This window comes from Argiope bruennichi, chromosome 7 (assembly GCF_947563725.1).
Source record: "Argiope bruennichi chromosome 7, qqArgBrue1.1, whole genome shotgun sequence".
Classification (NCBI taxonomy): Eukaryota; Metazoa; Arthropoda; class Arachnida; order Araneae; family Araneidae; genus Argiope; species Argiope bruennichi.
This window is the reverse complement of record NC_079157.1, coordinates 71,001,799-71,145,977: the sequence shown is the minus strand read 5'-3', so window position 1 is coordinate 71,145,977 and position 144,179 is coordinate 71,001,799. Positions and strand designations below refer to the sequence as shown.

At 26.8% G+C, this 144,179-nt stretch overlaps 5 protein-coding genes across 12 annotated transcripts; 2 read left to right on the top strand and 3 right to left on the bottom strand.

Moving 5' to 3' along the window:
• Nucleotides 1-22,816: 22,816 nt before the first annotated feature.
• On the bottom strand, nucleotides 22,817-23,257 carry LOC129975426 (KRAB-A domain-containing protein 2-like). Its single transcript, XM_056088489.1, has one exon. The coding sequence runs from the start codon at nucleotides 23,255-23,257 to the stop codon at nucleotides 22,817-22,819; it is 441 nt and encodes a 146-aa protein (XP_055944464.1).
• A 22,817-nt stretch (nucleotides 23,258-46,074) lies between these two features.
• LOC129976000 (protein OS-9-like) lies at nucleotides 46,075-69,852 on the bottom strand. 2 transcript variants are annotated; one of them, XM_056089325.1, is made up of 14 exons: nucleotides 69,602-69,850; nucleotides 69,230-69,400; nucleotides 68,657-68,720; nucleotides 68,184-68,260; nucleotides 68,008-68,106; nucleotides 66,795-66,996; nucleotides 61,927-62,112; nucleotides 61,054-61,146; nucleotides 59,243-59,334; nucleotides 56,394-56,571; nucleotides 54,620-54,688; nucleotides 50,311-50,508; nucleotides 47,576-47,697; nucleotides 46,075-46,383 (listed from the first exon to the last, which is right to left on the bottom strand). In XM_056089325.1, exons 1-14 carry the CDS (start codon nucleotides 69,737-69,739, stop codon nucleotides 46,279-46,281), a joined length of 1,794 nt encoding a protein of 597 aa, XP_055945300.1. In that variant the 5' UTR covers nucleotides 69,740-69,850; the 3' UTR covers nucleotides 46,075-46,278. The 2 variants fall into 2 exon arrangements, with proteins under 2 accessions (XP_055945300.1, XP_055945301.1); XM_056089326.1 differs by lacking the exon at nucleotides 50,311-50,508 and having other exon boundaries at nucleotides 69,602-69,852.
• Nucleotides 69,853-70,303: 451 nt separating this feature from the next.
• LOC129975809 (oxidized purine nucleoside triphosphate hydrolase-like) lies at nucleotides 70,304-74,687 on the top strand. 2 transcript variants are annotated; one of them, XM_056089032.1, is made up of 3 exons: nucleotides 70,304-70,737; nucleotides 73,741-73,886; nucleotides 74,324-74,687. In XM_056089032.1, exons 1-3 carry the CDS (start codon nucleotides 70,706-70,708, stop codon nucleotides 74,506-74,508), a joined length of 363 nt encoding a protein of 120 aa, XP_055945007.1. In that variant the 5' UTR covers nucleotides 70,304-70,705; the 3' UTR covers nucleotides 74,509-74,687. The 2 variants fall into 2 exon arrangements, with proteins under 2 accessions (XP_055945007.1, XP_055945006.1); XM_056089031.1 differs by having other exon boundaries at nucleotides 70,305-70,765.
• Nucleotides 74,688-78,539: 3,852 nt separating this feature from the next.
• On the bottom strand, nucleotides 78,540-94,539 carry LOC129976049 (UV excision repair protein RAD23 homolog A-like). Of its 2 annotated transcripts, XM_056089398.1 has the most exons (8): nucleotides 94,339-94,539; nucleotides 88,999-89,077; nucleotides 88,265-88,344; nucleotides 87,873-88,066; nucleotides 86,384-86,567; nucleotides 85,890-85,986; nucleotides 81,161-81,501; nucleotides 78,542-79,241 (listed from the first exon to the last, which is right to left on the bottom strand). In XM_056089398.1, the coding sequence occupies exons 1-8, from the start codon at nucleotides 94,402-94,404 to the stop codon at nucleotides 79,131-79,133; spliced, it is 1,152 nt and encodes a 383-aa protein (XP_055945373.1). In that variant the 5' UTR covers nucleotides 94,405-94,539; the 3' UTR covers nucleotides 78,542-79,130. The 2 variants fall into 2 exon arrangements, with proteins under 2 accessions (XP_055945375.1, XP_055945373.1); XM_056089400.1 differs by lacking the exon at nucleotides 88,999-89,077 and having other exon boundaries at nucleotides 78,540-79,241; nucleotides 94,339-94,476.
• A 290-nt stretch (nucleotides 94,540-94,829) lies between these two features.
• On the top strand, nucleotides 94,830-143,073 carry LOC129976473 (sodium/hydrogen exchanger 10-like). 5 transcript variants are annotated; one of them, XM_056090077.1, is made up of 24 exons: nucleotides 94,830-94,932; nucleotides 98,458-98,651; nucleotides 104,634-104,888; nucleotides 107,177-107,317; nucleotides 109,276-109,392; nucleotides 110,155-110,425; nucleotides 111,328-111,471; nucleotides 115,128-115,299; nucleotides 119,315-119,396; nucleotides 120,882-121,060; nucleotides 123,314-123,460; nucleotides 123,536-123,633; nucleotides 123,940-124,003; nucleotides 124,170-124,463; nucleotides 124,614-124,808; nucleotides 125,059-125,244; nucleotides 126,322-126,486; nucleotides 128,775-128,900; nucleotides 129,541-129,639; nucleotides 130,004-130,201; nucleotides 133,026-133,151; nucleotides 136,099-136,296; nucleotides 137,502-137,660; nucleotides 142,958-143,073. In XM_056090077.1, the coding sequence occupies exons 2-24, from the start codon at nucleotides 98,510-98,512 to the stop codon at nucleotides 142,973-142,975; spliced, it is 3,576 nt and encodes a 1,191-aa protein (XP_055946052.1). In that variant the 5' UTR covers nucleotides 94,830-94,932; nucleotides 98,458-98,509; the 3' UTR covers nucleotides 142,976-143,073. The 5 variants fall into 5 exon arrangements, with proteins under 5 accessions (XP_055946052.1, XP_055946053.1, XP_055946051.1 ...); XM_056090078.1 differs by having other exon boundaries at nucleotides 94,834-94,929; XM_056090076.1 differs by lacking the exon at nucleotides 94,830-94,932 and adding an exon at nucleotides 95,103-95,519.
• Nucleotides 143,074-144,179: the final 1,106 nt, after the last annotated feature.

The following is a 144,179-nucleotide window of genomic DNA, read 5'->3' as shown; positions in this document are numbered from 1 at the left end:
TCCTCGTATCGATGATACATTAGACTGTCTGAAGGGCGCCAAGTTCTTTTCTTCCATGGACCTTCGCTCTGGATACTGGCAGATAGAAGTAGACGAGGCTGATCGTGAAAAGACGGCATTTATAACACCCGAAGGATTATACGAGTTTATAGTCATGCCGTTCGGACTTTGTAATGCCCCCGCGACATTCGAGAGAATGATGGACAATTTGTTGAGCCATTTCAAATGTGTCTCTGTTATCTAGACGATATAATAGTGTTCTCGGAAACTTTTGATGACCATCTCACTCGATTAAGACTTGTTTTAAAAAGCCTTCAAGATGCTAGTCTTAAACTCAACCCGAAGAAGTGTCTTTTCGCGGCCAGAGAAGTAAAAATACTGGGCCATCTTGTATCTAGTAGTGGCGTTCGTCCTGATCCTGACAAAGTGAAAGCCGTTAGCAATTTTCCTACCCCCAAAAACGAACATGATATACGGAGTTTCCTTGGCCTTTGCTCATACTTCCGGCGATTTATCAAGAACTTTTGTTATCTCGCTGAACCCTTGCAGATGCTGCTAAAAGGTGGTGCGGAGTTTCATTGGGGTCATGAAGAAATGAAAGCTTTTAACAGTCTGAAGAAAGCGCTTACGTCTGATCCTGTATTAGGAATGTACGACGAAAATGCCCCTACAGAAATTCATACGGATGCCAGTGGTTATGGTATTGGAGCTGTCTTGGTGCAAATCCAGAATAAAGCTGAAAAAGTAATCGCATACGCCTCCAGAACTTTGACAAAAGCCGAAAGAAATTATTCCACTACCGAACGGGAATGCCTCGCCATTGTGTGGGCAATCAACAAATTTAGGCCATATATATTCGGAAAACATTTTACAGTTAAAACCGACCATCATTCGTTGTGCCGCCTTATGAGTTTAAAGGATCCTTCAGGAAGGCTTGCAAGATGGGCCCTTCGACTTCAAGAACATGATTTTTCCATTCAATATAAAACCGGTAAGAAGCATAGGGATGCCGACACTCTCTCGAGAAATCCAGTGGAAGATGAGACTCATACAAAAGACAAATCCCTAGCCGTTACCACGAGTATGAACCTTGCAATAGAACAGAAAAAAGATCCAGACCTTGTAAAAATTAACATTGACAACAACAGCCGATCCATAGAAAAGAAAGGATTTGAATTAATTGACGGGGTTCTATACAGAAAGAATTTTGATCCAGCTAGACAAAAGTGGCTACCAGTCATTCCGAAACATCTACGAGTCGACATACTTCGACACTTCCATGACGCTCCTACGGCAGGCCACCTTGGTTTCGCAAAAACTTACGACCGAATCCGCAAAAGATTTTGGTGGCCAGGGATGTACCGAAATGCTGTCCGATATGTCATGCATTGTCGGGATTGCCAAAGACGAAAACCTATTCCTCAACGACCACCTGGACGATTAGTTTCCATCCCTCCAGCTATAGCACCTTTCCATCGCATTGGGGTTGATCTCCTCGGAAGATTTCCAAAATCTGGTCGGGGAAACAAATGGATCATAGTCTGCACAGATTATTTGACACGATATGCCATAACGAAAGCCTTGCCGACCGCCGAAGTCGAAGAAGTAGCAAAGTTCTTGCTCGAAGAAATTATTCTAAGGCATGGAGCTCCACGAGTAATTATTTCGGATCGGGGAGCCGTTTTCCGAGCAAGACTTGTTTCCACCCTTGTTGACCTGTGCAATATCGATCATCGTTTCACGACGGCGTATCACCCTCAAACAAATGGACTGACAGAACGCTTTAATAAAACTTTGACCGACATGCTGTCCATGTATGTGGATACAGAGGAGAAAAATTGGGACGAAATTTTACAGTTTGTGTCCTTTGCTTATAATACCGCTAAACAGGAGACGACAGGTTTTACGCCTTTCTTTTTACTTCATGGACGCGACGCCGAAACGACGTTAGATACAATGTTGCCATTCTCTCCCAATGATGTAGATGATGATTACGTCGCTAAGATGGTTGCCAGGGCTGAAGAATCAAGACAGTTAGCCCGAGTCCGAAGCCTGAGTGCCCAAGATAAAGACCGTCGACGTTACAACGCCAAACACCGAATGGTATCTTATGCTCCTGGAGATCTCGTATGGATTTATACTCCAGTCCGAAAAGTTGGACTATCCGAGAAGCTCTTATGGAGGTACTTTGGGCCTTACCAGGTTTTACGCCGTTTATCAGACGTAACATACGAGGTGCAAGATTTTGACCCTGAATCCCGAAGAAGACGACCAAGAGACGTTGTCCATGTACTGCGAATGAAACCATACCATGATCCCGACAAGCAAATTGAAATTGAGGACAGTCAAAATGAAAATGTCGTACCTGCCGAAAATCAAGAAATTTACAAGGGTCCCATGACACGTTCCAGAGTAAAAGCCCTTAACCTGATTGACAGCGGGGCGCTGTCTTTCTTTGGAGGGGAGTAATGCCGCATAATGAACTACTGATATCAATTCCTGTGGCTTGGTTGGCAAGACACGAGACTGTAGACCTTCACGACCCAGGTTCGAATACCAGCCAAGTCAGTTTTATCCAAAGACTGGAATTTTAATTTAAAATGTTATTTATTATTTCTGTAGTTTCTAGTTGATTCTAGATCTTTCTTTAAATGTTCTATCTGGATGTTTCTCGAACATTCTGAGAGTGTATATAAAGTCAAGTGTCACCAGTTGTGGTCGAGTTATCGGTCCTGTACGCTTGAGAGTTACTTTGCTTGAATAAATCTGATTACTTGTTCAACCTAACAGCCTTGTTATTTCCAATCTTCGTGACAATAAATGTATTTTAGAGTTTGATTTCCACGTGACTCTGAATTACCCTTAATTTATGGACATGAGTGTATTTATAATGGTTATTTATTTATATTCCCTTTTACCTATAGTACATATAGATACATGTAAAAGAACTCTGTGGCGTAAGAATTCTTAGGAAACGCCAAGCCAATAAATTCTAATAAAAAAATTAATTATTGTAGTATGAACAAGCCAGATGCACTGCAGGATGAAAAAAAATATTCAGGACTTTTTTTCTGCAAAATATAGCTTGTAATAAATTTTAGTTATACAGTTTTATTTTTAATAAACAAGGAATATAATTTGTTTAAGATATGTTTTTATTTTCAAATAAATCTCTTATTAATTTAATATAATAATGACTTTTTGATTTGTATTTTCTAACTGAGGTAAAATATTATTATGGAATTTTTGTTATTTAATTTACTTTTAATTTTTCGTCTGCACGGTACAATTAATTGTATTTAAAAGATCTGGTAGCATTTTAACTTATCTTTTGATTTAGATTTGCATTATGATTTGTGAATTAAACACTGGATAAAACATGTTTAACTCGCACCATTAACCATTGCAACATGTCCTTCTACAGATAAAGAATGATGTTTTCAACGTGCGTCTTATGAAATATCTTTTTCAAAGAAGTATAACTTTGTTTTCTCCTTTATTTTAGAATATATACCGTTGGCAATTAACTTATTCGTCGTGACAGTTGTGTGCTTAAAATTCCTGTAAAGATCTATGTAAAACTTCGTTTTAATAATTTCTAGAAGCAAAGCATTTTTAAATTTCAAATTTTGATAAACAATTAACTCATAATATTTTAGAAGCTTTATGCCTGCGTTCTTTGTGCAGCACATCTTTCTAATTTTTACTGCCATCTAACCTAAATTTTGAGCTTTAAGTTGATATAGCAAATGGTTAAACTTAGGGTTTGACGGTTTTCAAAGCCGGATTTTAAAAAACCGGTTTTTTAAAGTAAATTTGTCACATTTGAAAACTGGTTTTTAAATTAGGAAAGACCGGTTTTAAAAATCCATATTCTTACGTAAAAATTAATTTTGAACTTATTTGATTTGCTATTCATTCTATGCAACGTTCAGCAAACACATTTTTTCAACGTTGTAAGTTGCTTTGACCAGTGCTTGAGCACTGCACAGTTGCGCCTCGAATTCGTCAATTTATGTTTTTCATGAACATCTCTTTTCACTTTTTTTTTCTAGGTGAAACAAAAGTTTGATAAAGTTCATCTCTTGCTTCTCGTCGGATGTTTTGTCTATCGATATGAAGTCGGTGCTAATAGAAACGTCAGCAATTTGACTGGCTCGTTTCGAAGAATGTGGGAAAGGAATAAATAATTCCCCGTTTTCTGCTTTTTGATCACAGTATTTAATGATATATAAAATTTTCTTCGTACCACCCCTGAAACTTTTTTACACCACTTGAACTAGCCATATCAATACGAAATATTCAGTTAAAATAAAATGCTATTAGAAATGACATAACACTCACATACACGTGGAAAAAAAAATAGAACTAATAAAGTATCTAATGCGAGAAATCCAAGGTCAAATGTGCCCATCGTTCTGCGTCTCACCCCTTAATGAAATGGAATTGTCGAAATGTGGTCTCAGAATCCGATCCGTCTCGAATCGCGACAGGTTTGCATTGTGAAGGTGAAAACTGGAAACAAAAATATAAAGTTGTTATATTTGGTAAAAATAACGTAAGTATTTTTTATGTTTATATTTTCTATATTACATTTTAAAATTTAAATTTTATTATATAAATTTCTTCTATCAAAAATTAGTGTAAAATAAGAAGTTCTGGCTTCTGTTTAATGGAATTTTAAATAAAACACAGGGTGTTAAAATATTCTATATTTTCTTTCTCAACGTTTTAACATAAATTATGTCTTTAACAAGCATCGGAATTAGATTAAGAAGTGATTTTTTTTTCAAAATTCTTAGAAAATGTGTAGATTAGATCATTTTAAATTACATTAATATTAATAGTTAAAATAATAAAATTGTTAAATAAACGTCAAAAATATTTATTCAATCCCTTTAATTTCATTTTTAGATAAAAATGAGTTTAGGATAGTTTCAAAATGTTCGGGATAGACAAGACAATCTGAAATCATTATAATAAAATGTTGAGCTGCAAAGGATCATCTACGAGCAATCTACATAATCATTTGAAAGCAGTTCATAAAATAACTGTCGGAAATAATATAATTGTTTAGTTTCTTGAAGACCCTGAAGAAAAACTTACAAATCCAAAGGAACTGAAAGCAGAATTTTCATTATTTGAACAAACGAATAAAAGAACAAAAAACTTAGATTTGTAATTTGATGCCAAACTCAGTAACTAGTGATCGAGTATTTTCAATTTCAGGCAATATTGTATCCAAAATAAGAACGAAACTTAGCCACCGTTCAGTGGATATTTTATGTTTTTTAAAGTCCTTTTATCTTAGGAGAAATATAAAATTAGTGAAAATAATTTAAATATTATTTGAAATTTTTGTGCGAGTTTTCGTTATTTTGTGTAAGTAATATGTATATGTAATCTTTAATTTTGTTTTTTATATTTTGAATTAGATATTGATTTCGTTTTTTGTTATTTTATATAAATTAAAATAAAATAAAAAAATAGAATAGGGAAAAATACTTTATTTTTCCCTATTCAATTTTTTTAAATCAAAAATTCAAAAACCGGCTAAAACCGGGTTTTTTGGAAACATCCAATTCGAAAACCGGTTTTTCAAAAAGTCGGTTTTTGTATAAACTCTAGTTAAACTCAATTGACCTAATAACTTGCTTACTGAATCGAAATATGGTCATAAAATGTCTAAGGATAATAAATGAAATTGTTCAAAATCTGAGGGTTTTTTTTTTTTTTTTTCTGCGCAACACAAAAAGTATTTCATAATTTTTGTAATATCTTAGAGATTATTTTCTTTTATCGATTCTATAAAAGATTTAGTATAATAATAAAAGAAAATTTCATATTTAGAGAGATAGAAATAACTTTTTATGTACCTGATTATATTATAGAAACGAACAATAATGTTTAGAAATATAAAAAATATAAAAAGATTGCATATTTTTGAAATTAAAACTTATTTGTTAATATCAAAAATTTAGAAAAATTCAAAATTTTATTAAAATATTTTTTAAAGAAACCTTCTATTCTTTAAAGAAGAAAAAGCGGAATAATACTTAATATATATATATATATATATATATATATATATATATATATATATATATATATATATATATATATATATAAATTACGTGTCACATTGTTTGTCCGCGATGGACTCCTAAACTACTTAACCAATTTTAATCAAATTTGCACACCGTGTGCAATTTGATCTAACTTAAAAGATAGGATAGCCCTTTATTTGAATTTTTAATTAGAATTTTAATTATTAATTAAAAACTAACTTTCCCGCCAAAAAAATCTTTTCATTTTCCCCACCGCCAAATGAGTACGGCTGCAGTTTTTTTTCCCAACAGTCATGAGGCTAGGCTTAAGATTGTTCAGCTGATTATTTGAAACGATTCTATTTATTTTCTTAATGTTTGATGCATTTAAAATTAAACATTGTTAATTAATCGATCTTTCAGATTCATTCTTAAGTACTTTTGAATTAAAATAAAACAGAATAAAGGAAATTAAAAATTTCTAATCCGCATAGCGTTACCCCAACTGGCGTAGAAAAAAGTCACGTATTTCCGTTACATAACTGGGGAAGAAAATTCACGCATGCGCATTCTGTTCTGATTGTTGCCATGACAGCCGTTATCAACGGATGATTTAAATTATTTCTAGGTTAGTTGCATGTTTTTGTAATTAAATTTTATTTATGTTATATATTTTTTGTATACGCTTATAGTTTTAAGTACATCGTTGTTTTAGTTTTTTTTAACCTGTTTTCAACCGATTATTTTAAACGATTCGTTTTATTTTCTTAGTGTTTGATGCATTTAGAATTAAACATTGTTAATTAATCTTTCTGGTCATTATGAATCTGAGAATATTTTGTTGACAAATTCTTGAAATATTACATAAATTAGGAAAGATATTCTTTAGTGCCCATAAAGTTTAAACGCTCAGTGACTGTTTTCAGTAATCATAATACAAAAAAATACTTTGTTTCAGTAAAAAATATTAGTATATTAATTGCAGATTTATTCTTTCCACTTTAATTTAAAGCATAAATTCTACGAGAGGTAACAGAAAATTAGAGAGATACATATTACGTTATGACTGAAGGAGTTTATAATATTATGAGAGAATTATATGACTATCACAATTTGAAGTTTTAAAATATTTTGATGAAGAAGCTATTAAAGTAGGAATTGAATAAAATATTTGATTATTAAAATTTTAATGAACATTAAGATTGGCGAACCGGCTGGTCGTCAAAGGCGGCTAGTATATATATATATATACTAGTCGCTGGGTTTAATACTGGCTAAAATGTTCAATTAAATATTTTATATAACTTGGTCACTTAATAGCTTCTCCAGTAAAGTATTTTTAGTCTTAGAATTTTGTATAGTCATATAATCCATTCTATTATAGAAGCTTTACGAAGTTCTGTCTATTGTACTATGTATCTCTCTAATTTTCCGTCTGCTCCCGCAAAATTTGAACTTTAAATTTAAGTGGAAGTGATTAAATTTCAATTAATACATAAACATTTTTTGCTGAATCGAAACAAGTATTTTGATAAATATGAGTACAGAAAACATAAACGTTCGATTGAAGTCTTATGGGCACTAGAGAATAATTTTCATAATTTTCATAATTTATGTAATATATCAATTCAATAAAAATGTCTCTGAGTCTTTAAAAATATTTAGTTTTTATTTTTGCTTTCTAAGGATTTAAATGACGTAAATAATATTTTACTTCCTTTCAATCAATAAATATACTTCAAAAAATTATAAAGTCTAAATTTTACTCAGTCCTTTGGTCTTAAGGAATCCTACTCTGTGACACCCAAACTTTTATGTGCATTTAAATAAAAATAAATAAATAAGTAAATAAAAAATTTAAAAAATCTACCTTTTTCTATCAAATCTGACCATATTACGAGGTTTTAAATACTACATTTTTAGAAAAATCAACATATTCATAATCTTAGCCCAACCAGCTCTTTGAAAACTTTGAGTGCTAATTGGTATGTTTTCTTTGAGATGTTCAATGAAGTGGTCTAAAATCGCACGTTTTTTAATGCATGGTAATATTTACATTTTCATATCTCACTTAATTTTAGTAGCAACAGTGTGGACATTTCTTTTATTTAAAACTATTCCCCTTTGACGACCAGCTGGCTTACTGGTAATATTGATTATATTCAATTTTCTTTAAATCTTGTGGATTTAATTTGTCCCTGATTTTGGGAATCTGTTTGACATTAAAGCCGTATTATTTTAATTGTCTTCTTTCAATATTATTTTAATTGTCTTCCTTTAATATTATTTTAATTGTCTTCATTTAATATTATTTATTATGGAATGAACCTTTCTAATGGAGACCTGTTCTATAACATCATAGAGCTATTAAAAACAAAAAATATCCGATTCACCTAACTGCTAAATTTCAAGATATTGAAATTTCATTTTTATACGCCTCGTAAATATCACATAAATATCAAACAGAGACTCTGTTCTATATCTTTCAACAATAGAAAAAAAATCACGCAATCAGATAGTTTAGGCAACAATGAAAATTTTGAATTTTAGGACAAAAATATAATTTATTTAGGAAAGCAGGAATTTAATCTCACGATGATTAAATTGATATTAAAAAAGGTGATTTTCTAGATTATAAAAGGTTGTCAAATTTACTTTTTTGCTCTAAAACTTTTGGAAGTTATCGCAAGGAAACACCAAATTTCAGCTTCATTCAGCTTTAATTAATTAAACCAGCTAAACCAAAACTTAGCTGTAATTAATTAAAGTTTTAATAAAAATTTCAAAAACTCGATTAGATATGAACATTTTCGATCTCCAAAGTATACATGTGCACTAAATTTTGTTGATGTAGATCAAATTGTCTAGTTTGTAGGGTACGCACTCACTCACGCGCGCTGACGCTCACACAGACACACAAATGCACACACACACACAAACGCATATATGAACACACACACACACACACACACACACACATATATATATATATATATATATATATATATATATATATATATATATATATATATATATATATATATATATATATATATATATATATATATATATATATATATATATATATATATATATATATACTAGTTGTGTTTAATGCTCGCTAAAATGTTCAATTAAATATTTTATATTACTTGGTCACTTAATAGCTTCTCCAGTAAAATATTTTTAGGCTTCGAATTTTGCATAGTCATATAACCCATGCTATTATAGAAGCCTTAAGAAGTTCTGTTTATTGTACTATGTATCTTTATCACACACACATCTTTATAATTAGTATAGATAGAAATATGCAATCAATTCTGCATGAATTGTTGTCAATAAGTTCTGTTGACTACTTTCAACTTTCCATTTTTTTTTCATTTCTAAATATAAATACTTGTAAATTGAACAAATATTTTTGAAACATAAAGAACTTGTAGTGATTGGATTTTGAAGCGTTAGGAAATAAACGTTCATAGATGGCGCTAGACAACTAGCGCGAGTGTAATTAAAAGAGTGATGTGATTCGAGTGTTTGCTCTTGGAGGAGAAGGAGTTACTAAGCAGAGTAACTCGAACGAATCTGCAATAAATTTGTTAAGTTTTCTATTTGCCTATTTTTTTAAAAGCACTCACGAACCAGCCACGACAGATCTTGTGCATGACCCTGGATTTCATCTCTCCGAATTTTCAAGATAAAATTATACTTTGAGACAATAATTCATAGTAAATACAATTCTTTATAAATTAATCCCACAATATTTTTAATATCAGCAATAGTTCACTTGTAAACTTCTCTAAGTAGCAATTAGTTACAACTGAATCAATACTTATTGACGTATGTTTTTCTGATTGAACGTCAGTGGAATAAGGTACACCAATTCAAGGCTAAAAAAGCTCTTGTTTAATCAGTTTTGGCTTAGAAAAAATAAAATAAAATAAAAATAAAGGGGAAAAACATCGAAACTGCAAAAATATAGTAAATTGGTAAGCAAAATTGGCTTGCGAAAAATGATCTAACAATTAATAGTAAAATAAAGTTAAACATATTTATTTGAAGACAGATTTCAAATTTAATACGTTTTCTGCATCACATATACTTTCTAGTACTTAGAAACAAATAATGTGCTTTCACTTATCACTATGAATGTGTCAGTGACCCGAAATCCATGTTTGTGATTCTATTTAAAGTCGGAAATAAATTTTAAAGAAAGCTGTCATAAAAACTGAAATCTAATAATCGAAAATATTATACAATACTAGCTGACCCGTCAAACGTTGTTCTGCCATATAAATTATTTTAAGTGAATATTTTGTTTGTTTAATTAAAAAATAACGAATGTATTGTAAGTGTGTGGGGATGGGATCTATGACAGAAAGAGGAATGGAGCGCTGTAGACGATGATCGCCGATAAAAACAAAAATACACCAACCATTCATTTCTCAATACAATGTATTTCATTAACGTAACGAATATATACATTGTTTGATCTCTTAAAAATTAAACATAAAGTGAAAAAAGTAATATCTTTTATACTAAAGTATAAAAATGAAATAAAGAAAATCAATATTCATTTCGAAGAGCAATTGAGTGTACGATATTTTTTGTCAGTACGTCTTTAACCAACACAAATAAGCTCGATGGTGTGCCCACGCGAGAACATGCCACATATAATTAATTGTCCGTGTGAAAAACATGGTGTGCCCAAATCTAAGTCGCAAAAAGACATCGTTTGGCCTTGCGACTTATTGATAGTCATTGCGAATGCCAATCTAATAGGAAATTGAACGCGTTTGAATTCAATTGGCACGTCTGTGAGAATCATTGGTATTCCTGGCAGCAAAACATTTTTCATCAATTTTTTTAATGACCAATCGCGTGCCATTGCACAGCCGTAGTGGGTTCAAATTAAGAAGTAAAATAACAGGGGATCCAACTTTCAGTCGTAGAAGGTGTGGTGACATGCCTGGTAAATCCAGTGAGTTCAAAAACTCTGTTGGATAATTTACAGCATCGTTAGCATCGCAAATTGTATGATACCAAGCCACCTGGCAAGGTCTGCTGTATCTTGAAGTTTAAATCGTCGACGCCCACATTTTTTTGCTGCCAAAATGGCTCCTTCTGCTAGCCACGCATTATTTATGTATTGTGTGCGTACATCGGGAAATATGCGGTCAATGAGAGCATTTTGCGAATCAACGATAGTGCAGAAATTAGTGAGCAATTTTATGCATCCAGTATTTTTATAGACAGCATTTTTTCCATCGCCGATATCTAACAATGGTCCGAGAATAAGTCAGTACATGAATCTTGTAGCATTTGGACGCGTGTGTTTATTTTTAGCTGGACTTTTTCAACATTACGCCACAGTGGCGATGATTTCAAGCAAGTGTTGATCTCTTCAGCGTACGTTGAACGTGGAATGACGGGATAGGGACACCCTAATTACCTAGCGTTATGAAATATACTTTACGACCTATTATCATATCTACGAAATACACATAAAAAATTTCATAAAATTCGGTCGAGCCGTTTAGGAGGAGTACGAACACAAACACCGTGACACGAGATTCTTATATATTAGATATATAAGAATCTCGTATTATATATTCTTATGTATTAGATATTAGTAAATTGATTCCTACACTAATAGGTTTCAAAATTATCACAAGGAAAATAATTATTTGCGGTTTATGATTTTTTTTTCTACGCCGTAAAGTTTTGAACTCAGAAACTGCCTTTAAATTTCATTATAATTCTTTGAAATTATATCTCTTATTAGCAGCAACTGCATAGCATTGACTGTAGCATGATGAATTTAGTGAAATCGAAATAAGAAAACCACTAAGCAAAGCTTTCACAACTAAATAAAAAGTACGATTTTCATGGGGTTTTTTCCCTAGTGATAATGGTATAGCATTTAGTGAATTATAGACGATAAAAATCGAGTAATTTACTGAAAATAAAAATGCTGTGAAAAATGAGAATTAGGCAATAAAATTACAAAGCTTTTTTTGTATATGATGTTATTTGTATACATAAAATAATAATAATAAAAACAATCAATGAGCTTGTCTCCCAGTCCTATCCATATATCAAATTTTGCACATTTTTCTTCCATACGGAAACGCTTGACCTCTAGCTTTGTTATCAATGGTCAATCGTCCACCATGAGCCACCCTTTTCAATAGAAACAAAAAATTACTATTTCACTGTACCTTATCTATCGGAAAAACTCATGATATAGTTCACCAATCTCAACCACTAAACTGATTTCGGAAATTTTAATTTTATATGAAATCCCGTGACATATAGATTTCTTATCAATGGTCATCTGCTCTTCACTTTCCTCCACTTTTCTGAGAAATCGGAAAAAAAAAAGGTTCACTATATCTTCAGAAGAAGGTATTTCACTATACCTTCTTTATGGAGTGAAAATTTAAGACCTTGTTCACTAGAACGCTTTTGTACCGCTTTACGAAATTTTTGCTTCATATCAATATTCGTAACTTTTAAATACTACATCAATGCCACCTTTCTCCAGTAATTCGAATGATATCGCAAAATAAAACATATTTTGCGATTTTTAATTATTTTCTTCCGTTATTAGAAATCATATTAGTCGCAAAAAAAATCGTCTAGGGCAACGTAAAACAGTAAATAAAGAATTTTTACATTAAATTTAAATACTTGTGCTGCGAAGTGCATTGAATCCCCATTACAACGACCTATGTGCTAAATTTCATAATTGTCAGTGTGATCTGGGGGCACGGCAGTGCCCCCTCCAAGTCGAGCAAAAACATGCAGCACGGCCGTACTATCCTTTTCTCGAAGCAGTTCAGGCCATTTTTAACCCCCTATAACTTCGTTGAGGATAAAACTAGAAGCCTGAATTTTCAGTAACCAAGCAGGCATTATATAAACACGGTATATTTCAAATTTCATTAAATTTGAACCAGTAGTTTAAAAATTATAACTAGTCAAAGTTTGTGAATTTTGTCACTGACTGACTGATTGACTGACTGACCGACCGATCATCAAAACTCTAAGGCACTTCTAGCAGACATAGAAGCTTCAAATTTAGAATACAATTAGTGTTTAGTGTATAAATCAAGGAAAAACTAAAATATCCATGTAATAAGGGACGGATCGATACATTTTTCGAAGTTTCGAGCATTATCCATTTTGTAGGCAAATTCGTCGCCAAGTCGCCAAATGGTCGCCAAGTTTGTCACCAAGCTCTCGTATCACTGGCTCGGCATCCGGCAGCATCCAATACAGATTACTGTAAAACGGTCTTTCATATGATGACACTATTCTCGCTGGGAAAAATTAATTAAATCTCAAAATTACAGGTTTCTAACAATATCTAATTTAAAATAATTCAATTTGAAGCTGTGGAAGCTGCAAACGCAATGGGTGACTTTCAGAAAATCAATCTGGTAGAAGAAAGCAAACTGATCTTCAAAGTATGATCGCAAAACTTAATGTCGATCAAAAAAGAGTCTTCGATATGATCACAAATAAAATGGACACAACCGATAATAACGCTGACGTTTTACGCTGTTTTGTGAGTGGAACTGGTGGCACTGGAAAGAGCTTTTTAATAAAAACTCTGAAAATTTGGGTTAAGACTTATTTAAACAAAAAAAGTGGCAGTTAGTACTCCAACAGGAATAGCTGACTATACATAGAATAGATTGACTATACATAGACTATTGCAACTGCCTGTAGAACACAAGCAAATACCGAAGTACAAACAACTTTCTGATGAAGTGCTCCTTCTGAGATCAGATTTGAAAGAAGTAGTGTTGTTTATAATAGACGAAGTGTCGATGATATCCAATGTTTAACATATATTTACTTACGCTTATCTGAAATATTCGACACAAGAGACGATCAGAATGGGTAGTTTGGAAAAAAACATCTTGTAGTTTTCGAAGATCTCTTACAGCCTCCGCCGGTAAGAGAAAAGTCACCTTTTGAAAAACTATCAACTGCTGAAACTAACAAGTTATTAGGTTCCCTCAGTGTACCGAATCTGTGGACTGAACTGTTCATATACGATGAACTTACAATTAACATGCGACAGCTCAATGATTTTGACTCTGTTGAAATACTAAATAGAATAAGATTAAGTGTGACTGCACAAAAAGACCGCGACTTACTCTCGACTAGATTAATAACTCTCAAATCCAATTGAAATGAAAACAGATTAATTGAAATAATTGAACACCTCTCGAAACTTCCTGATGATATCGTTTGCTTATTATCTACAAAAAACATGTGTCAACAATTAAATACTGCAATGCTTAAATCTCTTCTACATCCCAAAATAAAACTTACAGCTGTAGATAGCATAAATTTCCCCAGATACCTAACAAAAAGAGCTCGTGAATGCATAAAAAAATATGAAGAGGCTTCTATGACTACAGGCCTGGAAGAGAACATAATTATAAAAATAGTAGCAAAAGTCATGTCAAGGCAAAATATTGACGTGAGTCTTGGTTTAGTTAATGATTCTATCGGTATAGTGCAAAGAGTAAAGGTTGATGAGGAAAATACAAAAAATAATTAAGAAAATATACATTGCATTTAATAAAGAACATGTTTACGAGCTTAGTCCGGTCAAAACTGAATTTGAAATTATTAATAGAGCTTATGTTCATCGCGAACCGTTTCCCATATGTATAGCCTATGCTATAACTATACACAAAAGTCACGGTATAAGTCTAAATAATGCACTGATGGATATTGGTTCTGCAGCGTTCACATCCGGTCAAGCTTACGTGGCACTTCCGAGAGTTACAAGTCTGGACGGCTTACATCTAATAAATGTCGACTTTGCAAGTATTAAAGCGCAGGAATCCTCAATTTGTGAATACAACAGACTAAGAAGCATTTACCGTCCAGACTTGTCAAAAATTGTAACATCAAAGCTTACGAGAAAAACCCATAGAGACAGAGACTGGGCTTTGAGAAAAACTGTGGCTGAATCTCAAGAAGTAGTACCGAAAAAGAAAAAGGGGAAGACTACATACAAAAATAAGAAAAGGACTATCTACAAAAAGAAATGAGATGCCATCAAAAACATAACTTGTAAAAAATACCAAGTCTCTCAACTCAGTTCTTCTATTGTAAAAAGTTGTGAGATCCATGTAATACCATGTCGTCCATTTATTCAGTCCCTACTTAAGGGTCCTTCTGTCTTAAGTTATTACGTAATTAGCTAACCTAACAACATCTTATGGTGACCATATCAATATTAAAAATCTTTTATTTTTTAAATAAATAGATTGACTTGGCAATCGCACTAAACAATCTAATTTAATATAATATGTTAATGTAATCTAATTTAATGTAAAGATACATTGTGTTTTCATGCGATGGCCAAGTCAATCTATTTATTTAAACCATAAAAGATTTTTAATATTGATATGGTCACCATATGATGTTGTTAGGTTAGCTAATTACGTAATAACTTAAGACAGAAGGACCCTTAAGTAGGGACTGAATAAATGGACCGACTTGGTATTACATGGATATATTTTACCGTGTATTACATACGGTAATTTATATATCTACTGTACCGTATATATATATATATTTAAAATATATTTTGCCTTAATATTTTTCTATGTTTAATTCACTGAGTATATACTTATGCCCGTTGTGACAAGAGTAAATTTATTTTTTGTGCACGCTTTCAATGATATATAATTAAGAATAACTTTTAAAAATAAAATAAATACAGACGATTAAGTCTTAAATATCTACTATGTTTCAATTTGTTGGATTAGAAGTAAGAATCTCCACAATTTTTTTTTTCAATTTTTTTAAACCTTAAAGTATGAATATTTAATTGACTGTAGGCTTTTACTGAGTTTTAACAACACGACTTGCTTCATATTCGTAAAAATGGGATTTTGCAATTGATTTTTCACTTCCTTTTCGATGAAGTAGAAATTCGAAATTTTGTACGCTTGCGGATTTTTATATTATCAAATTTATCGATTAATTCAATAATCTTTTTCTGTATCAATGGCTGTATTTAGTAATGAATTCGGGAATTAATTGTTTTTTCAATGCCATAATATTTATACTAATTAACTATAAATAAAAAATTAGAAAGAAGAAAATGATTGAATTCTGATAAAAAAATTAGTTTAATAATAAAAGTGCAATTTTAAAAACTACTTTCGAAACTGTTCATTTTAAAGCATTGCTATTCTTTATGTAAAATTACATAACAGAACAATACTGCTGTTCCATTATGTAGTTTTCTAGTGTGTTTTTTTTTATTTGATGTGTGAAATACATTATTGATTTCTTAGCCTGAAGTCTTCCTTTTATATTGTTGGGCGTCGAATTTTTTAAAGAATTCTTTAGCAAAATTCTTTTTAATAAGCAAATTATGAAACATATTTGGTAATAAATAAATAAAATTCGTTGTTGAATGATTTTACTTAATACTAGCCGCCTTTGGCGAACAGCCGGTTCGCCAATCTTAATGTTCGTTTAAATTTTAATAATTAAATATTTTACGCAATTCCAACTTTAATAGATTCTTCATCAAAATATTTTATAACTTCAAATTTTGAGAGTCATATAATTCCCTCATAATATTATAAAGGCCTTCAGTCATAACGTAATATGTATCTCTCTAATTTTCTGTTACCTCTCGTAGAATTTATGCTTTAAATTAAAGTGGAAAGAATAAATCTGCAATTAATCTAATAATATTTTTTACTGAAACAAAGCATTTTTTTATAATATGATTAGTGATAACAGAGTCACTGAGCGTTTAAACTTTATGGGCACTAAAGAATATCTTTCTTAATTTATGTAATATCTCAAGAATTTGTCAACAAAATTTTCTCAGATTCATCATGAACAGATCGATTAATTAACAATGTTTAATTTTAAATGCATCAAACACTAAGAAAATAAAACGAATCGTTTAAAATAATCGGTCGGAAACAGGTTTAAAAAAATTACTTAAAAAACGATGTACTTAAAACTATAAGCATATACAAAAAAATATATAACTAACATAAGTACATTTTAATTAAAAAAGCATGCAACTAACCTAAAAAAAATTTAAATCATCCGTTGATAATGGTTGTCATGTCAACAATCAGAACACAATGCGCAAGCGTGAATTTTCAACGCCAGTTACGGTAACGCAAATGCGTGAATTTTCAACGCCAGTTACGGTATCGCAAAGGCGTGAATTTTTCTACACCAGTTGGGGTAACGCTATGCAGATTAGACATTTTTAATTTCATTTATTCTGTGTTATTTTAATTCAAAAGTAATTCAGAATGAATCTGAAAGATGGATTAATTAACAATGTTTAATTTTAAATGCATCAAACATTAAGAAAATAAACAGAATCGTTTGAAATAATCGGCCGAAAAATGTTAACCCTAGCCTCATTACTATTGGGAAAAAAACTGAAGCCTTACTCATTTAGCGGTGGGGAAAATGAAAGAAGCGAGAAATTTAGTTTTTGATTAATAATTAAAATTACCAAAATTACCATTAATTATTAATTGTACCAAATTTGGTAGCTGTAGGTGAAATGACCTGGCCTGTAGAGCGCCAACACACACACACACACACACACACACACACACACACACACACACACACACACACACATTGAGCTTCATTTATAAGTATAGATATAGATTTATTTTATGAATACGGTAGGAACACATAGAGACATCTGTTCTAAGAATTTGTTTTAATAGTACATTAAATGTCGCAAGAACTTTACAGTACTGTTCTATGTACAATAGATTGGCTAAATGTACGATTTATTGATTGATTAGACGCTTTTAGCGATAAGCTGATGCACCGAGATAATTGATCACTAAAATTTTCAATTAAATATCTTATGTTGTTTGGATTTATTCCAATCAACATTTTTATTATGTTAGGTCAATCAAATTGAAAATAATGATATTCAGATTTTCAGAATTCAAATCAGTTTTTGTTACAAAATAATGAAATTTTTTAAAATCAAAGTTTGAAGAATATTTTATTGAACATGACTCATAGGACCGAGGGTCTGTACATTTTTCTTATTTTTATGTATGTACTACTAAAAATGAATAAAGCTGTTGAGGCCTGATTTACGTGGATATCCTGTATATATTAAACAATGTATACATTGAATAATACTAAATTATTGAATTATGATGCAGATATTTTAAAAGTCACAGACACCATTTTCTTGTATCTTTTTTTCTAGAAAACATCGTTTCATATTTATTTTATTTTATACATTTTAGAAATTAAGCTTTTCTAGGTCTCAAACACAGTGAGAATTTACATCCTCAGTGTGATGGCGTGATTTCCTGAAATATACTTTGATAATTAGAATTTGCGTTAAGAAGAGGATTGTAATTTGAATATTAAAAAAAAACATAAATATATTCGTAAATGTAACAATGACTGTTATCAACTTTGATCTCCTTCTAGAATTTTTTTTTCTTTGTATTATCGTTTGTGATACGTTTAATATTCGCTCATAATTCTTACAATTCTTGTTAGTAAATATGCTTAAAATAGTTTGAAAATTGATTAACTATAGAAAAATATTTATACATCAAAATCACTCTAATGATTGAAAAAATAATTATTTGAATTTTAAAATGATTTAAAAATAATTTTTTGTAAGTTATATTTTTGGAAGTTTTTTTTTGGGGGGGGGACGCCAAAATGTTATCTAGTTTTTAATTTTAAATAAAATGTTCAAAAAATAATTCCAAGATGCATTTTTAAATGATCTAGTCTCTAGAGCGCCAACACATGCACATATTCATCTTTATCATAATTACAGAAGACTGAATCTTTGCTTCTGCGAGCGCCAGACTGGAAGTTAAACTACCAATTGTCCAAAATAAATAAAAGAAACGAGGCTAATTTGTTTAGAAACAGTAAAAATGTAACAGATTATGGCCATTTCATGGTCATAATTGTCAATATATAAAATGAAAATATTTATTTACTCTTTTGTTGGTTAGAGACGAGAATTGTCTTTCATTATTCGACTCATTTGACTGAAGAAAATAATTCGCGTTTTTTGACAATTTGTGTTGTAATTTAATAAATTTTTGCAAATATTTTGTATTCTGAAATAACACGTGTTAACAATGAAATGATAATCTTCGCTGAAAATTTATTGTTTTGTAATGAAAAAAATTGCTTAAAATGGAAGGCCAGCTTGCTGAATCCAAAACTGAAATAATTTAATTAATGACAGGAATCTTTATTGATGCGAAATTCATTACAGAATATATCATGAGAGAAAGTAAAGTATTTTTTACTAAGACAAAAACTTATCTCATGTTGAATTGGTGATAAATCTGGAGACTGAGGAGGGCATGATATGATGTGGGCATGTCTGAAGTCAGATTTGGTTACAATCGCAATATGAGACTTAGTATTTTCATGCTCAAAAGATCCATTAAATATTCGATCATGGGGCTTCTGCATTCTGATTAATCTTTCTACATTCAAGATCTCATTATAACATTAATAATATTATTTTATATTTTATTATAGAAATTAAAAATATACAGGAAAATAATACCCTGAACTTTTTACAGTATCGCGTCATCAGTGTCTTAAATATAAAAGTAAAATTTACTGATTTTATAAATAGAAGAAAGCTATACATTTGAAAATGTAGAGAACATTATTCAAACTATTTAAAGAATGTCAGGGAACTTATTTGAAAATAGTATAAATTTTGCAAATGAAATATAATACCCATTCTGATAGAGCATGAGAAGCAGAAGTTGCACAGAAGCAGAGTGAGCAAATATAAACTTTTTGCTCTTATGCAAGTATTGAAGTGTTAGGTTCATAAAAAAAATGTAATAAAATAAATTTACTTTGGATAATAATGTGAAATTACGAGTTTTAAAAAAAACCCAAAACTGTAGCAATTGTTTAAGCATCTGAGATAGTAGGATTATAGAGGAATAAAGTTGTATTAACGATAATTTTAATATGAATAATTATATTCAGCATGTATACCAATCGACATATGTTATGAATCATGATACAAATTGACATATGGTAGGAGTCACGTTGCAGATAAAATAAATATAATCGTGCCATTTTTGATTTTGTGTTAGTGCGCCATTGGCGTAAAATCTCCAATGAATCATCTCTTAAAATTTAAGAGATCTCAACCTCTCTCTTAAAATTTAACGATACTATAATTTTTACTATAGACTTATAATCCATAGGATTTTATTATCTCCCACCTAAGGATAAAGGAAAAAAAGGCAAAAAATAGTGCACCTGCTTTAAGAGCAAAATGCATATGCTGACGTACAACGCAAAATTATTTATACCTACTTAAAAGTTATGGACATTTGTAAATTTCTATAAATACATGTGACTCATTTCTTACAGTAATGTTATAAATTTGAGAATAATGGCTGTAAGTTTAAAGCATCTCATTATTCAAGTACTATTTTATTCTAAGATCAAGTACTATTTAAGCCTTGTAATTTGTTGCAATTCTTATTCACCATTGTGGCTCAGAAAACGTGGTAGCAAAGTTTTTTATATAATTACTTCTAATTCCATAACATATGTAACAAATTCTAATTAATCTATGTTCAAAAATAATTTCCTAATCATTCTAAATCCAGCTTCACTATAATTTTAGCTTCTGAGTTACGTCTATTATTTTTTTCTGCGGAACGAATCGCTGTGTTGACAAATTTCTTTCAAGAGCTATATAAGTTCAGAATACTTTCGTTCTTTCTGCGGCGCTCTATATTTGACATGATTTAGACAATGAAATTTTGGCCAAAGATAAAAATTTATACATATATATATATATATATATATATACTGTTGGATGGTACTTCACTGTTGGATGGTATGTTCTGGCCTTTTCGTTTTTAATTTTAATTTTAATGCTGTTTTTGTTTTTATTGTTATTGTTTTTATTGTATTTTTACTTTGTGGTTTTTTTCTAATTTGTTATTTTGTATTTCCTTTCTGTTAAAATGGTATATCTCTTGAGCATAATTTCAGGGGATTTTCGGGTCACGAGGAATCATTATTAGACTTATGTCTGTATGTCCTCACAGAAAAAATCCCTTTATTTTAATCCCTGCCTGAGGGTGACCCTTGAAAAAGTCTTCAGGCCGGATTCTTTTTTAATATTTTTTTAATAATTTTTTTGGTTTAATTTTTATTTGATTTTTGTTTTTCCTATTAACTTGATTCTAATACTTTTGTATATATATATATATATATATATATATATATATATATATATATATATATATATATATATATATATATATATATATTGCTATTTTTTTATTATGTGCAGGCGTTCCGGTAATCTTTAAAAGAATCTTATTGTTGATTTGAAACAATCTTCAGTTTTTCGGCATTTTTTTAAATATCAGATATGAATTTACTGATTCCAATTCAAGATTATTTCAAAATATTCGGCTTGAAATTGCACTTTACATACCATAAAAACCAAGCCGTAAAAGAATGCTTTAAAACATGTAATTCTATTTTTATCACTTCAACTAGGCATTGTGTTCTGTCTCAAGATTTCTTCCAAAGAAGTGAATATGTTACAGTGAAAACCCGAAATCAGTCAAAATGCGAATTAACTAGGGAAAACACGTTCTAACTGACATTGCCAGGGAGAACCCGAATTATCTAGGAAAAACGCGTTCTGACTGGCAGCGCCAGGGAAAACCCGAATTAACAGGGGAAAATGTGTTTTCTCACTTACAACGCTAGGGATAACCATTTTATTCATGCTTTGCCTGATTTGTTAGACAAAATTATTTGCATATATCCAAAACTATTATATTAAACTATACTTAGTAAAACAGTATTTGAGGAAAAATCCTATCATTGAAGAAAAAAATACTTTCTTTGGATATTGTTTAAAACAGTACCGTTATTACAGATTATTTATTTCGACAATGCAAACTACTGTGACACTTAGAATTGCAAAGAGAATCAGTTTTCATACATAAATATCTCTTTGAAGAATAGTGGATAAACCCTTGCCCAGTTCCTATAGCTCTATTTTTTTTTTTTTTTTTTTTTTTTTTTGCTGCTGTTCTCAGAGAAATATCCTGATTCTGTTCTTGTTTTTTAGTCAAGAAAATTTGTTGCGATACATCGAATTCAGATCTAAATATCAGGGAATATGTTAAACTTTTGTATCAAACTTGCACCCTGAATAGATATGATCTACTGTATAAATACTTAGAAAATAATTTAAAGTTAATATAAATTGAATAAATTATATTTATTGAATAAATGCTAAACTAATTAACTACTAAATCCATCTTTCGTAAATTTTGTACAGGCCATCTTTATTTTTTCAAGCACTACACAGATGAGATTTCGAAAATTAGCTTTTGCTTTATCAACATCTGGAATTGGAACAACAGTATTACCTCCAGTATCAACCTCATGATGTGTTGTATCGGAGATCTTTTTTATTCGTTTGGCTTGTTTTATTAAATTTTCTTTGGCTTCCTCTCTAATTAGAAAAATATTGGTCGACTTCTTAGCAAGCATGTGCTCCCCTGATTATGTTTGCTCAGTTTCTTGTTCTTCTGCATTCATATCCTCGAAAATTTTCTGAAGCTCATCCTCGTCTTCGATAGTTTTTATAGTATCTGATGGCAAAGTTGAAGTTGTTCATTCCAACCCTTGTTTCAATCCCAAACATAGCTTTGTATGGTGATTGTTTAATTCCTGAATGTAGAGCTCAGTTTTTCATGAATTGGACAAAACGAAGACCACTTTGAAGTTTTATTATTCTTCAACCATAAAGCCAACATATTTTCTATTTCTTGGTTGGCCCTCTCAAGCGAACGCTGCGACTGGCTGTGACGAGGTGTTCCATGAACAATCTTCAATTCTGGCCAATACGTATGTGCCTGCTCTATAACTGAATTTACGAACTCTCTTCCATTATCAAGGAGTCCGAAATATCCAAAATATGCAAGGAGCCCGAAATATCCAAAATATATCAAGTACTTCACCACAACCTCTTCCACTCTTTCGCTCTGAAGTGGTTGTAGTAACACAAAATTTATTAAATGGTCCTGGTAAACTATAATAAACTTAAATTCATTATCTGCCTGAGATTGCATGTCAATCAAATCCACTTGGCAGCGACTATCCATTTCTGAGTGAATGATAAGTTAGGAAACCAAATCTTTCCTTTTCATATTTTTTTTTTTCTGTTGACATGTCTCACATATTGGTAAAAAAATTTGTGCCATCTCAGTGGTTATGTTAGCATATTTTCTTGAATTTTCAATTTTAAACCTGTTTCTACCACCATGTCCTTGAGCACTTTCGATGACATCAAAAATTTCTTCAACTGGTAAATAATATTTAATGGGCTCAGTTGAAGAAATCAACTTTTTTATTCAACTGATTTCAAGAATACCAAACCTTTTTAATTTGTAGTACTGAACAGAAGTCTTGCTAACGGCAGATTTTGCTTCTTCAACCTCAGATAAAAGAGTTTTGTATTCATCACGTGTAATCACTTTCAAATTATTCAGTTTTGTCTGTAAAAATTGTAACTGTTCAAGAGCGCAAAAAGCATTAACAATTTCTTCACTCATCGTAAATAAATCAACTAGCACAAACATATTCGAACAAGAATAAAATCGAACAACTTCACTTTGTTTTGAAAATTTCACGAACAAGAAATATAGATTCGTACGGTTTTAACTCGACAAAATCGTAAATAACTAGAGAAAATCCGTTCTCCTTAGCGCTGTAATTCGGGTTTTCCCTGACGCTCCCAGTTAGAACGCGTTTTCCCTAGTGAATTCGCGTTCTCCCTAGCGCTGTCAGTTAAAACGCGTTTTCCCTAGTTAATTCGCGTTTTGACTGATTTCGGGTTTTTACTGTAACAAATACATAAGTAACTTTTCTTTATGTCTTCACTTATTTTATACATTTACGTACTTTTCTTTCTCTTTGAATAACACCAGGAAACATCGTATGCGAATCAGCCTTTCAGGGTAGAAATAAATTTGAATGCAGTCATTTTGAAGGTTTGATGTTGAAAGGGAGTAAATTACAATGAGAGATCACTCAACAACTTTATGTAAGTTGATTGTTTATTAAGTTGAGATTTTATTTGTCCTTCAAGAGAATCGAAATAGCTCAATTTATAAATCTATGTTAATTGTAAACCAAGGAATTCTGTTTATTCATTTCATAAATTACTTCGAACATGATCTAATTGTTTCATTTGAGCTAGAGAGAGATTGGTTTACGAGCCTTAGTAAAATGATATTTCTTTTAAATAACCATTTCAATGAAATGCATTTTTCTCAATACACTATCCTTATTTCTAATATTATTTTAGTTTTATACGAGAGGAATTTGACAACTTTATCAACAAATTCGTAATATTTTTCATGATAATAGGGGAATAATTAGATAAAATGCCAAATATGTATACAAGAAGATAAATACTAGATTAGTGGAGAATTTAGTTAGTTCATTAATTCCTTGTTCCCCTAAATTTGTTTATTGCTTAGTTGATTCTGGAAGGTATTTCATAAATTGATTTTGTTGATTAATCGATCGAATCTAGTACCTATAAATTTATTGAGCTTTATTTATTCAGCTTAGATGGTGCACAGAAAATAAACGTTTAACATTTTAATTTCAGAACTGTTTTTAAATCTAGAAAAGGTAAATGCAACATTTCTATTAATTAATATTTTTTTTAGATATTTCAACTTAAAAGATTTTTTTATAGATATCTAACTTTATTTAAGAATTTCCATCTTTTGAAAGGATATCTGGAAAATGTAAGAACTTTTTTTCTAGTTGTTAAAAGTAAAATCCTTCGACAGTTTTGACGGTTAGAAATTACTGCAAAGTAAATATCTCTAATAGTGGATTTATCTGTAAAGAGATATACTTGCTTTACAGTAACCAAATAATTTTTATTTGTTTTTGTGATTTATTTAATCAATTTCAAGGAATATTAGAGGCGATATTATCCCTAAAGTATTAAGCTAATGAAATCAATAATGTTTTGAATAACAAAATGAAGTTAAACCCAATTGAAGATAGCCCCCCCCCTGAAGAAATACACCCTCTCATCCCCATGTGCACAATGCACGAGTCACATTTAGATAGCTGAAACATTAAAAGGTGTGCATAGTTCGATTAGCAACAATAATTCAAGGAGATAAAAGTTTATTGTCATTAGAACAAAGTTGATAATTTAGATTTGTGATACGATAGCTATCGAAAATGAAAGTACAGTTAAACATAATTTCACAAAATGAATTTTCAGTTTTTTTTCCTATGCAAAAGCTTTCCTTTCCTTTCTGTCTTTCTTTCTTTTTTTTATGATATGGAATTTACCAACATGTAATAATCATGCTATGTATTATAAAGATGTTCAAACTCATATTTTTTGAAAAGATGTAAAAGTTTTGCTTAATATTAAATGTCTTTTTCATCTACTTTAATTCTAGTAGAATTTCAAGAGATAAAAATCTGCGTGGAAAGTGCACTTAAATGCAGCATTAACTTTTTTTTAAATTTTAAGCCTGCTTTTTATTAAATAGTTTTAATTAAATGGAAAATTTATCGAAAGTTTATTACTAGATTAGGAAATATTTTTCTAATATAATAAATTTAATTTGTTTGCAATTTTCTTATTCTTATATTATTTTCTTATATTACTTAGTTTTTCACATTTTAGTATGTTACGGAAAATAGAAAAACAAGAAAAGGTACACATAAAACTCTTAACTGAAATAGAACATTAAATTTTATCTTTACGAGAAAAAGCGAGTTTCTGGCATCCTAAATATAAAACTGAAATTCCGAAAATGTGCAGAAAAAAATGAAACGATCATCGTTATTTATTTTGACGCAAGCTGAAAAAATGATTATCGATATATATTTGTAATATTATACTTATTTTTAGATATTTAGATGTGAAAAAAATTACTTGTGAGTAATCTTAAAAACGAATTCGAAGTAAAACAGCATGCACATTTAAAAAAAAATCAAATTCGAAATATTGAATTTTAGTATGCAATATATGTTCAGTAATTTTGATGGTATTTTTTGATATTTTGTTTGTAAAAGCAGGTAGTTTTAGTAGGTATAATAAAAGTAAAAGCTTAAAAAAATGTGCTTTTCTGATTCTTTTACTCTTTCTATTTTTATGAAACATATCTTAGATAATAAATGATACCATTGCGAGACATCAAGCAGTTTCATAATATCTAAGAAGATTTTTTATAAAACATAAAACTGAAATGAATTTATTCATATAATTTTCAATATTGCAGCTTTTTGGGGCATTTACACCGTTTTAGTAATGTGTTTATGAGTTTTGCTTTTCATTCGAGTTTCGACTATTTTCCTAATCCATAACACATTATTCAAAAATTGCATTAGAGATTTTGAAAAGAGAATTCAAGTCAAAAACACTTCAATCATCTGAAATTTTTATTTCCTAGTGGGAGAACAAATGTCTGTTTTTCATACATAATAATTTCAAGTTGATGAAAATTATTACTTTTTAAACCTTTCCGTAAAAAGAAACCAATGAGAATATTATTTCTCATAAGACATCTCCTTCTTTTTGGGTTCTTATAAGAAACAGCATCTCCTTAACACATTGTGCGCCTGGTGAGGGTGGAAGTAGGTAAAGTCCGCAAGTGGGAATGGCGGTATTTATCTTCGAATATCCTGTCCCTGACTTTGCTTCATAGGTGGTGACACTGGAGTGGGATAGAAGAAAAAGCCCCTTATCGGCAAAAATAATTCCGTCGGTAAAATTTTTAACCTGTCGGAAGAGAGAAGCGGATAATTGACTACCAAAGAATTTGATAATTTAAATCCCCACTTAAAGTTATTATATAGAAAATAGACGAAATAGATGTGTTTTATCTAAATTGAATGGCCGAGCAAAGCTTAAGAACTGTCTGATTCAATTGTCTTCTATTTAACTTGTTCTTTGCACTACAAAATAATTGCCCTAATGACTAGTTAATCAGACGACGCATTTCGCAGATTGTTTTAGGTCGGTCACCATTGGTTAAGAAATCAACGCCATGGAAGAAAATTTGAATGAATCGCTAATTTTATCAGCTGTTTTGACGACCTGTGGTGAAAAAGTGATAGAAAAAAGTGAGAAATTAATACATGGACATCTTTTGACTTGTTTTCTATTAATCAAATGTTTCTAAATTTTTAAGAAGAAGAAGAAGAAAAAAACACTTTTTATTTATCTAATTGTTTTTTTCTTGGGGCAATAAATTCGCAAGATTTTTTTAAATCTATTATATGTTATTTCATAATCTCTTGATTGAAATCTAATTCATGACTAAAGTCAGTCGAATAAAACCATAGACAGTTGTAGTCACCTTTCTTTAAAAAACAGGTGTGTTGAAAAGAGTTATTTTGTTGCAGTTGTATCATATGAATATTTACTAACAATAAAGATAAACGTGCGAGCGTGTGTGTGTTGGTGCTCTACAGGCCATAACGTTTGATCTACAGCTACTAAACTCTACATACAGTGGTAACCAAAATTGTGGACACCCTTGAAAATCGTTATGTTTTCTAACTTTGTATGCTTATAAAAAATGTTACATTTCAAAAAATGTAAACTCTTACATACCCTTTTAAATAGAATTAAGTGCTGATTTCAATTCCAAAAGTAAAACTCAAATATTCTCAAAACAAAAAAAGTTATTCTTATTTTAATCTGAATAACAAACACAGTGATGAAGTGGATTGTGATTTCTAACTTTCCTGGCAAATCACTGTTCTTGTTCTGCGAACCAATCAAATGTTATTAATTACTAGCAGAAGCTGATATCGTGTTTAAAATTGGAACAAGTCATTATTGTGCTTTTTCTGTAGAAGTATGCCTGTTTTTTATGTAATTAAATTGCAAGTTAGAAGTTTTGTTATACTTTTTAATACACTGTTGGAATTTTTGTAAATATTTCTAATACTTAGTCAAGAATCAGTGACATCAAATAAATGAATATATTGGTTTCCTAGAAAGAGATTATTGTGATACATGAATGTGGTCTTTTCTGTACTGAAATTGCAGGACAGGTGGGTGGTTCAGTGACTGCATCTGGAATCCGAAAATTTGGTTTACGATATCAGGAGACAAATTCAGTAAAAAACAAAGGAAGAAATTGCTGAAAAAGATGAATCACATCTGTTGATGACTGGAAAATAAAACAACTGTCTCCAAGATAGAAGAATATCATCAGTGGTCATCAGAAGTCAATTGAATGATGTTGGCATTTATGTCAGTTCAAGAACAATCAGGAGAAAATTATTAGGTATTGGATTAAGAGGTAGAATTGAAAGAAAAAAATTCTTATCTCAATTTAAGCCGCGTATAAAAAGATTACACAGTGGTCAAATGAACGCATTAATTGGGCAAATGATCAGTAATTACAAGTTATTCGGAATGATGAAACAAACATATCGTTATTCGGTAGTGATGGTGAAAATAGATAAGGCATAGAATAGGCGAAGAACTACATCCTGACTGCATTCAGGCAACTATGAAGAATTCAGTTAGTGTCATGCATGTCAGTAGACGATATTGGTATCCTTCATGTTATCGATGAGACATTAAATGCAAGAAAATACATTGATACTATTCTAAAGTCAAAATTTACACTTCCCATCAGTAATCTATTTCCCAACAACGCATAATTTATTTTTCATCAGAATTCAGCTCCTTGTTACATAGCCAAATATCGAAAAAGTAGTTTAGTACAAAGAGAATTGAATTGTTATCAAGGCCAGAAAACAGTCCTGACTTCAAAATTATTGAGAACTTGTGCCCCCATTTCATAACTCTTGTACATATGAAGCGTTCATCAAATAAAAGAGAATTCATTGAGGCTATAATTGTTTTCTGGCATCCTGTAATAACGAAGGAAGAGCTTAAAACTCTAGTCAGCTCAATGAAATATCAAATTGAAGCTGTAATAAAAAATATAGGCTACCCTACTAAGTACTGATAACTCACTTCAGTCATCAGCATTTAATGTATGTAGATAATAATTGCCACTCAACTTTTTTTGTATTGCAAATATTTGAATTTTACTTTTTGTATTGTAATCAGCATTAAATTCTCTTTAAAATGATATGTAAGAGTTTGCATTTTGTGAAACGTTACATTTTCTATAAGCATACAAAGTTAGAAATTATAAAAATTTCGGAAAGTGTCCACAATTTTGGCCACCACTTTATATAAATCTTTGCGGGTGGAAATATGCATCTTCGAGAGATGTTTCCGAAATTTTAATTAGAATTCTAATTAATTAAAAATTAGCTAAAGTTTGGCATTTCTCTGTGATAACTTTCGAAATTATTGCTGTTGATTAAAACAAAATGAGTTTTACAGCATTTTAAAATTTAAAATGATGCAAATTTAATTCCTTTATAATGATAACCTTGCACAATTTTCCTGAATTCTGACAATTTTTAAAAATATTTCTTTGTTTAATTTCCCACAATACATGTTTCCATAAATTTCAAATTGTTTTGATTGTTCATCAAATATCTAATCGCATGATGTTTTTTTTACCTTTGTTGAAAATGAAAGAAGTAAGAGTTTGTTGAATATTTGCATTGTTTATGAGACGAAATAAAAAAACAATTACAATACACCGAATCTTTTACATTACCCCGAAAATTAGAAGACTGATGTATCAGAAGGAATAGAAAAATGAGAACTTTTGTAGTAAATGGAGATGTCCTTTAACTATTTACTATGTTTAATAGCTAGTTTCATTATTAAAGAAATAAAAAAATTGTGTAAAATCCTCGAGGTGCGCCTTTTCACTCTCCAAATGACATATTTGCCAAAATTGATAACAGTAACAGTTTAGCTTGTAGAGTTCCAACATCTACACCCACTCACGCGCAAAGCACACACAGATAATCACCTTTATTGGTAGTAGAAATTCTAAAATTAATATATCACACTATTTTCAGCAACTTTTTCAGAATACAGTTTGTTACATATGTAAGCCGAACTCTCTTAAAAAAAAGTTGAAATTATAAACAATCTCTTAAAGAGGACTTTCCAAGTTGAATCAAATAGGAAAACATTTAAAACAACTTAATATTACAGATTGATAATATTTACTTAAGCTTAACGCTTAAACACATCAATGCGTTATAACAAGAACATAATGCTTAATGTTTGACGATTCAAGAATACGGCACAAAACTAACTAAACCTGAACAAATTAAATACGAACATTATTTGGAAAGCCTGATTTTCTGGTCATAAGATATAAGTAAAAAGCTTTTTTAATAAAAATAAATCAGGAATCTTATAAACACACATTCATAAAACTTTTTAGGAGTTTAGTGAATTATTTCAAAATGATATAAAAGATATTTTATATTGCATGGAGTATTATTTCTTAGTGAAGAAGAAAGGTTAAGATGTAATTGAATGAATCTTTCTTACAATCAGGCAAACTGTTTATTAAATTTACACGAAAGAAACAAAAATTCTTTAAAAGATAAACGCTTTAAAATTATTTTTAATACTGGCAAAAGATGTATTAGATTGTCCATTCCTTTCGAAACTGCCGCTCAAAAGTAGTGATTAAATTTTATATACTGTATCTCTAACCCGATTTTCCAGAAAAGGTTTTCTTTTATTCGAAAACCCTTTATCTATTGTAGCACTATTTAAGAGTCACTAAACAATAAATTATTCCACAATTGTGAAGAGTACTTCCCTTTTTTTAGCTATCCTTGCGGTAATAATAGGTGATATTAATTCCAAGAGAGGGACAGTTAGCTTTTTTAGAGAGGCTATTCTGCTTTTGAATGACGTATACTATATCTCCAAAGTACTGAGATTTTGGAAGTATGCCCTAGTGGTATGTCCTCTGATACTAGCACCAGTAAACGCAATTAGGAAGATGTTTTCTGTATTAATTACTGGAATATACAAGAAATATCTTCTAGAAATAATAATACTGCCAAATTCCTAAATTTCAGAATACCAAATTAAGATATTTTTTTAAATCATTAGAACTTCACTTTCCAATCATATCTCGATTTCAATATTTCTTTATTAAAAACTTATTTCTAATTAAATTACACATACAGAAACTAATCTAATTGGGTCAAAAGTTTTAGTTACTTGAAATCAAAATTTTATATTTACACGATATTATAATTTTAGTTTTAGTAAAATGAGTTTCTTTGTTATTTGGTGTTCATTAAGTGAATCTCAGAAGCGTGTAATATTTAAATTTGAATTGTTCCAATTTGCATCCCATTCAAATCTAAAACATTTGAGAGAGTTTTAATTTAAATTATTATCTTCAACATCTATTCCGTTCTTAACCATAGTTTACTTAAAACTCTAGAATTGTTTTTAATTTTACGAAGATGCCTGTTTGCAATTTTCAGAATCTCTACATAAGCAGTTGACAAATATCAGCCTCTATCTGATAAATTGCTATGCATCATTTCCAGCCCCATAGAGAAGATTATTTAAGAACAAAAAAAATATTTGACATTTCTACTATATTTCCCTTTATATTTTTTTTGTCATATTTAATTGTTATAACAAGCATGAAATGCATTTGACAAGCTTTAAAATGCAAGCGTCACATTTTGAATGAAATGGTGAATTTCCCTCATTACTGAACCAAAAAAATAATTTTTTAAATCTTCCTAAAGCATAATAGAATGGAATGTACCTTTTATATCTTTCCTGACAGCTTTTCAACCCACTCTAAATCTTAAAATGGTATCTAATAAATTGCTATGCAAGTTTAGTCACGGAATTAAATATTCGGTAAGAATTTAGCTCTTCTGTCCTTAAATGAATATTCAATACGTTATACACCTTTAATGTCAAAGAGAATTACTAGTCCATGAGGTTCAAAATAGCTCTCCTTTTCATATTCGCAACTATCACTATAAAAAGCATTTTTCAGTTATTCCTGTTTTTAATTCATCATTTATCATTCTTTTATAATCATTAAATAACCAATTTCCATTTTCAACTTATTTTCTAACTTAAAAATTTTTATTTACCATTCAAGAGATTATTTTTAATCTGTGGTTTTCTTTCGTTACATTATAACTTAATGAAGTATTTTCTGTTTCCAAATGCAGCTTTTTATTAAATAATTCATTGACTTCTAAATCCGTCTGTGGACACGAATTACTGTCCCTCATAAAAGATTCCTCAGAAAACCACAAAGATTGAATGTTAAAAAAAATAATAATAATAACTGACTCATTTATTTTACTAAGATAAATTTAAGATGAATATATAATCGAAAAGTTTTATTTAAAGATGCTCATTCCTAGATTGTTTCCCAAAAATCGTCTGAACTAAAAATAATTTCTCCTATATTTTTATTGCATGGTCTGATTAAATATTCCAAAAGTAATCCGTCCCAATTAATAGTGCCGGCCAGATCAAAAAGAGCTTAAAGTAAACTTGATTTGAAGCGCATTGAAAGAAATTTCCTACAAAAAAAATAATGATTTATTACATTTTGCTGCTTTATTATATAGTATAAATCAGGGTAATTGAGACTAAAGAAATACATAAAAATCATAAATAATTATATTATTTTTATATAGTTATCTTTTCTATCATAAAAATAATCATTAATAAATCAAAAATTATTGATTCATAAAGTTATAAAATATTATTTCCTATGCAAATTGCAAATATAGTTGATTTTTTGCTTTATTTTTTGCGCTCTTTTAAAGCAAATTCATTTCTTTTTCATTTAGTCAGTGTTTTATCTTTTTCTAATCTGATAAATAAAATGTCTAAGGTGGTAAATCGTTCTAGGTCAATGATGAATCTCAAATAATTTGGATATTCCATCAAGAGAAAGATTTTTTTTTGGTACGAATGTAAATATTGTTTTATGATATAGTTTTCAGAACATGAACAAAATTTTAATATAATGCAAATAAATTATATTGAAATGAACAAATAATGCATTTTTGTTAACAATTGCCTTCAAAACTGCTAATTATCTGATTTTTATAAATTAATTAATTTTTTTAATAATTTGGATGCATTAATCAGCTTTTTTTTTTATATAAAAAGGCTTTCAATATAATTATTATTTAGTCTTAATTTTACTTTCCATCTTGGCATAACATGTATTTTATTTGGTGGGAGGGGGGGGGACAGAAATATGAGAAATGTAACTTAAAAATTAGGATGGGGCTTGGGATGCTATTTTGATATTTGTCTTAGGCGTCATTCTATGTAGCCACGCCTCCACTTATGTACATAATGTAAAAACAGAAAAATGCAAGGTGATTCATATTGAATGTGCCAAAGAATAGTATAATACGTATTCTGTAATTGATTTATTTAGCTGAAACGAATTTATTTTAAAATTTCAACTATACGAGTTTTATATGGCATCAGCGAACATTTTCCCTGTAATGATATTGTCGCTTAGGCCAGCTAAGATAAAACGTTCACCGCCGTCATTATCTATTTTATCGCCGCATCGACACAACATAGAAGGTGTGTGAAGCAATCTCATGACACGGATAGCTTCAGTAAGAAAACGAGCCCAATAACTACCAAAACCGAAAATTTCAAAATGCCGAAAATACGGCAATGACAACATCCTGGTGTTTAGGAGTTCCGCGGTGTGACAAAGTGGTCACGAGCACCTGCACATCATAATTTGGAATAGCAGTTATATTTTGTAAGTTTAGGTAAAGATTAAAATCAATTGAAACTAGTTTTTACAAGCGCATAAAGCTCTAACGCCATGGTATAATTATTAAGTCGATATTTTTATGATATAATTATTAATAATAAAATAATATATTGCTTATTTATGGGGGAATGGAGAATTTTACTGGAATTACGTTGCAAGTACCTTTAACTATAGGGACTGAATTAAATAATAGTAGAATTAAGTGAACTCATCGTAGCTATCTAAAGACAAAACAGGAATAATTTTCAGAGACTTTAATCCACCAGATTGATACCAGGGTGAGAAAATTCACAGTCTTTTTAGGGACGGAAAATTAACATAAATGAAGTGAAATTTCTACCGAAATGCACTTACCATATTTCATCCATCTAGCTTCTTGCGCTTATGCTCATATATAATGATCACAGTTATACGGAGAAAAATCACACTGATTTCGTTTTCATGTTTTTCATTGAAAATATTGAAACTAAACCTTGTTCAAATATGCTCTTACCATATTTCATCAATCTAGCTTCTCGCGTTTATGATCATGCATTTTGTTTACAATAGTACGGAGAGAAATCACACTGATTTCGTTTTCATGTTGTTCATTAAAAATGTTGAAGTGAAATTTTTATCAAAATCCACTTACCATGTTTCATCCATCCAGCTTCTTGCGTTTACGCTCCTGCATTATGTTTACAATAGTACGAAGAGAAAGCACATTTTTTTTCGTTTTCATGTTGTTCATTAAAAATGTTGAAGTGAAATTTCTATCGAAATGCACTTACCATATTTCATCCATCTAGCTTCTTGCGCTTATGCTCATGCATTATGTTCACAATAATAAAGAGAATAATGACACTGATTTCCTTTTCATGTTTTTCATTGAAAATATTGAAATTAATCTTGTTCGGATATGCTCTTACCATATTACATCCATCTAGCTTCCTGAGTTAACGCTCATGCATTATGTTTACAATAGTACGAAGTGAAAGCACATTTTTTTTTTTTTTTTTTTCGTTTTCATGTTGCTCATTGAAAATGTCGAAATGAAATTTCTATCGAAATGCACTTACCATATTTCATCCATCTAGCTTCTTGCGCTTATGCCATGTATTATGTTCACAATAATAAAGAGAAAAACGCACTGGTTTCGTTTTCATGTTTTTCATTGAAAATATTGAAACTAAATCTTGTTCAGATACGCTCCTACCATATTTCATCCATCTAGCTTCTTGAGCTTATGCTCATGCATTATGTTCACAGTAATAAAGAGAATAATCACACTGATTTCGTTTTGATGTTGTTTATTAAAAATGTTAAAGTGAAATTTCTATCGAAATGCACTTACCATATTTCATCCATCTAGTTTCTTGCACTTATATCATGTATTATGTTCACAATAAAAAAAGAGAAAAATCACACTGGTTTCGTTTTCATGTTTTTTATTGAAAATATGGAAACTAAGTTTTCTTCAGATATACTCTTGCCATATTACATCTATCTAGTTTCTTGCGTTTACGCTCATGCATTATGTTTACAATAGTATGAAGAGAAAGCACATTCTTTTCGTTTTCATGTTGTTCATTAAAAATGTTGAAGTGAAATTTCTACAGAAATGCACTTACCATATTTCATCCATCTAGCTTCTTGCGCTTATGCTCATGCATTATATTCACAATTATACGGAGGAAAATCATACTGGATTCGTTTTCATGTTTTTCATTGAAAATATTGAAACTAAATCTTGTTCAGATATGCTCTTACCATATTTCATCCATCTAGCTTCTCGCATTTATGCTCATGCATTTTGTTTACAATAGTACGGAGAGAAATCACACTGATTTCGTTTTCATGTTGTTCATTAAAAATGTTGAACTGAAATTTCTACCGAAATGCACTTACCATATTTCATCCATCTAGCTTCTTGCGCTTATGCTCATACATTATGTTCACTATAATACGGAGAAAAATCACACTGATTTCCTTTTCATGTTTTTCATTGAAAATATTGAAATTAATCTTTTTCGGATTAATTTCAATACCATATTACATCCTCTAAAATGCTCATGCATTTTCTTTACAATAGTACGGAGTGAAATCACACTGATTTCGTTTTCATGTTTTTCATTGAAAATATTGAAACTAAATCTTGTTCAGATATGCTCTTACCATATTTCATCCGTCTAGCTTCTTGCATTTACGCTCATGCATTATGCTTACAAAAGTACGAAGAGAAAGCACATTTTTTTTTCATTTTCATGTTGTTCATTAAAAATGTTGAAGTGAAATTTCTATCAAAATGCACTTACCATATTTCATCCATCTAGCTTCTTGCGCTTATGCTCATACATTATGTTCACAATTATACGGAGAAAAATCACAATGGTTTCGTTTTCATGTTTTTCATTGAAAATATTGAAACTAAATCTTGTTCAGATATGCTCTTACCATATTTCATCCATCTAGCTTCTTGCATTTATGCTCATGCATTTTGTTTACAATAGTACGAAGAGAAAGCACCTTTTTTTTTTTTTTTTTTTTTCCTTTTCATGTTGTTTATTAAAAATGTTGAAGTGAAATTTCTACCGAAATGCACTTACCATATTTCATCCATCTAGCTTCTTGCGTTTCTGCTTATTCGTCTTGACATTTCTGCAGACAGAAAACCGAGGATTCCCTTCAGTACTTTATTTCGTTTTTAAAAGAAGCCATGGAAAAATCAATTCATAAGTTTCTTGAAGACCCTTAAGAAAATCTTACAAAGACACTGAAAGCTGAATTTTCATTATTTGGGGCAACGAATAAAAGAACAAAAAAACTTAGATTTGCTATTTGATGCCATGAAAACTATAATAACCAATCTCAGTAGCTGTGAGCGAGTATTTTCAATTACAGGCAATATTGCATCCAAAATAAGAACAAGATTAAGCTACCGTTCAGTGGATATTTTATGTTTTTTGAAATTCTATTTTCTGAGGGAAAATTAAAATTAGGGAAAATAATATAAATGTTACTTGAAATTTTTGTTTGAGTTTTCGTTATTTTGTGTAAGTAATATGTATATGTAATCCTTAATTTTTTTTAATATTTTGATTTTGATAATGATTTCTCTTTGTTTTGTAATATTATATAAACTGGTTTTTCAAAAATTCGAATTTTGTATAAACCCTATCTGTGATAGTCATCTAAATCAAAATAATAATTAAAAAAAGGACTGTTAGTTAAGTGAATACAAACAAATAAAGCAATATTAGTGATGCGAAAAATACATGCTGAATGTCTTTAATTTGTAGCGGAAATTTGAAATTTATTTGATGCCATCATAAATATTTAAACAAAAACAAACAAAAAAAAAAATGTTTCACCAAAGATGGCACTCGCAGACATTGCCAAACCAGAAAAATCAATTATAAACATTCAAGTAAATATTTTGACAAGCGATCATTGGTTTGTGATCTTTGGCTAAATGTCCCCTTTTCCATTTTTGTTTGTGATTCCTTCAACCTAGCAAAATATTCTTTTCACAGCAGTTATTCGATTATGAAAAAGTATTCATTTTTAAGAAGGCAATAAATGGAATTTTTTTTTATTATTAACTTCTAAACGAATTCATGCATTTTCCAACGAAACAAAAAAAAAAATGACATTTGTTTTTAATGAATTTTGTTATTAAACGACAATTTTAATACGAAATAAATAATAATAATGAAAAATTGAAAACTGCAACATTTCAGTTTGAGTTAATTAAAGCAGTTCGGACATGTTACACACAAATATATGCAGAAATTTCTTTCCCGAGGGAATTTTATTTTGGGTAGGGCAAAATAAATTATTCTGTTTGTGTATTTCAAAACTAGATAAAAGTGTCGGAACTGATTGGCTTTAGGTCATTGGAATTTCAGAGTGAGATGTAATTACTGCTTGCAAAAGAACATAGGAACATTGCATGAAATAATGATGATGAACTGTGTCATTTTTTTTAATGCATTTGTGTTGTTTGGAAGTTTTTTAGAGGCAAATTTTATTTCTCTACACGTTATAATTTTTTTCGTCAATCGAAAATTTATTACTTTTTATCCATGACTCGGCTCCGTAGAAAGAAATAAAACACTTTTTAGTTTGTATTCCAAAACGCATGATTTCGTCAAGATGTTTAGACATAAACAATGGTCCTTGAACGAAAATTTTACTTCCCTCATTTATAAAATAAAAACTTGAATTTTTTACATGCCGAACATATAGCGCATTACAGATGATAATTAATTACGTCATTAACCCTTTCTGGGGCGGTGCTCGCAAAAGAGTACAATAATTTTAAAATTTTCTATTTAAAAAAAAAAAAACTATTGGCTTTAAATATCTGAAAATGGCTGGAAAATGGTATTTAGTCTCCCTTTAGAGAACTAGATGGCAGCACGAGCAATTTTAGTTTCTTTTATAGTATTAATTTTAGTGCTTAAATTCCCGATTTTTTTGCCTCAAATTTTCGATGATTTGTATAGCAAATGCTTGTAAGCTTCTACACACCTTGACCAACCACAATTCTTCCTTATTTTTAATTTGCTGAATTTAATTTGAAATTTTTTATATCAGTGATTAAGTTGACACATTTTTAAATCTATATTCTATCTGTACAATGACAGTATCAATTACTGTGATATTTTTAATACTCAAATTCTTTAACTTCATCTTCTTTTATTTCGGAATATAATCATTTTCTTTTTCGAATTCGTGTTTTAAGAAAATTTTCTGAAATATTCAAATTGCATTCCATCACTTTTGTTTCGTCTAAAAATGTGTTGAATTTTGTACTTAAATTTTAAACTTCAGTATTAATTTTACTGATCAATTTAAAAGCCGAATAAAAAACAACTGTTTTTACTTGAAATAGTTCATGGGTAGTGTTAATTTTGGGCAATATTGAAAACTATACTATTAAGTATGAAATAAATGGCATTTCTTTTATTGAATCCAATATTTTAACTTCGGATACGCTGTACTATCTCTATTTGCTTCAATAAATTCTTCTAGGACATTACAAATTTTTTCAAACTGTTTATATATTGCGTTAACTGAATCCATTCTGACTTCCCAAAGGGTATAAAAAAGCATATAGAAGTTGCAATATCCATTTTTTTTTTTTTTTTTACAATATATACTCTGGAAATGGTATCACAAATTAATAACTTAAAAAAGTATGATGTGCAAAACATATAAATTGCATGTGGATTTAGAGCAACTATTCTAAATTGCAAAACTTTGTACTTCCCTTTCATGTTGCTATCTTTTCCTGACGCCTATCCTCTACAATTCATAATATTTAAATCTAGCTCCCTCAATCTTTTCAACAGAGGTTTTGCTAGTCCTTCTCTAGTCACACTGATTACTTTAATAAACCCTATAAACGACTCATTTATATTTCATCTTTTCTCTTCAATATTTTCATACCTAATAATGGCTGAAGTGCGTTTGTTCTTAATGGGAAAAATCAAGATTATAATCCATCTGGATACTGCTGTACGTGGATGATTTTGAATAGACTTTAATTTTTCTAAGGATTTTTGTTATACTTTGTTCATTTCATTGCAACGCTAAATGAAGGCCAATTCTAATTGTCAAATTAGAATATATGATTTATTAGCACGAAGTCGTATTTACTAAATTATTCGATTAAACATACAAAAATTTCCCTTATTAGGAGTTCCTATTATTTTCATGGTTTCCACGAAGTGAAAGGTTATTACATGATAAATATAGAATCATAAAAACAATTCTTTAAAACAGTCATTGAAATCGTTCCATTTACTTGTTTGGTTTTCATCCACAGTAAAACATCATTTTAATCTATTTAGTAATTCTTTCCAACCAATAAAGGAATGAAAATGACGTTGCGATATCGTTCGAAAGTGAAGGTCGCTCAGGGATAGAAGTCCATTGATGGCATATACGTATAGATGTCATGAGCTTTCAAATAAATAAAAAACTAGTAAAATAGATAGATTAATTGTAGATTCTATTGAATTTTTTTCCCATACACTACATAGAGTAAAGTAATGCTTTTGAAATTTCTCTCGAAAATAGGAATGAAATGCAAGCGACCATTAACGATATATACAGACATCATGAACTTTCAAATCAAATAATAAAATCGGAACAGAGGTTGAGATTGGGGAATAAATTCTTTGGTTTTGTCAATTATTTTAAATACAGTACACTCCCGATTATCCGCGGAATTGGGTGGCGCGGTCGCCGCGGATAACAAAAATCGCGGATAATCCGAAAAAAGCTAAAAACGGGTATGCGCAAAAAAGAAAACAGTCATTCCAACTTTGAAAAATCGTTTTATGTACAATAAAACGTAAAATAAATAGCAGGAAATGTTTAACTAACGCTTAATATTTTAGTATATCACTCAAAACTAACCTAAAATGCATTTTGTTAATGAAAACAGAAAAGTGCTTTGTACTTACGAGAGGCGTCAAGGATACACAGAAAAATGAATACATGTGTACTGTTTTAATACTGTAATGTATTATATAATTACAAAAGTATAACTGTAAAACTACACCTTTTTGAAGAAATCAGTCATTTGTGTTCTTGCTTTGAAAGAAGCATTTTCTCTTTGCTTGAAAGCAAAAAAAAAAAAAAACTTTGTGCGGCAGGCGCGGATAATCGGAAGTCTACTGTATGTAGATATCTAAAAAGTTAAGCATTTACAGATCGTATTCATAATGATGTATTAATTACAGGATTGCTGTCAGAATTCTTTTGATCGGAGGATAAGGTCTGCAAGACCAACTACACGAAGAGAGAGGAGAGGGATGTGATGATGATCTTGTCAAATATTAACCATACTTATCTTCCAGTTGAATAACCGTTATATGAACAAGATATAAAATTATTGTCGAAATCTGTAGAGGATTTTTATGCAGTTTGCTATTCTAGATTTATGCATTTCAAAAGAAATAATTGCCATCACCACTGATACAGTTAGTCTCAAATCACGTAATCCAGTTTCCTCAATTAGTACTATTTGAAATTTAACTCGGGCCGAAACAAAACACAAAAATAGGGTCTGATTGTCAAATAATAAATCTTTGAATACAATTACGATAATACTTTGCATATCATAAAAACTTTTTTCAAACAAAATTGTAACATTTTTCTTACAACTCCATCACAAAGATTTACTTAAGAATATTAGAACATATGTATATATTTAAACATGAGAAAAACATTTGTTTAAATATTTATAAATGGATAATCAGTTTTGTGTCCATTCCCAGATATCCAACACAACACACTACATATAACCAAATAAAGACTTTAAAATTATATACCTACATCAATAATAAAGGTGTGTGTGCATGTGTTGGCAAACTACAGGCCAGACCATTTGATCTACAGCTACCACACACACAGCGGATAACTTGGAAGTCAGAAATTCACAACTGAAAGCAATTTCGTTTTTTGAAATTTTAATTAATTTAAATAAACTTAATTTTGGCGTTACTTAACGATAACTACTAAAAATATTATCACGAAAAACGTACTTTTTTATAATACCAATTTAATAGAAACAATTTTTATTGAATTTTGGCAATTTTTAAAAATATTCTTTTGCTTCATATTCAATTGCGAATATTCTTTTGTTTTCTTCAACTGTTGGATCGCATGACTTATTTTCCTTTGTCAAAAGCTAAGGAAGAAAGCTTCTATTTAAATTTACGAAGTATATAAAAAAAAATCAAATTTCAGTATCGCGAAATTTAGGTGAACAGGATATTGGTTTTTAATAGCCCTATGATACCGAGAGCCTTGCCTTTAAAAGAAAGATTCATTTTTCAATAAATAGAGCTAAAGTAAGACAGTTTAAAAATAAAAAAAATACACGACTTTAATGTCAAACAATTTGGCTAACTCATGGACATGAAGTTACGATGTAAAGAAAATTAAATATAATCAATATTCCCAGAACTAAGTTAGTCGCAAAAGCGAGTAGTTTTAAATATAATGGTCCACTCTGTTGAGACTAAATTGAATGAATTATGAAATTTTAAATATTACTATCTTATAAAAAAAGCACTATTTCAGATCACTCCATCGATCATCTCAAATAATATAACCAAACAGCGCTCAGAATTTTCCCATGGCTGATTGGCTCAAGATCATGAAAATATTGATTGTGCTACGATTATAATATTCAAAACGTCATAAACAGTCAATTTTGATTGCAGAAGACAGAAATGCTTTTATTTATTTAAAGCTTGGAGTTTCAAGAATAATTCGAGAATATGATTCCTCAGGACCAAAGGAATGTATAAAATCGACTTCATAATTCTTTTAAAGTTTATTTATTGGCCTAATATTATTATTTACCTTATTCAAATCCTTTGAAAGAAAAACTAAAAACTGGATTTTATGATGAATCATAAACTTTTATAATTCTTTAAGATATTGTATAAATTATGAAAATTATTCTATAATGCATATAAGACGAAGAATATAAATTTCGCGATTTATTACCGGTGCATTTCGCTAAAGTATTCAATCTAGTTTGCATAGATGACCTTATCTACAAAATGATACACATGAAAATCCTTAATGGTTTATTAAAGCTACTCTCGTCACATATAATTAACATACAGTTCAGAGTACGGATCAAGAACTCATTTTTTAAGCCAAGAAACATCCATGAAATCCAAGAGAAATATAATTCAGAGATCTAAACTTGGTCCTCTGAATAATTGATATTCCAAGAATACAAGATATGATTATTAGTCTATTTGTTGATGATATAACTCTGCTCTGCACTTCCAAGTTCATCACAGAGAAGCTCTCCGAATATCATACATTTATTGAAAAATGGCTTATACAATGGAAGATCCAAATCAACATTAGTAAATATCAAGTAAGGTATTTTTTCTACACAAAGAGCCTTTCCTACACCCACCCCACCTGAATTTTCCTGAAAAAATATTTTTTGGAATAATAAAACTCTAGACCCAATCTAATGCTTCCTAAATGTTAGGTAGCATCTAATATTTAGGAAGCACATTAAAAAAGTTAAGAGTAATTATAAAAATACAAAAGCACAACTTTATTCAATTTTCAACTATAAATTCATATTTCGTTTCCCTTGAAAAAACTAACTCCTGATTTAACAAATTACGTTGCGTTAAGTTTTCAACCATCCGCAATCTGGAAGATTGCTGTGAAAACCTAAATCTCTGCACTTAGAAGATTGCTAAATGTGGCGATTCAGCAAATCAATAACATCTTATGGTTGGTTGGAAGTAATAACATATGCAACGACCTTTATTTAAACACGATTAATGAAATTCATAACAAATATCAACAAGATGCTTCGAAAAACTGAATAAAAATGACAACATCACCACCAAAAAAATTGGACCTTATTAATGCAAGCTCCCAGTATACTCCAAGTGACGCCATCGTCATTTTTGTGATTAAAACTTCAAAAACAACTTTACCAACTTAACATTGAATCTAATTTTGCCAATAATTATGTAAATTTACTCTCTGCATCTTTATTCTTTTTTTTCTCTGATCACTTATGTAAATTTAATTATCTGCACAATTAAAATGACAAAATCCTCTTAAAACAAATCCACTTATTAAGTAGTTTAAATGCCATGTTGTTATCCTATCCAAGTGTTATGTCTAGAACTGAAAAACTTTGTGTTCAAGTATACCTCAAATTGTGATTTGCTACTATTTATTCCAAGATAGTTTTTATTTCGGAATATAATGCGTTTAAATAAACAAGCACAAAGTTAGAATGGTTTACTAATTGTATAGAATTCCTTTCTACTATCGTCATTCTAATTACAGGGATAATTTAATTACTAATCATATAAAATTTACAGGGTTGACTAATCGTATAGAACTCCTTTTTACTATCGTCATTCTCATTAAAGGGATAATTCAATCCCCAAGATCATTTTAAAAAATGGACACAATTTAATAAGCTTTGAAAATCAGTCGAATCAATTAGAAATAATGTAAATTTGGGAATTTCAATGACATAAGCTGCTGGTTTTATGGTGCTTCTTCTGCTAAGAGGAATATGTCTATTATATATGTTTAAGAATAATAAGTTTAGTTCCATAATCTTTACATTAATGTCCGCAATTTTGATTTTTCAGAAAACCAGCATTAACATAAAATTCACTTTGACAACCATTTTCGGAAGGAGGTTTAAAAATTCTTGATATGGTCATTCTGTTGCACTTAAAGTGTTTTGCAACAAACATAATAAATAAATGTTTGCAACTTTTCGATCATCTTTTGATGCATTAAAAACTGGACAATCAGAATTCGATCTTTGCTTAAAAATTCTCTTTTCTTACTAACAAACTTATCAAATAAAATGAAACACAAACATAAAAATACATGATAAGTCAAAATATGCTAAAATATGAGACAAATTATGCCAAAATTATTTTGTGTTTAAATTAAATGTGAAATATTCAATATATTTACTAATTAGATTATACTAATTCTTATATGTTTCCATTATAGGATATGGAATGATATAAGGTTCAAACAAACAGACATTCAATTTCATATACAAAGATTTTGGAGTAATTTTTCTTAACTTTAATAAAATGTTAAAACTTTTTTCTAATATGATTTTGCTACAGTGTTTTTTATTGTTGTAATGAAAACTATTTCATTGTTCAATCAAACGTTTAAACTGTGTATTCAATAAAATCTAATCTAAGATAATTTTAATCTGTAATATTTGGTTATACTTACTAAACTATCAAAAGGTAATAAGTGATTTTACAGCATATGGATATAAAATGTTATTTCTGTATGAAATGTATATCATTCTGGAAATAGTTTCATGATGTGATGTATATTATGTGAACTTAATTTATTAAAGTGCAGAAGACCATAATTAAGAGTTAAAGACAATGGTGGATTTATGTATTTTACAAACCCAGGTTATCATTCATTTAGTGTGACTTTTGACTCAGCGGCATCCGTGTTTAAATACAATTATATTTAAGCAAAAACTTGATATTTATAAATACCACATTATCTAATTGAATGTTGTAAAATTGATGCATTTATAACATAATATTGATACTGAAATTATAAACATGAAAATAATTATATAAATTATATGTCTGATGGGTTGAGTTAATAATTATCCTAATATTGCCACATCGAAAAGTGGCAGTCCATGGCCGAATGGTCATAGCGCTGATCTCAAAATCAAGAGATCGTAAGTTCGAATTCTGCTAAGGACAATGCGATTCACAGTTTGTGTAAATATTTACTTCCTTGATTTTATGTTTTCCTTTATTTTATGTTCCAGCAGATTCTGGACCTTTCTTTAGTTTACCAGATACATGTTCTGGATTTTTCTTACTGTCTCCAGAAAAGTATTCTGGAACTTTCCCTGTTAGTATAAAAGCAGAAGATCTGTCAGTCACTGTGTTCTGAGTTCAGAGTTGAGTTAATAAATTGGTTTAGCTCTACTTCTTGTGTGTGTCATTGCATTCCAAGCTAAAATATCTACGTGACAATATTATACAATTCACAGAATTTGCTTTTATTACATATTTTTCATTTATTGTAATAGCACTTTTTTTTAATCAACCTACTGCAGGCCTTTTCAGTTCAATGGCCCTATGTAGCCAAGTAGGAAATGTCATATGCTATTGATGTTTTTAACCGCATATTTCAAAAGGAAATGGTAATTTTACTTATTTTAAGAATAAAATAATTCCATAATCTAAAGTTATATCTAATATGAAATACAATTAAATAAAATTATTTCCCAAAACTACTGTCAAACTCTACAAATGAAAAAACAGTACCTATTTACACATAAACTTAATACTTGAAATTAAACAAAAACATTTCAATACGTTTCGTTGATGATTGTTTGTGTTCAAAAATTGGAAAAGTCACTTTCTATAAAGAGAAAAAACATTTCCAAATCAACAAAAAATATTGTGATAGATACACAGCACAATGTTATAATTCACCAACATCGGTAGCTGAACTTATTTTAAATGTGAATACTAGTAAGAGACAATTTCCTTCCATAGCATTATATATCATTTGCCTTACAAAAGTCAAAATACCAAATGTTCTACAAACTACTGATAATTTAAACTTGATCGTTATTACATTTTCATTTCTAATGAAACTCCATGCAAGATATTATCAAGAAGAAATAATTCCCTTACCACAGTAAAAACAATGTGTTTATTTTTTGACTATCACAATAAATTATGTACAAGACCTCACAAAAACTATATTGTTCACAATAAATTACTAATTTAAGTAACAAAAAATTGTTTTCGTTTGCAGGTGATCACATATAATAGGACTGAGCATTATGTGCATTAAACAGGTTTCACTTCTTCTACTATATAATTGCAATCAGACATTCAACCATCTTTTTCTTCTTCTTTATCATCATTCCATGTAAATCTATAATTTGTTTCTAATTTTTTCTGTCTTTCCATCTCTTGAACAGCTTCCTGTTGTCCAGTCTGTAATTAAGGACAAAGAAAAAATTAGTTTTAAACACAAACAGGTACATTTTCTACAATTCAACATAAATCAAACTTTTTACTTAATTCACTAAATACAGCAATTATGGCTTATTATACGCGAGTTTTCGCCAGTTATCACTCATAAGGCGGCTGTAACTGATGCATTTGTACAAACATTGACATTTATTTACCCAAATAGAAAAAGGATACTTCATACCAGTATTCATGGTTAGTGAAGATTTTTATCAATCTAAAGAAAAATAACTAAATATTGTGGCAAACAACTGTTTATACAAAAGAGAGCTTTAAAATGGGACTAGTTTTACAAATGTCTTCAAGAAACGTGGGGATAAATTTAATATTTCATTTAGCAGATAAAACAGTATTATAGTGCAAAGATTATTGGATATATTTGCTTAATGTTTGCTAATACAAAAGAAATTGATACTACAGATTTCATTCAATTCTTTGATTCATGAATAATCCCAGTTACTGTAAATTGGTGCCATTTCTGAGATTGTGTGCGAGTTCATGTGTGGAAGTGGCCAAGAAGCATTTCTAATCCAATTACATAACATAGCTATTTAATGAGCTCACATACACACACACACACAAAATGTAATATATCAGTTTGAATGGAATTTTTTTTCTTTTTTATCAATACTTTCTAAAGATTTCATATTTAATAAATGGATACTGGTGATTTCAAGAACAAAATAATCGATTAATATCCTCCAGGTGTCTTATAACCGCACTAAATATATTAATTAGTTTCTATTTAAAAATATATTTAAACTCAATTGCTCATTATCTGTATTTGTTGTTTTAAACCTAAATCAAAGAAAAAATGCTAATATAGAAAGAGTTATGCCTTTATTTTTGACTCAATGTTAAGTAAAATGTAATTACTTAACATGTGAATATTCTTCAGTAAGTCTTCATATTAAGTAGTGATGTGTGTAGATTGTTCTACATTATTAATTTAATATTTTGAATTACATTAACTTTACAATTTAATATTACTGCATTTTATCTTATAATACCACATTTATCTAGTTTCCTACAAATAAATATCATTCCTTTTTTTATAATAATCTTTCTAAAAGCATAAGTAATAACTTTTTATTATGTATAAAAGTAAAAAAGTTTAGAATATAGCTTAAACTAGCTGTATAAAATGCACATTTACCAGTAATGCCATAATCATGTTTTGGAATTGATTGGTTTCTTCATCAGAAAGTGTATGAAAGTCCTTTCCTTCCTCATTATCATAATACCCAGCAGTTATTATCTTCACTTCAATTCTTCGGCCTGCATAATAAAATAGACAACACATAGGATAACTAAATATATATATATATATATATATTCCAGTTTTATAATTAACAACTTAAATATGACTCAAGAATTGTATATACAAGAAAACGACAAAATGAACCACATATGCATACTGACTGAAAGATACATTAAAAAGTATTCTAAAAAAATTCCTAAAATTTAGAAAATTATTAGATTATCATAATCCAAATGAAAACTGCATTAGATTCAAAATTTTCTACATCACTTACTTGTTCATAATAATTTTGAATGTTTTTAATATTATTTTTGAAGCCAGAAAAATTATATCACTGTCTTCTTTTATTTCCATATGATATTCTTCAAATATATAAGCTATATAAGTTGCAACTTTTTTTTTAACAAAGCTTGAATAAAATATTAACTTCAATAAATTAAAACACCAATGAAGTAATTTTTAAAAAATTCTAAAGCAGTAGCATTTAGTTTAGTAAACAAAAATATCATTCTGGCTCAGATGGTTGTTCCAATATTTTAAACTTCAGAGAATAACAATTTTTATAAAATTCTATTTGAAAGAAAATTATAACCAAAATAATAGCTAATATTATTTTCTCTATTTTCATTATATTATTTTTAATAATTATAATGAAAAGTATTTATATATACTCTTAGAAAAGTAATGTTACAAAAGTTAATTGATTGTTAATTCTGCTTAGGAATATGTCAGTGGGTCAGTGGTGCCTAGGTGAATTATTTGATTCAATTGGAGAAAAAATATTTAAATATAAATATTCAATAACATCAACTTATTCAAATTTAAATATACAGAAAATACAAATATTACAGCAATCAATGTATAACATTATACACCTTGACAAAATGTATGCTATGTCAATTTTAAGTTCCAGACCTATATCATGTAGTTTTTTTTCAATTAACCAATTTTTATATTTAGACTAGATTTTCAAAGGAATTAACTCATATAGCTAAAATTGTATGCTTATGAATTAAAACTTTCTTAACAGGGAAAAGGATCAATACCTAAAAATAACAAGAAAATATTTTTTTTTATATGCATACATAGTGGTAAGAATGAATAATCTCAAATTGCTTACTTTTTAAAATCTGTTAGCATAATTTTTTTTAACACTTTCATCTAAATAACCATATCCGAATTTAAAATGAAAGAGAAACAGATTAAAAGATATTTTTTAAAAATGGAGAAGTTTAATAGGAATAATATTTTTAATTTTAAATCATGTAATAAATAATACCCTAACAAAATTATTTGTTTATGAAAAACAGGAGTAATTTTCTGTGAAAGTATAAGTCTGCAATGAACAAGCAATATTTTATTAATGAGTGAAACTTAAATTTTTAAATAAGTTTTCTTTGTAATTGCATTTTTTGATATTTTTTCCTAAGAAAAAGTGCTGTTTTATCCAAAAAACCCACAGAAATATATAAAAAATATATTTTTTAATTATTAATTAGAACCTTCTGTAAGTCATATGGTCATTTTCATGGTCTAGTTTCGAACAATTATAAGCTGAAAAATTCTATGTCTAATTTGAGGTTTGTTAAAAGAAAATTATGAGTAAAAAAAAATTTAACCCACACAAACATTTAGTATTGCTTCAAACTCTTTTCAAATTTCAAATAATAATTTTTGAAGTAACTCTATACTCTTCAATTTAATTTATTTAGTATTTTAAATTATTTACATTAACAATATGCATTCTCTTTGGCTATAAATAAATGTTCCATGCTATAAAGGATTCTTCTATAAATATTTTTTTTTTCAAAACTGTAGCAGTGATTAAGAGTAGTTAATTTAAATAATGTTTTATCAACTTTACAGCGTAAAACCTATAAAAAAACAATTCACAGAAAATTTAAGAATTCTAGACACAAAGTGACCTTAATAAATACCATAAATGAATGGAAAAAATGTGATGAAATATCAATTAATTCTTAAACATAGGAAAATTTAAAAATGAATAAGAAGGCCAGAGAAAGTTCAGGAATTTAAAGATAGATAAGAATTAATTAGCGAAAAGAAAACTCATTTTAAAAGAATATTTTCATTTCAGTGTTTTCTTGGTCCACAAATTTAAGCAATACATCAGTCTTGCTAAAAGTCTTTGAATAAGCACAATTATATAAATACAAATAAATTCCAGTGCTCATATTTTGTGATACAACTATACTTGTAAAATATGAAAAACAAAATTCAAATACTGCATTATTGCAAAATAAATTATTCCATTGAAAATTTATGATGTGCGACTTATAAAGTCAATTCAGTCTTACACATTTAACCAAGCATTGACAACTTTAGATATAATTTCAAACAGTTAACTCCAAAACTTACAAAATTTTAGTTGGTTTTTATGTGCATATTTATATTTCAAAATGAAAATTCTCAATTCGTAAAAGCTTGGTGGAGGACATGAGAATATATAGTATAGAGATTTGTATTAGTTTGTAGAAGATAGAAATGAAAATTAAAACTTTGCCAATAAGTGAATTTCAAAATAAAAATAATAAAATTTTAAAAATTAAAATTTAAAAATAAATTTTAAAATGATTAAATATCATTGTGGAGCAGAAAACACTAATTACCTCCAGTATCTAATCCAGCTTTCTCTAACCTTTCTTTTACTGCCTGCTCAAGTTTTTTCCTTTGTGCAGTATCCATTTCATACATTTTCCCATCTGGATCTTTGGATCTGCGATCAAGTCTTTGAATTCGTACATGCAGTTCATCGTCATCAACAATTGATGTTTGCTTGTCAATCGTTTCAATTGTTTTTAAAGGCCCTATAATTTTAAACTAATAATTTTTAAAGGTATCTAAAATTTTCCATCATATCTTAGGTAAATTTTATGTAGTTTCAGAAAAGATATATCAATATAAAGGTATATAAATAAGGCATCTTAATAAATGTGCAACTGCTAGCTGATAAGACAGATGTTCATTCATCTAAAATTTTATACAACTACTGTTGAATGATTTAAAACTAGTGGCTATATTTAAAATGTTATCTGGTATTTAAGATCACCCAAAAGATAGAAGCATGCCTCAACTTTTTACATGTTGGTGATAAGCAGACACTGGAAATTGCAAAAGTATCCAACATAATGTAGGAAATAAGATGTCAATAAATCAATCATTCTACATAAATTTTTAAAAAATTAATACTTCTTATAGAATCTTCTCTACCCCTTCCCCTCCCTAACTATTCTATTTAAGATAAAAAATAAGCTATAATATTTATATCTGTAATTAAAAATATTTAAATATTATTAATGGAACTTAAAATAAAAAGCAGAAAATTCCATGCAGTAAAGATAACCAAAGCTATCGATATAAAAACTTTAGAGACCCAGAATAATTGTAGGTCATTTCGAAAAATTTTAACCCTCCCAAACCATATTTATTGAATTGACTTCATTTTCCACGAAAAAAAGAGAACAAGAATGAAAACACAGATGTTCTTTTTTCTGTAATAGCGTTCATTATTCATTAGGTTGAATTTGTGTTAATTTTAGATAAATTTTGAAACTGTTAAATGTATTATATGATAAAAGTCAAAATGTTTTATACAATATGAGTTAATAAAAATGGCATGTTTCATTATGAATACTATATAAAATTCATAAATACATAATGAATTTGTGCCAGTAGTGAAAAACTATGATCCACAAGTTAAGACACTGAACCATGAGGATTTTTTAAATAAACCACACATTAATTTTTATAACTTAATTTTTTATATCTTAAAAAAAAGAATGGCTAATTACAAATATTTAAAAAAATTAAAATATTAATATCTATCAAATTCAGAAAAAAAAATATTTTAAAGTGAATGTTTTCAAATTGATGTTATGTTATATCATATGCATGACTCATCAGCATACAGATGAATAGAGAAAAAGGCATTTATAACTTCTTCAAATCCTAAGAAATCCTTCAATCTTAGAGGATGCCATACATCAAAATTGCATTTATATCACTTTTTAAAGAAAAATATCATGAGGAAGGGGGGGAGAGACAATAATCTGCTCAAGTGTCACATACCGTTGTTACACCACTCATAAAACCCATGACCACTCATAAGACCAGGGATATACTAGCCTGCAAAATTGAACTCATTTTTCAATTATGTGCACATTTAGAAATTTTTCTTCATAATTAGTTTCAAAATTAGCTTATGCAGTTTCATAATTAGCTTATTAATAAATTTTTTACTTGCATACGCACATTCAGCCCACAACATTCAAATTTTTTTAATAATATTTCATTACAAACTTAGATTTTTTTTAAATATCTTTCACTGTATTTTATATGGCTTTTTCGAATTTATGTGGCTAGATATCTATAATTTAGAAATGAATTTGTTGAACTTCACAGAGTGAAAAAATAAATTTGAAAACCTACCTAATTTGCAAAACAGGAAGAAATATTTTAGAAAATACTGCAGATAATAATTAAAATTCACATTAAAAATTGAAAATGTTATATTAAATAAATGGAATTCTATCAATTTTTTTTATCAAGAAAGAAACTTGTTATTGCTTGTTTAACAATATTTGAGACACATATCCATGTGAAAAATAGTTTGGGCCTATGAATTTTGTAAAATATACTAAGACAAAATAAATAAACTTAGAATAGAAAACAAAATGTATTAAACTGATAAATGTATAATATGAACTTAATATTAGAAAGCCATTTGAAAATAAGCAACAAAAAATATTGATATTTTTGATATTATATAAATTTTATCAATATTGGAAAAATTGAGAAAATTGATAAATATACTTTTATCAATTTTATCATACATACACATATCTATAACTATGTTTGTTATTAAAGAATATTTCATAATATAAATGTGTTCAACTTTAGTCTTTGGTCATTCAAATACTTAAGCAGAGATGTAATTGACATAATGTCATCCAATCTGGCAATTGACCTCATTGACACCATTTTCTTGATGCTGGTCATTACCTCTTGTTCTTCATTTACAAAACTGTAAATGAAGAATAAGAGATAATGTTGCAAAACAAAAAGGAAACATACATTTTTTGGAGGATTTTAAAAGTAAAAATCCCCCAAAAATGGCCAATAGACTTTTTTTTTTTTTTTTTTGCTAGCAAGGTTTTGATATTTTCAGATTATTTATACTTTTTTTATCCTACACTATTCAAATAGATTCGTCATCATTGGCTGGTACGAAGAATTCACAGAAATTTTCCTTGTACATTCATAAACGTTTTCTTTTCCTGACTCCCCCTTGTTTTAACTATATCGCAATTTACATTTTTATTTTGGTTTGTAATCTAATTTCACTTCTCAAATATAATTCAGTCGATTTTAAGAATACAGGTGAACATTTTTTTTGCAAAGATTTAATTGCAACAAAAGCTATTAAAAGACTAAATGGCAACTATATTCTAAGAGGAAGAGGCATGCAAAAATTTAACTTACAAAAAGTTGCAACATGACCATTTCATTAACATAATCTTGGTTATTTTGAATACTTTTCCAATCTACAGTTCAACAGTTATAAAGTTCAAGTTATTTCAGGGTAGTTTTTTTCTTTTTTGCAGGGGGGGGAGGGTGACTTTTCATTTAGAAATAGAATGCAGTTTTACAAAATCTGATTAAAATGTTAACGGAATTTCCAAACACAGTGCAATACTTTTTTTACAAAGTTCTAGCATTCATAATAGAACAAAAATCACATTAATACGATCACTTATAAATGAATAATTGGATGTTGCATGAAGTCATCCTCTAAGTATGGAATATTGTATAGCATTATATATTAATAAAACATTAGTAGGATTCATAAAGAACACATACATAACTGAATGCAAGGTCATTAATTTACAATAGTTCAAATGATTGTGGCTAAGAGTAGGTCTGACAATTCCCAATAAAATACTATATATATGTAATGATATTTTAAACTTTAATTTCAATTTAATTAATTTCCGAGGTTTTATCTTAATTTAGCCCATAGTAACTTCATTCTAAATTTTTTTTTTATCCAATTCCACTGTCTCTACTTAATTAATTCAAGAGAAGCTATGTAAAATTGCTGAATCAGCTAAAAGCCTAACTTCCCACACTCCGCGTGAAAGGATAAAATACTGCTGACGAGACAAATTCTTTTTTAAAACCTCCCTGTGTTTAACCTGCCTTGCCAGCGCGTGTAACAAAACTCCCTATCGAAATCTCATTATATATTAACACTATGAAGAAATATTTTCCCTATCAATTTCTCTGGTTATACAAGACCAAGGATAAAATGTTCAAATGCTTTTTCCTCATTCCTTTCTGTGTCGTTCTGTGTGCTTATTGCTTGTATATATGCCTGCTTCTTCAAAATGAAATAAAACGACGTCATGAAATTAAAAGCCTTTTCACATTCTTCAAAATTGCATCCTGCTTCACATAAAATAATGCTTATATATATATATATATATATAACATAAGCTGAATTCTTCACATTTTTACACACTACATAAGTCGTTCAAAATGATATGAATTTTCTGTACATAAAACTTTTATCACTATCCGAGTTGTGTGTCAGATAAACATATTTATTCTAAAAATATTAGATAACGCCCAGATAATGACTGACATTATGATAACATTAAAAACAGATTAGAATGAGTGAAAATGACCAGCTGCTTTAAGAAAAATAATTATCCCTACATATTATCTAATGTTTCATAATTTCAATATGTGCGAAGAATAAATGCACTTTATACCTTTAAAATACAATGTGCATAATATCTTTCAAAGTTTTTTTAAAAATGAAAAATTATCTGTCAAATTTTTACATTATAAGAGAGAACAAAAATAAAAATTTTAATAAGAATGACAAAGAACATCCAATAAACTGAATAATACTACCTTCATCAACCGAAGAATCCTTTTTCTCATTTTTTTCACCCTTGGAATCTTTACTTTTTTCATCAGTATCTAATAACAAATAGTGAGATTAATTTACACTTATTAAACAAAATCTAAAAAAATTAACTCAGTATTAATTTATTTCATTTGATACATTTATGTTTCTTTTAATTTTATATAAGATCTACTGTGAAAAATACAATAATAGACTTTCCATACAAAATCATGGTCGTATAAAAGGGCAGCTTCTAAATCAGAATGATAAAATTTTAGTTCACTCCTCCTCCTTCTGAGAATATAAATTTAATCAATAACTTATCTAAATCCATCTGCATCTAATGGCATTCCTTTTAAAGCTTTCAGTATTTAGGTGACTCATAACAAAATCTAATACTTTGCTTTGTTGAAAAACTCCTTAAAAGTATTGATTCCAATTGCTACACACATGTAGTATCAAAGTAAACTAGTCCCACTTTACAGTTTATGAAAGGAAAATGCTGTCAAAATGTAGTCTACTTCATTGTTTGTTCAAGTAAGAAATTTTTGTTGGAAATAAGCACCTCTTTTAGCATTTAGAGATGTTAAATGCAAGTTCTATGCATAACTTTTTGGCCAAACATCTTTCATGGCCCTAAAATTTAAATTTAAATAAAAAAGTAAAAGATAATTAATAAATAAAAATTAATTAAAAAAAAATTTTTATTATATTTTTGTAAATAATTGCAAATGGCACATTTTTACGTACAAATTTATTTTGATGTTTCATGATTTTTTTTAATACTTTAGTCACAGTTGAATAAATTTTTAGGAACAGAGTAAGTATTACAAGAAAAATAATTGAAAACAATTTTCTTAAATTCTTTTTTCTATTATTAAAATTAATTAATAATTAGTCATTTCTTTGTTAAAACTTATTTACATTGACTAAAAATTGTCATTATTTTTATTGATTATTATTATAATTATTTAAAATTAATAAGAAAAGACAAAATGTAAGTTATGCTGAGAAATGTTACTCCTGAATATAGGAATATTCCTACAGCTACAGATCCATTGGCTATATAGCAAAAGAAATAACCGAATTATTTTTGAAACTACAAATTGCAGAAAAATATTATTTTATAAACACTAGTCTCAGACATAATGTGGATAATTTATGGAATTCATCTCCAATTAGTTGCACATAGTGGCGTTTTTCACAGTAAATAAAATAAGTTAAAATGCATAAAGTCATATAATAATCAACAACTAAAAAAAAAAGGGGGGCTTTTTCAATTGATTTCCATTTTAATAATAATCCAACAACATCTTACAAAATTTGTCTCTAAATATTATGCTTTTAAATTATTATCAATCATACAAGAAAAAAAAAATACTCCAAAGAATATTATTTTACAATGAAATTCTGAGTCTCTTCCAAGAAATTTATATTACAGATAGTATATGAAACTGTAGATATTTCTAGTTGCTTTGGAGTTAACTAAAATCAACAAAATACTATGATAAAACTGATTTGGCAAGTTCTGTGGTTACACATTTCTGGGAGCAGGCCCTATATTTATATCTTTCTTAAGTTTATATTAAGTTTATATAACTTTTATGAAAGGCTATAATCAAATCCAACTCAGAATTTATGGAATATACCTTAAAAATTTTCATTTCCAATTATGAAATATATTGATTTATATCTTGTTTCTTTACCCTAAATGGATATTCATTACATATAATCCTAGTAATCACATTCAGTCAATTTTCTAAATATATAAACACTTACCTTCTTCAGAAGTTTCAGTAATAACTGATTTCACTTTATTTAATTCTTTTGTAGCTTCTACAACATCTTTCTCAGCTTTGTCCAACTTTTTTAAAAGCATGTTTAGAGTATTTGTAAGCTTTTGATAGGACAAATCTTTAGCTTCTTCTGAAAGTTCTGAGCTTTCATCTTCCTCAGCCTTAAAATTAATTCAAATTAAATACTAATTAGTTTTTGAATAAAAAAATAATAATTTTAAATACACAAAGAATACATAGTCCAAACATCAAACAAAACTTATTTTAAAACTAATTTAACCCTACCAATAAAGAAAAGGATATTTGTCATAATAATAATAATTAAAAAAAAAAACTATGAAAAAAAGTTTTGTAATTTCAAAGTATTTGACATAAATACTATAATTCTAAAAAATCCCATTATTTTTCTCAATACCCACACAACTACATAAAAAAAAATGATAATTTCTTTATATGACTGCATATTGTATTTAAAAAAAAAATTGAAATCTTTCAAGAAAAAAAATTTCAAGCATTAGCTGAAATATAACAATTTCAAAAGAAAATTTCAATCATAATTATGCATAAAAATATACAAAAGAAAAAAAATAACTATCAACAATAATTATTATTATTTTGAAGCAATAATAAAATAAAGAAAAATGTCATGAATCATTTTTAGGAACCATAATTCATAGCAAGCCTCATTAAAAATTGTACTACTACTAATTTGATTTGTAAATCCATGGATTAAATTTTGTAGAAAAAAAATTATTCACAATATTTTGATATTTATTACATTTTACAAATTGATGTTGACTTAAAAATACATAAAAACGATAAAAAAAAATCAATGTTTTTAAATTTAAGATTCTATTTACAAATATAATAATTAATAAATTTCAAAATATTATTTCATCCTATACTTCAAAAATAAAATTCAATATGGGCATTATTAGAACTTCTGAATTTTGTTTCATTTTTTTCACATGTTTTTAACAGATTCAATGATAATAACATGATTTAGTTTTTCTTCACTAATTCAGATTCAATAAATAAATCATCTTGAGAGAGGGAGTACATGTGTATATATGTTGATGCACTTCAGGTCACATCAAATAACCCAAAACTACTAAATTAGGTTCATAAACACTTTGCATGGAAGGAATATGCCCTTCAAAAAGAATTTTTAATTGGAATTTTTATTAAAAATTAGTCAAAATTTTAAAGCTTTTTCACTATTCTAAAAATATTATTGCACAAAAATGATTTCTACATCATTATAGAATTCAAAAAAATCATTTCAATGATACCAATTTTTTTTACATATTTTCTATTCCTATTTTTAATTAATTTTTCAAAAATTTACTTAGTATATTTTATAGGCAATATATTCCATTGTTGAAGCTAAACTATAATCGTTTTCATTGTTGCTACAAATATTTCATCCTTGATCCCCCCCCCTGCATTATTGGTGATTAAGATTCAGGTTCTTTATCCATGTTGAGTAGATTTCAATACAAAGTGTAATTTTATTAAATTTTATGAAATTGTTTTCCATTTATAATAAAAAGTTTAACTTTGAAACTAAACAATACAGGAAGTTTTTTTAAAGCACATCCTTTTTAAACATTGCTGCTCTTTCCAATATTTTTCTATTATAAAATTGAGGTTCATAAACAGAAAACTATGGAAATGTATAGCACAATGAACAGAACAGTGTAAGGTTTCAATAATAGCAGGAGTTATATATCTATCAATATTTGAATTTAAAAATATCTTGCTAAAAAAGCCATTAAGACAAAACTATACAAATATTTAAATAAAATTTTTAGAAATAATCAATCATAATGAGCCAACTGATCCCTAAAAGTAATTAATATTCAGCTATTACATATATATTAGAATTTGAAAAATCAAACAATGGTATAGGGTTATCAGAAATATGCTTGTGTGCTCGCACCATGTGCAAACTCTTGAGATCAACCTTGCCATATTTTAATGTATATAATGAATGTGATTTTTTTAGACTAAAAATTTGGTAAAATGTTTTCTAATTTTTTTTTAAATTTTAATATAGAAGATATTTTCTACTTATCACAAAAACCATCAGATTTGTCATTTGAAGCGCCATTCTCTTCAACAGGGTCACTCTAATCATAAATTATCATATTCTCAATCCCACTGGATGTTGTTTCTTATGCCATACTTTTTAAAGGCAATCACTTCTTTCTCCTCAACTTTAAGTTATGAATATTTAAGTTTCAACAAACAGTTATTTGTGAATATCTATAATATTCTCCTTGTATACGATTTATCCTACCATTATTGGAATTCTATGGGTTACTTATACAAATTACAGTAATTAAGACTATTTTATTTCTGCATCTAATGTTTGCAGGAATACATTAATTAAAGTAAGTTATCGCAAAATTAGAAACAAATCTTACTAAACTTTAACTGAATATACATTTGATTCTTATTGGTAATTTAATTTTATTTAATAAAATAGCAATATCAAATATTTTGTCCAAACCTGATGTAGATTCATAAAGGTAGATTTTACCATAAACAGACAAATTAAATTTCAAATTTATATATTTACAAAAATGGAACATGCAATTTAGACAGGTTTTGAAATTAAAATGAAGGAAATTAGAGATTAGAATATGAAATAAAGAATACAAACTTAAATAATCTGTTATTGTAAATGGTGAAATGTAGAGACTTGGCAATATGATTCAAATTAACATAATTTTTTTTAAATGTAGAACAAAATTTCATAGAAATATATTTAAAATGAATTATTTAATTAGAGAATATTTATGAGAATGAAAGAAAAACATAACTCACTTCGTCTAATATAGCATCAAAATGCTTTTGGATGCTTTTTTTGAGTATAGAGAACTTCTCCGGAGGAAGGATTGATTTCAGTTTTTCTAATTCTACAATAATAATAATAATAATAGATAATTTCCATATAACATTATAGTAATTCACAATTATTTTAAATTAAGCACCAAATAACCATAATAAAGCAATAGATAATGAATAAAATTCTACTGAATGGCAACACTTTTCTGCAGCATTGATAAAATTTTAATATCTTGTAATACAACATTAAAAATAATTTAAACTCGAACTAATAGAAATACATATATGCATGAATATATCAGTAAATAGACAAAGAAAATGTCAAAAATGGTTGATTAATATCAGATTGTTTCAAAATTTGAAAATGTGCACACAAAATAATTTTAGAAGTAAACAAAACAAATCAACATGAAGAAATTTATAACATACAGTTAAAATTCTTGAACCTTTTGCCATATAAAAAAAATATCAATCAATCTCCTGCTACACAAATACTTTAACACTACATGTTTTTCCTACCTCCCTATCATATAGTTTGAGAAAAAAAAGGAACAGATTAAAACCATGCTTTAAAAATTTTTCTCACTGTATAAATTTTTTCTTATGGCCAAAATTTAAAAATGAATAAGAAAAATGTAATATACTTAATTATATATACAAAATTTCAAAAATGTTGTACTGTAAAATTATTTTATATAAAAAATATAACTTCCCCACAAGTCTAATGCAATCATTTGCGCCTTTATTACAAGGTCCAGCATTTACAATTATGATATATATACCACAATGTCATTTCCCATTAATTCATCACTAAGTCTATTTAATGACTTATCAAATTCATCACAGTATTGAAAAGATTTAGTGACAGATTTCAATAGCCTTTGAAGGTTGACTCTGATGGTCAAAAGATTAGAAGTAGATGATAACACAAAGGGAGAGGTTATATGAGCAATTTTTAAAAAGCGCCAGTGTTTTTTTGTGCACAAGTGTGTGTCAAAGTTTGTGCACTTTTTAGATATATAATCAAGGTATGGCCAGAAAGTGTCTGTCTTTAAGATAATTGTTTTTTACAATGATAAAATAAACTGATTATATTGGAAATACCTAAGACAATTTTAAAATGATTAGCTAATTCAATGAATTAGGATAATATATTAATAAAAATTATATTAATAATCTATTCTTCTATGTTAATATTGTAATATATAACTTTTATTAGAATAATTATTACAAATTCAAAAAAAATCACAGAAGAGTTTATATCTTGACATGTAAAAATCTCTAAATAGAATTTCTGATTAATTATCTAATGATTAAAACCAATAATTTAATCAACAGTAAAACTACCATAAAAGAAACAAGCACATAAAATAATTTTTACAATTTTTTAAATAAATAATCAAAAGTTTAAATCGGCCATTCCTCAAAACAACAGTTTTGGATCTGGTGATTTTTTTGTTCACCTGCAGATTTGCAAATTTTCATACATATGACTACAGAATATAGAAAAAATAAATAAGAATTTATTCTGAAGATAAATTTTAAATAAAAAATACTTATCATTTGTTAAAATTAGTCACTTTATTAGGTAAAATTTAGTTAGTGATCTAATTCATAATAAAGAAATTTTAATTAAACAAGTCAGAAATTAATTTTTGTTAACTAGTTAGAAATCACAATTTTGTTCAGTATAGAATTAAAAATAGCAATGCACACAATATCCAACAATTAGGAAAAAAAAAAAAAAAAACCACCTTTAGCAATATTATTCAACACTAAATCCAGCTTACCTCTATCATACTCTTGAAATAAATACGATTCAACAATTGCTTCATTTGATTTACCAGATGAACTTTTTTTCTCCTCACTTGAAGAACTCTCATCTAATAAATAATAAGTTATAACATCTATCACAGAAAAGTAAAGTCCTATAATCATTTGTAGTCTTAATTATTAAGAGTCAAAGTATTATAGAACAACTAAAATATATAAAAATGCTTTTTTAATAATAAAAATTAGTTTCATAATTTTTTGATATTTTTAAAATGAATCTTAATGATAACATTAGAAAAATATTTTCATTAATGATTTATAATTCCTATTACAACTGAATATACTGAAATGAATTTATGAGGGGAAAAAACACTTTCTTTGCACATAAGTGGGTTGATTGTTTCTTTTATTTTTTTCCCACATATGAAAACTAAACCATTGACTTTACAGTAAAAGTTTTAATCTGCAAAACAAACAATTATTCAGTAGAATTAAATATTTTTAATAGTTTACATACTATTAATATGTAAACTATTTCATTGCCTTAATTTTATATAATATATTTTCATATAGTTCTTCCCAATGCCTCATAAATACAATTCAAATAATGAATAAAACTTCAAAATTTATGAAATTTCTCTCAGCCTCAGAAGTAAATTTAACTATCGCCATTTAATTTAACTATCACATTTTAATAGTGAATTTTTCATTGTGAATGCTCATTTATTTAACAGGGTTTAATTACAATACAGAGAATCAAATTCTTTATTAATAAAATATATGAATATATTAATATTTTTTAAATTTAAATAATATAAATATAAGAACTATAAAAGGTGAAAAATTGACAAGAACAATATTCAGAATCAGTAATAATCTTTAATACTAACCAGATTTATCAGTTTCTGATTTGTCATGAATGGGATTTTTCTCTTTTTCAGCCTCACTTTTTAATGACATTTTCTGTTTCTCAATACTTTCAATGTTATGCATATTTTCATTTTTCATCTCTTGTAAACGTTCTTGCTGACTATTTAACCACTGGCTCCGTTTCCGATCCGCTAATTCTTTTTCTTCTATATATAAAAAAAAAAACACATTTAATATAGTTAAAAAAATATTTAATTAAGTTGAATTCAAACTATACTCAAACATAATAGCTATTAAATAATGCATTTTCAATATAATGTCCAAAATAATAAACTCATACTTCCAAACATTTAAAAAAAAAATTTTAATGTATCTTTTTTTTTCTCTCTCTCTCGTTTTAGAATATATATATAAACAGTTAAGATATGACTGATAAGAAATCCATTATAATATTTTCAGCAAAACTACAATAAAAAATAAAAATCAAAGTACATGTTTCATACCATTGTTTTAGAATCATATTGGTATTGAATTAGTATATTAATCACCCTAAAACTGGCATTGTGTTTCAATAATAAAAATAGTGAATTAAAATTTTTATAAGAATGAAAAATATGTGAGAATTTTTATGCTTTCAAAGGATTTTCAAAATATTTCAGGTTGTGGATTTCATTATTCCATGCATATTTTGTTAATTTCAAGAAACATAGTTTTAAAGCTTAAAATAATAATATACTTATAATGATTATCAATGAATTACATGAATCTGAATACCATAATCAATTAAATGACTTTGTATTACTAAGCTCTTTTTCTTTTTATAAAAGAAATTTTTCAGTGGATTTTAAAATCAATTTAAGAATCACAATTTATTTGAAGCCTTTCAAATACATATTAACAAAAGAAGAAATATTAATTTCTATATATTAAGTTTTTCAAACAAATTTTGGTATGGATATAATATTGCTACAACACTGAATGAATAATTAGATAGAAGCAAGTAACTTAGGTTAGATTACAAGAAATAAAATAAATTAATTTAGTACAAAAAAAATATTGCTATATTGTTTATGAATATCTGGATAAGAAAAATGACTTAAAAGCAATTAAAACTACGAACACATCCAAGAAGTAAAAATTACAATAACAAATCCTTTTAAATCAAACTGTTTATAGGCATTACTTTTTCCAAAATTGTTATACAAAGTTACCTTCACCTACAAACTTATTTTTCAAAAAGTTTAACAATTTAAAATTACTTTTTCATTAAAGCTAGAAAGAAAATTATTGAAAAGAGTACATTAATTTTATTATTTCAAAACATACAGAAAATTTTAAACAAATTATAGAAAACTCTACAATTCATATTACATACATATTTTCAATATTCAAAGTATTATGCAGAGTTTTATGTTAAATTCCAATAAAAATTATCATTTGTAAAAACAACTTTTAAACATTTTTTTTAATTTTCTGGTAATTAAATATAAAAAGAATCAATGGCATAGTTTTTCTCCAGTTAATCCGAATTAGAATATTATTTTTTTACTATTTTCAATAACATCCATTAATAATATTGATTGTTCTGTTTTGTCACTAAATTCTGACCTAAATTCACAATTTTATTCCGATTTTCAGTTAATTATAATTTAAAAGCATGATCATTAATCATTTATTATGGTTATTTTGTTCTATAAAAATTTTATGCATGATTAATTAGTAATTTTGGCATGCAAAATTTATCTTAATTAGGATATTTAATTAGAATCTAATATTAAAAATTTTAAATATAATCATTCTTAAATAAAAATAATGAACTTTTCGAAGCCTTATAAAGAAAAAAAAATATTCCACCCCAATACATCATAACTAGAATTCTAAAAACTTAATATTTCAGATATTACGAAACTTTTTCAATATATGCTTCAATTATATCAGTTAATTGATACAATTTTCTTTTCTAAAAAAAGCACTTTAAAAATGTTTTAGTATCATAAAAATTTAAAATTAACTCCAGCAGAATAAAAATATCAAAATTTGATACTTGTAGAAATTTAAAGAAAATGATAAAATATAGAAATATTTTGAGTTATTTGTTGAAATTTGCACTTTAAATCTTTTAAAGAAAATTTTGATTTTAATGAATATATATACAAATATCATTTGGCAAATCTAGATGAAAATGTAACATAACAATATAGATTCAAATAAGTCACTGAAATGATTTTTAATGTGAAAATTTTCAATATTACGTTTGATAAAAAAAATGTCAGGTGATATGTGTAATTTGTGTTACACAAAGAAAGAATCCAAATATATCTTGAGCTTTCAAAAAAATTTATTATTTCAACAAAAAATCAAATTCCTTTTTTATTACAAAATTCCCAGATGCTGAAATTAAGCAATTCATTATAAATACAGCTTTGGAAATTGTTATTAAAAACAATGTCACCTTCATAAGAAATTGCTGTTTCCACCAAATCAACAAAATATCCAATTCAATTCAAGAAAGTAAGTTACAAGCCAAATAAATATTGCAAATTAATGTAAATTCATTACAAACTTTTTTTAATACTATAAGTATATTCAACATTAAGTACAGAATTTTAAACATCACACAAAAAGTTACTAGCAAAGCAATATATATATATATTAAAAATAGCCCACATGACTTCAATTTCATAAATATCACATCAGTTGTGTGTAAATAAAGTAAAAAAAAAAAAAAAATGCACAGATTAAACAATGAATAAATTTTATGTAAAAACTTATATATTAAGTTGTTAGACATAAAAAGGAGGATACAGATAAATATTGCATGTTTATTTTTACAGAGACATTTGATAAAATGTAGAGAATTTAATGCATCGAAACAATATCTATCAATTCATAAAAATAATACTTTCCTAAAAAAAAAATATTTTGACTAAAGATAGAAGATTTGAATCCTAATTCCAGTTATTTACCAAAAAAAGTTAAAGCATATATACAGAACAGATTTTAATTTCAAAACAAAAACTAAATACTCCTTTTTAATTGAAACTCAAGATTCAAATAGAGCTCAATAATGAAAAAATTATTTTCAGCAGTCATAAAAAAATAATTAATGAATCCAAGATAGTTTTAATCCTATGCACTCTGGCTGCCCGATATCACCCCGTTTGACAGGGGCCTGACTCAGGCATTTTGGGGTGATTAAATGAATTCAAATGAGTTTAAATAAGCACTCATCGAGAAATACCTTTCACCCCTTAAACCACCCAAAGCACCCGAGTCAGGTCCCTGACAAAACAGGGAGATTACGGGCGGTCAGGGCTCACAGGGTTAATAATCAAGCATGAATTTTATAAATGATTAAGATATGAGTTACAGGTCTAAAATCAAATCCTGAAAATTATTTTGGGTGCCTAGAGGACACTGAACTGACAAAATTGGTCATTCATCATAAGCCATGACAAAGACCCCAATAATGTCGCAAAAATAACAACAATTCTCCAAGATTGAAAACATTATACTGAAAACTTTACCTTTAATACATGTTTCCTTTCAACTCTTCTCCGATTTCATTTTCAACTCTGTCATCAACAACTTTTATGGGGAAATGATGATTTAATACGCTTTATCTTAAAAGTTAAATTTCAGCTTACAGACAAGCATGCCAATTCACTGAATAAAATTAGAATAATTGCAGAATCATTAAGGAAACTGCATGTCATTAAATTCCTTCACAGAGTACAGCATATATGAATGGAAGAGGTATCACGATTAGTAACCATACATGCTCGCATGCTCCATAAATTTATGATTAAAGGTAAGAACTATCATGATGAAATACTGCACTCTTCCCCTTTAAGAACTGAGGACTTAATTTCCTGTTTGTAAACAATGAAGCCCATGAAGGCTCATAAGGATGCAGGTTAATTGAAACCAAAGACATTCAACAAAGCAGTGATTTAAACAATCTCAGTAATAAGAGAAAATTTGGTCTCAATAAAAAGTTGTAATATACTGTCAACTGTTTGGAACTCTGCAGAAGTTATGTATAACACTTGTTGAAGAATGGAATTCACTATACTCCTGAAATATCATGCAACATTGTTGTCACGATGATATAATATTAAGTAATCAAATTTCATATTCATAATAATTTTTTTCAATATTGCTGTTATATTAATAATTTCTCTATTTAATAATATTTAGCAAACTATACATACACGCATTATGCATTTTTATGAAATTACAAAAATTTATAAATGGCATTAACTATGCATTATTGCTTGTATAAATTATTCTTCCACCAATCAAAACTTTTTTTCCTAGCCTAAACAGCAATTTGACTAATTTTGAACATGTGCACAAATATTTTTCAGAATAATTATACAGTTCTTTATTCAAAAGTACTCCAAAATACATTAAAATATCAAATAAAATATTCAGTGAACAAAATTTTAAATAAATTGAAATTATCAGACTTAAATAAACTGTGCATATAATTAATGAATACTTTAAATACACCACATAATGATACATTTATCTTTAACCAAAGTAATATCTGTGTAAAATTTATTTAGAAAACAAGATATTAAATATATATTTTAAATATTTAAGTTTTTATTAAATAAGTAATATAAAAGAATATCAGAAGGCTATGCAATATGTGCATTTAACAGCAATTTTAGTAATTGTGTTATATTTGCTTGTTAGATAATGTAGTATAACAAATTTAATTGCATGATAGATGCTATAAAAGAATACTAGGAGAAATTAGGAAACAATAAGGAAAATCTAGAAATGTCAACTATAACAGCTTGATTTACATATGATTTAACCAGATACACAACTTATAAAAAAAAGCCATGTTGAAATTATTAATATATACTTCACCTACCATTTAATTTTTTCATATAACTAGAATACTGTTCTTCATTTAGTAGAGGATGACAAGGTATAGAGTATGCTTTCTTTGCAGGCAAAGGTTTTAATTGAGGATGTGAGCACAAACGGGAAGTATGGACTGTAATAACATAATTGCATGTGCCTGGTTCATCAACACGATAAATGTAATCCCCAGCATCTTCTTCACAGTAGAGCTTCAAAAAAATATTTAAAATGTTAAAGCTTAATCATATTATAAATTAATTGCAGCATTTCAAAATACAAAAAAGAAAAAACATAAAATTATTTAATTTACATACTACCAACCAACTATAAATTTATCAATATGAATGAGTTAAAAATCTCAATTCCAATTTTGTGATGTACTTTGCAAAAATAATATTATCTACAAAGGAAGGTTAGGATGAAATGTTATACCGCAATTCATATTACTATTTTATCTTTACAAGCTATGAATTTAACATAAAAAAATTGCAAAAAGTCAAATATTTCAACAAACTTTGTTGCTTTTTCTAACAATATATTTTATAACAATCATTATACACTAAAATAACAGAAAAGTATGAAAATAACTCATTTTTACAACCCACTATTAAGTCACATTCATTATTTGATAAAATTCACACAAACTGCATTCACTCTATGCTATTTGGAAGCAGGTAGATTTCAATTATAAATATCACGAGTTCGAAAAGTTTCTAAAATTCAACTATTATAATTTTTAAAAAAATCTTCTTAAATAAAACACAAATACTGTCAATTAAGATATTTTATTCTGAAAATTTTTTCACTGCATAAATATAACACAAAACACTTTATGCATAGTCCTAAATGCTCTTCATAAATGTGATCAATTGTAACATGAATAAAATCAAAAATTCCAACTGTTTTGTACAAGAAAGATGTTTTCCTTATGCTTCCCTTACATATGATTAATGGACCAACAGTACAGTGAATAAAATCTAATATCCCATCAATTTTGCAAAATAAAACAGTAAAATATGAAGTTGTTCATAATGAAAACTAATTTAAACTACTGTAAGATAATACAAAATTATTTAACAAAAATAATGGCAGCAACTGAATTTCGGAAAAAAAAACCAATTAAAGAAATTTATTCATTCTATATGAAATGACATGAGCTAAGCATAATTTCTTTCCTTCTAATATTTTAATAAATAAAAAGAAAGGAACATAAATCTTACTCGCACTTCAGCACTACGTGGATGTCCAGTCAAATCACATTTTGTTCCATTTACATAATACTGTGAATGATATCGTTGTTTCACATGTTTAAATTTATCCTAAAATTTAATAAAAGAATTAATTATAAGGCAGATAATATATTATATGTAGAAATTAATCAAAGTAAGGGTTATACCTCATCAGTGTCATTGCTCCAATCATAATCAGAATCATATAAACCTAATGTAATAACTTGTCCAATGATTTGGCCATCTAAAATTAAATTATGTTGAAATTTTTTTAAATGATATTCTTATTTTCAAAAAACACATTCTTTGGAACTTCTACATTTATGCACAGTAATTATGGAATTATACCATTATCCAATCTTAGTTAATGATTTAATTATTTTAGTTATAAATATTACAAGAGAAAGTTAAAATAAGGAATATATTGAAAAATAATGATCCATTCAAAAAATAATGATTCCTAAAAAACATATCAAACTACTTTAATTTTGACTTTATAAAATAAAGTATTTCTTTGAATGTATGACCAATCGTATGTTATTAAAAGAATATATGTAATGAAAGAAAAAAGACACTCTTAGATTTTCAATATAAGAAAAAGATTATGCATAAAATACGGAGAAAAAAACATTTTAGAAACCTTCAATGTGAAACTGCTTAATATAATGTCCAAAACAAAATTCATATGTCCACCAATCTTTCCCCTAGAAAAAAATTTTTTTTTAAATATATAATAATATTATTTTATGTTTTCTTATGACAATTTGAAATCTAATATCAAATTAAAACATATGAACAAATAAAAAGTAGCAAATTAATAAAATTTGTTTTTATCAAGAAAATGTCTTGAAATAAATTAAAAGAATATAAACCAAATCCTAAAAGTGTTTATACCTTTTAAGTATTGTAAAATTTATATGAATGATAATATTTCTTCAAAAATAAATATTATTTTCATGATCATGAAAAGAAGTCACTTTAATTATTTTTTTTTAAATTTTATACTTCAGATGTTAATTTAAGAATACCTTCAAATTAAATTATCACTTCTACAAACATATTTCACTATCAATAGAGTATCAATGTAATGAAATACTTCAGGGTTTCATTTAAAAATTTAAGACATAAAAGAAAATTTTCTAAAAGAAGCAAAAATTGTAAACCATTTAGAAATAAAGCAATATATTTATTTATTTTTAAAAAAAGTCTATACTTTTAAGAGACATGATCCTGTCTTCATTGGTTTTAACAGCTCTTTAATATCTGTACTTTTTTCATCAACCGGAATCTTTTCTGATGAATCTTCTTCTTCAACTTGAGGAAGTGTACAAGAATATTCTTGGCCATACATTGAAGTCATATGAACAACAGGAACTGAAGGCTCCTTAATAAAATAAACATGAATTCTTGTAAGATGCAAATAATTAAATTAACAAAGATATATTTGTTAATAAGAAAGAATTGCTTCAAAATTAGTTTATGTATATTCATAATTTAAAACAGCAAATTCTATAAAATGGCCAAAGCGTTTTGCTGCTTAATAAAAAAAATGTAATTATATAAATATATTCTAAATTTAACTTACTTCTCCTCGTTTAATTGGAGTTTGTAGAATATCAACTTCATAATTTAACGGTTTTAGTTCTTCTACATTTAAAGAATAATTGCATTCAAAAATATAAATTAAAATCAGAATAACACTAAGATAATTATAATACTTCATATTTACTAATATAATTATGCGACAAACATATTAAAGCTACCTAAACACAATTCACTGCTACCAAATTAACTGACGTAGTCTTATTTACTTCTGCTAACAATACCTTGCCAAAAAAAAAAAAATCCGCTGGCTTTACCTCAAATGATTCAGAAATCGAAACTGTAGACCGGAAACCGTTATTGAAATAGTTAAGAAAAAATGATGAGCGAGAGACGATGAATGAATAATGAATATCACTTCTTTGAAGTGTGACATCCAGGTTATTGGGGCTCTTAAAAGAAATTCTAATAATATTTAAAATATAGTTATAATAGCTTAAAGGCAAAAAAATTGCGTTTGAATTTTGAGTCACTTCGATATATTGCTACGCTACAGAAGAACTTACACAATATGATTATAAAACTACAAATTTATAATAAATGAGCAAATTAAGTCAAAAATCTAAATAAATTGAATAATATCAATTGATTATTGGATTGCATTCTATCTTTTCAAAAATAACAAAGACAATAAAAAGAATTCCTCAATTGGCTGAAATTATTCATTTTAAGTGAATGGCACCATGTGTGAAAATCTTGCCGCGAACCTACTAAGATAAACACTTGTGAAATACCTCACAAGCAGGTCTTAACACGGAATTTTGATTTCATGATTGTCATTCCGTAGAAATAGCAGCCTTATGTTAATTATACCAAACATCAAATTCGATATGCCTATAATATAGTTTAAAACATGAAGTATTTCTAATTTATAGAAATTTGTCAATTCTTTAATTTGAAAAGAATTCGGTCTATCTTATTTTTGTTTTCAAAATCTCTTCTGTTTTTCAGTGTATTAGATTATTTATTTCAGTTTCGTCACGAAAATTTTTTAAATGATTCCGACGAGAATATCTAGCTTAGTTCTGTTGCGTAAAAATGGTTCTGTCTTGTTGGGAATGAAGAAAAGAGGTTTTGGAATCGGTAAATGGAATGGATTCGGGGGGAAAATAGAAAAAGGTGAATCTATGATGGAATGTGCTAAAAGGCATGAGTATATTGAATATCTTCTGTACAATTATTTTACAAAAAAAAATGCTTTTATACTTTAAACATTATTTTCTCGTCTTAAAGTTTTATTTCTTTTCTTAAAATTTTCTTTTAAATTTCATTCTTAATTTAAATTTTTCTAATTATGAAATTTAATGTTCTAGAACTGATTAACAAAGAAAAGTTATCTTTCCTAATTATTATAGATATAAAGCTGTTTTTATTGTAGTAGGAATTTAGATCCAATAATTATTTAATTAAGTTCTGTGGAATTTTATGATCTGACACTTCATTTTAACCAATATCAATGCAGAATTGATTAAAAAATATATGTGTTATAAGTTTTCTAAATTTAATTGTTAAAATAATTCATTTTGTAAATGCTAAAAAAGATCAGTTTGAAAAACAGCCAATAGACATAGGTTCTAATACGGTTGTTTTAATATACTTTTGGGTTAAGTGATTTACTGATTTGGATCACTAAAGATTGCAAGAATAAAAGGTTGTAGTCTTAATTTCCAAAAACGAAACAATATTATTTGTGATTTTGTAATGCGGAAACTCGCTTCTTTTTTTCTATATAGATCATTCCAGTTTGACTTTGTGAAACAGTTATTATTTTCCCCATGAGATTCCTGAATTGTAGTTAATAAGCATGCATGAGACTTCTGTAACTGCATGAAAGAATAGAATACATTTCTCTGACAGGAATAGCAATGTTCAGTCTTTCGGAAGCAGTATGGTGGCATTTAATCTACCATACTTCAGTTCATTGAATGATTTGTTTATTATTTGAGAAGCTGTAAACATATTCAAAGTAGCTTAGAATTTTTTTTTTTTTTTTAAATGAGCTGCTCAAAATCCATATTTAATAGGAATCGGATGAATTGAAATATAACAATCCTGGTTTTGTTGAATAGGTTTGACGAGTTCTACAAAATCCATTTGTTGCTTACTGCTTGCTTTGTAAGAAGATAAGAAGCTTAAATAATATAGGAAAACAGGCATTTACTAGTCATTCCAAAAGAGAAAAACATACAAAACTGCCTGCAAGTTCAAAAGAATCATCATTGATGTTGGATGGCTTAGGAAATAAAGGGGAAAATTACACATCAAATCTGAAAACATCTAATTTAATTTCCAAATTTTAAACTTTTTAGTTCAAGAACAATCATTTAAAGCTGAATTTTTATGGGTATTAATATTTGTGTCATATTCATCCTTTAATGCATTAAATGATCCATCGGAAATATTATTTGAAAATATTTCACTGAAAGTAAAAGAGCTAAAAAATATTCATTAGTCCTTACAAAACTGTTGTATCTTATTTGTTACGCATTAGCTTCATGAAACTGGGGGTTGAAAAATATGTGGAAGTTTCAGAAATGGATGGCTAATTACATAAAATGGCAAAGATAAATATTTTTTTTTTAAGTAGTTTTGCTTTGTCATATTTTTTGGAAGCAATCATTAAATAATTTGTATCATGAAAACAAAAATGTTTTGTGCATTATTTTACCCGAGTCCTTAATTTTGTGTGACTTACAATTAAAGAGAATGAGGTAATATATCCCCTCTTAATATATAAATTTTGATTTGTTAAATTCTAGATAATAAGTAAAGGAATTGTTTTTTTTCTGTGTGCAAATATAAATCTTCTTTTAACATACTGTTATTTCAAATAATGTTAAATTGTTGCATCCTTTGCTTTTTTTGCATTTTGAAATCATTCCATTTTAACTATCACATAAGTACTATAAACGCATTTCCTTGTATCTTGCATATATGCACAGGGAAAAAACAAGGAAATTTTTTTTCTAGACTTGGATGGCAACCCTGTAGTAATGTGCTCTTGAGAGAGATTTTTGCTTTGTGGTACAATGGAGAGTATTTTTTAAAAATTTTAATTAAAATTTAAGTGAGATTTTGATGTTTTTTCTATAAATACTCCCCAAAATAATATTTACTCCATTTTAAAGTCCAAACAATTGTCTTTTAAATAATGGCAATTTAGTTATTGCAAAAATTTTTTTGTCTAGATTTAATTAACTTACATATATTATTTTTTTATGTATGTGTCACAACAGTATTGTCATCATTGTGGAAGAAGCCAAATTGTTTTAAATATTTAATCTTATATTTTTCATCCATTTCATCCAAGAAAGATTTTATTTAATATCTACATAGTTTACTATGAAAATAAAAAAGTGAAATTACAATACCACAAAATTTGGAAGATAAATGAAGTGGACATCTGTTTTTAATAGTGCTATGATGTTTAAACAAATAATGGAACTGGTCTGTATTAGAAAGGATCCTGTGCCTAATGAAGAGAGCATAGCTTTAATGCCTGACAATTTGGTAGAATCAAGGGCATAAAGTTATATTTAAATGATACATGTGAATTTAAATATAACCAATATTCCCAATAAGCGACTTGATCAGCAGAGATGGCTACTTATAGAATAGAAATAATACTTAGAAAATACTAATCTCCATTTCTTCTGTATATCTCCTTCTCAGTTACTATTTTTTCGATATAGACTTATTTTTCACTTACTGTAAAACTTTTTTAAAAAATGAAAGCATTAAATCAATTTTTAAAGATTTTATCCTTGCAGATACTTACAATTAGATGTTAAATCAAATCAATCATACTATATTTAAAACATTTGTTGATTTGAAAAAGATTTTACCCTTGCAGATGTTTGCAATTAGATGTTAAATCAATCATACTATGTTAAAAACATTTGTTGACACATATTCTCAATACAAAGAACAATAAGTGATTATATTAATTAATATCTTATTTTAAATCAATAAATTTGCAGTTCTAGTCAAAATTTTTAATAATGTTTGCTTTTATTTGCAAATTTGTAAGTGATTGCATGATTTTTGCCACCAGTTTTTCCACCCTATAAGTTTTACTATAATAAGATTATTAGTAATGTTTTAAATATTGTTGAATTTCAGAGAGTTGCTGGAAGAAGCTGGTATAGTTGCCAAGTCTCTTGAAGAAGTAGGTTATCTTGAATTTGAATTTATAAAAGACCCTCTCATTCTAAAGGTGCATGTCTTTTCATCATCCAATTTCCAAGGTGAACCACAAGAAAGTGAAGGTAATTTTCCATTTCTTTAGAAGTTCATAAAGTATATTTCTTTTTTAATGAACTTATGAGAAAATAATAATGTTAACAAATTACTATGTCCATGAATATTTAACTGCTTTGTGTTTAATTTACTGTAAATATACTTTTATTTTGAAATTCAATTGTTTTTTCTTATTGTAAAAGTGTGAAAGAAAATTGTTTAAATAAAAAGAATTCCTAGAAACTGGAATTAAATACTCATAATAAAAAATTATTGTAATGATTATGATTAATAGCATGTAGAATTTAAAAAAAATAAACTAAAAAACAATTATTTCATTTGCTAAGTTCATAAATTTCTTTTGTGTTTACATTTTAATTTTTTTTTTTTTTTTTTTTGTGAAAAATCTGTCAAAAAGTGCATGGTTTTATTAACTTTTCGCAAATCTGATCTCAATCTTTTACAGAAATGCGACCCCAGTGGTTTCCAGAATCTCAGATTCCTTTAGACCAAATGTGGGCAGATGATCGCCATTGGTTCCCACTGTTTCTTCGAGGAGTAAAATTCAAAGGTTATTTTAAGTTCATAGATATGAACACTATATCATGGTATCAGTTAGAGGAACTGCAACCATCAACACCTCTTAAATAAAGAGGATCTAATTAAAAATTAATGTTTTCTTCCTTGATTTTTCCCCTATAAATTCCTTTTGGACTGCTTGTTAAGTCTAATACTGCTTATGTTTTTCCATTCACATTTCTCATTGTAAAAATAAGTAACTGAAAAATATAGTGGATCAATGCAACACGATTAAAAGATGAACCAATATAGATTACTGTATTGTTTAGAAAATAAGCTTTATGAATTAATATTTTTGTATTGCCTCACCCTCACTTAGCTAAATATTTTTTCTTGCCAATTACTTTCACTGTCTATGACCATTAACATAGAAGCACATTATTGGCAGAAAACTAAAAAATTATTTTTCTTTAATATGATTTGGCAATTTTTTTATAAAATTAAAGGTTTAAAAAAATAATCCCCTATTTCATAACTAGTTGCTATATCTTGCATTACTCAGTAAAAACGTGTAATATTTTTAATATATAATTATTTTAATACTCAAGACATATGTATTGAATTAAAAAAATAATGGTAGCTTCATTCAAGGTCTTAGCTTTGTCTAGCTAAAGACTATCTATAAATTTCCTTATTTTAAAATCAACTTCACTAAACTTTTTAAAGAATTAAAATCAAAAGAAAAACTGCACAAATTAAATAAGTCCCCCCCCCTTAATTTAAGATGGTAATTTTTTTTTCTCTATAAGTTCATGTTTTGTGGGGAAAAGGCAAAATATTGGTTAATTTCTCATAGCCTGCTCTCTCTGAACATATGTTTCATTCCTTTATTTCAGCCGTTGATTTTTGCCTACTTTCAGACATTTTTAAACAAATGAAAACCTGCTAAAACAATATTAAAATAAATTTTTAAAAATAGAGTATCTTAATTTTTTTTAATTGAAAAATCATTGTACTAACAAAGTTAATATTACTGAAATGTTGTTTTGGAATAATTTCCTCTTAAGTTACTATGAAAAAATTGCTAAAATTTTAGTTCGTTTCTAATTTGTCGAATAATTTTTCAGCTACTTAAAGTTGACAGTTTTCTTTGTCTTGTCATAAATAAAAAAGGGTCTACACTTAGTCATTCAACCAAATTGTTTAGGAGGAAGTGTGAATCGTAACATGCATACATGGCTATAATGACTTGTTTATATAAAGTCATTTAATATATTTTTTACAACTATTATACTTATTTACATTATTTTTACTATTTATACTGACTATAACAACTGTCTTAAATAGAATAAAACAAAAAAATTTGAATTATCAATAATTAGATCTAGAATTTTTTTTAAACTCATAAGAATCTGTTTTTATATTTAGTTGTGAATCATCTAATATTTAATTAAATGCAGAGATGCAGGTTATTTACATCAAAACAATTCTACTCTTTATGTTAAAACAAAAATTAATGAAAAAAATTTCTTGCAATTATTAGAATCATTGAAATAAAAATTTTATAGGAAAAAAAACTTATTGAACAATCGATTCTTTAAGAGCTATTTTACACTAAACACCAAGTGGATGTATTACGCATTGAGTAAGATATATGATAGCATGCAAGTTAATATTCGTGATTTTTGTTCTACGAAAAAACTTCCCAGGTATATATTGCACAACATTTTTAGTTTCTAAGTTTTCTAAGTAAACAATAGCCTCAAGGTCTTTTTTATGTTAATAAATGTTTTTCCAAATATTTTGTAACCATTGATCACTAAAGATATTTCTGGCCAGTTATAGGAATGATGATTATCAATAGCTCCCATTTATCATACAAAAAATATTAATAAAATGGAATAAACATCCTCTAACATTTCCATTATAAATCATTTACATGTTGAAATACACACCCAATTTTGTTGTAAAAATTTTAATCTATATCTAAATAAGTTTTGAAAATCCATTTCATCATTTAAGGTCTGTTCATTTTGAAATTAAAAGCTAGTAAAAGTTTGAATCTCTAATGTTAAAATAAGAACTTTAATGTATTGAGTAGTAATATATTTATTGGTCTGGGATTTTATTATAGGTATTCAAAACAGTATATAGATATTTCACAGATGCTCTTTACATGTTTGTGCTAAGCCTGACTTATTTCATACTAGTCACCTTTGGCAACCAGCCGATTCGCCAATCTTAATGCTCGTTAAAATTTTAAATATTTTAGGTAATTCCTATTTTAAACTTCAAATTTTGATAGTCAATATAATTTACTCATAATATTATAAAGGCCTTCAGTCATAACGTAATATGTATCTAATTTTCTGTTAGCTCCCGTAGAATTTATGCTTTAAAGTGGAAATGATTCATCTGCAATTAATATTTTTTACTGAAACAAAGCATTTTTTTTATAATATGATTACTGAAAACAGAGAAACTGAGCATTTAAACCTTATGGGCACTAAAGAATATCTTTCTTAATTTATGTTATATCTCAAGAATTTGTCAATAAAATTTTCTCAGATTCATCATGAGCAGATCGATTAATTGACAATGTTTAATTTTAAATACATCCAACATTAAGAAAATAAACATAATCGTTTAAAATAATCGGTTGAAAACAGGTTAAAAAAACTACTTAAAAAACGATATACTTAAAACTATAAGCATATACAAAAAATACATAACATAAATGCAGTTTAATTACAAAATCATACAACTAACCTAAAATTAATTTTAATCAAGTCTGCATCCATTGAAAATATTTGTCAACAATCAGAACACAATGTGCATGCGTAAATTTTCCAACGCCTGTTATGGTACCGCAAATGCGTGAATTTTTCTACGGCAGTTGGGGTAACGCCATGCATATTAGAAATTTTCAATTTCCTTTATTCTGTTTTATTTTAATTCAAAAATACTTCAGAATGAATCTGAAAATTATTATCGATTAATTAATGTTTAATTTTAAATGCATCAAACTTTAAGTAAACAGAATCATTTGAAATAATTGGTCAAAAAATGTTAAGCCTAGCCTCATTAGCGTGGTAGAAAAAACAGAAACCTTAATTATTTGGCAGTGGGGAAATGAGATTTTTTGGTGGGAAAGTTAGTTTTTAATTAATAATTGAAATTCTAAAAAAAAAAATTCAAAAAAGGGACCCCAGGTGCACATTCCCGACTTCCAAGCTTTACATGTACCAAATTTTTTAGCTGTAGGTCAAACGGTGTAGCCTGTAGAGTGCCAACACACACACACACACACACACATTGAGCTTCATTATAAGTATAGATTTGTAAGGTTAGAATTTCATAATTGGTTTTTCATTTACAAGTTTCAGAAGACGCACTAAATATATTTATCTAGCAATTATTTTCAAAAATGTATAATATAGGCTGATTTTATCCAGAGAAAATCGTTAACATGTATAATGAGAAGATGAACTTTTTATGTATTATTCATTGGTACTTTTAAGCTGAGAAACATTCTCTAAAATCTCGCTTGTCACAAAATATTCACACACTAACCTTATATTTGGCAATTTTGAAACCTATATCAAAATTCCATTAATTTTTCATCCAAATTATTATTTTTTTTGTGTGTGTGTGACACAAATTTAAATTCATATGTAAGCTAAAAATTTTTGTATTAAAATTCCTCTGCTGCAAAACAGCACTTAAAAAAATATATCTTACAAACATATAGTGGTAATGTGTTGCATTTCAACAATCAACTGCTTTTTATAAATACAAGTTATTTAAATAAAACATTCTGTATATTAACTATATACTCCGAGTGTGCTTTCTTTTATATATAACTTCTCTTAAAAGTCAAGAAACAAAATGAAAATTTATGCAAATAATTACAGATTCACCATCTCGCACACACCAAGTTACTTCGGAAAACCCTTTAATGGATATCCAGTTTAAAAAAAAATAAATATTCATGTCAAATGAATGAACAACATAAAAGGATATTTGACATTGGAACCTCTCAACATATACTTTTCCTACCCATAAACAGATGACAAAAATGGACTTTTGATTTCAAAAATCATTTTAATGAGTGCATTTAAGCTGATATTTTGAAGCATTAATATTTTATCCAGTAACATTAATCTTTATACAAAATATCCACAAAAACGTAATTTAAAAACAAATCATGGTATAACAGAATTTATTAATAAAACAAAATTGCTAAATGAAGTTAACATCAAAAAAGATTTCAATCATTATCCGGTGGGCTATCTAATATAGGCAGCCACAAAAAACAAAAACACAATATTTTTAAAATGAATTTATTGCAATGAGCAAGCTTGAATATTATGAAATAAAATCATCTGAGCTTGCAAAACTTCAAAAGAAATATATATATATGAAAACACTTTTAAAAAGTAAATTATTTTCTTGTGGTTATGATTGAAACAATATTTAAACAAGTTACAAACAAATAAGTATGTACACACATTTAATTGAGTGGTAACATAAGGCATAACTTGCAGTTTTATGTTCTGTATATAAATTAAATCTTTTTAATGAATATTTTTGTGGCAAAGTTTAATAATTATTTCTTAGGAATATTTTGCTTTACACTTTTGTTTCACTCCCGATAGTGCCTACTATGTTGATCATTCTGTTAATGAAGAAATGTAAAAAAAAAAACAAGTTCATCTTGAGACTGCCAACAAATTGGACATTTAAGTATGAAATTATTCATCAAAATTCTGAGATAAAAGAAAATTAGCAGCAAGGTTTTCATTTTTGTCACAGGCAAAATAAGCTTGAATAACCAAGTATTCTGGAAAGCCCAAAGCCTTTAACTGAAAAAGAAAAATATTAATATTAAAAAATAATTAGATAGCAACATAATTTAAAAGACTGATCAAATTGTAAAAAAGTACAAATTTAGAAATTCTTAAACAATGATCATAAAAGAAATGTTATTGAACATAACTTGATGCAAGATTTATTTTTTTAATGAAAAAATTGTTAAAAAACTTTATTATATATAAACCAGAAACCACAAGTGTTAATTACACTACAACAATGCAGAATTCAGTAAAAAGTAATCCATACGATGGTTAAATCTGAAATCAAAAACATTTAATGATACAAAATTGAACTATTTTCCAGTTATTTACAACCTGAAATTGGCTTTGTTAATATTCATAACATATACTCAAAAAATATTCAAAATTCACTTTAAAAAACTAATGTTTTAGACACCACAGAAAATAAATCAATTAAAATACTAGTTACTTTGCAGTGATTTATTAAAATACTAGCCGCCTTTGGCGACCAGCCGGTTCGCCAATCTTAATGTTCGTTAAAATTTTAATAATTAAATATTTTATACAATTTCTACTTTAATAGCTTCTTCATCAAAATATATTAAAACTTCAAATTTTGATTGTCATATAATTCATTCATAATATTATAAAGGCCTTCAGTCATAACGTAATATGTATCTGTCATTTTCTGTTAGCACCCGTAGAATTTATGCTTTAAATTAAAGTGGAAAGAATTAATCTTCAATTAATATAATAATATTTTTTACTGAAACAAAGCATTTTTTTATAATCTGATTACTGAAAATAGAGTCACTTAGCGCTTAAACTTTATGGGCACTAAAGAATATCTTTTTTAATTTATGTAATATCTCAAGAGTTTGTCAACAAAATTTTCTTAGATTCATTATGAGCAAATCGATTAATTAACAATGTTTAAATTTAAATGCATCAAACACTAAGAAAATAAAACGAATCGTTTAAAATAAATGGTTGAAAACAGGTTTTAAAAAAACTACTTAAAAAACGATGTACTTAAAACTATAAGCATATACAAAAAATATATAACTAACATAAATACAATTTACTTACAAAAGCATGCAACTAACTCAAAAATAATTTAAATCATCCATTGATAACGGTTGTCATGGCAACAATCAGAACAGAATGCGCATGCCTGAATTTTCTTCCCCAGTTACGTAACGGAAATACGTGACTTTTTTCTACGCCAGTTGGGGTAATGCTATGCGGATTAGAAATTTTTAATTTCCTTTATTCTGTTTTATTTTAATTCAAAAGTACTTCAGAATGAATCTGAAAGATCGATTCATTAACAATGTTTAATTTTAAATGCATCAAACATTAAGAAAATAAACAGAATCGATTGAAATAATCGGCCGAAAATTTTTAACCCTAGCCTCATTACTGTTGGGAGAAAAAAAAATTGAAGCCTTTCTCATTTGGCGGTGGGGAAAATGGAAGATTTTTTTGGCGGGACAGTTAGTTTTTAATTAATAATTAAAATTCTAATTAAAAATTCGAAAAAAGGAACCCCAGGTGCACATTCCCAACCTCCAAGGTATACATGTACCAAATTTGGTAGCTGTAGGTCAAACGATCTGGCCTGTAGAGTGCCAAAACACACACACACATTGAGCTTTATTATAAGTATAGATATAAATAACCATGATGAATAAATGGAATATCCTACAAATATCTCTAAAATGTACATTTAAAACTTTTTAAACAAATAACTTTTTAATAACAAATAGGTAGTTCAAGGCTTCAATGATTTTTGCATAATTTGTCATTTGTACAATTTATATGGTATTCCAAGATGCAATTTGTAAGTAACATAGAATACTTATGTTGATAAGTAATTGTCTTGCATTTTCCAAACCAAACATTCTCATCCAAATCCTGAAATATCCATAAAAATAATTCAAACTTACCCGCTCAATGGCTTCTCTGTCTTGAGGAGAAATTTGATCTGTAGCTTCACGTAAGGATTCCAAAGGAGCATTTGGTACATTACCAGCTGGTGTAGCTGGAGCAGTACCTCCACTAGCTGCATTCCTACCAGATGCAGGGGTACCACTTTGCCCACTACCTGGACTAGGTTCATTCAACATTCTAACAAACTCTTCTTGGTTTTGAGAAATAAGCAAAAGTAACTGAGGGTTGTTTTGTCCTATTTGCTGCAACACAGCATTTAGTAACTGGGGGTTCTGTTGTATCACCTGTCTCATCTGTTGGAATTGAGGCTGTGACCTTAAGAATGCTAATGGTTCAGCTTAAAAAGAATAATCAAAATTACTCAAAAAATAGTATTATCAATAAAAACAAAGTAAATGAAATTCTTGTTAGAATTTCTAACAATAAGCATAAATTTTACAATAACACAATATAAAATGATTGAATATGAAATCCTTGTTAGCTACAACCCTCCTACCATAATGGAAAGAATCTGCATTATCTCCTACCTCCAAAAAGTTCATATATTCCACATAAGAAAATGTAGACAAATATTTTGCCTAAAATGTAAATACTATTATATACTTTCATTTAAATACTAAAGCGTGCTTTCCATTCCTAGGAGAAATACTGCACAAAATTTCTTTTTGCTGTTTCCCATAAAATATTGTAATTTAGATGAGAGTGTCAAGAACAAATTATCATCCATTAAATTTAAGTAAAATATTAAGGTAATAAATATAACATAAGGTAAAAGAAAGTAAAATAAGTTCATATAGTAAGCATCTATTTTATGCACTTTTCCTTTAAAAAATATCTTTATCAAGAAAATAGCTGAGTAAAAGTATGCACTTCTACTAAATCATCTTTCAACAGCATGGGCAAAATAATAAAAATAAAAAACACAAAAATTGTAACCACTTTTTATAATCTACTAATATATTATGAATAGCAGTGTTAAAAGGACACTTATGTAGTGCAGCATATATATCCTTCTCTTGCATGAATTATATAACAGGGAAAGGTAGGGCACTGTGTTAAATTGTTTAGTTTCAGTTGTAATATCAAGCAAACCTTCTTAATATGGCCTTTGATCGCTTATGTACATATAACATATCAATAAAACTGAAAAGAGTAGCAAAGCAGAACCACGGCTTTCATATTTCCCGACACTAAGCCCTTCTCGAGTTTGTCACACAAATCTGGTAAACAAAAGTATTCCCTGCGTTTTCCCCGTACATTATAAATGCAAAATAAGAGGAAAGGTACATATGGCACTCAAGTGCTACTTATAATGGAATAACAATACTCTGTAGTTTTAATGAGTGGACAAAGCAAGGTTCTGTATTAAATGTGGATTTAAATACTATGCAGTTTTTAAAAACAGTAAATTTCTGCATTCAAATGTTTTTATGATATTCTTTGCAAATATAAAACACTGCTTTAAAAAAAACCTTCCTTTTTCAGTTTCAGCCTTTCCATTAGTAATCATATAACTTGCATTCATTATTCCAATATTCGTATTTTTTTATCTTGATTTTTGGGATCAGTAAGCTATAAAAAATAAATGTTTTAGTTGGTTTGATATGTTTCTTTTGACAATGTTTAACAAAAGTGAAGATTCTCATATCAGAAAGGCACCATTGGTTCATATGTCTGAACTTTTTACAGAAATGGCTAAAAAATATTAGCAATATAAGAGAGCTAATTTTAATCAGAATCAATTTATCCTAACAAGCATTTCTACTCTATCACTCATGGCAGATCCAGGAAAGGGTTTTTTCCCTCCCCTTCTCTCTTTTGATATCTATGTATTTCTTTATGTTATCAAAAACTTTTAGAGAGCTTTTGCAAACAAAATTTTCTACCAAGTAGAAAGAACAAAGCTTCAATGAAAATTCAGAAGCAGCAGCAATTTCCAGGAAATCAGCATGCCTAGCTGGATTATCTTTAAATATTCTATATATTTCTCTTAGAATAGTATCTACCTTAAATTCAGTAGATTTATTTTCATACTGGAATATGTACTCAATGGATTATTACCTTAAATTCAAAATTCAGTAGATTTATTTTCATACTGGAATGTGTACTCAATGGATTATGTGTAGTCTACAAATACCTAGATCTAAAACTTTATAGTCATTTTCATACAGAAGTTCTTCTTTGAGACATTTTACATTTGGCACATCTATACTAATTTGTAAAAGTAACAGTATGTTCGAAGTTGACGTGACTTCTTAAAAATTTCCAAACAATTCTTGAGCAGTGGCATACCTTAAAAATATTAAATTCCAATATTTTGTAGTGACTATTAGTTGATTCATACCAATATCTTGCAATAAGATCCTTTGGTATTTTTATGAAATACAGTTCAAGTTACAAGTTTGTTTTAAAATTTCTTAATGATTGTTGATAAAATGGAGCTAATCCATAACATATAATGCACAACATTTTTGTACAATTTATTTATTTTTTTTTATTTTTTATTTTTTACTATTTCACTATCTGTGAACATATTTCAAAATATTTCCAATGCATTAAAAAAACGTATGTGACGATTTTTAAAACCCATTAAAGTTCAGTTTCAAATGATTGTTCTAGAACTAAAATGTTCAAAATCAACTTGTTTTCCATCATCTTGACATTTTTGGACTCATCTTCAAGATACAAAGTTCAATATTCATTATGACTTTTTTGAACAGGCAAGCAATTTTGTAAATTTTCTTCTTTAGGCATGTCTAATAAGTGCTTTTTTTTCCACCATATTATTTAAGCTTATTTTCTTGCAAAGACAGCAATATACAGCAAATGGATTCTGCAGAATCCTCTATTCCCTTCAGCAAAAGTCAGATTTTTTATCCATCCAATCCCTATTAAATATGGATTTTGAGGCACACATTTTTTTTAAATCCTGAATCTTCTCTTAATAAGCTCATAATTTCTCAAATAATAAACTAAACATTCAATTAACTCAAGTATGAGGGACTAAACATCACCATGATGCTTCTGCAAATTCAATACTGCTATTCCCGCCAGAGAAACTTATTTTATTCTCTCGCACAGTAATAGCAATCTTGTGCATCCTCATTAGCCGAAATCGAAATTAGACTGATATATGCAGGGGAGAGAAAAGAAAGGAAAAAAAAAAAAAAAAAGGAAGTGCAAGTTTCCACAATTACACATTTGTTGCATTCTTGGTGTTATGCCTATAATCTTGCAATGTTCAGAGGTCGGCATTTTTAGATGAGAAAAAGGAATCTGGATATTTAAAAATCCTTGTATTTTTCTTTAGAAATTTTCAAACTTCCCTGAATTTGCCATGTTTTTTAGCAATTCTTTTAATTCTGTGTTTTTACAGTGCCGTGGCAACCCCAGTGTAATACAGATATTACTTGAATAATACATATAGATACACTGATGAAGGAAGAATCAAAGTTTATTGTAAGTAAACCTTAGATATTTTCTTTTCAAACAAATGGTAATCATCATATCTGAATCATTAATGTATCTGTATCTGTTTATACATATATTTTTAATTGAAGATTTGGAAATGCAGCAAGATTTCCATGCATTCCAGAAATTCATTTATTTGATTAATTAAATGAGTATTTAATAAATAATATCAAATTATCAATTATTTTATTTAGTGATAAAGTCCCCTATTTTTTTAGTAGTTATTCTAGTTTTTGCACTGAATAGTAGTGATAGATTTACTTGTGTATTATAAAGTAAAAAATCAGAAAGTGAGTTTTTATTTATATAATTTCCCATTTTCTACAGTTGTGATTTAGTAAAATGCATAAGCTACTTTAATGTTGAAAGTTAGTAAAATACATAATGTGTTTTTATTAACAGTATGTATAGTCCCCAGTTCTGGAATTTAAGAAATCTTTTTTACATCTGTTTTATACTGTTTGCATGTACATATCAATTCAGATAATTGACTTATTTGCATTAAGCATTTTTCTTTATATGTTCTAATGTCTGTTTTGGTGCAATTAGTTTATTCATGGAAATATGTTAGATCAAATTGTATACTTAAATTTATAGAATAACTTATAGAATTTATTATTATTTATGTGTTTGATTACTGAGAATCGTTTGCAATAATACATTCAGAAATAGTTTTCATTATTAGCTTTCCTTCGATTTATTGATATTGTGATTTATATTGTACTGCATGATTTGTTCATTAAGGAATCAGGATATTATGAATTACAATTTCAAAAAGAGAAAGTGACTTTGAATTTATCCTTTCTTTCAAGTATATAATGTTGCAACCTTTCCTTGTATTGTACTCGCTTTCATATATAAATTCAATAAAAATGAATGTCTTTCAAGTTCGTTCCATCTTAACATGTAATGTGACATGCAGGTCAGCTGAAGTGAATAAATCATCTTCACATACTTATATAAAAGTCAGAAGAAAGAAAGAAAAAATGTTATGTTTATAAAGAAACTAATAAGCAATTAGATTGTACTGTATGATTTAAAGCTAATTTATAAATTCATTAACTGACACAAAATTGACAAAAAAAATTAATTCCCTGCATTTTCATGAATCAAAATTAATTAAATGGAAATTTTAGAATTTCTTCATATACTCCAGAGAATTCTTTTCTCCATCCTGTGCTAGTTAAGTTACATTCATATTAACTGCAGTATTGAAATAACATGCAAAGAAACATTAAAATTTTTAATAATTACCTTCATTACCAGCTGGAACAGGAATAGTATTGCTAGATTGAATGTTTCCAACAGGAGGGGAATCAGCCTGAGGTTCATTTTCAGGAGGAAGAACACCCTGAGATAAAATAGATTTATGAGAAAAAAAAAATTATGTAACAAAACTAGGCATAATTCATATTATACTTATCATAAATTTGAAATAATAGGAAATTAATTATATACAAAGCAATCAATTTTTAATATGCACAATTGCAATTTATATTTAAAAAATGCAAATATACAATATGCAAAAACTGAAAATTGGAATTATCCCAAATAATTCTTTCTCTTCTCTAGGAAATAAAATAAAAAACTGCAGATATTCTAATATTTTATGATGTTCATTAAAATAGGTATTATACAATATGCACAAAATATGTTTTTATATAAAAAAGAAAAATGATACCATGAACACTAAACCAAAAAAAAAAAAGCATATTAAAAGACATATGTACAAAAAAAAATGTACTTACAGTAATTAAATATTCAACAGCTCTATCTGGGTTATTAAAACTAGCTCGTAATGCTCGCTCTACATCATCTCTTTCATAGCCCATTTCAACAATCTGTGACACCATTTTTTCATAATCTTCTCCTAGAACTAATGTGGACTCAGCAGCAGATATATCAAGGTTTTCAACATTTACAGATGTTACACTGAAATATTTGTAAGAAATTTTCATTAAAAAATATTCAGTCCATAGAAAATAAAAACACAAGCAGTTCAAGATGTTAAATTGAAGATTTATTTATTTAAAATAATACCAATAAAATATTTCATGAGAATTTTAAAGATATCTGAGGCAATAGCAATTATAAACTTTTAATTCTTTATGCTTTTACTAAATATTAAGTATTCTTTATATTTTATTATGTAAAAATTACTTCAATGCAACTTTCAATAGTATAATGCCTTATTATCTCCAAAATGTAATAAAAGGTTAGTCAAATTTAAAAAATTAGTTTAGATATCTGGCCATGCATCTTTTAATATGCATATACACAGATATTATGTTCTATATTTGAAAAATGTTAAATTTATAAAACTCTCCCTCCCTTTCCCTCATTTAAAAAAAAAATAATTAGAAATTGAAATTACAGGAATCAAATTAGTATAAACACAAATTGACTCAGAAATTTCCAGAAACAATTTAACATTGCTAATAAGAATAAAGTATCAAAGCTTTAAGTAAACATGGTAAAATAGTAATAGCCTGAAAAATTTGAAATTGAACAAGGAAAGAAAAAAATCTAGAAAGAAAGAGCTGCTTCCTACTGAAAGGAAGAAAATATCATTTGATATTCAAAGTACAAGAGGTGTGCCCTTATACCAGTTATACAATATGATGATTACAATATGATGCTATACAACTGATGTGAAAATTCATTCACAGTTGAATGCAAGAGAATTTGAATGAATGCTTAGGCTTATACTATGAAACTATTGGCAAAGAATGACAAAATATTATGCAATTAAAGTACTGTTTTTCAATGTCCAACGATGAAGGAACATTATTCAATAGTATATTTGTTCCCATATGGATAAGAAACAGTTCTATACCCAACACTAGTTGTCAGATTACTGATGAAAGAAACTCTTAATGCAAGTGATATTCTTTGCTATTACCATCAACTAAAATTGAATAGTTCTAGTAAAGAATATTTTAATAAGAAACAAAACAAAAAAATTATTTAACTTGTATAAATTTTGCTTCTTAACTAAGTTAAAAACACCAAACTTATTATATTAAATGCTAATTATGTAAAATAGAACTTATATTTAAAAAGAAGCATAAAAAAACATGAAGTTTGTTTTTCTTACCATAAAGGTTTAAAATGTTGGTGAATTAAATGGTACAAACCATTTACATTAGCCACATCAGTTAAAAATTTACTTATCTGCTTAAGTACATATTCTCTAAATAAAAACTACTTTAAATTATAATTCAAAAAATTAACAACCTGCTGTCTTCAGCTGGTTTTTCTGATTTCGGCTTAGCTTCAGTTTCACCAGTTGAAGTACTTGATTTTGCATCAGCAGGAGTTTCTGAAGATTCTTTTGTTGTTTCTGGTTTGGAAGGGGTTTGATTTGCTGCTTTAGCTGTACCCTGAGTAGCAGAAGAACCCTCGGAACTTTCTTCTTGAGAGGCTTGGGGCTTTAAAATTGAAAAAGATCTTTTAAAAATTCTCTTTCAAATTTAACTTATAACATTATATGCTGATAATAATGAAAACTGAAATATATTATTTAAATGAAAAATAAATTTACAGTACAAAATATCAATAGTTAAAATCAAATATTTTAAGTTCTAGAACAAGATTGAGTATTTATCAAAACATATTAATTAAGTTACCTTTGTAACCATAATAACTACAAATTTCTTCTCATCAATATCATATTCACCAATTTTCTGGTCATCACTCAGAATTTTTCCTGCATAAATATAAAATTTAACTATATAAAATAAATAAATTTTTCAAAAATACAATGGATTGTAAAGAAGGCAGTGAAATATCTATATTAAATAAAATAAAAACCAACTCCAGTTACAGTTCACTGAAGCTCTATAACTAAAAAGGAGAATGATGCATCATACCAATGATATTCAAACATGTAAATACATGAATCGCACCATAATGCAACACAATTTATCTCATGAACTTCTACTATTCGGTCAGAATAAAGAAAAAATATCAATAACCAATGCAATACATATGTCAGAACATAAAAGACAAACTAATATCAAGAAATTTACCTCAATAATCTAATAACATTTAATTAACAGCTTTCATATCAAAACGATTAAAATATGGGGATCAGAATATATAAATACAATACAAGAAAAAATAGAGGTTTAAATAAATTGACATCATAAGTTATCACATCTTAAATGGTGCAAATGCATACTCTTGAAACAGTCTATTTGCTATCTAGATATGGAACAAAATGCCAAACTGATGGGATCATTAGTTATTTAGTAAAATAATGAAGTGATTCTTTTTTAATCTTAAAAAATTGCTGGATAAATTTTAAAATTAAAGCACTTTATTTATATTAAGCAACTGGGATTTTAATTTTGCAACTTACCTGCATAAATAAGCTTTTGACAATTAGCAGGGAATTCATTACCCTTATGAGCTTCTATTTTCTCCTTAAATGACCTAACCTAAAATATATTTATGCATACACAGAATTTACTAAATCATATAGCATTATAATGTATATACATATGTAAAAAAATTAATAAAAGTGTGGAACTATGGCTTCTAATAAACAATGGAATTGCATTAGTTCACAAGAACTTGTAATCCATATCAGGAATTACATACTTTTTTCTAAATTATAAATCTAAACATAGAGACCTGTTTTAAAACAAGCTTTTTCTTTTTAAAAAGCACTTCAAAAATAATAAATTTTTTTATTCAGTTTATCAAATAATTTTATAATTTGAAATATGAAATAATTCAATGCTACTAAACATTCAACTTTGAAGCCAAATATATAAGCAACATGGTTTTTCAACAAAGGTATTTTAAATGGTAAAAATAATTTTTTTAATGTTATTTTCTGTAAGGTGAGGTTCCAACAGTGACATGCAGCGAAGCAATTATGAGTATGCAAAAGCATTATTGGTATCAATAGAAAACATGAACATAAAGGGATTAAAATGAAAAAAAAAAAAAAAAAAAAAAAAAATAATAGAAATATTTTTTTCCAAATTCACAGAAGTGAAAGTTACATACATTCAAATGTTTAATAAGTAACAAGTGTTAGTATTGATATTACTATAAGAATTCAATGCTAAAACAATATAATATTTAATTTTTTGGTTAAAAGTCATTTCAATGCACTTCTCCATATAATAAAGCCAAAAAATAAGATGACTGCTAAGGTAAAATATGCAATGAAGCAGACATGCTTAAAGGGAAAATATTTAAAATCTACACAACTTTCAGTTTCACTAAAGAATTTAAAGATACTTGTATATCACACACATGCCATCGGCCAACAGACAATAACAGAGCATAATACCTTTGTTAGTATTTTTTAGGGCAATTAATTCTTGGTTGCAATAGACATGACATTTATAATGATTAATTATGAGCATGCAATTAATAAACAACTACCAATTTCCATTTTAAAAAAATTTTTAGCTTTTATTAGTAGCTCAACTTTCCAACGTCTTCTTGAATCTTTATCAAGATTCCTTTCAATTCTGATAGGAGGGAGAAAAAAAAAAAAAAAAAAAAAAATTCAATCTTGTTATAGTAGTCTTTGTGTAATGAAAATTATAGCAGAGCTTGCAAGAAGGCATCTGATAGAAACTGTTAGAAAAACCCAACATGAGTTCCCTAGTTAAAGGAATTTAAAATTTTTGCAAAAGCATTAAAAGCTAGGAACTTTTTTTAAACAAAAATTGTGTTTATGATACCTACATCATATCAAATAGAAACAAGGCAAAAAAAAAAAAAAAACTATGGCCTTATCAATTGTGCAAACAGGAACCTAGTTTTTCATTCCATTACTGAAAGCAAGGAGTTGAAGAGACAGGCAAGAAAAAAAAAAGAAAGAGCATCAGCCCCTAGTGGCATTATCCTTAATATTATCAATTTTTTTAAAAAAATTCATTAGCCTTTATCTTGGAAATTAATAGAAAACTAAAATATCAAAAGAACAAAATTACTCAGGAAAAAGACGGAAAATTGTGAAAAAAATTTTCATTGAAGATTTTACATTCAAATAAATAATTTTCCAAAATTCCAGAGCAGATTATTATTACTTTTTTTTCACATAAATTTAAAAATTCATGAACAAGTAAAAAAGAAAATCTTTTCAAAACTCATCTTAAAAATGTTAAAATATATTCTTTAAAAATTAAATTAACATTTTAATTTATTTTTTAAATTTAATAGTTATATTAATTTTTTTAAATTTTCAATTCCTTTAAAACTTATGTAGCAAGTGCTAATAATTTCTAAGTAGAATTACTATATTTGCTTATATGGGGTGCCATATTAGTGAAACTCAAAACAAAAAGTATATAAAAGTAGATTTCAATCAATATCTTCCAAGAATGCAGAACTTCTAGAATGAAATACTCATTTTGAATACATATTAGTAACATAAGATAAGTAATAATATAACTTTGAAACTAGCAGCAAGTTTCATGCTGCTCCAGACATGAAATTATACATCTTCATTCAAATATAAGTTTATACAATTTAAATCTTCTGAAAAGAATTTATGGATTGCAATCAGATTGTTTATTATTTCAATACATGATTATCATGATGAATAAATGGTAACTTTCACATTTAAGACATAGAATAGAAAAAAAAAAAAAGTGAGAAACAAAAATAATCTTACAACAAATCCAACAAATTTTATTTTGAATCATTGAAATTTAAACAGACCTAAGCAACGAGCATTTTTCAAAAGCAGACTGTTTTGGAAAAAAGTGCACAGTTGGAATATCATATTTTCACAAATAAAAGCTAATTAATGTCTAAATCAAGAGTACATTTGTTATTCAAAAATTTACCCAAAATTCAATATTTGTATAAAAGTTGAATACAAGTTTTACAAAAAAAAAAAAAAATCTTATGATTATAAAAAAAAATATATTGCCATATGCATAAAATTACAGCCTGGCAAGTAAAATGGGAATTTACTTGCCAATTGTAATTGCTGATGTAAACAGCAGAAATCAAAGGCAATATTTTAACTCTGATAACTATCAGAAGTACACATATTTTTTCCTCCACTCCTTTCCTATCTTATAAACAATACACTATATCTGTGCTAATCCTATTTTCAGTTCCATTTTATTTTTTTGTTTTAATTATGAGTAAGAAACAAAACTCTTATACTGCAAATTTCAAACTACAATTGATTATGAATGCAGAAACTTTTAACATCATGGCTGCTCAACATTGCTCATTAAAAGAAGAGAAGTTTGAGAGACCTTTTTTTTTTAGATGATGAAAAAATATAGCAGCATAATAAACAATTTTTTAAAAAAAAATGAGTCATTTTCACAAAAAAAAAAAAAAAAAAAAAAAAAATATTTTTAGAAAACAAATAATTTTATTAAAAAAATTTTTTTAATCTAAAAAAACATAAGAAATAGAAATATAATAGGTTATATTTTAAAATTTTTAGCTTGTGCCAGGCTAATCAAAATATATTTAAGATTTTAGCAAGATTAATAGATTCATACATAAAAAAGCTCCTTAACATAGCCTTAGAAAAAGTTCAAAAAATTACCAGTTTATACACAAAAGTAAAAAGTACTCAAAAATAAAGGCTGACAATATAATAAAATTTAGAAACCACTGATCTAGTGTGCAAAATATATTAAAAAGTCTATAAAATTAGGAAAATTTTACTTCAATATTTCTCAAAAACAAAATGTTGGCTGTTGCTTTCCTTCACTCAGTTTTAACCCCCCCCCCAAAAAAAAACATCTGTACTGGTACAAATTGTATTATTTCAAAAAAAAAAAAAAAAAAACAATATCAAAAAATATATAAGAAAAATAGAAGCAATGAGAAACAATATAATTTACTCATAACACTTAAAAACAAAATTAAATTTTAAAAATGAATAAAAAGTTAATTCAAAACTTAAAAATGATTTTTTTTTAAATTTTTTTTTAGGTGTAAAAACAAAGACAGTGCATACTTTTACCACTGAATCATTTATGTCGAAATGCAATTGCAATACAAGCAGTTAGAAAAACATAAACAGAATGCTTGAGTTAAAACACATCAGAATTAAAAAATTTTTAAGTTTATTAAAAATTATGCAACACTATGTAATTAATAGAGTGCATTTTCTAAAGAATGGTGAAAAAAAATAAGTATAAAATTAAATTCAATAATATTTACATTCAACTTTTTTTTTTGAAATACAATGTTAATGCAATTTCTCTTTAAAAATTTACTATACACATATATATTATAATTCATTTCAAGAATTATAAATACTTATTTTTAAGAGCTTCTAAAATCATAATCATGTCTTCATAATTCATTATAGTGCCCATCAATTAAAATATGCTTTTGTGTATGTACACAACTTAAAGAAAATAGTAATGGTAGAATATAGTAATATTATTAAAGTCTGTATTATAATACCCTAAGTAAATGAACTGTTCATGCAAAATATTAGCTTTGTCACTATAACTTTACACATATTATAGCTGTTTTATTTCAATCAATTCAAAGTTTTTTTTATAAGCTAATTTAGAATTTGTGGATTTGTATTTAATTAGCTCTTAGAAATTATTCTGTAGTTTTAATATATGCTTTACCCTTGTTTATTACACTCAACATTAAAATGTTTCAACTAAATTTTCAGACACTTTTTATTACTGATAACTTGATAGCAAAACTCTTCAGAAGTTTTGTTGCATCAACTAACTGTATAAAAATGTTACAATGTTAAATGTGTCTAATTTTATTTGTATCATTTATGATACTGCAGATGTATAGTTCATGTATCATTGGTAGATATATATATATTTAATTTTTCAAATGATTTAAATGGCTTATCTATAACTGAATCATGTAATAAAAAGTAAAAGCAAAACTGAGACCTAATAATGCAAATTATGCTGCAGCTTCCAGTTTCTTGAGCTAACTATATATGCACTGAAGTTCAATTTCCTCATTTGTCTCATATGAATCAAATTTCCTTTTCCTTCAAACATACCAGGTTTAATAAAGATTTGAAAGATTGATTTTTATTTAACTTTTTAAGCATTTTTAACATAAACATAAACCATAAGAAAGCAATTTATACAAATTAGTAAAAAAAAAAAAAAACTGAATGACAAAAAAAAATATTTCAGAACCATAATATCTAAGAATTTCTGATTCAAATATATCTACTATAGTGAATGCAGAAACTATATATACGAAACAATTCCAACAACTTTTGCTAAATTAATATTATCATTACAATTTGAGCTGAAATTCATATTTTATTGGCGAACATCTGTTTGAAATTCAGCAGAAATGAAATCGCAAACGACATACACAGCAACAACACAAGAATTGTTATATGCATTATTCAGACCAAACGACAGATAACCATAATGTAAAATATAACGAAACATTCCGTCGAATAATTGCAAAAAAAAAAAAAAAAAATGAAAATAATAATAATAAAGCACCAAAAAATTACTTTCACGTACATCCTTAAAGAAAATAACCTATAACTATTGCTGAGTCATTCTGAATTAAATAAAGTTGAATAATTTCAAGAGCATAAACAAAAATACACTTTACTGCAGTCTTAATAAGAAAATAGTTAGTATAAATAGTATAATATAACAATAAACACACTCTTTGCAATTATACACAATGTTTCGATTACGCAGACTTAACTCCTATTTTCGTAAACATATTTAAGCCTACATACCGACTCATCTTCTTCCACTTCAATTTTAAAAGTTTGCTGTTTTAAAGTTTTCAGTGTAATAAGCATCTTCTTTAAATTGTAATTTTCGATTACAAACTAGACAAACAAAAGTTTTCCAGGGAAGTCTAAAAAAAGAAAAAATTTCGAATCACAAAATATCAGCAGTAGCGTGTTGTCGGCATTGGATTCAAGTTGGCGTGACGTCAGGTTACTCATCTTCTTCTTTAAAATATTTTAAATTATGAATTTATCTGAGAAATATTATACATAATATATTTAAATGCAATAATAAAATTAGTTGATGTTAAATTACTTGTATGAAGTATAAATAAAATACGTTCACTAAAAATGATAATAACATTTAACAAAACAGTTTGTTTAATTTTATGGGCCTGTTTAGTTATTTCATATTGGCAATTTCTTTTTATAGATTGAAAATTTGGGGCATATTTCAAATATTTTCAGATTTGTCTTTGGTGTTATGTTTTTTCTTAAGTAAAATGTAATAATTAAGAAAGAAAATATTAACATATGGGCATTTAAAAGATTCTGTCAAATATAATCTGAAGAAATTTCGGAGATCTTTTTTAAGTAGTTATGTATTTCTTATGCACGTAATATTCATTTGAATATGTATTAAAACTCATTACTTTAATTTTTCATAAACTTGTCCTTTCGTTTTAATAATAATTGTTGTATATTAATTAAGCGTTTTGTTAATAAATAAAATAATTAAAAGATGTGCGAAAGAGTTTCAAAATTATATTAGCCTAAAAAAAATCTTCAGTCAGTTGAGATGTATTCTGTTCTATCATAACAAGTCTGAGAAAATAACAGAGTCATAAATATGTGTAAAAGTCATAGCAATTTTCCTATTATAAGTTTTTAAAAATATATGTTTACCGATTTGTAGAATGACATTGTTTCTCATAATTTTGTATAGTTACTAATTTTGAATACAGACATGGAATGCTCCTTCATTCTATCATATAAAATTCCCTAATCTACAAAATGATAATATAAACTAAGCTACCAACTAGAATTTCTCTTTCATAATCAATCAATTATAAATTTGGTGCGGTGCCTGTACTTCCTGGAACAAACCTCCATCAATCCATAAATAATATTCAGATGGATTATAAATACCCAACTGGCTAGTCTCTGCAAAGAGGATTTTTAAGGTAATAATGGAAAACAAACATCTGTCATTTAAAATCTATATATAAACCATAATGATGTTAATTTATTCTGTCTATATTGGAAAATATTCTATAAAATCTTTCTTACTTATATGAGGAAAGCTATTTTAAAATTTCTAGCTAATTAAGGTGTAATGATTAAAAGATAAATATACTTATTGTTGATGTTTATGAATAAGTGATAAATCTACTATAGAATATCTGAAATAGAGACAAAATTTAAAAATTAATTTTTGATTGTCAGTAGATTGACAGAAACAACTTGAATTTGGTCCAATGCATTCTGATCAGTTATGGCTATTCTCTGAATTTTATCATTTTTCCTTTGTTATTTTAAGTCATCTATGTAAATATGATACTAAAAATTTATTAATTGCTTCAGATAACTAGAGGTAAATGTAATATTTTTAGATTAATCAAATAATTGTTAATAGAATTTTTTACTCGTTTGCTTATATGAAAAATGAGTGAATTTAGTTGCTTATACTAACTAATGTAATATTTTAGTTAAAACATATCTGATTTCAAACCAATCTAAACTTTTTAATTATTGGTAATTTTATTAAAAAGTTCCATATTATTCATTGTTAAAGTTTCATTTAAATTTGAAACTGTACATTAACTAATCAATAACTTTTTAATTGGTGATCAATGTGCACTAATTTCATTAAGCAGCCTAAGTAGAAAATGAACTCTTTTGAAATTCTTGATCATATTTTAAAATTCTAATACTTGTCCTCAACAAGTTAATTTTCTAGAGTATTTTAAACAAAATAAAAAAATTGCATATTCAATGATTTACTATGAATTTAAATTGTGATCTGAAAGCAATAACTTAATAAAAGCTCAATTGATAAAGTTTGTCTTTAATAAGATTTCAATGTTTCAACCCTTGGAATTTTATTTCCTTCTAAATAATCATTATGGTGATAAAGGGAGTTATTTCAATAACAAGATTTTTATTGACATGACCCAAAGTATACTTTACTTCTTTTTGGTGTTTGTATGCTGTATGGGAAATAATGTGAAATGTTATTTCTTTTCCTCTCTTCAGTAAGTATAAGACAGTAATTTGAAATGACTTTACACATGACTAGGATCATTTAAAAATTTGTGAAAACGGAATAAAACATCATGTAGTTATTAAACTAATGTTAATGAATTTACTGTATATGCAAATCATAAGATGGAAGCAAAAGTAAAAATTCTACCTTGGGATTGATTTTCATAGAAAATGAAATTTTATCAAATTTAAAAATGACAAAAGCAAATGAATGAGAAATTTGAGTGGCAAATTGTGTCTGACGTGATTTTTAAAAATTTGTCAAAATTAAAGGAAAATTATACATTTATTAAATTGACTCTATTAAAAAGATTATTTGTTTGTCCCTTAAGATGATTTTTAATTCCTTTTTATGCAATAATTATTTCTACAGTTATGTTAAAAAGTTACTTTGCAAAAATAATTTTTTTAAATAAAATTGCTATTTTTTTATTTAATAAAATATTGGCTATCTTTGTTCACCACCTGCTCATCCAATATAGGAGAATAGTAATTTTTCATATCAACTAGTTTTGATGTACTCTATCTTGTCTCGCATACATGCACACACACACACACAAAAAAAAAAAATGTTTACAACAAGATTTTCCCAACAAACATAACGCCTTCTAATTAGTTGGCTGTGTTTGGCAATTCTATCAAAGTTTCATTTTGTGATATCTCTTAAAACTAGGATAGGAGGTAGGCCACCATTGATGTATTTAGAGATTATGAACTTTCACATGAAATAAAGACTTGGGAAATTTTTGCAATGACTGGCTGGAGAACTCTAATGCAAGCTCTCTTCCCTAAGGAATGTACCATGAAGTACTAATTTTGAGATTTCTCTTAAAACTGAAGGGGGTAGAAGGGCAAGTGACCATTGATGACATATCTAGAGATCATTAGTTTTCATATGAAATCAGGGCCCAACTTAGCCTAGTTGGGGCCCAGAGCAAAAATTTCTTTGGAGGTTTTGTTTTGTTTTGTTTTGTTTTCTTTGTTTCACTACTTTGCATAGAACGTGCATACTACATGCATAGAACTTATCTATGGTATTTTTTGTTAATTAATTCAAAATGCTATTTAAACTTAAAACTATACAGGCTTTTGATTAGCCAAATTTGACTATCATAATTGCGAAAATTTAGCTGAATTCCGCCCTAGAAAGCCATGGATTTACCAAATATAGATTTTTTGTTCATACAATGGATTAATGAAGAAGCTAATATAAAACTGACAGATTTTACACTGTATTGATATTTTGTTTTAAAAAAGTTCATTAAAGAAGAAAACATAAAATAAACTTTCTATTCGATTCGAGGGGTCCTCTGATATGGGGGTCCGTGGCAACTGCCCTTGCCTTAGTCAGGTTCTGTATGAAATAAAATTTACCGATATGGATATGATAACTTCTTTGGCTTTGCTACTTATTTTAAATATATAGATGAATAATTTTGAAAGTTGAAAATAGCTCAGTTGATCTAGATATAGAATTTAGAATGACATCTGTAAATTTCATGTTTTTGTGTACTATTTATTAAGCGGTATTTTTCTGCTAGGAAGACTTATATATTTTCTACTTTATATTATAGATTAAAGAATTATTTTATTGTATTTCTTAATAATTTTATTCCTAAATAAAATCATTAAGAGCATGTATTATGAATTATAATTAGTAAGAACATGCATTTTCTATGCTCAATAACTGCTTATGTTTAGCAAATAATTTGATTTAACATAAGTATTTCGAATTTAAACTGTTCTTTCTACAAGTATTTTTTATTTTTTTATTTTAATATACATTAGCTTAAAAATGTTTTTTATTCAAGCAGAAATAAACTGAAATATGGCATATTAAAAATATTTTGTTTTCAGGTTTTATCAGCTCTCCTTATTTGTAGACTGCTAAATATTTGTATTTTAAAAAATGAAGTTATTAGATAATTCAATTGAAGTAACTGAGAATAGCACAGATATCCCATGGCATATTCACAGGGAAGAAGCTCATAGTATTTACTTATCTGGTGCCAGATCTATTCAGTTTGTTATGGTTAGTCTGTTTGCTGGAAGTGAGTATTTATTTAATTATTAGAAATTTGAAGATTTGTATGAAATTAACAAATTTAAATTTAAACTTTTTACTTCATTTGTATATTTTTCAACATGATAAATGCTCATGGGTGAGTGTATTATCTGTAAATTGTGACATGCATGATACAGAAATTCTCCTAAACTCTGTTCAGGAGCAACTATTGAGTCTAAAACTTTAATGATATCAAATATGGTGCACAATTACTTCTTGGTTAATAGGTGCTCGCCAAAGAAGTTTTTGAAATTATATTTAAAAATTACTTAGAATGTTATCATTTTTCCTCATTAACTTTTAGGCATACATTTGTACATAAATCATTTTTACACTACATTAACATTCAAAGTATATACTTTCCAGTGGTATCATTTAATTTCCAATAAAACATTTTTTTTTTTTAATTTTCATAAATTTGAACAAAAAAAAAATTGAAATATATTTTACAGTAATACTTTACTTTAGTTCTTGGACTTATACCAATATGCATTGCCACAAGTTAAATATGTGGTTACTAATATCATTTGGATGAATTAGGTCCACTTTTCACTGAATGATGACATTAATATGTAAAGGACTTATGTGGGCAGTGTCAGACCCTTGTGGCTAAGCCACTATATTTTCCTTGTGTGGCTGTTTAATGTAGTTTCATCATGTTCTTCCATTCTAGGGGTCTTTCTTTTTTGAAAGACATTATCTTTCATCCAGCTGTAAAAACTTGTACAGTCACTGTTAAATGGCATGTTATGTTTTCGCATGATTTTGCTGTGCCTGACATGTGCTATTCTAACCTTACGTTGCATATGAAATGTCCTGTTGGACACATTCACAAAGATCAAGGGGTAAATTTAGGTCGTAAGTTTAAATGACTTTCATGAACACCATGCTTGACTTTAAAAAATTTTTGGATGTTGGAATACTTTAAATCTTATATTTACTAGGGCTTTCCAGTTACTTTGGTGGAAATTGAAAGGTGCCTCTTAATAGTCCTTCAGTAGTATTGATGCCAGCACTCTGCAGTTAGCTATAATCACCACTATGACATGCCTCATTTGTCTATAGTTTGTGTAAATAGAACAGGGGTCCTAAAGTCGTGATTTTTCCATTTGCCAACTTTCTCCTTCTCCATTACCTTGATTTCACAAATCTTGCTTCCTCCCCCCACACACACACTTGTGCAATTCAGTAAAAAGATGAAAAAATAAACAAAAAGTTGCATATTCTGGCTAATATTTGAAAGCTTAGATACTACCAAAAAATACTAACTATGATGTTTTAATAGGAACTTTATAATTTTAACATTGTTTTTTTGTTGTTAAAAATTAAAATAACAATGTAAGCAAGCATTTTTTTCAATCATTAAATTTTTGAGATATATTTAAAAAAAACTAATGAAAATTTTGCTTTGAAATCTTGTAGAATAATTAAAATACTGATTTTATATATTAAATCTATTTTTGTCACACTTTTTCAGATAAAAAAAATTATATTTTACTATTAGAAATCTACATATTATTGTTACAGATATTAATAATTTACAATAATAACTAAGCATATAAACATGAAAAAATAAATTCAATAGATGCAGAAATAATTACTCTGTTAGATAAAAATAAAATCCTGAATTTTTAAGAAAATTTAATAAAGGTAAATTTTAATTTAAGAAATATACACTTTTAATAACACATGTTTAAAAAATTCATATATTTTTAAAAATAAATACATATACTTTCAGACATAATTTTGATGGTTTTTGCATGTTTCATTTTGAAAGAAATAAAAATTTTGTAAAACATAGAAATCTATAACTTAAAAACTCTCAACTTAAGAAACTTCATATTCACTTTTGCTGAAATTGCTTTTTATGTCATCTTTTAAATTGATCACAATCCTTTCGATTATATCGTCCCTAATATCAGATGTATGACATCTTCAGCTTTTAACTTCTGTCCATGTTTTACTCATTTTTTTCCAGTCATTCACTGATACATTTAACAGCTCTTCATCGATTTCCTAATATCTTTAATTTTGGAAGTTTTATTTGCAATTTTACCTGTATCCGTTCAAGTTTTATTTTGTTGTATTGTCAGTGACATTATATAATGTGAGGGATGGATCTCATCACTGCATGTCTTATTTCTTATTATTATGGAAATCTATTATGCTAAAATTGATAGGTTTGCTTGTAATGGGTGTATAGTATAACACAGACAGCAGGCCTCAGTAACAAATAACAACCTTTCTAAACATGAAGACACAGACGACGAAACCCAGCTGAGACGTACACAGCAACACTCTTAGAACAAACAGTAGCCCACAAGTAATAATCGGTTGTAAGCAATCCCAACACGCCCCTAGTAGCACACTTATATTGTACAGTAGTCTATGATATAAAACAATATTGTGCAACAGATTGTGCTATCTGGGATACAAAGTGGATAGACCGAACTCAGCAGGAAGAGAAAATCCATGTAGCCATTCACTAAGGTCTCTGCAAGTATCTGCTGTTCTCCACTGTCTTCTCACTTTAGCTGTACTCAACTGCCGATTCACTACTATACGACTAGATACTCAACACATGACTTGATGCTGCTTCAATAATCTCCAAGACTTGTCGCATTGTGCCAATTCTAATTCCAATAATCACATGGGTGCTTGAGATTAGTGGAATGAGCTTGCTTTCTCTTCACTAGATTAATCCTACTAATTTGCTGCTGACTCAGCAAACACTAACTATACGACTCACTTTGGTTTCGATGGACGGCCTTTTATAGCTTCCAGAGTGGGGCATGGAAGGTTCATGAACAATCAAGCATAAGTCACTTCTTATTGGTCCTATCACCAAAATTCCTGAACATTCTAGTATCATCCATTTTTTGGTCAAATGACCGCCAAGTCCAGTAATCATTTATTCTGCATCCGATTTGCATACTATCTTTCCTTCGATGGTACTGACTGTGCTGGGAAGCATTATTACATATTCGTAACATTGTTTCCTCTTTAAAGACTGAGCCCCAATAATCCCACTACAATCCAACAGCTGTTGCAAGCTACCAATCTTTGATCCAGCATTGAACAATTCTGCACTTTCATTCATAACGTCATTCACTTTGCTGGTGATAGCAAAAGATCCTTTCAAGAGGGTTCAGAAGGGTCTTTTACCAAAATCCAAAATCAATTTTTAAGATTTATCTCTAAGCACTATTTGAAATGTATTTGATCAATTTCAACTAAACCTATCAGTATCACCAAAGCTCAGATGATCAGACTGTAATACTTAATTTCTATAACTAAAACACTCTTATTTAAATTTTAATATTAGCTATTGTATATTTCAAGAATTTTTGTAACTTTTCTAACGTTAAACTATGGAAATCGACTAATATATAGACGCAGTAATCTGAAAAACTTAGATACGTTTTATTAACTGGACCCAAGAGATAAATTGCTAAATATTTCCAAATGTAGCACTTTTTATTTTTATAGTTTATATTTCTTAAGTTTAAAAACAATTTAATTTTAAATTAAATGAGTTATTCTTTTTTGTTTTGATTTTAAGATTATGCATTATTAATAATTTGATGCATCAGATGAAAATTTTATAGAAAAATGTTCATGCTGTTAATTTTTTGTAAACACAGTCATCTAACATTTGAAATATGCTTTGTAAGAATTTCTCCTCCTGCTGATATTTCAAACAGGAATTAAGACTAGCACAGATAAAATAGATTGTATATAGTACAGCAAATAGAAAAAAATTCCTAGATTCATATAGTTACTTGATAGAATGTAAGCCACAATATGTGGCTTCTGGTGCTTTACAATAATCTGATTGATTTACCTGCTCTTGGTAATCTTTTTCCTCTCATACTAATCCTATGATGTTTGACTTGTTTAAACATCATAAGATTTTTTTAAAAAATTTCTTTTCCTATTATGCAGGTTATGGATTTTGAATAAATTTTTAAAGGGAAAAAATGAATTGTGTCTTAGACACAGATTGGCGATTATATTTAGAAGTATATTTTACATTAAAAGATTTATTTGCAATATTTTATTGCCAGAATAATAACTGAATTTTTAAATCAGTATGTGCATTTTCAGATTTGTCGTATACTAGCATGAGTTTTATTGAACACTTAATCTGGTTATTTTGTAACCATATTTTCAATATCTATGGTGATCTTAAAATTCCTCTATGAAGTGAAAGTCATGATTTGGTGTTAACTAGTGAATAAAAAAAATTTCTTGCAAATCAACAATTATTAACAGTAACAAAAGAAATCCTTTCTCCTTATTATCTCTTGCTTAAGAAATAAATCTGAATGTGATTGAATTCATTAAGTGAAGAATGGCACAAAAAAGTACTTTTATATTGTCCAGTTTATAATTTATATTTCCTTCTAATCCTGCTACTCATGCTTCTGTATATTGATATACTGTGCATTAAAATGAAGATTTAATCAAAGAGGAATGGAAGTAAATCCCTCATTCTCCTCAAATATGTACTTGACTTGAACTGAAATGCACTACTTCCATAAAGACCCTATTTTTCTTTATCCCTATATCTCCATACATGATGTTATCATCTATAAACATATTGGCACATCATAGTAAAGAAAAACATTATTTACACTTTAGATATTTTTTTTATCAAAAACAAATGTTCAATTTATTTTAATGCTTTGATAACAAGTTTTTGTGAAAGAGCTTTACAAGCAGAGTGTAATATTTCATTGAGAGACTCGTAACAAGTTACTCAGATGTAATATGAAGAGAACACCACATATCCACACCTTTATGACAAATGCAGTGTGTTTTGTGCATGAGGGTTTTTTAATTTGCATAGAATGTCATTTACACCACCTTCTACTGATACATTTTGGAAAGTTTTTTGTATATGCCATACCTCCCCCCCCCCCTTTACTTTGGTTGACCAACTAAAAGTTAAATTTGTGTCACTGAATAATTTCTTCTAACACAGTATTCCTTTTAATTCAAACATATATGTGTTGTTTAAATGTTTCTTAATGTTTTTATGTTTATAAATTATTTTTCTTTTCTGTTTGTGTCTCTGTTTTGATTCAAGTATTGTTAAACAGTGTGAGTAGAAAAAATTGCACTTGAAGGAAATAATTCAATCCTGAGCATACTGTCAAGGCAATGTGATTTTATACTGCAAATTTCATGAATAAATCTTTAACAGTCATTTCTTAAATATGATTGTCAAACTATAAGCCCATCTATACATGCACATATTTTCTAGTATTGTATATATTAATCAAAATATATGCAAAAAATGGTGAAATATTTACAAAAATAAAATTTATTCAAATCTTTTAAATAAAAAATGTCTTCTTTGTTGTTGTTCTTTTATTGATATTAATTTTAATTAGAAACAGTAGAACTATTTTTCACATACTATAAAGAAAGTAATATGCAATAAATATGTTCCATTCAGAAGATTTCAGAAAATGTCTATAAATCCTGGAAATATAAGAAAAAATCAAACCAGAAAGGATGACCACTTTGGTTATTTTCAGAGATTTTACATTAGTTATTTTGTTTCTTTAACATGAAATGTAATTTTGGAGACATGACCAATAATAAAAACTTGCTTGCTTTTTCGGTATTTTGATGTGCTAACTTAAAGATTTTGCAATTCATTGTTTGATCCTTACTGGTTTTTTAAAAATGATATGAACAATTTACCTCAATCAATATCTTGTTTGGATATGATTGTTAAAAAAATATTTAATTTTTTATGTCTAACAAGTTTTGTTTATTAACTGCGTGTTAGCAATTAATCGCAAAGACTGCACACTAATAGGCTTTTTTCATGATTAATTTTACCAATGGCATGTAGTTAGTATACAAGTACCTAGTTTTGGATAATTGGCTATGGTAATTGTTGTTATTTTTCAATTTTTTTATTATAATTTTTATTTTGTTTCTTTTACTTTAGTTGTTATCTATTTTGGTTCCAAGAAATACCATTATCCATTCACAGTTGGTTGCTTTCTTTTTGGAGTTGCAGTGGGATTATTAGATGTGCACAGCCAATTTGTAAGAAATTTCACCTATGTCAGCAGAATGAACCCTAGTGATATGATGCTTACTTTCTTACCAATTTTAGTTTTTGAATCTTCCTTTGGAATGGATGCTCATATGTTTTATCGGGCACTGACACAATGCATTATTCTAGCACTACCTGGATTGTGTAAGTTTATTAACAAGCATTATTTTTCAGGAAAACAACATTCTTTATTTTCATTTGTTGGCAAACTTATTTTGTTTGATTGTCATTTTTCATGTGAGATGTGTATTTTTCAAATTTATTGAGCATTGTTTATGTTTATTGTAATAAAAAAAGTTTTTATATATGATTTAAAAATTTATAATATATTTTGAGATATATATGGGGCAAACAGTCTGAAAGAGGTCTCCAATGTTTTTTTCATTTTCTTCAAAAAGCCAGTTGTTTAATTCAATTTAATAAAAAAGACTTCCTCCAAACACCTATGGCATCCTTCTTTAGCCAAAATCAAAATACAATCAGGATATATAAATGTTAATATTAAATATACAGTGAAAAAAAAGGGGACATTTCTGCCATGGTAAAAAGCAATATTGAATCGAATTGGTACTTATGGATATTTACGACCTATGGATTTTATTGCAAGCAGGTGAAGAAGTCAAGATGATGCATTATTGATAATGTAGTTTGACATAATTTAAAAAATCACCAAGTTAACCAGGACCATAAATATCCAAAAGTATCATCTAATTTCTTGATTCAGCTCTCTAAAGGGGCATTGTATGTAGGGGAGTAGTTTTAAATCTAAACAATTAAGAAATTCAAAGTGAATGTAGTTTAAATACCAAATAGTTTGGCAGTTTTATAGCATTTATACAAGTACTCGTTATTTCCAAAGGTGGCTGATGCATTCAGCATATAACACTGGGCAGAACTACAGCACATTTCACTTTTTGTAGTGTGTAAATAGAATAACCAATTTATTTGATTTTGTGCTAAATATTTAAATGCATTATTGAACCCTTATTATTTTATTTAAAGATCATTCTATCCTTTACAATTATTTTTTAAAAAATGTATTTTTTGAACTGGGGTAGGTTTAAGGCTTAGAAATTCCTTAAAATCTTGAGTTTTTTTTTTTTTTTTAATTACAAGTTAATATGCAAGAAAGTAAAAAATACTTCTTATCCATAAAAAATAAAGAATTCAGTGCACTCTTGTTTGTTAATTCCTATTATTGCATCAGATCCTAAATTCTGTTTTAAAACTTTAACAATGGATAATAATAACTTTAAAACAATGGATAAAGGATATTTGAACAGTCAAATGAAGGTCAAACTTATGATGAGAACATTTAAATAAATGTAAAATAGAGTTAAAAATTTAATCATTATGTTTATTGTTAAAATAGTCACATCAGACCTTAGATAATAGAGAAACTGTTTTGTTAAAGTTTTAAAAATAGTTATTGGAATGATAAACTCGTTTCTGATTAATATAAATACACTGTACTCTCAAGTAATCCAGGAGATACATTCCATATGCTTGCAAAATCACATTATTTAGAAAATGCATATTTGGATAGATTTATATAAATTCAAGCAGATTAATTTGTGGCTGCATATGTTGCTATTTGGATGTAAATTTAAACTATTAGCTTTACTGTTTATATTAAACAACAAGAAAGTGTATATGTAAACTTTTTTAAACAAAATTTCAAATACTTAATTCAAATTTATCATGTTTATAAAATCAGACTTTTTATTATATTTGGAAGAGTTGTTCCCAATTTTTTTCATTATGTAAATCACAATTTTTGCTATATGGGAACATGTTGTGGAAGAGTCTTCTATAGTTTTCATTAATAAACCTTTTAATATTTGTTTTTCCATTTCATATATTTTATGATATCTTCATAATATCATTCAAATCTTATAAAGTTAAAATTTTAATTGAAATGATTTATTACAGACAACAGTTTATTAATGGGTTATTAGAATAGTGTAACATCCCAATTATAAGAATCTTTTTGAAACAAGTACTTTTTTTTTATAGAAAGAATATGTAAATATAATGCATAACATATTCTATATGCTATGCTTTAGTTAAATTTAAGAATGTTTTTTATTCTTAATTTTCAAATAAATTGTCAACTAAAAGCTGATATATAGGAAATATTTCTTTAAAAATTTTGTTGAAGTGTACTTCAGTGTGTCTCTTCATATCGCATAAAATGTTGTCGCGAATATTAAAATGCAAGATGATTAATGAAATAGCACCAAAGATTTGCTAGCTGAACTGTTCTGCTTGATGTTTAGCTTACCATACTGACAACAAACTCAAGAGCTACACTAAAGTTAGATTTCAAACAAAGACTTTTTCTATCATGACATTGATTTTTGATAACATGTATTTGAATTTACCACTATGAGTAAAGTAAATTCATAATTATTTTCTTTCTATTGTTGCAGTATTTTGTACTGCATTAACAGGTATTTATGCCAAATTTGTTCTGAAATCTTATAACTGGAGTTGGTTTACCGCTTTTCTGTTTGGTTCTATAGTTAGTGCCACTGATCCAGTAGCTGTAGTAGCTTTGCTAAAAGAAATGCGTAAGGAAGTTTTTAAATTGAACTAAATTTCATTCTTTTTCTCACTTTATGTACAGTTTATGTATTTTAAATTAGAATATTGAACAGTAGCCTTTTTTTAAGATATGCTAAAGATCAAAATATACTTAATAAAAAAATGTATTATAAAAATTGCATTTCTGTTTTTATAGAAATTTTTATTTTTGAAATTGAAATTTTTTTTAATGATTAGTAATTTTTCTTAGTATATAAGCTTTTATTCAGCAAAAACACATAACAATCTTTTTAGTAGTATGGGAAATAAATTTCTGATAATGATACAGTATCACATGATCATGTAATTTTACTATGTTATTAAAAACTATTTATAAATACTTCTGAAAATAATATGTAAAGTGAGATTTATTTCACTTTATTCATTTTTTTTACAAGCTTAATTAATTTTTTGACAAAATCAGCTTCTATATCTTTGCTTTTTTATAATCATTAACTATATTTTTGCTAAAAGAAATGTGCTCCTTTCCTGTTTATGATTATTGCAGTTTGTATTCAAATGTATAAAATTTGATAAAAGTACAACAGTAGACTGAAGGAAAATCTACTTTTCAATCAAACAACTATTGGTTGAATAAATTATTTTTTTAATTATTAATTTATTCTCTATTGCTGTCTGTAAATTTTGTATTTCACGGTTAAATTAAAAATGGAGATTAATCTTAAATTTACATCTTTTAAAAATAATTTTTTAGACAGTGCTTCAGTTCTATTAAATACAGTATCCTCCTACCATAGAAAGAAAAAAAAAATAGTTTTGCTAGTAGCAAAAGTACAATAAATAAAATAAGAATATTTATCTAGTTTAATTTAAACTTAGATTCATTTTCTTCAAAATGGCACTGCCACATCCTTTTTTATATTTTATATATATATTGATCCAAAAAAGCGAAATAAATTTTTATTTCCTTAAATATTTCACTTAGGCATATACTTTTAATTACAAAGTTTCATTAAATAAGTTGGAAGGTTCTTTTATTAAAAAAAGGAAGACAAAAAGTACAAAAATACACCACCAAATATTGAATTGAAGTTAATCCTCGTTTCTTAGTATGGAGCGAGAATTTGATTTTTACTTACAGCTAAAATGAGAGATTCAAGTAGCAGTGATTAAAAAATAAGCAAACCATGCAATAAACCCATAGCCCCCCCCCCATTTTGTAATCTAAACTGTCATGTAAAAGTGCTACATTTGTATGATAATGTTGAAAAAATAAGGAAGTTAACTAAAGTTTTATTTACAAAAATAAATCAATAGTACTTAAAAAATAATAATAATAACTCCCCTATAACTGCTGACAAATTCATTAGGGATTTGTTTTTCTATTGTGAAAGGAAATTGAAAAAAAATTACCTCAAAAACAAACTGAAAGAACCATATATACACAAAGCAACCTTTTAAAGAAAAAAGATAGACATCTTCGAATAAAATGTTTTTAAAAATAATTCTAAAAATTTATTAAATTAGAAATAATATATTAAGTGTATGTTTGCATGTGCGCACTAATTTCAATCCTTTTAACTTATTGTTTTCTTTTATTGTTTCTTAACTAGATAATTTATCTATGTATTTCTTTAGAAATTTATTTTATTTTGTAAAATAACTTTTTTTTAATAAAAAAGGTTAGCTCTCATACAGCTTTAAAATAGAATATCAGTTTATTTAAGAAACATGTTTTAACTATGTGATTTTTTTATATAATATTCTTCAAGGAATATAATTAAAATATTCAAAAACTATTGAAAATTAATTGCTTAATGAAAACTTTTGCCTGTATACTGTAACTAATTCTATGCCAAAATAATCAATAGTGCTTGAATCATTCTATGAAGATCAATTAACTTCTTTCCTTTTATTTTTTCTTTAAAAAATATACATTTATCATAGTATTTTTTTTAAAATTATTTTCTCTCTTCTGTCGTAGGAATGCCACATTCTTTTACAATTCTAATTGAAGGAGAAAGCTTATTGAATGATGGAGTTGCAATAGTACTATATGAAACACTCTCACATCATGTGTTTTCTGATTCTGATTTGAGTTGTAAGTCTAATTTGCATGTTGCACTCTATTAGATTCTGCTGTACTCTAGATGAATTTTCATTTATTCTTTTATTAATTCTTTTTTTTTTTTTTTTTTTTTTTTTTTTTTTTTTTTTACATGGGAATATCTTTGGTTTTTAAAAATTTGATTTTTAATTCTAAGTCTTGCTCACACTGAATATTTCTATTAAATATCTATTTGCTTAACAAAATTTTTTACAGAATTTTTTTTTTTTTCAACTTAAGATTTGTATTTGTTGAAGATAAAACAAAGACTACTGAATATTTGAAATATATTTCTGTATATATATATCTATGTGTATGTGTGTGTGTGTGCATGTGTGTATATGTTAGAAATGTTGAAACATATATGTATTATTTAAATGAATTAAATACTGCTTGAAGTTATTTTGTACCTTTTTATTTCTTTCTAATGTAGACACTTTTAAGTTCTTATTATAATAGCATTTGAAGTTTCTATAATATTTTTTTTTATTTACAAAAATTTAGTAACATCTCAAAATTAGATAAATTTTTGTTGATCATAAAGATTTGGGATAGAAGCTGAACTTCTTTTAACAGACAATATTAATTTCAAAAGTATTTCAGCAATCGTGATTGAAATTATTAGAAAATTTTTTTAAAAAATTATGTGAATTGAATGTTTTTTTTTCCCCTATCTTAAGAAGAATAAAAGTCAATTTTACATTTTTGTGGATAAAATTCTACATTTGCAACTGATACAGAATCTTTCTCTTTTAGTGGAGGATTCTGCAATCCAGCTAATCAAAACATGCATTGGAGCTCCCATCTTTGGCTACATTTCTGCCAAAATTGCAGAGATTGTTCTTCTTACGATTTATATCAGTCCTGTATCTGAAATGACTACAATTCTGATTCAAGCTTATATAACTTATTTTGTTGCTGAAAGATTTCTTGGAATATCTGCTGTGCTTGCTGTTGTTCTTTTTGGTGTAACTTTAAATGCGAATAGAATGTGCATTAGTCCTGAGAGTGAAAGTTTGATCCATACGTAAGTATTTTATAATGATCATTTATCAGATTTGCAATAATTGAGATGTATTTATATTTTTTGTTTCTTTGTTTGGATCTGAAATTTTAAAGGTCATTCTTGTTGGTTAAAATTTAATATAGTGGTAAAGACATTATAATACTTTAATAGTAAACAGGGAAGAAAACATATATTTGAAGATTAATAATGAAACCATTTTATTTAAATTTTTTTCTAGCATTTCTATATCTAAAATATGTAATTTTATGATCCTTGAATTTTATTAAAAAAAATTTCTTGTAAGTCTTTGATATTGTACCCCCTTTAAGATTGGGAACCCTAATCTTTTTAATTGTATACAGAAAAAAAAATTATAATCATAACTATGCAAAATCCTGGTTTTATCCATTATAGAATTTAAAAAAAAAACTGATAACATAAAAAAAGAAATATTTTTTTAATGTATTTTTCAAAAAAATATTCAGTTATTACTTAATTATATCTTTATAATTATAATTCAATGAAATTTTGGATTAGTTCATGTAAAATGCATATTTTTAACTACTGTAATGAAGTTGTTTACCAATTTATTAATGATAGAGAGAGAAAAAATGAAACATAAGAATTATTGAACAAATATGTTGTAATCTTTAAGGATTTCTACAAATTTTCCCTTAGCAACTAAATGCTTGATATTTCATTAAATCAATTGAAAATGATAATTTGAATGTTATATAACATGTTTACATTTAACATTTTTAATAACATTGATAATTAAATTTTGTTTGTTAGTGTGCTCTGCATATTTAATGCTGCTTTAACTTTCCAGATTTTTTGTGTGGACATCATAATTAACCTTTATAGATGTGTTATTTAATTTTGATAAAAAAAATTTTAATTGTTTTATTATTGCTTCTTTTCAGGGACTGGAGATTGTTGTCTGTATATGCAAATACTCTTATATTTGTGATTGTTGGAATTTTGATTAGTGTTCATCTTTCTTTACATTATGATTCTAAAGATACCTTACTGGTGCTTGCTACATACATCATTCTAACTGTTTTAAGGTGAGTTATTTAGAAGCAAATTCTTATAAAGTGTATTAAAGTTGCATTATAAAATTTCTCTAGAATCGGCAATTATAAAACTATACTGAATAGAATTATTTTATTTTTCTTTTGAAAAATTTATTTTATTATGTAAAAAGAAATCTTTCTTTTCTTTTTTTTTTAATTGTTTGAAATTTGCGTATTTCATAAAAAAAATTTTAATTGTATTCCCTAAAAATTGGGTTGCAGTGGTATCTACTATATTTAAAAATAAAACAATTGCTTGATTATTTTTTAAAATCTTATTGTAAGTGGAATTTAATCATGTTTTAATTTTGCATCTTGAATATGTTATGAATTTTTTATTTTATCATTCAGTATCTTATTTACTGTTTATTTTTATTTAAATAATGATACTTATGGTATACTATAAGATTTTGATGAATAATCACTTAATTAAAATGTTACTAATTTATCATCTATATTTGATAATTTCTATTTATTAAAGTAATACCTTTTTAAATTCTGTGATTAAATTTCTAAGTATACATCAAGATATCATTCTCATTATATATATATATATATATATATATATATATATATATATATATATATATATAACCAATCTAAAGTAAGAAAAAGTTTGAAAACGAAACTAAAATGAAAACGAAACAAACCGTTTCGAAATCGCAACTAAAATTTATTACCTATTTAAACTAAAACGAAAAAGCAACTTCATAGTATTTAGAGAGCGCAATTGCAGCTACTTCTAAAACACAGATGAATTGATACAAAAGTATTAGAATCAAGTTAATAGGAAAAACAAAAATCAAATAAAAATTAAACCAAAAAATTATTAAAAAGATATTAAAAAAAGAATCCGGCCTTTTTCAAGGGTCACCCTCAGGCAGGGATTCAAATAAAGGGATTTTTTCTGTGAGGGCATACAGACATTGTCTAATAATGATTCCTCGTGACCCGAAAATCCCCTGAAATTATGCTCAAGAGATATACCATTTTAACAGAAAGGAAATACAAAATAACAAATTAGAAAAAAAATAACCACAACAAAGTACAAAAATAACAATAAAAACAAAAACAGCATTAAAATTAAAAACGAAAAGGCCAGAACATACCATCCAACAGTCAAGGAAACTTTAAACAATCGATTGTGATTTCCTGTTTTTAAAAAAGTTAACGGTAAATTATGTAAACAGAGGTAGGCACCCAGCGCCATCTATTGAGTGATCCAATATGCAAGTAAAGTTCTATTTTTATTTAAGCTACCTCTGTTTACATAATTTACCGTTAACTTTTTTAAAAACAGGAAATCACAATCGATTGTTTAAAGTTTCCTTGACTGTTGGATGGTATGTTCTGGCCTTTTCGTTTTTAATTTTAATGCTGTTTTTGTTTTTATTGTTATTTTTGTTATTGTATTTTTACTTTGTTGTGGTTATTTTTTTTCTAATTTGTTATTTTGTATTTCCTTTCTGTTAAAATGGTATATCTCTTGAGCATAATTTCAGGGGATTTTCGGGTCACGAGGAATCATTATTAGACAATGTCTGTATGTCCTCACAGAAAAAATCCCTTTATTTGAATCCCTGCCTGAGGGTGACCCTTGAAAAAGTCTTCAGGCCGGATTCTTTTTTTAATAATTTTTTGGTTTAATTTTTATTTGATTTTTGTTTTTCCTATTAACTTGATTCTAATACTTTTGTATATATATATATATATATATATTAATGCTATTCATTGAAAGCTCATTGTATTATTTTACTTTTGTTAAATTAAAATATCCGCACAGCATTTATAATCTGTTATGTTACAAAAATACTTCCCAACATCATATTTCATTTATCCTTTATGTAATTAAAATTTATATTTTGGAAGTATCTAAATAAAAGTCTGCAGGAGTGTTCATTTAATATATTTTGTGGAATTTCTGCATGAAAATATTTTTAAATTATTTTATCTTTATTATTTTATTTAATTTCAAAGATTTATCATAAATTAAGATATTGTTTTAATATATTTATCAGAATTACATTATAGTATTTGTTTTTATTTTGTTTCCTATTGAAATTAAGTGGACAACTATCAGTATTTTTTTTTTTTTAACTTGCATATGAATTATAAAAAGAAAAAAGTATTATAATTGCTGAATAATTCAAACTTCAGATTTTGATGAATCTCTGCATTTCAGATCATTTTAAGTCTGGAAAATACATTTTTGGTATTATCCCTGTCTGTCTATGAACACAATAACTCAAAATTGCTTTGCACTGGATTTATAAAATCCGATATATGATCTCTTCTCATAATTAATAGATTACTTTCAAATTTTGAATGAAATTCATTTCAAGGAAATCTGCCTTATTTGGCTGTCAGAATATAGGTTAATATATTGAATACAAAATAAAAACTGCTATGTGGGTAAAATTCAATACGCAAATTTAATATGTAAAATGTAGATTTGTATCAAATTTAAAATCAAATTAAAAAAATCAAGGAATTAACTATCTGCCAATCTGTTCTTTTACATGCATATAAAGTTGATAATTCAAAAAAATGCTTACATGTTTACAACTTAAATGCATGAAATTTGCTAAGTGATTTTTTGATTACAAATGAAGTTGTGTGTCAAAGTTTTGTTTTTAAGTTTTGTTTAGTTTCTGTATCTAAAAATAGAGAATATATGAAACTGATAAAAATGTTAACAATTCATTCCATCTTTTTTTAACATTTTAATGGAAATAAATATTTTTATACAATAAAGAAAAATTTAGTAGCAAGAACCAAATTTCCATTTTCTTTGTATAATGTAAATTGATTAACCATTCTACACACATGCAAGCGATTTTTTTTACTATGTCTGATAAGCTAAAAGTAAGTGCAATTTTGTTGTCACTAAATAATTTCTTTTATTTTGATATAATACCATCTTCATTTATTTAAAAATGTATACTATTATAGATAATATTTTCTTTTAGCTGTTTTTCATTTTATGCGCATTAGTGATTCTTTTTTTCTATTCGTTGAATTATTGTTCAGTCTTGATTTGGGTGTTAGTAAACACTACAAATAGGGAAGATGCTAACTGAACGAAATAGATTATTTCATTCTTGAGCTTTCTGCCAATATGCATGCGATTTTGTATTACATCCTTCATATGTAAATTTTTAATAATCAGTTCAAAGAAAAGCCCATGTAGCCCTAAAGATGAGCACACATCTTTTAATATACTGTATGTGTTGATTAGTATATTTGCAAAAATTGAAGAAATGTTTTCAAAAACTATGCTTAGTTAAAAACTTAATGATTGAAAATGAATTTTTTTTGTTTTTTTAGCATTTTAACTAGAAAGAATAGAACCCTATTTTTTATATACTATTAGAAAATGTAATGTGCAATACAGAAGAGGAAGAAAATGAAACAAAATAATTCTGATGATTTTAGATACTTCCAAAAAAAAAAAAATCAGGGAAAGGCAAACAGCAGAAATGCTGGTCATCCTGCTCCTGCTGATTCTATTTAAATTCACTGGAATTGCAAGCAAAAAACACTTTTTAATAAAAAAGGCCATAAGTTTTTAATATTTTCCTTTTACAATATCGAAATTAAAATATGTTTCATTTCTTTGCCAAATATTTATTTAAATTTTTTTATAGGGGAGTAATGATTGCATTGTTCTACCCTCTCTTGAAATGTACTGGCTATGGAATAACATGGAAAGAGAGTATTGTGTTAGCATGGGGAGGATTGAGAGGAGCTGTTGGTGCAGCTTTGGCATTGATGTTTGCTTCAAACCCAAAAGTTAATAAATCTGAAGACACCAGCAAGGTAAAATGTATAGTTTTTTCTGCACTATGGGTATGTTTTTAATTTTTGGACCCAGATTTACTAGGTGATTTTCATATTATGCCGAATTTTTTAACTCCATTATATATAAATTATGAAGTTGGTAGTTTATTGGGTCAAAAACGCAATGCCAAGTTGCCAATCGCTAAGTTAGAAATGGCAATTGTCATGTTAATTTTAAAAATATTGTGATTGAAAGAATTCCAAAATTGGTACTTGTATGCTTTTAAAGGCCTTGAGTTTACTTGACGATTGTCAGATTACATCAAAATTGCTAATATGCAATTGGCGAAGATTTGCATTTTTTGGCAATTTGTCTTGGAGGCAGTAAAAATAAACAAATGCCCCAAATTGGGGCATACATATAGATTTGAAAAGGAATTGGCAGAATAAAATTCACATTTGTATACAATACAATAGTACACATGACATAGATTCTCACAAGTTTTCAGCTAGCATAGGTATGTAAAGCCATCAAAAAAGTATCTAGGTTATTATTGCTTGTAATTTCTAAAAGTTAATTTCAAGATAAAAATATCTTTTTTAAAAATTTGTAAATTGCACTCTCATAAGAGGTCATATATGTATCTATTTTTGAGTAATCTTTATGTTTTGTAATTGAATCCCTAATATTTCATTTTTTTAACAGCTTCTGCATAATAAGGAATCTCCAGATATAAAATTTTAAATTAATTGGTTCAAAATAATTGGAAATGTAATAACAATGCTTCAAGAAAAATTAATTTTTTTATGCATAATGTTATTAACAATGAAACAAAATTAAATAAGAATTTGAAATCCATGCTTTTATTTGTGTAATTAACTGCATTATTTAATTAATAGTATTTTTGAAGCATATTATTTAAAATAATCAAAAGTTTTGGATAAGTTTAACAATTTATATTAATAAAATTGGCTTTGACGTTTTTGGAGCAGCTAAAAAATAAAAGTCAGATGCTTATTTTCTAAAACACTCCTTTTTAATTTAAATATATATATATATATATATATATATATATATATATATATATATATATATATATATATGCTGTTGATATAATTATTAGGCTTTCACCAAATGATGTTTTAAATCTTTTTTAAGAGTTTTCTCTATTTAATATCTTTTTACTAGAAAGTACATTTAATAAAGAAAATAATTTTCAAAACCTTTATGTGCTATTGCGTCATTAAAAAAAAAAATGCCTTTTTGTGAATGTCTAATGACGTTGCATTATATGCATGCAAAAATGTGCTTGCTTTGGTATTTTATTCAATAATATTTTATTTATTCATATATTTAATACTAAATAAATTTTTCATTTAATATTAAATTTTACTTCTGTGCTTTTTTTCATTACTTAAAATTCTCATAGACAATTTTGTTAACTGTAATTGGTTCCCAATTGTCCCAAATGATATTTTGCTAAAAACATAATCTTATTGTACATGTAATATATCGATTTTATCCCTTTTTTTCAGCATTAATTTAAAAAAGAATATAAATATCTTAATTTGAAGTAACTTTAAGAGATATGCTATGTTTCTGTTCCATTTTAATGTTATTTTGCTTATGTAAAGATTTTTTTTTTTTTTTTTTTTTTTTTTTTTTGCAAAAATAAGATGTTTTTCTCAAAAAAAAAAAAAAAAAAAAATTGCTGTTTTGATCATTGCCAGAGTCTTAAAAACTCTTTGATAGAAATTAATAAAATTTGGAGTTATGGTGTTTTATGCCTTGTTTCTTTGAATGTCATCAAAATCTTTATAAACTTCTTTTCAGAAAGTTTTAACTTGTGAATTAATAAACTAATTAAAGATATAAAATATACTTTCATATTTTAAAGACTTAAGATTTGCTTACTAAGAATTTTATTATAAAATAAGAATCTCTTATTATCTTGAAATATATATATTGTAAAAACAAGATATCTCATTTAACATTAGAAATTCATAATTTATCAACTGTTTACACAAAACTATAAATGTTACATGTATTTGAGCTATTTTAAAATCGAGAAAATTCAGATATGTATTCGAAGTTCAATATTCCTTTGAAAAAAATTGAATGTGGATAAATATAAATCGAGAAAACAAACTGCTTGGAAAACATTTCGTACAGCGATTGAGAGCATATTTGTACAGTGAACGACATTTTTAATTTTATTGTGTGGTAATTAGTTTATAAAATCATACCTTATTTGTAAATATAGCATCATTTCAAAAAGTTTATTAAGAGAATATATGAAACAGAAATCTGCATATCATAGGAAAAGCACTATCTTCATTATCAACAGTAGGGAAAAGTCCAGAATGAAATATATATCTGAACAATAAAAATAATTTGAGTTACTTTACAACAGTGAAATATATTAAAATATGTAAAATAATCTTACAAATATTTTTAAAAATTAATTGAAGGTAAACAAAATTATCTGCATAGCAATTACTGAAAATATGTTTTTTAATTTTAAGATGGTATGAAACTTATTTTTGTACTATAAAATTTTAAGTTAAGGAAGAATGCATCATAATTTTGCTCAATTTTTAGTTAATTGATTCTTTTAATAAATACCTCCATGAAATACATTCTTTTTCCAAGTGCAAATGTACAAAATTTGATTGCTTTGAACTGTTGATCTGTCCTATGAAGCACCAACACACACATTCTGCTTTATTATTAGTAGAGATTAGTATAGACTTACCATAGAAATTATTAAATACTAAAAATATGATGCATCTGCAAAGTTGTTGGATTTAGTTGCATGAATTAATAAAAGCTGCACTTCATTATAAATTAAATTTTATTTTGCATTTTGAGTGTTAAATGAAGAATATCCAGGAATGTCTAATTTAATTCTTGGAATCTCTCAGGAACTGCACTTTTAGAGATTTCTAGAAAAGTATCATATTATTTCCAAAATGCTCGTCTTTAATATTGATTTTTAAGAGAAATTTATAATATGTTTGACTGTCTAGATCAAGCACTCTCTTCTCTAATCTTATATACTGAAATTGTGATAAACAGGTAAATGTTGCCATTCAGCAAAAGGAAATTTCATCCTTCCAGAAAATAGTGGTGTAATCAGAAATTGTGCAATCTATGGAAGTTATTTTCAATCAAATAAAAAACAAAATTTTTAAATAAAAAGTATATTAAACCACCGGAAGAATTTTGATATATTCTATTTTTTAATTAAATGTAAATTATTTATGTAATAATATTGTTGTTCTGACTTTGTCACATCTTATAGCTGATTAATATCTGACTTGGTCACTGACTTAGAAACCAAATTTAACACCAAATGTTTGATTGGGAAATTTAAGATCTCGAGGCTTGGTAAAACTTGGCTCTCAAGATGCATGAAATATGGAGAAAGATTTATCCCTCTCCTTACAAAATTATAAAAGAAAAATAGCTGATTTGGAGTTCTATTCCAGAGTTGACCAAGCTATCGAATGTGGCACAGCCTGTTGGGTTCTATGATTTGTTCTGTTAAATAGTTATAATTTGTGTTCAGTAATGATCGAAGTTTCATTCAGTATTTTAGTACTTCTTCACGTATTTGAATTTGCAACTTTTTACTATAAACTAAATTATTTTAATCCAAGGAACCTGCATCATCAAAATACAACATCATAATAGTACAGCAAAGTATATTTTGAAACAAATTATTAAAAAGGATTAAAAGATATGCAATATTGGTTAATCTGCCTTAAGAGAAGTTTAAATTATATATGAAGTTGAGATTAAAAGTAACTGTAGGATTTAAGAAAATAAATTAAGTAATTTTTATTGCTTATTTTTTCAGAGTACTTTGATATTCCTGTTACGAATATTAATTATTAAAGTTATATTAAAAATAAGAAAAAATTAAGATGTGAATGAAGGTTAATTAAACTTTTTCTTCTTTTCTTCATATTGTTAATTTTTTTTAATTAAGTTTCAGATGGAGAGTTTCTTTTTTATTTTTACCTGCTATTTATTCTGTTTATTTTTTAGGTTTTGGTTCAAGTTTCAGGAATTATTATTCTTACTTTGATAATAAATGCAAATACTGTAAAATCTATCATGAAATTAATAAGTATGTATGTAATTATACCTCACTTATTTGTAATTACTGTCAAAAAGATTTTATTAAAAAACTATGATAAGCTATAGATAAATAATTTCAGTTATATTATTACTTTTTAATACCTTGTGAATATTTTTTCGACAAACAGCAATTTGTCATTTAAAAATTGTAAAATGTAAAAATTTCAGTGCAAATTTTTTCCTCTCTATTTATTATTTATGAAGAAATTTCAAAACAGTTCAAAAAGTAATTTTCTTTAGTTGAAAATACATTATAATTGGACAAGCTTTAAGAATTATTATCGTATAATTGAAGAATTTAATAGCTTTGAGATTTTCCAAAATCATTGTCTCACTTCATCATTTTGATTCATGTCAGAAATATATTTTCTTATTGTAGGAATAGAAGAATATTTCTTCATAGCTAGGATCATTTTAAATACTGAAGTACTTTTCAGTTCATGTATTTTTTTTTTTATTATTAGTTTAAAACATTATTCTGGATATTGTAAGGAATCATTATACTTATATGACAATTTGTTATATCCTGTTTAATGAAGCATCAAAGATTTATATTTTTATAGTTTGATATTTTCCTGAAGTGTATACTGAAATCATTTCTAACCCAAACCTATGTTATAATAATTGTTTAATCAAACATGATATTTTGAGAAATATTTGATTTACCTGATGTGAAGATTTAATTGAAATTTTACTATAAGTTATTAGAACACAGCATTATTTATTAGATGCATTTTTCTAACATAGTTATACTGATTGTTTCTTTTCCCTTTTTTCTAAGAAGTCATCCCTCACTAATTTTCAGTTATCATCAACCAGATTTTAAAAATTATTGGCATTTTGAACTGAAAAGATTGATTTTTGAGAGAATTTGCCAAATTACAAAGGGATCTTTATTATTATTATTCTTGTTATTATTACATTTTTTTAAAAAAAATATTTTCTACCATTTAATCTGTTAAATGACTTTTACTGATTTTTTAATGATTTTTCTTTAAAGAATTTTTGTCATTTAATTTTATTTTATAATTACCTTAATCTTAGTATTTTTAACATACTTTTAAAAAAGTTTGCTGACATTTAGTTCAGTATTACCTATTAACTTTAATTTTTGCATTGCAAATGCTATAAAGTTAATGCAGATACTATAAGTTATAACGCTATATGTTAACAATATCATGATTGCTTTTTTTATATTTTTTTCATTAATAAGAATATTATCTTAATAAACTAGTACTGTGCTTAGTTAACAAAATTTTGCCTCTATTTACTTAAGCAATTTGGTGCTTCATAATTACATTATTGCCAATTCAAGATGCTTCTGTATATTCTTTAATCTTTGAAAAATGAATAAAACTTTCTTGAGGTACTTACAAAAGAATTGTTTTGTTTGTTTGTTTTAATTACTGTTATATGATGTGTATTTTTTTTATTTTTTTTAATGATAGTTAAAAAACACTTTGTACATTTTTAGGATTTAAAGATGTGACTCTTGTGCATCGTTTATCTATGGGAAATGCAATAGCCTGCGTCAGTGAAGTTAGAGAAAAATCAATTAGGATATGCAAAAAAGATAGTAAATATCAAAAGGCGGATTGGATTTGGCTATTACACAACACAAAAATTCATGATCCTTATAAAGGAGGTATATATGTGAGTGCATTGCTACAAAACTACTAATTTTGTATAAAGCTGATTTTAAATCTAAGTTTTATTAAAATAGGATTTCTTTTTTATTTATTTCAACAATTTTTTTCTGTGTTTATAATTATCATTTTATCATTATAAGGATATTTGTGCTTCAGTTATTCTATTGTTTTTTCCCATTGTTGCTTTTTTAATTAAAGTTATTTTTAATACTTGAACATATACAGTTTCTGTGGATTAATATCTTTTATTGACAGTGATTAAAGTAAAAGAAACAAAAATAATTGTTAATAAAATTTTAAAAGTCATTTAAAAAAAATTTAAAATTGTTTTTATTAGTAATATGATTTTAATTCCTATAATTAAACAAGATTATGGTAATCTTCATGAAATCTATTTTGTGGTTATAAAATAATGAACTAAAATCAATCTTTTTCTTCAAAATGCATCATGCTGGGGATATTTCATCCTTTGTACAAATTTATATACAGGATAGTTCGTCCTAATTTGCTAAATAAGAAAAAGAATGATAGAATAACTGATATGGATCCTAAAACTCTATAACTTTTTCCTATCTCTTTCTGATTTCAAGCCATAATTGATAAAGTTAATATGCTACCACTCAGGGGAAAATCTTAATTTAAAAAGTTTCTGGCAGATAAATACATAAAATAAATACACTTTGAAAAAGCAGAAAAATTCTTGTAAATTGACACATTTTCATCAGAATTCTTGAATTTAAACTCAAACTAAAAACACTAAAACCTTGGCAAAATGCAAAATTGAACTGTCACCAAAATTTATTGTATTGAATACTGCATATATTGTTCTAGTAAAGTCTGTCAAATTTACTAAAAACTTGCCCATTTCAGTAACTTTAAAAAAGTCTACAACCTGTGGTCTGATTCAGGATAAAGTTAGTCTTTTGTTTGCAATATATCACTGAAATCAGTATTTGCTGTAAAATAAATCTCAGGAGAGACTTGAAAGACCCACTCTTGATTTTAATTTCCTGTCCACCTTAAATTTTCTGTTTTAATTACTTTCAAATTAGGAAATTTTAAAGATTCTTTTAATTTTAGATAAAAAGTTTGCATTTTTTTTTAAAGTTATATTCAGGATAGTCAAACCAAAAGAAATCTTCATATCAAAAAGAGTTCATACTGACAGTTTTGCATACATGCCATTTATCCACTTTTCTTTCCATTGCAGTCATTTTGTTAAATATCTATTTTGAAGATTGGTAGTTTTAGTGTTGTATAGCAAACGAAAGACTAGTTTACTGCTGAACTAAAGTGCTAATGTGATTTATTGCATATACATTTAAAAACCGATGGAATGGGTATGTTTTTAATGAATTTGACATATTGTAGCTAGGACAATATTTGCAGTATTCAGTACTGAAAACATTGACAAAAATTCAATTTCGAATTTTGCTAACATTTTAATGCTTGTTGCTAGGTATTTAAAAACCGTGTATCTTGATGAAAATGATGTCAAAATATGTGTGTATTTCAAGTGTAGGTCAATAAGTAACTTTAAATTGTTTTTTCCACATTGGTAGCATATTTATGTATCTGCCATAACTTACATATAATTAATGATAGGGTAGTGTTTTATGATCCACTTGGTCTCTTCTGTCATCTTTTGTTTGGCAGATTAATGTGTACATGCATGTGTGGTTGACTTGTATGATTTTTTTCAGGATTTTTTATATAAGTGTAATATGACATTACACATATTTTATTGCATTTTAAAAAATATCATTAAGATTGCATTCATAACTTTTCTTACTTTCTCTTCATTATATAATGAGAAAGGCACATCTTGATGCATTGGACATCTTCATATTAAAATTGCATACAAATGCCATTTAATGTTAATTTAGTAGGTGATTTACAAAATAGTAAAGCCACTGGATCCAATTGCCAAGTGTAAACTATTGTTGCATAGATTTATTATTATTATTATTATTATTGATGCCAAATGAATATGAATTACAAAAAACTCATTGGGATTCCTTGGAAATTATTATTTACTTAACTGCAGTATGCAATGTATTAATTCAACTTCCTTTGTTATCTGAAGAGTAAGTTGTCTTGAAAAATTAAAGAATGGTATTATTAACTTTTTTATTGGTATAGATATTAATCAGACTCAGATATTTTATATTGTTTAATGCAAAATTTTCGTTTCTGTATTTTTTTTCACTCAGGTACCATATCTATTTCATTTTTAATAAAATTTATTAATTTTAAGGGGGATGATCCTACAATGTCTAGCCTTTTCATTCCTTATGGTTCTTGCGATGAATGCATGTCATCCCTTCTACCTTATGCTCCATCAGAGAATGAAATGGAGGAGCTAAATGAAGCTGCTCGAAAGAAAGTTTTGAGAGCAATGAAGGTAATTCATGAAAATATTAAAGTACTTTTTTAGCATATAATTATTCTGTGGAAGTGAACTTAATATCTTTATTAGGGTTTCTTTTGGAAACAGTTTCGTAATGGATTAATTCAAAGGAGAGCTTTGAAATTTTTATCTATGGTTGTGGATAATGCATCTGATATTTCTGGGAAGTAAGTTTGATTTTTAAATTGATAGTATGCTTTTCTTTTGGCACTGCCTTAATAATATTTTAATTGTTTGGTGAAAAACAAAATTTTAAAATAAATTGTTTGAAAATTTGCATTTTTAATATTTGTTTCTTACTTTGTATTTTCAAAAGAATAGTTTTACTTTAACAGACCAAACTAAATTTAACAAAGTTTAATTTTATTATATTTTTTTATTTGAAAAGTAGTTTTTAACCTTTTAATTCTCTATATCATTTTAAAATCATATGCTAGAAAATAATCATATGCTATGTAATATTTTGTATTTAGATATGTAAGAAGTCATGAATTGTCCTCAAGATTCAAAAGGATAATACTCATAAATCGTTGGTTGGTATGTGAATTTATAATATTTTATATCATAGAATGATAGAAGTTTTCTGCCATTTTTAACACATGAATTTAGGCATAGAAATTTTTATTAATCTGCTATGTATTTTTAATAATGTCATCATTCTGTATCACAATATTGCTTACTGTGATTTTTTTTTTTTTAATAGGAAAAGAGTCTTTCCAAATTAATAGAGAAAATTGAGCTCCATGAGTCTACTTTTGATAAAGAAATACAACAGCTGCGTGTGAGACACCTTAAGGGATTACGAAAATATTGTTCATGGTTTTATTTTAAGTGGTGGTTTGAACCTATGATTATGACTGTTATTTGTTTAAACATTATTCAGATTATTTTAGATATTTACTATATTGTTTTCATGAATAAAAAGGGACTTTTAAAGATAATGTCTGCCTTATGTGCAACATTTTCCTTGTTCTATGTTTTGGAAATATCTATTAAGGTAGGTATAATTATATTAATATTCAATTTCACTTAGACAGTTAACATTTGAATTGTTTGATTAGAAGATTTAAATGTATTTGTATCTTGTTGTGCTACTTAAATTTTTTTAACAAAAATTATGATAACTCTCCACTTTTTTACTTTATAGATATTTGCTTTAAGATTCCATCGCTATGTAAAGAATCCCTGGAATATATTTGATTTAGTGTTATCATTGTTTGCTGTTCTCGAAGGAACTGCTGATTTTGTTTTGATGTCTTATTATTATTCCCATCATCAATGGATTTCACATTTTAGAATTCTGATCGCTTTAAGACTGTTGAGAGCTCTCCGTATATTAAGGGTACATTTTATATATTTAAATTGATTAGTTTTTTTTTTTTTTTTTATGAATACTAGTGTAGAAGCTGTGATATTTATTTTTACAAAAAATTATCATTAATTTGTTGAATAATTGTTTATGTTAATATGTTTAAATAATATTCATAATTTTGTGTAAGATTTATTTGCTATATAGTTTCTTTTTGTATCATGTATCTATCAAAAATCTGATGTGATGATTTAAAATTCATTACGAAAAATTATAATTACAGATTTTGCTTTATAATCTATTGTCATCTATTAGAAATTATTATTCATCTGAGTTGTATTATGCCTATGATGTCAGCCGTGGTTTTCTATTTGCTAATGAAGCCGTTTTGAAAAAAATTGATGCTGTTGTTGATTTTGGCCCAAGTGCTAAAGTACCTTTATCTGTTTGTAAAGAGAATGTTGAAGAGGTAAGTAAAAGTTGTTAGTGCATAAAAGCTTTTGTGATTAACTTCTCTGATCAATTAAAACATTATTGGGTATAATTTTTTTTTTCTATCATAAATTTATTACTTTAAATTTTTTTAATTCTTTTTTAACTGAAATACTATAACTAAACATAAATGCTATGAAAACTTTTATTTATTTTTTGGCATCTTCTACCATGAGTAATTTTCAATACTGAGTTATAATTTAAAAACTTCCATTATGTTTTAAAATTTTATTTTTAATTTAATATTTTTTATTTTAAATATTTTAACTGCATTTCAAATTTTTTACATTATTCTTACTATAGTAATAATGCTTTCTTTTGCATACAATGAAATGGAGAATGCAGTTTGAGCTTCTCATCTAAACTGTAAGAGCAACAAGTCTAAATGATTTTTTCAAGATACTTGAAACATTTGTTAGATAGGCATTTTTAAAAAATGTATTACTAAGTTTTTAGGAATATTTAAAAAATTCAATTAGTAGTAGCATTTATATATATTTACTACTACCTTTATATATGTATATTAATGAATTGCTAAGCTACTTTTGGGAGGGATTGTAATGACTTTACTTTAGCATTAATTGTTAGCCATTAAGGATATGACAAAAAATATTTCATTATTTCTGTTTCCCCCCCCCCTTTATGTTTCTGCTTATTTGTTTTTATGTATGAAATTTTAGAAAGAAGCCTAATACTCTTCTAAAATAGCAGAAATTCCGTAACTAATTTTTTTTAATCCTTTGAAACAGTTTGAATGCTGAATGAGTATGGATGAATTTTTCTTCTTTTTATCCAATTAAAATTATTTGTGCAAAGTGATGGAAAATTCTATTCTTGTCCCAAGTATCCAGAAACATCTTTTTTAAATATTTATTGTCATTTTTATTATTTTAAATGATTTGTTTTTGGCCTTTATCAATTTTATGCTTTAATCATTAAAAAAAAATAGAAAATTGTTTAAATTTTTTTCAATTAAAGTTTGAATTTAATATAGTAATTAGTATTCCTTGCCACTTTTATATAGAACCGTATTTAAATCTTTTATGTTTTACAGATGCTTGATAGTTTGATTAATTTTGAACAAGAGTTCCCAGGTGTTGCCCATGCTTTGCAATCAAATCGTGCTGCTAGACGAATTTTAAATAGGCTCAGAATAGTTCTGGATCGCTTTACTGAAAAATCATTAATTTTAAGAGAAGACATGAAAGTCTTAAAACAGGTTTCAGTATTTTTCTTTTATAATGACAATAGCAGTTTGCTTTTCTAAGAACTTTTGCTATATTTTAATTTGGTATCTGAAGTATTTGCTTGCATATACATGTATTAAAGATAAGTATATTCTTTCTATTTGGAAAAAAAAATCTTTTAAATGAAATAAAGAATTATCTTTTTTGTTTGTGGTTCAATTAATATACAGCTGAAAAAATTGCAGAATCTAATGTTTTGTACTGTATCGCAGTCCTATTAGTTGTATTTACTAAAATAATCTTGATATACTGCACTACTTAATAAATTATGCAAATTTAATCAAAGAAAGTCTCACTCTTCTGAAACCAAAACTGACCAGCTTATGAAATGTTGAATTTCATTTATTACCCCTTTTTATCCTCAAAATGGCTGTCAAATAGTATAAAATAATAAAAAATTTAAGACTCAGTTAGTTTTAGTCCCTGAATGTTGCAATCAAATCAGTCTCTGAATGTCCCTGAATTGTTGCCTTGTATTTTAAGGTTAAATAGAGGATGAAAAATCACTGTATTTAAAATTACCATTAAATCCTTTGTTGTACAATCATATTTTGTTCTAGATTGTTTTATTATATATACATTATTTGTATTTAAAATATATTCTTACAATTTTTACATCTACACATATACCTATGAACCAAACAAAAAATAAATTGTCGGAATTGATTGATTGTGGTAATCGAAATATCACCACATACAACATTTTTACTTCATAAATCTATTTCATTTATGAGTCCTTTGCGTTTTTAAAAAAATGTCGTGATTTTCCATCATTATTAAAATTTCCTTTGCTGTCAAAAATGTTTTCATTTGATAGAAAATAAGATAGACAAGTGAATTTTTAATAAGTATTAGACAAATGAAAGGATATCTTTAATTTTTTAATCAAAATAATTTTCTTAATTATTCTTGTCTCCTGACTTCAAGTTAAAATTAAACTATGGAATCATGTATGTATGCCATATTACAACAAGTAATATTAGAACATCAAAAATAAAATGGAAAATATATGAAAACATTATGTAATTATTCTGAATGAAGTATTTTTATATAAATATAATAGATATATATGCTATTTAAATTCTTTTGTATATTCTATTTCCTACAATAATATAGTTGTACCTATTTAATCATACATTCTTAATAGTCTTTTAAAATTCATATGATGAAAATAAGTATTTTATAAGTACCTTCCATATTTGAAGCTCTGCATTTTAAATAATGTTGCTTTTTGTTTTTTAATTTCAGTTGAATAATAGTTACATTTCCTGTGATTTTTGCAAAAAATGTAAATCGCCATTTGTTTTTAATTCTTATCTGATTATATTCTAATTAGACATTGGTAATTAAAAATAAATTAGTTTTGAGCCTTTTTTTTTTAACATATTATTGTTTATATGATGGTGCAAATCTTCAAATTGCAACATGCGCAGTGAAAAATATTGTTTAAAATGTTCTACAGGACAAATCATTGATCTTAAGAGTTCCAAAATCGGTACATAATTATTTCTTCATTAGTGCATAGTTTTGATTAATAAAAATTTTCCTTCAACTTTAAGCAAGAAAACTATTTTTATGCATTACTGCTAAAAAAACCATTTTTATGCTTTTTTTAAAATACAAAATTTCACCTTTCCAGTGATATTAAATTTAATTTTATTCAATTCTCTATCTTAGTTTTAATAAATTTTAAAAAGTAATATTTATAACATTACTTTTTATTGTTTTATTTACTAATATTATTGCATACCTTTCATTGATATAAAATACATTTTTTTAGAGATGGAATTTTTTTTTACATTATTGTTATGTTTTAAAAATAGTTTAAAGATAACCAAATTATTTTTAAACATTATAGATGCCGTAGATTAGTAGCTAAATCTCTTAAAAAAGTTTTTTTTTTTTTTTTTGCTTTAAAATAATTATATATTTTTAATACCAAAACTCTGCTGAGGAAGGAACAAGTTTTGAAAGAAAAAGCTTTTGAAGCTTTTACTTATCCATATTATACTAAAACTAATTCATATGCAAAAAGTTTGTAATACTTCAGATTATATTTTATAAGTCTACTCTGTGAATAAGCTTTCTATTTAGAATTTGTTGGTTTTGATTTCCCCATCCCCCTTTCACTCTCATATTTGTGTTCGATAAATGAAATTTAACTTGATTTTGAAAATATTGATATGGTTGTTTTTGAATGTATTTTAATTTGTATTTATTTTAAAAGGATTTTCTTAACTTTCTTTTTTCCCCTTTTCAGATTCTTTTTGAAATGACTAAGAAAATTGTTTATGCTCCTAGAATACGACCAATTATACATGATGTATCCAAAATTCTTGAAGAATCTGATTGGGTCAGATATGCTGGTGCATCAGATATCATTGTTGTGAGTCATTTTATTTTAGCATATGAAAGTAATTTTGTATTAAGCTGTTCAAAGGATTGGTTTTTCATTTTAAAAACTAAAATTAAATATTAAAAAAATATTTTAATGAGTTGATATGATGTTAAAAAAAAAAAAAAAAAACTGTGATGTTTGTCATTTTTCAAATTATATCAAATAAAATCCACCCCCTTTTTAGTTTTTGGTGCTATAGGCCTTTTTAGAATTAACAAATGGTGGAACATGTTCTTATTTTAGATATTAGTATTCATCATGAAAGTGAAATGCTATTCTCTGATTTAACATCTGAAAAAATTATCTTTTAACTCCACATAAAATTTATAGCATATCAATTAAATTATGCTTACTTATGCATATTAGAAGTATACTGAAAATTCATATGTGAAAACAAGGCTGGGTAACTAAATAAGTTAACAATATATGAACACTGTTAATTATTATTTTTTTTATATTAAATCCACTGAAAAAGGTTTTCATATAAGTGATTTTTGTAAATTAGATGATAAAAATATTTTTTCATCATCTGATTTGCTCTTGAATAATACTCAATTTTTCAGTGCTTAAATTTCTTTATATTAAAAAGTTATATCAGGAATACATTTTTTTTTCTTTCTTTCTTTAGGAAAATCATAATATTTGCAGTTATAAAAGTGGAGAAGTTATTCAACAGGCTGGAAATAATCATATCTATGTGCATATAATTGCTTCTGGAATCATAAAAGTATAAGTTACTTACTACTTATCTTATTTTTAACCTTTTTGACTCATTTTTGTTTGATTAAAATTTTATCCCATGTAACAATGTTTCATTCTACAATAACTTATATAAAAGTGGGATTTATTTACTGAATAGGTAATGAAATATGATCTCTTGTGATGTATATGCCCATTAGAAAGAAGGATTAAGATTGTATATTTTTAGCATTTCTCTGAAACATTCTTGTAATATAAAATCACATTAAAGCAATTATATATTACTAGCTATTATAAATGAATATACTATTAGTTTATCACTTAAATGAAAATAAAAGAGGATTTATAGATGTGAACTATAATTTTGTTAAAATGTTTAATATTTTTTGCAGGTTTTATGGTCAAATCCAGAATCATCTTCATATCAAATGTATAATCAGCTACCAAACACAGACACTTTCCTAATATTTGAGTCAGAAGTACCTAATGAAGTATGGGAATTTTTAATTACATCTCAAACTCTTGGTCTTTTGGGGTATTTACAAAAGACTAAATCTGTTACTACAGCAATTTGTGAAAAAGACTGTGAGGTGAGTCAATAAATCTTCATTAACTAATATAAAGCATCCTATTTACTTTATGCCCATTGCAAGTGCTTAAATTTGAGTAATTCTTTACTTTTATTTCTGGTTTGAATCAAATTTAATTTTCAAGTAAACAATAATATTTAAATACAACTCTCTTTTTCAATTACAAAATTAATTTTATTTTGGGAGAAAGTATGTACTTAGGATTAATATTGTTGGAGTCATCTGATTAAATTTTTATAGATATATCTCTAAAGCTGAAGGGATAAAACATTTAGCTAAAGTAAATAAGTCATATAAGTAAATGTATATTGTATTAAGACAGAGGATACTGTTGAGTCTTCATTTTCTGCAGCTGTTTTATTTAGGCATTTTCTATAATAATTTTAACATTAAAATTATATTCTAAAGTTAAAATAGATTGTGCATTACATACTTTGAACTTGAATTTATAGAAAGCAGAAGATAATATGAAGCCAAATACATATCTAAAAGCATTATTGGTAATAATTTACAATTTTTTAAAGGAAAAAAAAAGCCATAGTTTTTATTGTGGTTCAAATTTGCATTCTAACATAATATATTCAAAACATGAGTTATAAATTAATAAGAAATAGAAGAAGAAATCCTTGATTTTGATCAGAAATAATTTATTTCCTATATTTTTAGAATTTTCTTATCAATTTCTTAGAAAATATTGTTATTATTAGATGAATCCATTTTTACTTATTTTAAACAGTTTCAAAGTAAGATTAGCAACTAATGGAATTTTAATTAATCTTTTATAGTTAAAATTGAAATTTCTAAAGTTTCAAGTTAATTTCATATTATTATATTTTTAGATTCATAACAATTTTGTAGATCAGAATAGTGTTTAGTAATTGTTGACTGTTTGAATACATAATGTAACAAAAAAAAGTATTATCGTCATCATGTTCCTTTATCCCATTAATTTTAATTAATATCACCAAATTCAAAATAATTTAATAAAATGGTGATTCTTTTTTTCTTTTTTTTTTATCACAACACCTTGCATACAATTTGCCCACATTCTGGAGATAAAACTGAAAATATCAGCATATATTAATTATACTTTAATCATGATATATTGTACCGAGGTCAACCATATAATGCTTAATGTCAAACTCTAATCCTGACATTATTTGAATTAACAACAAAAAGATTTGACAGAATACTGAAGAAACATTTTGCAAAAGAAAAGCTTGCAAAGCATGCATTCAAATAAATTCAGTTTCATACTAGTTACGATTTAATATATTTACAATGAGATTTCACAAAAATATATCATGATAGTGTCATTTGAGAGATTCTACCGTATTATGCGTAAATAAAATGCATTTCAGTCATGATATAAACGAATAATTTCAAGCATCAGTTGAAATTATAAAAGTTACAGCTTTGATAAACTGGAGACTTCTTTATTTTATATTACAAATTTCCTTAATTCTGTGTTGTATCAAGATATATTTTTCTTACTCTTTGTGTTAATTTGATATACCAACATAGCTGTTTATTATGAAGGCATTAAAATATAAATGTTTCAGTCATCTTATGTTTGTTATATTATTTATAACAAAAAAAAAAAAGGTCAACCATTTACGAAATACACATGTGTATATTTTTTTTTAAAAACTTTTTAATATGTTTGTTTTGTAGGGACTTTTTTTGCTACTTTTTTATTTGATTATTCAATAGGTATATATTTTATCTCATTTTGTAATGCTTAATTGTTTGTAGTACAGTAATAGTTATGACTGAAAAATGCTTATGATATATTTACACAACATAAGGTTTAACTTTGTGTATAAATATTTGAGAATTTTAATTAATTAGAGGCAAAAATTTGGGAAAATGCTTTAAAAAAAGTCTACAAGAAAGAATGTAGTTTTCAAAATGATTTCCTTCCTCTCTTTTCTATTTTCTTTTTCTTTTATTATTTGATGCATTTTAACATTGGTGCTTACTTTTCTATTTCAATTGATAAATTTAGTGGAGATGCTTGAATTTATATATTTTTTAAAGTGTTTTTAAAATTGTATATATCAAAATAAAAATGCTACATTAAGCAGGATTATTTCAATTTTGTTGACTTCTTAGCATATCACAAATCCATCTGACTACACAATTTGTTTGCGTAAAAAATTTCCTTAGCAAGTTAATATATTTCTATTTCTTTACTTTGTAACAAGAATATGCTTTTTAAAATCTTTTCTTAAGAATTTATAACCCATTTTCAATAGAGAGACATTCTATCAAAATTACAATTTTCATTTACCTTTCTGGCGAAACTGATTCTGAGATGTGTGCCCTCTATAGTTGCAGTTTGCTCATGTATTAAGTTCTTTGCCTGTCAGCTTTTTGTCATGCGATTGCAAAAGCTTATTGACATTAATGCTGAAAATTTCTGAATATAATTAATTACTTGCCATGTTTGATGATTGACAACATCTATTTTTTAGCAACTTGAATTATTTTCTGGCATTTTTTCCACCTCATTATTTGAAGAAGATGAGAGAAATTTTCTTTTTATTTCTGAATTTTGCATTCTTGTCGTATTCTGAAGTAGGAAATATTTAAAGTTAGATAGAGAAATCCTTCAGATCTGTGCACATAAGTTCAAACTGTACAAATCAGGATACTGTTAGTATTATGGTGGGCTATATTTATTCACACAGATGCTTTCTTCTTTTTCACTTACAATTTAGAAAAAGATGAAAAGTTACTTTTTTTTTTCTATTTAATAACGTCTAAAAGAATATGATCTTTTTGTACTGTTCTCTTACTTATTTGTTGTATTTACTTTTAGCTGGTACAAATCCCTTATACGTTTTTACAAAGACATGAAGAAGAATATCAACTGACCTATTCTATGTGGAGGATGGTAGCTATAAATATTGCTTCAATTATGTTAAAGCACCAACCTCGTTATAAGGTGATATACAAATATTCTTTTTTAGAAATATTTTTCTACGCATAATTATTTTCCATAGTATTTCGTGATAAACTATTATCAGAATTCATTTTTAATTGCAATGTAATGATAGTATTCTCATTCTATTTATTCCCCTAATTTCTTCTGATCCCAAACAAAGCCTTTTTTCACTATTATTTTCCCCGCTATATATATATTAAAATGAAAAATGACTTAGCCTTTTATAAATAAGCCATATTCTTTACATGAATCTGCAACTCCAATAAATTAATTAATACTGGTTAATACTATTTGCTCTTTCAGTTTTACAATGCATTGTGAAAAAGAATTTTAAAATCTCTTGATTCATAGTAGTTTTTTTTTTTTAATGCTGCATCAAAAATAAAATTAATAAAAGTTATAATCTATCTGCAAATTAATGATAATCATTTTTCACTCTAGTTTAAGTATTGTACTAGAATCTTATTTTTAAAATGCTTCAAATTGCTGTATAAAATATTATTCAACTGTAGATGGAATTTTCATAGTTTTTTTCTTATCTTGCTCACTGATTTGTTTTGAAATAGTCACTTGCTTTTGTGTTTAAAAACCCTGCTGAATTTGGTGCTAAAGTTTAAGTTTTTATCCATCCTACTAAAAATATAGTAGTCAGTGATGGAACTTTTGAATTCTTTTAATATAATTTATTGGCATAATTTTTAAATATTACTCAAAAAACAATGAAAACATATGATTCTAAAAATATTATTAATTGCATTGTGGGTTTGTGTGTGTGTTAAGTGCATTTGTATATTCAAATTTTATAAATATCAGCTAGTACACTGATATTATTGATTAAAAATTGAAAAAAATTCAATTAGCATTTTAATGCAATAGTTTTATTTCAATGATTCCTTCATCGCAAAGCATTTTTAAACTTCAGATTTTGTTCAATATTCTATGCACTTTCCTGTTCCTCTCTTCCATCTCATTTGAAATTTAATCTGAAACTGCAAATGATTAAATTTCGAATCATGGAATTACTTTCTTATTAAATCAAACTAAGAGCTCATAAAATAATTGTTAAATCATTTATAACATTTTTGCATTTTTGATTACCACATAAAACAATCAGTATAGTGCAATAAAAAAAGTAAAACTTCAGTTAAAAGAATTACAATGCTTTTTTTAAATTAAATTATTTGGCAGAAAAAAAAGTAATACTTCAAAATCTGTAATTACTTCAAAAAAGAGTTCAAAATTTTAATAAAAGTGTGCATTACAAAGATTATATGAAAAAATAAATAAAAAAATCACAGAAAGCTAGAAGACAAAGATAGATTACTAATTATTTAAATTAATGTTTCAAAATTCATTTTAATCCTCAATTAGAACAAAAAAAAAAATTGCTTATAGAAACAAACATAGATTCCTGTTGATACTGCTATGTTCGGTGGTGGCGAGGTAATTGACTGTACACAAGAAACAACCATATATGATGATTTTATTGTTATCATATAATTTAGCATTTATTACAAAATAAAATGAACATTAAGGTAACATGATACTGATGTATAATAATAAAATAGAAAAAAAAAATTGTTTCAGAGTTCAAAATTATTTCATATTTAATAAATTTTACAAGCTATAATTCAAAATATGAACAGCAACCTATTTTACATATTGGAAAGGTAACTGATGTCTGTTTAATAAATTGGTTGACTAATATAAAAATCAGTTTTATTATAAGCATTTTTTTAAGATAACAAATATAAAATATTTTCTATAATATTTAATCATATTTAAAGAAACTACTATCCGAGATATAAACACCTCCCAAATTCCTATTATCTATTTTAAATTATTAAGAAGATTTTCGCTTTTATGTATATAATGAGAAAGAAAATACAATTTTAGAAAATAGTTCAGTCTGTTTTTTTAAAAGATGAAATAAAAACAGAAAGAACCACATTCACATTCTTACTTCCAAAATCAAGATAATAAAATACAATTAAAAAAAAAACAAAAATATATGCAGCTTCTGAGATTATCTTAAGCATATTATTTTTCATGCTGTTAAATTTGGCATTGTAAGTCATGTAAAAAAAACAGCCAAAGTTTGGAGCTAAAAGTTACTTTTCAACCCTTAAATTCTTAACAACTGCAGCTATCAAAAACATTATTGTACAAAAGTTGTTTCTTTCTATGAGACAGAAAATAAAATTTCAATCTACCACCATTTCTAGTCCCTTTAAGCTGGATGGCCAATCTATGAATTCATCTAAGATTTTTACTCCTTTTGCAACATAGACTGATTAAAATTGAATCGAAATTGCTCTAGTTATTGCATTAACAAGATATGGCATATATATATATATATATATATATATATATATATATATATATATATATATATATATATATAAAATCTAAAACTTTTGAACATAAGATGGTTTTGGATACAGGGAATCATAATCAGTGAAGATATACAAAAATTTTCACGAAATTATGTCATAAAAACATTGCAATAGGTAATCTTCATATAAGGAATTTACTTAAAATTAGCAGAATTTTGGTACCTTAATTTTGAACTGTCTAAAAAAATCCAGGAGCATAACCCATATTTATAGCAACAATGAAAACTATTTCAATTCCAATAAAACACATTGCTATTATCAAATGCATGTAATTGAAAAAAATGTGTAGCATTTAAAGATAATTTTGGTTTGTACCATTTTTGTCCCACCGAAATCATTTTTTGGTGAGACAAAAATCATTTAGGAAGTAATTAAATAAAAGTATAAAAGGAAAGGTAGAGTTTACAATACGATATTTTTAATTGGCAATGTTTTCTTTCAGGATAATTATTTAAATGATTTAAACTAGAAAAGTTGAGAAATTCTAAAATTAGTTTTTAAATATTATGAAATAAGAAATGTTATAAGCAACAGCTGTTATATTTATTTAGGATTACAGTGAGGATGAAATCAAAATTCGCTTGCATACAGGTATAATGCCATCAATACAGAGTGTAAGTAATTGGAGTGTTCCAGATGTAATTGATGATATGGTTCTTATCCAAGGTAGAGCAAAAGATTCAACCACAGGTCTCAAATTTGTTGGACCTGTTTATATTCCAAATACTTGCCGAAATTTTACTTTGCTTGTAAGTTTCTTTTTTCAATATTTCTTCTCTTTTATTATGTTTTTATTTAAAATAAAAAAGATTGTATTTAAAATTTTTCAAACATTTTTATTCTGCAGCTTTTGTAACAGTTCTTTTTATTAAATGCAAATGTAATTCTTACATCGAATTTCAGTTATCAGTGTAAATGCATATACATATATGATGACAGCATAGATAATAAACAACTCTAAAATTTGTAATATGAACCATTTATTTTGAAAGTGATGCAATATAATAATAACATACTTGGGATGGAGGGGCATTCATGATATGTAAAATATCTAGCCGCCCTCTGTAAAAAAAGCAAATAGCTAACAAACTATCTGTAAAAAAACAAATCTGAGATGTATAATGCTTTTAAATTATTATATGATTGTAATGATTATTACAATAAATACATTATGTAACTGCATATTTAAGCTGACTTTAACATTTTAGAAAAAGAACAAAATCTTATAGCTACATTTTAGTCTGATAGAAAGGGGAGAAAATACTATTTTCTGACGAAATGCACTGTTAAATTATCTATTGTTTTATAAATCAAAAATCGCAGATAATTCATATCTCACGAGAAATCTAATCCAAAAATAAATTTAAAATCATAAATAGAGAAAAAAAAAATTCTTTTTCTGTTTTTTTACTGTTTCTTTACTGAAAAAAAATTTCTTCTTTTTACTGTTTGTAAGTATGAAGTTAAATATTTTATTAAAAAGTAAAGTAAAATATGAGATGTGATAATTTTTTTTCTACATAGAGAAAAAATTCAATTAAAAGTTTTAATGAAATAAGTAACTTTGACTTTCATTAGAACTATCAAAACATATTATTGCAAATCATATTAATTTTTTTTTTTTAATTTATTTTGGTAAGAGAAAAATTGTGCTTTAAAGAAATTTGTAAACTTTTAAATTAATGAATGGTGTAAAAATTATTTATGTGCTAATATTTTTGGATGTTATTGGCAAAATTTTAAAAATTGCATTTAATTTTAATTAAATCAAATTTAAATTTCGAAAAACTCATGAAAATTGCATATTTCTATTCAAAATATGCTTATTTTGAAATTTATAGCTTTAGGTTCAATGGTCACTTCACCAATAAGAAGCATATGCTTACTTATTTTAGTAGTGTTTAAATATCATTTTTTAAAATTAATACAAATTTTTATCCTAAATGATTTTTAGGACAATGTTGAAAAGAGACCTTTGATTGTTATGATATTATTTCCTAATCCAAAGTATAGTTTTGACTTGTGTAAACATTGGACTAATTTAGATGAAATTAATGCATCAGGACTATGTAAATTACATAAAACTGAAGTTAAATCATTGCCAAGTTTCCAGGTAAATTTTTATATTCAGAACTCTCTTAAATAAGATTTTTTGTGATTATTTTTATTGAAATTTCTTTTAATTGTTTCCTTTTTTTTTTCTTTTATCTCAAGGTTACATATTTTCTTACCTGATATGCATAATGCTTGCTTTAGATACAAAAATATTTTTAGATATTTATGTATCATTTTCTTTCACTCTTTTCCATGTTACTTGATCCTTCAGCTATCCTCTCTCTTCTTTTCCTCCCCCTCGATACTTTTAACACAAGTCTCGCAGCCTTACAATTTCTTATTTCCCTTCCCCATCATTGGTGCAGCAGTGGAAATTCCTTTACTTCATGATTTTTGTGGTCTTGACCCAAGGCACTCTTTTCTTTTTAGTGTTTGTGTGCTTTAATGAAAAAGCACTGCATAGTGTGTAGGGATTGCAATACCGGACCAAAATTTCAATACCGGTATTCGGTATTTTTTAAATCTTAATACTGGGATACCGGTTTTAATACTGGTATTAGAAATTTTGGTAAAAAGAAAGAAAACACAGGTGTTTCTTTTTTTTATTTGCCAGTTTTGTTAGAGAGTGTAAATATCACAAAAAATAATTTGTAACTTATAAATTATAACAGTATATAATCACAAAAAAGTAAAGAAACGTCTTATTTATTTAAATCACAAAAAAGTGTAAATATCACTATTCAGTTTGTGGTATTATTACAAATTTTTGAAATGTGATCTAAAAAAACCTAATGCATCAATTGTACTGTCATTAAGCCTGAAAAGTAATTTTGTGCAAAAATTACCAGCTGTCGAAAACGCTCTTTCGGCATCTACGCTAGTTGGTGGTACTGTTAGCAATGCGCGATGTACTTTTTCCAAGTATTTACCTCTAAATCCCTCATCTTCAAATAAATCTATTTCTCATCGGATGGTTTTGGATATAGCTGATTTCTGTATTGCATTTTGGTTCGTTGAAATTTTTTTATTTATCACTAATTCTAATTTTTGTTCAAGAGACAATTCCTTTTCACTATCGACAGTAGTGACATCATAATCTTCGATAATTGAATCAAATTCTGAATGTGGATAAATTTGTGGGGAAAAAATTTTGAGAAATTTTACTGTAACTTAATCAGATTTGAATTAGTTCTTTTCTTTTCTTCTTTTCATTTTCATTTTTAAAATCATTAGAATTATGTAAATACCATAAGACATTTTCTATTTCGGTATGCCTTTCTTATGTGAGATTTTTCAATGTAATATATAATTCTTCAGATAGTGATGTGTGCTGTTCTTTCAGTGACTGCAACATGAAATTTATTGTTGCATTAGCTGTTAATAAATTAGAATCTCTCCAACATAATGCCTCAATAGTCAGTTTTATTGGAAGTAGAGCTGATATTCTGGATATTAAGTCGAATTCACTATCTGAAAAATTAATTTACAGGTTTAAGTCGATTATTGCTTTTTGGATTGGATTTCTCAGTTTCAAAAATCGTTCCATCATTAGGAGCAAACTGTTCCAACGTGTTTTAGAATCTAATATTAACATATATTCTGTTTTATTTTCAGTTAGTATATATTTTAGTAATATATCCTTTTTATAGGGGAATGTTTAAATATTTTAACAATTTTTCGAACTTCATAAATTAAAGGAAGCAATTCTTGATAGGTTAATATTTCATCCTCATTAGCAATATCTTCTTCAACAATTACATTGTCAATATCACTCTCACTCTTACTCTTTTCAAAGTTGGAATCCGAAGTTTCTATATTCACAGTATTTGGATTCTTCTGTTCTTTATATTTTTGGTATAATACATTTATTACTCCTAATTGAATTCCATGTGCATAGCACAACTGCTGATTTGCATCAATCAACTTTCCAACTTTTTTCATAATTGTTGCTCCTTCAGTCGTTATGGATACAATATTTTCTTTCAGGGATAATCCATGTTTCGCTACTAATTAATGGCTTACTTATATGTAAGCCATTAATTAGCTAATTAATTTCGCCCGTTAGGGAGACATAAAAACAAAAACGTATACTATATTGCTATGTTCGCGATACCTGAACATATAGTGGAGACAATTTTAAAAATTTCTAGTAAATACCGAAAAACCTTTATTTAAACTTGTGAATACCGGTATTATAAAATTGTACAAATGGCTCAAAATATCGGTATTCGGTATACCGCATTGCAATTTCTAATAGTGTGTCTTCTTTTACACTCTAGACAGAAATTCTCCCTATTTCTGCCCTTTGTTAGGAATAGGATTCACATGATCCTGATTGATCTTACATACTAAATAGGATCATTTAAAAAATTTGTGAAAATTAAAACATCAGATAATAATTAAGCTAAAGCCATTAGATTGATGTGCATCGATATTAAAAAGTATGTGTGTGATACAAAATAAAAATGGAGATAAAAATTTTCTGCCTTGGAGTTAATGACCAAAGAAAGCAATATTAATTTTCTTGTATACAAAAAAAAAAAGTATTATAATCGTCAAAAAATTCTATATCAAAATTTTAATGAATCTTCATTTCAAGCCTGAGTTCGAAAAATGTGTGTCAATTGTATCTCTCTGTCTGTCTGTGAACATGAAAAAAAAAATGCTTCTAGCTAGATGTATGAAATTTGGTCTTTGAACCAAATTTGTAGATTTCTATCAAATTTTGAATATATTCTATTCAGAGAAAATCCAGCTATCAAATGCATATTAGCATTTACAGCTATAAAAAAAAATTATGTATGGATAAATAAAATTAAATATGTACCGAATTTTATTTATAGATAAATAAAATTTGGTACACATTTAACATCTAAAGTGAAGATCTGCTTCGAATATAGAATCGAATCCATCAAACTGTTAGCCATCTATCAGCTTTTATTTTTAAATGCATGCATTTACTCAAAAATGGAACAATTTAGGTAAATGAAAATAGTTTCACAGTTTTAACATATAAAATGTGGATCAAATTCCAATTTTGAATGACATCTATGAAAATCTATGAAAGAGTTAACCTTCTGTTCTTTCATATGCATGTAAGCATGATAACTAAAAAATCCAATGACATAAATAAATGATATTTGGTATGATATCTTATAACTGTAATTGTAGTTCTGTATCAAATTTTGGTTTCAAAGCTGGCAAGTAAAAAAGACATATAAAATTCATTTATAATTTTCTGGCACTTGTACACTAATTGTATATTGGCAATTGATTGTCATGGTGAAGCCATCTTATTTGGATTTGTAAGCTAATAATATTTTATTTCAATTAAAATATTTATGATAGCCTTTTTATTTTTATTTATTTATTTATTTTATTTTATTTTATTATGTTTATTTTATTTGTAATAGGTGCATGAAGAAAAAAATATTACTAAAATCCCCAAACATAAAAATGAAAATTGCAAAATATGTTACAAAATTAAAGAAACAATGTTATGCAACAGCAGTAATTTCTAATTAAATTTCTGAATGATTCAAACCCTATTAGCTCAAAATATTCTATGGTATCTCGACAATGATATGCGATATTCTGAATGCTGGATAATATTATGAAGGTATCATGACAATGATATGCGATATTCTGAATGCTGGATAATATTATGAAGGTATCATGACAATGTTATGAATATTTTGTGATAATAGGATAAATATCACCACTTTTAATATATAGTGTGATTTAGAAACATCTGTAATCAATAGAAAAATTATAATATTTTTGTTAGTCAAATACATTTTAATAGAACAGTAACTTTAAATCAAGGAAAATAAAAGTTTTTTAATAGAAAAAAAATAGTTTTTGGATTTTTTTATTGCATAATTATGATAGAAATTATAATTTTCATATCTCTAATATTTCAGAATTGTAAAAAATATATTTATTGTATTTTTTTTTCAATTTGAATATAAACAATAATGGTAATTATTACAGTTTTTAATAATTTACAAATAAGTAGAGAGTATTTAATAAAATTCAGGAAAGAAATATTTATTAAAATTTTAAACATCAGTTTTTAAATAAATGACAAGATGCAATCTTTTCAAATGTATTTACAGTATGAGATCAACAAAATATATAATGCACAAGATAAAAGTAAAATGAAAAGCTATTACATAAAAGGAACCATAATAAATTCTAGAAATCCTTCTAGCAACTTGAATATTAATTCGATATACTTTTTTTTTCCATAATTGACATTATTGTAAAAAAAGAAAACTTTTTTTTTCATGCAAAATTTTATTATTTAAGCTGAGAAAGTGTATAAACAAATACTTGTCATTAATTTGTTTTTAATTGTATGATGCATCTAAAAAAATATGGAGAAAATCCATCAAAAGCTTTAGTAAGGAATATATTATTGGTTTGAACCACACGGTTTAAGTTGCACCTGTTGGAAATTACATCATTACTTGCAACAGTTTTGGAATTTAAAAGCAAATTCTTGGCTATCATATTAATAATAATTGTTTATATTAAGTATGTTAAAAGAAAGGAAAAAAAAGAAAAGTAACTTTACTAAATGCAAAGGTGAAATTCATTCTCAGAAGTTACAAAGTGCAAAGTCCAATCAATAAGAACCAAGACAAATTTGAAATTTGCTTATAATGACGTGAAATCTCTTTATAGAGTTTGCGATAGTGTGAGTCAATGATGTACAGGATTTTTTCCATGCTTGAAATAGGGTTTTACATGGGACCATTAATTGCATTAATGTCCTTATAGTGTATGAAAAAAAAATTATCATAAATTTAGTAATAACTGAAATATATGTGTAAGAGAGCGAATAGAATAATTTAATTGGTTTTAAATTATTTAAAAACAATAAGAAACATTGTTACAAATAGTTTTAAAACTGAATTTTGTGAAAGAACATTAAAATCAAAGGAAAACTTTTTTTTATTGCACCATTAAAGATTATTTTTTTGTTTGTACCATTAAAAAATAATATTTGTTTAAGATGGTATTTAAAACCTTTTCATTCAATATTTATTTAAAGGTTATTAGGAGAAAATTAAGCAAGCTCATTAATTATATAAGAATGTGTTAGAAATAATGAGTTTCAATGGTTAAAAATGCACAATTGCCTGAGAAATGAACTTTGAATGGCATTTGCAAATTTCATGTCAATAATGTTCGTCATTTCAGAAGATTTTTTATGATTTTAATGAATTCTTAACTTTCAAATTTATAAATGATTCTATTATTCTTTAAGTAGATGAGATATATTAAGTAGCCTATATTAATGAGAGTATCACTATTAGTCTTAAGCAATCTCTTATTTTGTTTCTCTAGGTATCTATAAAAAAATAAAGAAATATCTTTATTTATAAAATGTGAACAGGAAATGGATGTGAAAAGCTAAACTGTGAGAAAGCATTTCCTGTAAATTAATGAATTCTTCAGTGTGATGATCACATTTTAATTGAAAACTCCAAAGAGTTTTCATTTATCTGTATAATTTTAATAAATAAAGTTTTGAAAAGTTAGTTATGTGAATTATTTTTCTTTATGGTTTTTTTCTTTTTGTGTGTTTATCTTAGATAAATTGTCATATACATTATAGAAGAAAGATAAGCTCTTCTCACTATTATGTATGTTTTATAGAAAATTATAAAGGTGTTTTTTTTTCAATTTTTATTAAAATCTCTTATGTTTTCACTGAAACAGAAAATTTAGACTTATTATAATTGTACAGTTCTTTAAACTGTTATAATCACCCATAATAAATTTGACATACCATGAAGAGAATGCTTGCCTAAAAAAGCATTTAGATTATAAAAATTTTGAAAGAAGTTTTTTTTAAATATAATAATTTTTGAATAATTATATTGTTTATAAATTTATAATTGCAGTTTGATAAGTTCATATTCAACACTTCAAAAACCTCTAATGACTTAGGATTAGCACTTAATTTTTGAAAAATCAGAGTATTTATATCTGGCATTGACTTAAATTTCTTTATTTCAGGCACATTATCTATTTCCTTTAAACTCATTCTTCTAATAGTGTATCTATGAATTTTGAGTATTCACTAAAATCACTTATTAATCGCCTAACGTGTTTTCATCTTCTTGGTTACTTTTCGGAATGCTCATGAGCAGCCACTACAGGGAACTCGTTACTACTGAATTAAGTAAAAGAAATGGAAATATTGCATTAAGTTTACTAAATGGATGAATCTAAAATTATGGCACAGATTGCACATGAAAGAATAAACATTTAAAAAAAAGGAAGATAGAAGTTTTTAATTACAGCATCATTGCAAAATATTTCCTTGCTGTCATTCTATCTGTTCATGTCTCACTTATGTGATGACATGCAATTTATTCTTCTATAACCTCAATGACAATTTTTCCTTCACTAAAAAATGTACCCATCTGGATGGGCTGATATCCTATTATCAATATCTCAGATATTTATAACAGATTAACTAAAGAAAGTTGTAGCAAAAAATCTCATGCGCATTGGCAGAGTGCTTAAGAAATTTTTAAATATATGTATTATTTATAGTACA

Coding starts and splice junctions, on each gene's coding strand:
- LOC129975426 (XM_056088489.1), bottom strand. CDS start 23,257: ATGGATAGTCGCTGCCAAGTGGATTTGATTGACATGCAATCTCAGGCA.
- LOC129976000 (XM_056089325.1), bottom strand. CDS start 69,739: ATGAAGTATTATAATTATCTTAGTGTTATTCTGATTTTAATTTATATT. Junction 69,401..69,601: donor CTCCAATTAAACGAGGAGAA/GTAAGTTAAATT, acceptor TATTTTATTAAG/GAGCCTTCAGTTCCTGTTGT. Junction 68,261..68,656: donor TAAGCAGTTTCACATTGAAG/GTTTCTAAAATG, acceptor ATTTAATTTTAG/ATGGCCAAATCATTGGACAA.
- LOC129975809 (XM_056089031.1), top strand. CDS start 70,614: ATGATTCCGACGAGAATATCTAGCTTAGTTCTGTTGCGTAAAAATGGT. Junction 70,766..73,740: donor ATGATGGAATGTGCTAAAAG/GCATGAGTATAT, acceptor GTTGAATTTCAG/AGAGTTGCTGGAAGAAGCTG. Junction 73,887..74,323: donor TGAACCACAAGAAAGTGAAG/GTAATTTTCCAT, acceptor AATCTTTTACAG/AAATGCGACCCCAGTGGTTT.
- LOC129976049 (XM_056089398.1), bottom strand. CDS start 94,404: ATGCTTATTACACTGAAAACTTTAAAACAGCAAACTTTTAAAATTGAA. Junction 89,078..94,338: donor AAGTGGAAGAAGATGAGTCG/GTATGTAGGCTT, acceptor AATATATTTTAG/GTTAGGTCATTTAAGGAGAA. Junction 88,345..88,998: donor TCAAAAGCTTATTTATGCAG/GTAAGTTGCAAA, acceptor ATATTTATGCAG/GAAAAATTCTGAGTGATGAC.
- LOC129976473 (XM_056090077.1), top strand. CDS start 98,510: ATGAAGTTATTAGATAATTCAATTGAAGTAACTGAGAATAGCACAGAT. Junction 104,889..107,176: donor TCTAGCACTACCTGGATTGT/GTAAGTTTATTA, acceptor CTATTGTTGCAG/TATTTTGTACTGCATTAACA. Junction 119,397..120,881: donor ATCTATCATGAAATTAATAA/GTATGTATGTAA, acceptor GTACATTTTTAG/GATTTAAAGATGTGACTCTT.